General features: G+C 43.8%; 2 protein-coding genes across 2 annotated transcripts; both read right to left on the bottom strand.

The window, feature by feature from the left end:
* Nucleotides 1–16,289: 16,289 nt before the first annotated feature.
* POLR2D (RNA polymerase II subunit D) lies at nucleotides 16,290–32,589 on the bottom strand. Its single transcript, XM_082249875.1, has 4 exons — nucleotides 32,484–32,589; nucleotides 29,302–29,482; nucleotides 27,289–27,384; nucleotides 16,290–16,408 (listed from the first exon to the last, which is right to left on the bottom strand). Exons 1-4 carry the CDS (start codon nucleotides 32,554–32,556, stop codon nucleotides 16,330–16,332), a joined length of 429 nt encoding a protein of 142 aa, XP_082106001.1. The 5' UTR covers nucleotides 32,557–32,589; the 3' UTR covers nucleotides 16,290–16,329.
* A 17,466-nt stretch (nucleotides 32,590–50,055) lies between these two features.
* AMMECR1L (AMMECR1 like) lies at nucleotides 50,056–132,617 on the bottom strand. Its single transcript, XM_082249685.1, has 7 exons — nucleotides 132,506–132,617; nucleotides 82,140–82,469; nucleotides 74,071–74,181; nucleotides 72,154–72,268; nucleotides 70,640–70,730; nucleotides 60,016–60,112; nucleotides 50,056–50,437 (listed from the first exon to the last, which is right to left on the bottom strand). Exons 2-7 carry the CDS (start codon nucleotides 82,454–82,456, stop codon nucleotides 50,326–50,328), a joined length of 843 nt encoding a protein of 280 aa, XP_082105811.1. The 5' UTR covers nucleotides 82,457–82,469; nucleotides 132,506–132,617; the 3' UTR covers nucleotides 50,056–50,325.
* Between the last annotated feature and the right edge of the window lie 2,644 nt (nucleotides 132,618–135,261).

Genomic DNA, 135,261 nt, shown 5'->3' with positions numbered 1-135,261 from the left:
GAGAAAGACAGACGGCTATAAACACAGCCGTCTGTCATTCTCCCTTAGATCATCACAGAGGCTATGCGATCCTGCTGTGTAGGATCGTATATCTCTGTGATGAGCTAACAAGCCACGCCCCCTGACAGTTAGAATCACACCCCTAGGGACACACTTAACCCCTTGAGCACCAATAAAATTAACCCCTTCCCTGCCAGTGTCATTTTTACAGTCACAGTGCATATTTATAGCACTGATTACTGTAGTAATGTCATTGGTACCCCCAAAAGTGTCAAAAATGTCAGTCAGGGGTCCGATCGGTCCGCTGCAATGTCGCAGTCCCGCAAAAAAAAAAAATAGCAGATCGCCGCCATAAATGACATAAATCTTTCCCGTAGTTAGTAAACGCAATAACTTTTGCCCAAACCAATCAAAATACGCTTATTGCGATTTTTTTTACCAAAAATATGTAGCAGAAAACAAATTGGCCTAAAATGTTAAAAAATTTAGATTTTTACTTTTTTTTTTTTTGAGAATTTCATATAAAAAAAATGTGAAAAATATTATTTTATCAAAATTGTCGCTCTTTTTTTGTTTATAGCGCAAAAAATAAAAATCGCACAGGTGATCAAATACCACCAAAAGAAAGCTCTGTCTGTGGGAAAAAAAGGACGTCAATTTAATTTGGGTACAGCGTCGCACGACCGCGCAACTGTCCGTTAAATTCACGCAGTGCCGAATCGCAAAATAGGGTCTGGTCTTTGAGCAGCCAAATCTTCCAGGGCTGAAGTGGTTAAAAGTGATCAGGTGGCTCAGTCATTTTAATCAGAAAGCAGTTTGCCAGCTCTTGAAGTCGGTTTCAAGTTCACAGCTCCCACTGCAGCTGAGCTTGATTTAACCTCTTGTTTACTATGAGGTTTATAAATGTACCTTGGTAGACAAGTGATTAAACTGTAGCAGTGCTGCCACCAATAGCAGAATATGCTAGTTGCATAATATAAAGTGCAAAAAGGGACTTTACTGAATGCGGTTAATCGAGTAATTAATTGAAAGGGTGAGTCACAATGGACCACTTCACTTTTGTTTCAATTGTAGAGTGGCAAGTGGTAATCATCCCTATCAAGTTTTTCTTCTTTTTTTTTTTGTGCTCTCTGTGTCCCCCATTAGGGTGAGTAACCTGATTTGTCTCAGTGACCTCTCATTGTAAATAAAACTGAGGAAAAATCCAGTATTTTGAGTTGTCACCAGAACTGAAATAGCATTGAACATTTCTAATGGGAACATTTGCTTCAGTGACCATTTAAGTAATTATAAAGTCTGGTATTTAACCACTTTACCACCGGAGGATTTTCCTGCTTTACGTCTAGGCCACTTTTTGCAACTTGGCACTGCGCGATTTTAACTGACAATTGCGCGGTTATGCAACGCCATACCCAAAACGAAATGTACGCCCTTTTTTTCCCACAAACAGTGCTTCCTTTTTGGTGGAATTTGATCACCTCTGTGCTTTTCATTTTTTGCGATAATAAAAAAGAGCAAAAATTTTGCAAAAAAATTGACATTTTCTACTTTGACAATTAAAAAATATCCAATATATTCAATTTTTGTTATATATTTAGGCCAAAAAAATTCTCAATGAGCGTATATTTAATCGCTTTAAGACCGGAAGATTTTACCCCATTCCTGACCAGGCTATATTTTGCGATTCGGCACTGCGTTCCTTTAACGGACAATTGCGTGATTGTGCGTCGCTGTACCCAAATTAAATGTATGTCCTTGTTTTCCCCACAAATAGAGATTTCTTTTGGTGGTATTTGATCAACTGTGCAATTTTTTAATTTTTGAAAAAAAGAGCGACAATTTTGAAAAAAAAAACAATGTTTTTTACATTCTGATATATAATATTCCCAAAAAAAATGTAAATCTCAAATTTTTTTAACATTTTAGGCCAATTTGTTTTCTGCTACATATTTTTGGTGAAATAAAAAAAATCACAATAAGCGTTTTTTGATTGGTTTGCGCAAAAGTTATCGTGTTTACAAACTACGGGAAAGATTTGTTTTTTTTTTTTACTAGTAATGGCGGCGATCTGCAATTTTTTTTGTGGGACCCCTAACTGACATTTTTGACACTTTTGGGTGTACCAGTGACATTACTACAGTAATCAGTGCTATAAATATGCACTGTTACTGTAATAATGACACAGGCAGGGAAGGGGTTAACTTTATTGGTGATCAAGGGGTTAAATGTATGCCTCATGCTTACTGACGTGTGTGGGGGGAGGGGATTGTGTGACACAGACACAGATCTCAGGTTCAGCTATGCTGAATCCTGTAATATGTCCCTGCCTGTCACATTGGAGATCCGCCCACTTTGTTTATTACACAAGTGGGCGGATTTCCTCACTCAATCGGGGAAGAGCGGCAGTGATCACCGCCTCTCCTCCCCTGGCCCGACTCCCGCTGTGTCTGAATACGCGCGCCTCCGACAGAGGGGACATTTTGGTGACAAGAGGTCTACATCACCAGACGATAACGAGCCACTTTGCCGCAGTACCAGCTCAGTGAGCGGTCAGAAAGAGGTTAAAAAAACAAAAAAAAAAAATCCATGTTATACTTACCTGTCCTGTAAAGTAGTTTTGCACAGAGCAGCCCTGATCCTCCTCTTCTAGGGTCCCTCTTCTGTGCTCCTGGCCCCTCCCTCCTGTCCAGTGCCCCCACAGCAAGCAGCATTATATGGGGGCACCCAAGCTGAGCTGCAGCTCCATGTGTCCATTCAGACACAGAGCTGCCATTCAGCCCTGACCCCTCCTTATTGGCTGACTTTGATTGACAGCTGCAGGAGCCAATGGCGCCTCTGCTATATTTCAGCCAATCAGGAGGGAGAGTCCCTGGACAGAGATGGGGCTCAGATAAGTATTAGGGGGTGCTGGGGCAGCGGATACACACAGAAGGCTTTTTATCCTAATGCATAGAATGCAATAGGATCAAAAACCTTCTGCCTTTACAACTCCTTTAAGGGGGCATTTACCTCACTTCCTGTTGTGTGTATGGACCAAAAATAGAATTTCCTTGGCTTGTAGTCGTGGCATGTACTTCAATAAAAAAATCCACCTTCAGTTGGGAAAAAAAGAAGGGCATTTAGGCAGCTGTAGTATTGCCTCTTGCATGTCTTGCAACCACTGCTGTACTTCCCTCTGAAAAGCAATCCACCACAGATCATTTTTCAGAGGGACAGTAGAGAGTCCTCTTCATGTAAACAAGCACATACAGGCATACCCCGTTTTACGTACACTCACTTTACGTACACTCGCGAGTACGGACATGCCCCGAGAGTGTACGTAAAGTGCCTCGCAAGTACGGACGTTCCGACATTCCCGCGCCGCGCAGCCGCAGTATACCCTGGAGGTGCGAGAGGCCAGGTTCCTGCCCAGGAGGCCAGGTTCCTGCCCAGAATACGCCCACAGACAGCTCGCCGCGCAGCCGCAGTATACCCTGGAGGTGCGAGAGGCCAGGTTCCTGCCCAGAATACGCCCACAGACAGCTCGCCGCGCAGCCGCAGTATACCCTGGTGTTGCGAGATATGCCCACAGACAGCTTGGAGTTGACCACCAGCCATCCGTGAGTTGCCTGCCAGGTTACATAAGCCGAGCCCATAGAAGCCTTTACCTCCATTACTTGTGCCAATGTTAAGAAGTTGGAAACAGCTGTGTGTATTTGTGGCTCTATGTTCTAGGCTGTGCTATGATAAGGTGACCACTTTTTGAAAATCAAATTCAGGGAGACCCTACTGACTGCACCCAGTTTTTTTTTGGGGGGGGTGGGGTAGGTTTGAGCAGAGGGGCTTCTTTAATGGCAGCATGTGAAGTGCACCACGCCAACAGTTGGGTGTGGCCAAACTGGAAGGGGCTTAAATAGGTATAGTTTGATAACACCTAAGCCTACTTTGCTCTGGGATGGGAGTGCAGGCCAAGGTGTGCACTGTGGGTCCCTGTCACAAGCAAGGGCAAGGCAAGCTTACAATTTTTTTTTTTAATACTGTTCTGTATTATGTTTATTTTAGTTATCAATGCATTATTTATATCAGTTATGCCTCTAAATGACTATTGGAATGTAGTACATGCATTGAGAAGTGAAAAAAGGTATTGCTTCACTTTAAGTACATTTTCGTTTTACATACATGCTCCGGTCCCATTGCGTACTTAAAAGTGGGGTATGCCTGTATATTGTATAAACAGTACTGCTCCAAGAGAGTGAAAGCCTCAAAATAGCTTACCTGTAATAAGGGAGGCAGAGAGATGGGACAACGTGAATATGATTCTGTCTGCTAGTATCTATCTATTACTGAAATAATGCAGAGTTCAGAGGTCTGATGAAGGAGCTAAGTGCGCATGCTCCGAAACGCATTACGTCACTTCCGGTGAGCTTGCGGTCCACCGCAGCTTCCGCTCTCACCAGCTCCTCTGTAAAGCTTCCTGTATCGTCATCTCCCGGCTGCGGGCCAGTCGCGACACGGAAGATCAAATACAGGAAGCGTCTACACTATGGAACATGGACTTGAGAATACTATGATGTGAGTCACTACTTATTATTGTCATGTAATAAATTTGTTGCTACATTCAGCGGCGTCTGTTTTTCCTCTTCTATAACTGGAATAATGGCTTTTTCTAGACTTGTCCATAGATATGTGCATTTGATTTCATATGTTAAAGCGGAGTTCCACCCAAAAGTGGGACTTCCACTGATCTGCTTCCAGTGACACATTTGGCACCTTTCAGGGGGGGAGGGGAGAACGGGTACATGTTTTTCACAGGTATCGTTCCCCACTTCTGGGAGAAAGTGCCATGATGCCGTCCCTCAGAAGTTTGGCCCCCCTACTCCTTCAATAGTAGGATATATTGCTGCGCTAACTGAAATTCAAAACTTCAATATGATAACATCAAAATATAAAGATAATAAAATCATTAGAAAAGCAGCCACACAGAATCTGGAATAAAAACAGATAAAAAATACATATAGAAAGCAATGTAGCGCTAATCATCAGCAAAAAAACTCTCAGAATGACTGAGCATAAACAGTCCATAAAAAGTCCCAATTGATCAGATGAATAATATTGCAGGTCCGTGATACCACCACCAAACACCCAGTTCACACTGTCCCTTACCAAATGGAGATGATCCCCATGACAGAGATCCCAAATGCCAAACAAACTCAGTAAAGATCCAGGATGATACTCCTCCTTTCTCGCAATCTCCAGGCAAGTGGTCACATTTATAGAATAAAAAACAGGGCAGCATCATAGCGCAGACCATTAAGTTTATTATCACCAAAATCAGAAAGGGATTAAAAACACTTACAAAAGTAGAGTAAAATCGAACATATCAATCAAATACAGATTATCTCCAGCATGTTCCGCAGCAAACCACCAAAAAGATGGCCGCCACGTCTCCTCTGTGTGGGCGAGCGTGACCGCAAGCACCGCCCGACGTACGTTTAGTCATAACAGACGTCTTCTAGGGGCGCGGTCTCACGGTCATCTTCGCTTTAAATAGCGATAGAAAAGAGCGGATATGGTTAGAGTAACCCGGAAACAGGAAACCACCACATGCGTTCCACCAACCGGAAGTGAACTCGATGTGTAACAGATAGTAGATTGCAGGGAATGAACCCGATAAATAATAAGTAACAAGATTACAAAAAATGATACTTTCACAAAAATATTAATAAAAAGCGGCCAAATATACTAAAATAAAAAGGCACACTAATTAATAATCAGGACTTGACATCCATACCATAGTAATAGTGCAACCGTCCAATCATAGAAAAAACGGCGCCATCTAATGGAAATATAGCCGAACATGTTGGAGAACATTACATTACAAACAACACAAACACATGCTAAACAGTAGGCAATAAAAAATATACCCACAACAATGGAAAACCTTGAGAGTAAGCAGGGATATAAATGGATTAGGAGTTTTTAATGAAGGCATTGAGGTCCCATTCAATATTTAACCCCCTCGGGGTATGGCACTTCATCTTAAAAATCCAATTGGTTTCGAGTTTCGATATCCCACGAGTCATATTGCTGCCCCTCCAATTACCAACGTACCTGTCTATCCCCAAAAATAGGGTCCCCGTAGGGTCTCTATTATGAAACTGTCATAATGGCGTGATACGTTGTGTTTGGGACAGCCCTTGACTATGCTGGCCACATGCTCCTTGAGTCTCACTTGAAGCTCTCGGATAGTGCGGCCAACATAGTCAAGGCCACACGGGCACCGAATCAGGTAAACCACGTGTGTAGTAGAGCACGAAATAAAAGGTTTAATCCTAAATTCTTCGCCCGTAGAGCCAGAACTAAAACTCTCTACACATCTCCTCTTTTCACTGTTAAGCTTACATATCGCACATTTTCTACATTTGTAGAAGCCCCCCTTCTGTTGGAAGAAGGACAACTTCTTCGGGGGGTCCCTAATGTTCGGGCCACTTGGAGCCTCAGGGGTGGGATTCCCTGTATACAAACAAAAAATAATGAACAACTGGCGCACCATGGGGATAAACAGTATCTCCCCTGTATACAACCTGTGGTTGTTGTGGCAACAGTGAACCTAGTACACTATCATTCTGTAAAATGTGCCAATGCCGACGCAATATTCTTTTAACAGAAAAGTGTTGCGTAGAAAAAGAAGAGAGAAAAGCAAAATCAAATGTTTTATTTTCTCTGACCCTAGGCTGTAATAGGTCATCCCTGACCTTCAAATCAGCCCGAGCAATAGCTTCATCCAAGGCCACCTCCCCATAACCCTTTTCCAAAAACTTTTTCTTTAGCACTGCCGCTTCACCAAGGAACTCCTCCCGGCGTGAGCAGTTGCGCTTTAAACGCAAAAACTGACTGACAAGAACTGACTCCAACCACGCCTTGTGATGACAACTTGTGGTATCTATGAATCCGTTCCTGTCAGTCGGTTTGAAAAAGGTCGAAGTGAGAATTTGTCCCTCTTCCACACGAATACGCAGATCCAAGAAATTAATCTCAGTACTGCTAGACTCAAACTGTAGGTTGATACCCCTCTGATTGGCATTGAGGTCCTCCATAAAACCTTGCAGTGAGTCAGGGCTACCATTCCATAGGAAGAGGATGTCATCAATGTACCTACGCCAGAGCACAAGCTCCGGCCTAGGCACAACTAAGACGACATCCTCTTCCCACTTGCCCATAAAGAGGTTGGCCATACTGGGGGCAAACTTGGCCTCCATGGCCACCCCTCTATTCTGCAGATAGAATTGGCCACTGTACCAAAAATAATTTCGGGTCATGGCAAAATCGAGGAGTGTGAGGACAAATTCTCTTTGAAAGCTCAACAAGTTGCCCCTCTCCAGAAAGAAAGACAGCTTCTCTTCCGTGCTGATGAGAGATGATGGTATACAGCGACGAAACGTCCGCTGTAACCATTATATAACCATCACTCCATGTGATATTTTGGAGATCATTGATCATCTGCATCGAATCACGTAGATAAGAGGGTAACTTGGTGACTACTGGTTGCAGAAAGTAATCAATGTATCGGCCCACCTGGGAGGTAACAGAATCAATCCCGCTAATGATAGGCCACCCGGGTGGGCGAACAGGATCCTTGTGCACCTTCGGCAGAAAGTAAATCACAGGAATCCTGGGAGCCGAGGGCACCAAAAATTCCTTCTCCTTCTTGGTAAGTAACTTTCTGTCAAAACCATTTTGAGCCAGGTCAACAAGCTCCCTCTTATAAAGCTTAGTGGGATCACCCCTCAAAAGGATATAGGTTTCTCTGTCAGACAGAAGCCTATGCGTCTCTGCGTCATAAGCAGTGGAATCCATGACGACAATCCCACCGCCCTTATCAGCTGGTCTGACCATATTGTCCGTTCGTGCCTTCAGCGATTTAAGTCCTCGATTAAATGCCAAGTCCATCCCACATTTCTTAATCTGAAGATCCTCAATATCCTTAATCACAAGGTCCCTGAAAACCGACAAAGTTGGTGCCAGGGATCCTGGAGGATTAAATGTGGAAGCATTACTGAGATTAGTATTCTTAATCCCCATATTGTACTCTTCTCTAGATGTTGTAGGGTTGGTAGCAAAGTGCCTTTTAATGTTGACCTTCCTAATAAATTTCTGAAGATCAATAAAGGTCCCAAATTTGTCAAATGATTTGGGGGGGGGGCATTTTGAGGCCCTTATTAAGGACATGCTTGTCATCATTGGTGATGATCGCTGAACTTAGATTGAAAAGTCCTCCATCCTTCAGAGCCGCCTCCTTTTTGTAACAGAGTCTCCTCCCCCCTCTGGTCCCCCTTTTTGATTTATTCTTTTTGTTTTCGGGGTAGCCCCGGGAAAAAAACGTTGGTCAGGCTTCCATTGCTGGTCCTGATTATATCCCTCCCTACCACCATAATACTGGTTAAAGTGGTGGGGTGCAGGTCCCGGAGAACTCAAATTAGGATTATTAGACCAACCCTCTTGACGGTTTTGTGATCTATTACTCTCAGAAGGATGATTCATCATGTATCTGGGAGGTTCCATTAGCCAACGGAGCAAAACCGTTTGAGGTACGTACCATATCCTCTTGCATTCGTGGGTGGGGACCTCGTCCTCTACCCCTTCCCTTTCCTCTTCCCCTTCCTCGTCCCTGTTGTTGCCATTGGGCTGGTTGGGGAAGAGGGGAATAAGGTGGTCTAACAGCCTGCTCCACCCTAAACCCACCTTGGGGAGGGAGACTGGCCGATACCTCCATCTGTTCAGGTTCTACGTTACCCGCTGTAGTGGTTTTAACAGCTTCCCACATACAGGGAGTGCAGAATTATTAGGCAAATGAGTATTTTTGAGGATTAATTTTATTATTGAACAACAACCATGTTCTCAATGAACCCAAAAAAACTCATTAATATCAAAGCTGACTATTTTTGGAAGTAGTTTTTAGTTTGTCTTTAGTTTTAGCTATTTTAGGGGGATATCTGTGTGTGCAGGTGACTATTACTTTGCATAATTATTAGGCAACTTAACAAAAATCAAATATACAGTATACCCATTTCAATTACTTATTTTTACCAGTGAAACCAATATAACATCTCAACATTCACAAATATACATTTCTGACATTCAAAAACAAAACAAAAACAAATCAGTGACCAATATAGCCACCTTTCTTTGCAAGGACACTCAAAAGCCTGCCATCCATGGATTCGGTCAGTGTTTTGATCTGTTCACCATCAACATTGCGTGCAGCAGCAACCACAGCCTCCCAGACACTGTTCAGAGAGGTGTACTTTTTTCCCTCCTTGTAAATCTCACATTTGATGATGGACCACAGGTTCTCAATGGAGTTCAGATCAGGTGAACAAGGAGGCCAGGTCATTAGCTTTTCTTCTTTTATACCCTTTCTTGCCAGCCACGCTGTGGAGTACTTGGACGCGTGTGATGGAGCATTGTCCTGCATGAAAATCATGTTTTTCTTGAAGGATGCAGACTTCTTCCTGTACCACTGCTTGAAGAAGGTGTCTTCCAGAAACTGGCAGTAGGACTCGGAGTTGAGCTTGACTCCATCCTCAACCCGAAAAGGCCCCACAAGCTCATCTTTGATGATACCAGCCCAAACCAGTACTCCACCTCCACCTTGCTCGCGTCTGAGTCGGACTGGAGCTCTCTGCCCTTTACCAATCCAGCCACGGGCCCATCCATCTGGCCCATCAAGACTCACTCTCATTTCATCAGTCCATAAAACCTTTGAAAAATCAGTCTTGAGATATTTCTTGGCCCAGTCTTGACATTTCAGCTTGTGTGTCTTGTTCAGTGGTGGTCGTCTTTCAGCCTTTCTTACCTTGGCCATGTCTCTGAGTATTGCACACCTTGTGCTTTTGGGCACTCCAGTGATGTTGCAGCTCTGAAATATGGCCAAACTGGTGGCAAGTGGCATCTTGGCAGCTGCACGCTTGACTTTTCTCAGTTCATGGGCTGTTATTTTGCGCCTTGGTTTTTCCACACGCTTCTTGCGACCCTGTTGACTATTTTGAATGAAATGCTTGATTGTTCGATGATCACACTTCAGAAGCTTTGCAATTTTAAGAGTGCTGCATCCCTCTGCAAGATATCTCACTATTTTTGACTTTTCTAAGCCTGTCAAGTCCTTCTTTTGACCCATTTTGCCCAAGGAAAGGAAGTTGCCTAATAATTATGCACACCTGATATAGGGTGTTGATGTCATTAGACCACACCCCTTCTCATTACAGAGATGCACATCACCTAATATGCTTAATTGGTAGTAGGCTTTCGAGCCTATACAGCTTGGAGTAAGACAACATACATAAAGAGGATGATGTGGTCAAAATACTAATTTGCCTAATAATTCTGCACTTCCTGTAAAGACCTTATGGGTATTATAATCCCCCAAATCTCTTGCATATTTTTTGCGTTTCTTATTTTTCTGTTCCGAATCCTCCTTTTCTAGATGTTTCTTTAGGAGGTCAGATCTATTTTTGTACTCCCCTTTATCTTTAAAGGTTTCCAATTTTTCTTTAATAGTGTTAATATCCTCGTCTAGTTTAAAAAGTTTCTCTCTCTTCTTGGTGAGCATAAAGCTCAACAAGCCAAGACCAGCCTTGTTAAAAAATAAATACCATTCGTCAAGGTCTATCACATCTTTCTGTGGAAAGACCTCCCACCTCAGACTTCTGGGGACCATGCCATTGGCCAAATATTTTTCAAAACAGGCCACGTCCCAATTGGCATGGAGCTCGGCCGTCATCAGGTTTTTCAACCTCACGAGGAAAAAGTGCACGTAACATCTATGGTATGAGAGGTACGAAACTCAAAAGATATCCATATGTTATGGGTAAAAACGGTTAAAATATTTGAATAAATGCTGCAGCACTGATAAAATTCAAAACAACAATAATAGGATATATTGCTGCGCTAACTGAAATTCAAAACTTCAATATGATAACATCAAAATATAAAAGATAATAAAATCATTAGAAAAGCAGCCACACAGAATCTGGAATAAAAACAGATAAAAATACATATAGAAAGCAATGTAGCGCTAATCATCAGCAAAAAAACTCTCAGAATGACTGAGCATAAACAGTCCATAAAAAGTCCCAATTGATCAGATGAATAATATTGCAGGTCTGTGATACCACCACCAAAACACCCAGTTCACACTGTCCCTTACCAAATGGAGATGATCCCCATGACAGAGATCCCAAATGCCAAACAAACTCAGTAAAGATCCAGGATGATACTCCTCCTTTCTCGCAATCTCCAGGCAAGTGGTCACAGGTGGGTATAGAATAAAAAACAGGGCAGCATCATAGCACAGACCATTAAGTTTATTATCACCAAAATCAGAAAGGGATTAAAAACACAAAAGTAGAGTAAAATCGGGCATGTCAATCAAATACTGATTATCTCCAGCATGTTCCGCAGCAAACCACCGAAAGGATGGCCGCCACGTCTCCTCTGTGTGGGCGAGCATGACCGCAAGCACCGCCCGACATACGTTTCGTCGTAACTAGACATATGCCGGTTTTCGGTAATTCGATATATCGCGGTATTGCATAGCCACGGTATTGTTATTGTGGCATTTTTAAAATACCGAGTTTCTTTGCTCCTGGGTCTGACTTGTGAATTGATACATTTCAGTGAGCTGGATGACTCATTCACTCACACAGCTAACAAGTCTCCCAGTAACTATAAACAAAAATGATTACATTTGTATCTTTTCCTTCCCTCTGCCAGGGAGAAAGGAAGTTTAACCTCTTAAAGACTGGATCTTTTTCTGACACTTGTTTGCAAGTTAAAATCAGTTTTTTTTTTGCTAGAAAAGTACTTAGAACCCCCAAACATTTTATATATTTTTTTTAGCAGAGACCCTACAGAAAAAAATGGCGATTGTAATATTTTATGTCACACTGTATTTGCGCAGCAGTCTTTCAAACGCAATTAATAGACTTTAATGAATAAAAAAAAACCGTAACAGTAAAGTTATCCCAATTTTTTTTTGTTACACAGAGAATCGTGATCTTTATTCCAAGCTAAAAAATCGTGATTCTCAATTTGGCCAGAATCGTGCAGCTCTAATATATATATATATACATACATACATACATACATACATACATACGCATAGCAGCCCACATTACATTATTATATAGCCATCAAGCAGTGTCTGGCCTACCTGGTGATGACTGGTCCTGGCGCTCTGATCCGATGGCCTGGTCTTTAAAGAGGCAAATCCTTGCGATCCAGAAGTGGTTAAACCTGCAGGAGGACCAGGGCTTTTATCCATTAATGACTTTACTATTGCTTTAGGCCTGGTTCACATGTATGCGGGTTGGCGGCCCACATTTGCACACGCATAGCAGCCCATTGATTTGAACGGGCTGCTATGCCCTCATTTTCCGCAGAAAAAAGGTGCATGCAGCATTTTTTTAAAATTCAGTGGCCTTGAAATCCATCCTGCTTTTGCACCATGCGACTAACCTGCAGTTCCTGCTCTGGCAAGCTTTCTGCATTTTTTGTATACGTGGGCACGGCATTTAAAAACAGTTTGCGTGTGCAGCAACGGCAGGTAAGTCGCATGGTGCAAAAGCAGGATGGATTTCATGGCCACTGCATTTTTTTAATTCTGCATGCACCTTTTTTCAGCTGAAAACGCAGGCATAGCAGCTGAAGCCCATTCACATCAATGGGCTGCTATGCCTGTGCAAATGTGGGCCCCCAACCCGCATACATGTGAACCAGGCCTAAAGCAATAGTAAAGTCATTAATAGATAAAAACACCGGTCCTCCTGCAGGTTTAACCAATTAATGACTTTACTATTGCTTTAGGCCTGGTTCACATGTATGCGGGTTGGGGGCCCACATTTGCACAGGCATAGCAGCCCATTGATGTGAATGGGCTTCAGCTGCTATGCCTGCGTTTTCAGCTGAAAAAAGGTGCATGCAGAATTTAAAAAAATGCAGTGGCCATGAAATCCATCCTTCTTTTGCACCATGCGACTTACCTGCCGTTGCTGCACACGCAAACTGTTTTTAAATGCCGTGCCCACGTATACAAAAAATGCAGAAAGCTTGCCAGAGCAGGAACTGCATGTTAGTCGCATGGTGCAAAAGCAGGATGGATTTCAAGGCCACTGAATTTTAAAAAAATGCTGCATGCACCTTTTTTCTGTGGAAAATGAGGGCATAGCAGCCCGTTCAAATCAATGGGCTGCTATGCCTGTGCAAATGTGGGCCGCCAACTCGCATACATGTGAACCGCCAACCCGCATACATGTGAACCGCCAACCCGCATACATGTGAACCACCAACCCGCATACATGTGAACCAGGCCTAAAGCAATAGTAAAGCAATTTATAAACAACACCTCCTTCAGGTTTAACCACTTCTTGACCACAAGGATTTGCCCTCTTAATGACCAGGCCATCGGATCGGAGCCGAGCGCCAGGACCAGTTATCACCAGTTAGGCCAGACACTGCTTGATGACCTATTTTAGGCCTGGTTCACAGAGTCTGTACTGACTGACTATATAATAATGTGCATAAGGGAACCAAAGCCCCTAAATTCAGCAATGAAATTGAAGTGAGGTGGAAATTTAATAATAGAATACCGTGATAATACCGTATACCGTGGCAAAACCTTAATCAATTAATCGCAGCATGAAAATCTGATACCGTCACAAGCCTAGTCGTAACAGACGTCTTCTAGGGGCGCGGTCTCACGGTCATCTTCGCTTTAAATAGCGATAGAGAAGAGCGGATATGGTTAGAGTAACCCAGGAAACCACCACATGCGTTCCACCAACCGGAAGTGAACCGGATGTGTAACAGATAGTAGATTGCAGGGAATGAACCCGATAAATAATAAGTAACAAGATTACAAAAAATTTAACTTTTACAAAAATAATAAAAAAGCGGCCAAATATACTAAAATAAAAAACGCACACTAATTATAATCAGGACTTGACATCCATACCATAGTAATAGTGGAACCGTCCAATCATAGAAAAAAAACGGCGCCATCTAATGGAAATATAGCGGAATATGTTGGAGAACATTACATTACAAACAATACAAACACATGCTAAACAGTAGGCAATAAAAAAATATACCCACAACAATGGAAAACCTTGAGAGTAAGAAGGGATATAAATGGATTAGGAGTGTTTAATGAAGGCATTGAGGTCCCTTTCAATATTTAACCCCCTCGGGGTATGGCACTTCATCTTAAAAATCCAATTGGTTTCGAGTTTCGATACCCCACGAGTCATATTGCTGCCCCTCCAATTACCAACGTACCTGTCTATCCCCAAAAATAGGTTCCCCGTAGGGTCTCTATTATGGAACTTGTCATAATGGCGTGATTTTGCACATGCGCAGTAGGGCACTGGCTTCACTGCAGGTTTCCCTTCTCACGAATGGCAGCAGCACCAGATAGCCGATCCGAAAATTGGGTGGGGTGCTGTCGTCGTGGGTTCCCTGGACAGGTAAGTGTCTATATATTAAAAGTCAGCAGCTACAGTATTTGTAGCTGCTGACTTACATTTCTTTTTTTCCCTAGGGGGGAATTCCTCTTTAGGAGTCTACTAATGCAAAAACTTTGTATTGTGGGATCTATATGCAGTAAATACATGTACTCACAGTGTTCCATATACAGTTTCCTTTTTTATTTCACAAGCCTTTATTTATAATGTTCTCACACACTTACAAGCAAATCAAGCTGTCGAACAAAAGTGACAGGGGATAGGATAAAGCACAACTACCAGTGCTTGATCATCTGCACATACAGTATAAACAATCATGCATGACAATTGTGGACATTCATAAGATACAGATTTTTAAAGAAACTGTTGCCACAATCAAATTGTGAATTACCAGCCTTAATTTATCCATTGCTGTATATGCTCCAATATGGAGATTCTGAAATATTAGGAGTTGGGACTGCACTTCACAGAGGGACCTTGACGAGACAGTGTGGATCCCACATTATTTGCAAATGTTGTGCAACCAAAACCTGTGTTATTAAAGCAAATTGTTAGACTTGTCTTTTTTTAAAGGCTAGCTTATAAGTAAGTGTGCTGGGAAAACTTTTGTGTTGTGCAAAGCCCTTCAATGTGCACCTTATTTTAAAAGTTTTAATAAATTGGAGTAGATGCCATTTTAGTATAGCACTACGGCAAATGCCTGAATAAAAAACCAAAGCTCTGAGCACGCAGACATGTATCCATCCTTAGCTTGCAATTGATGTGATAAGAAATATTTCTAAATACCCTGTTAGTTTAAACACAGCATTGACTACTCTCAAAAATAAATCTCTTTAACATAAGCTTTATTTTCAAATCTCTCCAGAAAGCTGCTGACATTTTCATTTAGGCACCTGTCCCAGATGTGAAGCAATAATGCAAACTGGGATTGTGCATGTTTTAGGTTTGTGGCCTATGTGAACACATGATGCCTGACACAGGTCCACCCCCTTCCTTCAATCTAGCCATCTTGCTGCTGCATGCATTTGACTATATCAGCACCAGAGTAATACATTTGCAGATTAGAGATGTAGGAAATGCTTTCTTCACCCACATTGTAGCAAACTGATGACATTCCCTCAAGGTGATCTTAATAGCTTGGGAGGATCTCAAAGGCTACATTATAATTATAGAAATAAGATAGTTTGCTGTTTTTTTGTTTTGTTTACCTAACCTGTAGTTAGAGACTGACAGATCAGGAAATGTCTGTAGACAGTTACCACAAATTCCTCTTTAACAAGTGGATTTACATCAACCATACAAAAGAAAAATTCTATAAAACAGGCACACCCTAAATGTATGAGGGTACCTTAATCTGCCTTTAATTTACTTCTGGCCTTTGAGCACAGGGATATGTAAACAATCCTGACCCGTAGTCACTCAGTTTACATGTGAAAACCTCATGTTAGTAGAAGAAGAAAAAAAACCCCCCAGAGGTGTACCCATCAGCTTCCTGTACAACTTAATAAAATAAAAAAAAAGAAAGGGAAGAGGGGGGGACCAAACATACACGAAAACATAATAGCCAGTACAAAAATACATGAATTAGCTTGGTTTGATGTCAGATATCAGAATGTCCATGGTCAGATGAACAGTTTAACTGCTGATAAAATTCAGCATTCTTGAAGGAATTATGCAAAAAAAATAAATGTTATTGGGGACAAAGACTATGATACAGAATAAAATACACCAATAGTTTCTACAAGTAGAGTCCAAAGAATGAAGGGGCAAAAGGTGAGCACCGGAGATGACCAGAACAGTAGATAGTCCATCTTTTAAGAGATTTCCCCATTTAGTATTGGAAGCTTCTCTTTGTCTGAATATCATCCAAAATCTGCTGTAACTCCTCATCTTCAAATCGTCCTTCAAGACTACGGAAAGAAAAACAAGATTTTAGGGAATCCATACAATAGGTAAAAAAAGAACACTAAATTAAGCTTAGAATACACATGTGGCTGTGGGGGAGGAGCAGTTCAGTAAAACACACCACCCTAACCAGTCACCTTTTCATGATCTCATACTTTGCAGCCATAAGGAAGTGCTGATATCACCCAGGCCTGTACTTAATCAGTTACACACAGAGCTCATCCCAGGTACTCTGATATTTCAGTCAGTGCCTTTGCTTTCACATCACTAAGCAGAGGAGTCTTCCCTTTCTCTGGAGTCAGCAGGCTATGTTGTATTGATATTTACCAGCTATTGGAAATGGAAAATAACACCCTGCCTCTTTACCCATGTTCGCTTTATGTTTCTCTATGGCTAAAGCTAAAAAAAGTGATCTGCACCTACAGGAATACCTAAAATCAAGTTTTTATGAATGCTCTGGATGTTTACCAATTGTAATATAAGTAATGTTTGAAGTTCAATCTGCAGCCAGCTAGGATTTTAAACAGTTAAAATAAATGATTTTTGTACCGTTAGTGAAAACCTTTTCTTGGGAGACCACTGAGGGACACTTGAAGACTTAAACCTTTGAAATATACTACAGCCTACGGCAGTATTTAACAGTGGCAAAACAATAAAATAAAAAAGGGTGGAACCTGTCACTCAATGGGCACCAAGATAGGATCTTTTCTCATTAAAGCGGTTGTAAACCCAAAATGAAAAAAAAAAAAAAGAAAACCTGCAAGACAAAAGGCATAATGAGCTAGTATGCATCGCATACTAGCTCATTATGTATTACTTACCTTAGAACGAAGCCCCGACACGGACCCCCGGACGTCGCTGCGGGCACCGCCATGATCCCTCGCCGTCTCCGGCGCTGTGATTGGCCGGAGCGGCTATGACGTCACTCCCGCGCATGCGGGCGGGAGTGATTTTCCGGCAAGCTCCCGGCAAGCAAAACTGAAGGTCCCCCCCGGACCTTCAGAGCGCATGCGCCGCTCGCGTGAGCGGCTGCATGCACTGCAAATATCTCCTAAACCGTGCCGGTTTAGGACATATTAATTATACCTACAGGTAAGCCATATTATAGGCTTGCCTGTAGGTAAAAGTGTAAAAAAGCATGATACTACCGCTTTAAGTGATAGAGGAAGCCTTAAACCTTCAGGATGTCTAAATCGAAGGATGGGCAACATAGGAAATAACCTTTACACCTAAAGCATCATCATATTAGGCTGCATCATTCACCTGGTAGAATACAGAGAACAGGGTATTTGTGCAGTGTTAGACTTTTGTTTTGAACTTGGATAACGTTGTAAACAGAAGACCAGGCAAAAGCCTTGAAAACCTGGGAAACTGCTGCTTGATGCCAAGAGCCCAAGAAGCACTCACAGATCTGCTAATATTAATCTTAATGGTAAGTTGTTGAACCCAAGCTTTGTGACCATGAGCTTTAACGATGCTCTGTCCAGGCCACCTAAACACAGTGGAATGAGAAGCCAGAGTAGATTTATACTGGATCCATCTGGCATTACAAAAAGGAATCAGTCTTCCTGAAAAGAGCAGGGGCTGAGACAGACTCACAGCCCAATTCACATCCAATGTAGGGAAATTCCCTTTAAGTGAACTGAAGCTGAACAGAGGGACAAAAGAACAATGTCTTGGTTGATCAAAAAAACAAAAATATCTTGGGCAAGAACAAAGGAATTAGGACTCAACACCACCTTGTACCAGTATGCAGTACCAGAAAGCTTTACCCTGCAAGGAATCCTATCAAGTTCAGACAGTCACCTTGCAGAGGTGATGGCTACAGGAAACAATGCCTTGTTAAGGGGGGAGGGGCAGAAACATTTCTGATGTGTTCAAACAATAAAGTGGTTGCAACGCCTGAAGGTTTTATATGTTGGCTGCATTCCATGCATGAAGGTAACAAAAAAATCTCCAATATGCAGCTCCCCCCGCAACCCCCCTAATACCTACCTGAACCCAATCCAGCGATGTGCATGAGAGCGGCTGCTCTCCCGGGTCCCTGCCTCCTCATTGGCTGAGTTACAACAACGGGCTCCCACTGCTGTCAATCACAGCCTGTGAGAAGGGAGTAGGGACGGGCCCGAGTCCCATTCGGTCTGTCTTATGGAAACCCAGATTGGGCCTCTGGGAGGGAGGAAGCAACCGGTTCTGTGGGCACTCAAAAGGTGGAGGAGCCAAAGACAGTGGGAACCCCTCGGGCACGCAAAACAACGAGGTGGGCTACCTACCACAGTCTACCCCGACTTCACAGTCCAATAGCCCGGTGAAATCCAAACAAAAGACGGACCATGCCGCCGCAGCCCCATCACAAGGCATTACCATCAATGACACCCTGGAATTCCAGGAGACTATGGCAGCTTTACCTGCAGGGGACCAGCCTGTGATGGCCTCTATGTTAAGAGACATGATGCTTTCACTACGCTCTGCTATACATTCTGACATGCTGCAATTAATGTCTCAGTGCAACACTGCGGTGGTTGCTGTGACTGACAGAGTGACAAAAATTGAAGACAAGATGGGGGAGTTTGCCAATACATTCAACGATATGGTGGATGCACATAACGATCACGATGACGAAATAATATGGCTTAAGTCTAAGGTGGCGGACCTTGAGGATCGTTCCAGACGGAACAATATCAAAATAAGAGGCATACCCGAATCGGTTAAACCTCAAGACCTGTCTGACTACTTCACTTCTATTATGCAGGACTTATTACCGAATGTGACACCCAATGACCTGGCAATAGATAGGATCCACAGGCTACCAAAACCTAAACATATTCCTGATAAATACCCCAGAGATGCTATTGTCAGGATCCATTTCTATACTGTGAAAGAGAGGGTCATGGCGCGGATGAGGAAGGCCGTAGACCTCCCGGTCAGCGTGCAAGGCCTGTCATTTTATGCGGACCTATCCGCTCACACCATGAACAGGAGAAGGAACTTGTTGACAGTGACGAAACCCCTGAGAAACCATCATATCCAGTATCGCTGGAACTATCCGGCAACACTCCTAGTCACTAAGGGGGACAAGGAATTTAAAATAACAACCCTGGAATATGGCATTAACCTGCTCCGTCAGTGGGGTATACTGGACTCTGATGACTCAGACACGCAGCACCAATCTAGGGGTCCTGACTGTTCCCCGTCCACCTGACGGAGGAATTCTTCCTGCAAGTGTCTATTTGCTTCATGTGGGAGTTGACCCTCCATTCACTAGATCGCCTAGTTTCAGATATCCGGCAGTTCTGTTCGGCTGCTTATAGTATCTTGTACTAATTGCCCCAAGTTAGCAGATTTTCATTCTGCCCAGATTTCCACCCGGATATCGTCAATTTTTACTTACAGGCGCCACCTGTTCCTAGCGCCTTGTGTTGTATGTGTTTTTCTTTTTTCTTTTGTTGTATCTTTTTCGCACTTTATTTTTGCTTTTTCTTTTGACTATTTTTTGACGCCTGTACCTTGCAGAGCTCACACCGCTTCATACCACCATGTCTTTCAAACTGACATCATTGAACGTTCGGGGTCTTAACAGTCCGTTTAAACGCCATATGCTGTACAGAGAACTTAACACACAAAAATGTGATGTCATGCTCATTCAGGAAACCCATTTCTGTGCCGCAACGCACCCCATGCTTAAGTTCAAGCAATTCCCCCATGTTTACTATGCCAATGGCCCTAAGAAAAAAGGGGGAGTGGCCGTCCTCATTAAAGACTCTGTGGATTATAAGTACATTTCGCACCACTGACCCTGAGGGCCGCTTCCTCTTGTTGAAATGTGAAATTAACAACGTCAAGTACTCCCTCCTCAACGTCTATGCCCCCAATGCTAACCAAAATTCTTTTTTGAAGAAGATGTGGAAAAACATTAAACCGGATCTTTCCGGATTTGTACTGCTGGGGGGAGACTTGAATTTAGTGGCCAATTGTCGCCAGGACATTTCCAGGGACCATCCAATGCACCCCCGCAGAGCGGACTTATCCAAATTTCTGATTGCCTCGGACCTACAGGACATCTGGAGATGTCATCACTCCTTGGAGAGGGACTTTTCCTTTTTTTCTAAAGTTCATTCCTCGTATTCCAGGATTGATATGATCCTCTCTGATAAGTTTTTGTTGCAAAAAGTAGTTGAATCTACCATAGGCCAAATCACTTGGTCGGACCACGCACCAGTTTCAGTGACTATAGGCCCTCAGGTCTGCTCCACGAGAGCCAACAGGTGGAAAAACGACATTACTATCTTTTGTGACCCAAGGACTTCCTCCGAGGTCCAAGTGGCCCTGGAGGAATTCTTCCGCAACAATGCTAATGGGGAAACTTGCCCATTTATGGTCTGGAACGCTCATAAGGCATTTATGCGAGGTTTCCTCATGTCTAAAAGTGCAGCTAAACGGAGGCAGAGGAGGCAGCAGTTGGAGGGCATGTTACAAAAAATCCAACAGTTGGAATCCCTTAACAAGCTAAACCCGCTTCCACACATCACTGACCAGCTGACGCAGGCCCAAAATGAGTTGCGCTTACTGCTACTAGGACAGCATCAAACTCAAATCCGCAAGATGAAAGCTAACTTTTTTGCTCACGGAAACAAGGCTGGCAAACTTCTAGCCAACCATCTAAAAGACGAACGTACCCGACAACGCATCTCTAAACTGACTCACCATTCGACTGGACAGACCTTGACCAACCCCAAAGATATTGCAGACGCCTTCAGTCAATACTATGGCTCCCTTTATAATTTGAAAGACGATGTGTCCACTCCCCAACCGTCCCCGGAGGACATAGATAATTTTCTAGCGTCAGTCTCCCTGCCCAAACTGACTCCATCAGCATTGTCAGACTTGAACCTCCCTATCTCCGCGGCGGAAATCTCCACCGCAATACTATCACTACCCTTAAAAAAAGCTCCTGGCCCTGATGGATTTTCATCAGAATACTATAGACAATTTGTACAGATTTTGGCCCCAAGGCTTCAGGATGTGTTCCACAGAGCTGCCTCGTCTGCCTCCTTTCCTCCAGAAATGTTGGAGGCTACTGTTATAACACTTCCTAAACCGGGGAAACCCCCGGACTGTGCGAAGAATTTCAGACCCATATCATTATTGAACGTGGATCTGAAGGTCTACGCCAAAATTTTGGCTAACCGGCTAGCTAAGTTCCTGCCTGACCTTATTAACCAGGACCAGGTGGGTTTTATACTGGGCCGTCAGGCTACTGACGCTACAAGGCGCCTCCTGAATCTCATCCACCATGCCGAATCCACAAATACGCCCACAGTGTTCCTGTCCCTTGACGCCGAAAAGGCCTTTGACAGGATTCACTGGGGATATCTACATAAAGTTTTGCAACGTTTCGGCATGGGGGGTGAGATTTTGGACGCGATTATGGCTTTATATACTCAACCTTCGCCCTATGTCTACACAGAGGGTATGTTCTCTACGAAATTTGATATCACAAATGGGACCAGGCAAGGGTGTCCACTTTCCCCATTGGTCTTCGTTCTACTGATGGAGCCTCTGGCGGAAAGGATTAGAAACCACCCGGGTATCAGGGGTCTAGACATCCACGGTTTTCCAAATAAGATTTCATTGTTCGCGGACGATGTTATCCTATCCATGACAGCCCCAAAAACCTCCCTTGCTGCAGCTCAGGAAGTTCTTCAGGAATTTCACTCCATCTCATACTACAAAATCAATGACACTAAGTCACACATGCTAGGGGTGGGAATAGATGACGACACACACACTGAGATTGAACAGTTAGTACCCTTCCAGTGGAGTCAGGGTCCTATTGATTACTTGGGCATCAAGCTGACAAGTAATACGAAGGATTTATTTAAGTATAACTTCAACCCATTTATGGACACCTTGACAGGTGACATCGACAGATATGGTAAACATTTCCTTTCATGGTCGGGCAGGAATGCGGCATTTAAAATGTTAACATTCCCGAAGCTCCTGTACCTTTTCAGGGCGCTTCCCATTAAGATTCCCCAAGCATTCTACCGCAAAGTGCAGTCCGTGGTCTCTGGGTTCCTGTGGGCCGGGAAAAAACCCCGCTGCTCTCATAAGCTTTTGATCAGACATCCCCTGGTGGGAGGCATGGGGGTTCCAGATATGAAGGACTATCATATGGCAGCAATCCTCTCACAATCTCTACATTGGCTAAAACCAGATCAGGCTCCCGGCTGGACCAGGTTAGAAAAATCGGTGGTGCCACAGGGGTCCTTGGCGGACTTGATGCTCAGCATCCCTCTATCTAAACGTGCATTTTCTGTGGTACACCCGACTATAAGTGCCACAATACAAGCCTGGCAGTATTTTTTTACCCATAATAACTCGGTAGGCCGCAGAGTGGATATCCCTGTCCCTCTGACGGCCCTCTCCTTCCTTTCCCCAAACCTGAAAGTAAACCACTGGCCATCTTTTGGCATACATACAATCCAAGACTTTAAAAATAATCAGGGTAGCTCCTCCTTTGCCACCAGGTGTGCGAGGTTCCCCTCGTATGCCGGGGAGTTTTTCACGTTCTGTAGGGTGACTCAATTGATATCTAGCCTAGAAGCGACTAGTATCTCCATGCCAGCACAGGTTCACTCCCTATGTTTTGGATCCAGCAAACAGCTCAAAGGCATAGGCACATTCTACACAGCTCTACAGGATAAAGGGTCATTTATCAAACACACCCATCATCTCAAATGGGAAAGCGAACTTAACCAGGAATTCACCACTAAGCAATGGCTAAACTCCTATAAGCTTACTCGAACACATACCAGATGCTCCAACTTCAGGGAAGGGCTTCAAAAACTACATCTCAGGTGGTACAAAACACCATACACTATTGCCAAGTATTCCCCAGAGACATCTAATTTATGTTGGAGAGGGTGCGGTCAAGTGGGCACCCTAATACATGTGATGTGGTCCTGTATCTCTCTGAGAAGTTTCTGGACCTCTGTATCAAAACTTATTGCTTCCATTACGGGAATCTTAAACAGAGTGACGGTTGAACAGGCCATCTTAGGTATTAATGTAGACAGGTATCCCCCCCAATTTAGGACTGTCGTCCAAAACATTCTTTTTGCTGCTAGATTGTCCATAGCACGCAAGTGGAAATGTGTAGATGTTCCCTCTCAGAGGGAGGTCATTCAACTTGTAGGAGAATCTTGTATCTACGAAAAAACCCTAGCCCTAACTGAACTTAAGGTAAAACAATTTCAGGCCAAATGGTCGATCTGGAATGATTATTTCCCCAAACATAGTTCAAGTTGAGCCCAATTATCTGTGGGTGATGGATTCGGGGGGGCCGGGGCGGAGGGTAGCTAGACCCGAACTGGGGGGTGGCAGCATGTTCCCTGGATGGGGCACCCTCCTAGAAATGTAAAATTTCCATTTACTAAATCAATGTAGAAATCGGTCATAAGCCCCTCCGCCTACTCCCCGCCCGATCAGGTCATTGTAGAAACATGTATTAAGATATTGGCTAACGAGGTTTGTTCACTAATTTACTGCCGATGAATGTATCCATTGGGAAGCTGTGGGCTTTACCCGTATGGTTATTAGATGGCACCATATCTTACTTGTTTGTTCAAAACATTGTATTTTCCTCTCTATTGTTTGCGTAGTTGTGATATGTACAAATGCTTTGCTACTTCGTACTTGTATGTATTTTGTGTTTTTTTTTTCTTTCTTATTTTCTGAAAACCAAATAAAAAGAATTAAAAAAAAAAAAAAAAAAAAGGTGGAGGAGCCCAGAGAACCAGCAGGGGACCTGAGAAGAGGAGGATCGAGGCTGCTCCATGCAAATCCACTGCACAGAGGAGGCAAGTAGAACATTTTGTGCGTTTTTTTTTTTTTTTTTTTTTTTTTTAGAAAATATAACTACGCCTTTGATATCTGAAATGGCAGAACTAGACTCAGATTCTTATGGAGTGATAGGGGGAACAGACAAGGGGAGCTACATGAGACGCCCCCTATACAAAAGGTCTGAAAGGTCAATAGTCTCCTAAAAAGAACAAAACGTGCAAAAACATCACTTTTGAGTGCCGAGAGCCAGATGCCGATCCAGACCCATCTGCAGAAGAAGAGGATTCATGCCAAAGAGAACCTGGGCTTCAACAGCTATATAATTTAGGCCACTGACTGAAGCAGGATTACAAAAGAAGTCTTTGGCAGGCCATAGACGATTCGAATTACGTACGATTTATCGTTCGATAAACGAAAGCGGCACTCGTGCACATCATCGAGTGTACCATCAATGTGAGCCGAAAATCGTACGACAAAACACTATTTTTTTGTGCCTTTTAACCACATCTCTACCGGACACACTCCCTACTGTTCTGTGTTTTGTTAGGCGAAATCATACAACTCCCCCACTAATGATACGAAATTCGGCCGATTTTCGCAAAAAAACCCAACATGTTGGATATGTGAATTTTTGCTGTCGTACGAAAATCAAACGTTTTACATACCACACTAACAATACGAAAATCGCTCGATAACACTGCCATTTACGATTTTCGAACGAAATTCGAATCGTCTATGGCCTGCCTTTGGGACAAAAGATGCTGGTGATCTGGTAGAACCCACACGTCTTGCAGGAGTCTTAGCAGATTGACACACAACATCCACCTGGGCCAGAATGGAACAATGAGGATCACTGGAATGCCCTCTTGCGCATTCCTACAAAGCTTCAAGGATGGAAAGGCATAGGTTAGGATGTCCTGGCTCCACAGAACCACTGCTTCCGCTAGAGGATTGCTGTAAGTTTTTTGTTAAAACCCAGAGTCCCCAAGAGAGCCACATCCACCATACCCAACCTGCCACACAGGCCCTGGAACACCACCAGGTGTAGGGACCACTTCTTCCAATCCATATGCTGGGGGCTGAGAAAGTCTGGCTGCCAACTGTCTACCTCTTGAATGTACATGGCTGACAAGTTTGGAATATGATGTTCTGACCATTGATGTAGAACACCACCAGGTCATTAGCTGACTGAATCTGGATAGGATGACCTCCGGTATTATGGTCCAACGCCATAAAGTTCTACAGAATTATTAGGAGACCGGGACTCCTGCCCTTTCTGTCATGAGGTTCCTCCTTAAGATGGTAAGAGAGGACTTTGATGCCAGAAACAGAATCCTAGTTCTCTGTGACAGACAAATCGGTCTGTACAGACACCATATGGACAATCCCACGGATGAAAGAATGCTGCATTGTAGAGATCTGAAGTCAAATTGGGCAAATATGACTGCCTCAAAAGAGCCTACCCACAGGCCTAAGATTCTCATTTCAAAGCAAAGCAACGGAAAGCTCCTGAACAGGACAGTTCAAATTGAAGACCCAATTGGGTTTATTTACTAAAGCTAGAGAGTGCAAAAGCAGGCTCACTTCTGCACAGAAGCCATTCAGCTTCCAGATTGTATTGCCAAAGCGTAAATGAACAACCTCAGGTTAGGAAACTGATTGGCTACCATACACATCTGCGCCAGAATCTGAGAGCACTAGCCTTAGTAAACATACCTCTATGTGTCTAAAGTTTCTACTGTGCTCGAGAGCAGCGCTCTCTCCCCCTCGCAAGGCAGTTTGATAGTAGAGGAGCCAATAACTCCTGCTACTGTCAATCAAATCCTGTGATGAGGGAGTAGGGCAAAGCCGCACGCTTTGTCACTGGACAGAGACAGCACAGCTCGGGATCGAGTCTGCAGGTGTGCCACTAGAGCAGTAATGACAAACCTTGGCACCTCAGATGTTTTGGGACTACATTTCCGATGCTCAACTACACTGCAGAATGCATGAGCATCATGGCAAATGTAGTTCCAAAACATCTGGGGTGCCAAAGTTCACCATCACTGCACTGGAGGAAGCAGCCTCCTATGGTGACACAAAGGGAAGAGGAGCCAGGAGCTCCAGTGGGAGACCTGAGAAAGAGGAGGGTCGTAGCTGCTCTGTGCAAAACCATTGCACAGAGCAGGTGAGTATAAATGTTGTTTAAAAAAAAAAAAAATAAAATAAAAACATTTAGCATTTACATTTACTTGAAGGACAGGACTAACAGATCTAGAAAACGCTTTGCAGCTAAACTTTTACCAGAACAGAGTCTGGAAAGCCACTTCCTGACTATACCCACAATTTCAGTCGTGAGGTCCAGACGCAGTACCATAAAGGCCAAGCTAAAAAGAACCATGCTAGAAAGCTGCAGTCGAAAAGACAAAGCTTCAGCAGCAATATATTTTAAGACACTAGAAAAAAAAACTGAAGCATGCTGATAGAGGGAGGGGTTATCTTAGACTATTCCCCTGCTCCTACAACTGGCTCACCACCTCTTTTGGCACACCACCCAGTCTGGATACCATGAGGACACATTACAAGTAACAGGATAATGATCGATCTCCTTAAGGTTTCAAGTTTAGATTTGGGTAACCTTTGCACGTCCCAGTGACATGCAGCACTAAGACGGTTTGTGTAAATATAGTAGGGGCCAAATTCTCTACTTAACATGTTGGAAGTGCCTAATCATCTAACCTCTTTCCCAATTTACCAGCACAATCTGATCATGAAGAGCATGATAAGACATACATGCTGATGTGACTGTGCCTTCAGCTTCTGTCAAAAACAGGAGGATGGTGAATAAACATTTATTGTAATGGGGAAAAAAAAGCCCTGTACTTCACTGTAAATATTCCTCATGGTTACACCTTAAGAAGGACGGGAGAGATTTAAAAGAAAATGCAAACGCACATCCCCCCCCTTATAGAATTTATACTATAGAAGGCTTGAGACAATGGGACTGAGAAGGGTTTGTGAGCTGAGAGAGACAGGCTAGAATCTTTATAAAGATACATACCTGGGAATCAGTGCTTTTGCCTCATCTGCTGTTTCTGGACACAAATTGGCTAAACAGGCCAACTCAAATCTGTGCAGCTTTTTCTGTAACAGCAAGCTGTGTGGGGAAATAAAATGAAATGTTACGACACTAAATCAGTTAGTCCTACAATGGTCCTCCAAACATATTAGTTCTGCACCTCTGTTTATATCAAACACATGAATACAGGTATACTGGAAAGCAGTCATCACTTCATAGAATTTTTAATTCTACAATGAAAGGACTTTGAAATTTGCAGGCAGAGCTAAAGCTAAAAATCACATCTGTGTATTTTTAGCATACATAGATTTTAACTATCTGTTCCTTAATACATAGGATATACAAATCAACACAGACCTAGTGAATGCATAAACCATGCCATCAGTAATTCTGAGCATTATCATATATTACCAAAGTAGTCTGGTGGCCAAAACATAGATATATACAGGTATACACATATACATTGTACATTCACATCAATCCCTACCTTCAAGGAGCTTACAATCTAAGGTTCCTAAGCCACATTCATACACACACACACACACACACACACACACACACACACACACACACATAGTAGGGCCAATTTAGACAGGATCCAATTAACCTAACAGCATGTCTTTGTAGTGTGGGAGGAAACCCAAGCAGGCACAGGAAGAACATGCACACTCCAGGCAAGTAGTGTCGTGGTTGGGATTTCGAAGAAGCGACCCTTTTGCTGCTAGGTGAAAGTGCTAACCACTACACCACTGTGCCGCCCCACAGTGCATCATGGTATGATGTATCTGTTCAAATTTGATATGTTCTTTATTGAACCCCAAAAGCTACAAACAAAACTCATTTAAAAGCATATATTCTATACATTTTTTTTTTCTTTTTACAGTTCACAATCCAAGCAGGCCCCTTAAATGTCTAACAATGATACTACAAAACAAAAAACTGTTTAACACCCCGTTCACACTATGGCAGATCCGACTTCGGGGCGACCTGTGAAGTCACATGCAGCGCGACTTCGGCGCAACTTGCACGGACTTCATAAAATGAATGTCTATGCAAGTCGCTCAAGGTCGCCCCGAAGTAGTACAGGACCCTTTTTCTAAGTCGGAGCGACTTGTGTCGCTCCTATTAGAACCGTTCCTGTACCGCACAATGGGAGCGTGACGGACCGCGACTTGTCAGGCTGACAAGTCGCGGTCGAAGTCAGATCAGTGTGAATGGACTCTAAGAGTGCAACGACAACACAGAGGACTACCTTCTGTATAACAAAGCATGTTGCATTTCTCAAGAAAGATGGTTTGAATAAAATGACATACCCAGTGCTGGCCCTCTAAAAGTTACAGGCCTATAGATATTAGATGTTCACCAACTTACGCAAAAGTCTAATGTTTACAGGGGAATAAAGCCACTAGGTTTATTGCAAGGAAAATCAATTGGAAAGGTCTGTAAAGTTGTTGTATTGTTAGGGGTTTCTCTCTAATAAATCAGCACCAGATGTATCAATGGTGTCTTAATGCATTGGCCAACATAAGAGGAGGAATTAAAGAGTGGTAAAAAAATAAACCCTGCATTACTCTGCTACATGGGCTTCTAAAAGGTTACCAAGAGGCATATCCTGAATGATCAGGTCCAATCCACATCACTCTAAAATAGAAATTGGCATAGGTGGCCCAGGAAGACCTGAAACAGATCTATCTGCTTTGTTAATGTGGTGCCTGTCACTCGTGTCAGTTTCCTGTGCCATTATAAAGCTTTTTGAATTAGCCCAAGGGGTTGGTTGATGCAGTCATTTGTTTGTGGGATCTGCTGCTTAGCACAGATGCCTAAGGGGAGTTCAAACACCCTCTAGTGTCTACATTCAGCTCTACAGTTTTATATTTCTATCACAGGCTCAACTAGACTCCAGAAGCACTACAGACAGAGGACAAACTACCAAGATATTCTGAATTGGTATGGGTGTGTATGGGGTAGGTTTAAAAGAACATATTTTGCATGTACCTTCTGACACTGGCAATGGTTTCTCTGTTCTTGAACCGACTAAATCTAGCTGTGTAGTTGAGAGTTTTCATAAATACTTCAGACAACTCTTGTTCCTCTTCAGCGCTCTCATTTTGTTGTTTCCGATGCTCCAACAACATGTGCACTTCGGAATTCAGAAGCGTCTCTGCGCTCTCAAACTCTGCAGGCAAGAAAATGGATAGGCATGAGTCACAAAAAGTGGAGCACTTTGATGTGCTGGCAGGTGCAGCCATACCTAGTACTGTTCAAATTCCTCTCACCCACACACAAAGTTTCTCTTCTATTACCATTCACATAAACCATGAAAATTCTAAAACAATCATTTCAAAGAAAAATAAAAGCAAAATCAAAGTTTTTTTTTTTTAACTTGCTCCATACTGCCAGGTACTGTGGTTCCTTCCATCAGCTGCCACATTACTAAAGGGCACAGTAGTGCCATTGCACCTGGAACGAGGTACCACAGTGCCCAGGGGAACATGCTATAAGATAGTGAAGTGAAAAAGAGCTGATGGCTGCTATTGTGAATGTGCGCTCGTTAGCAGCCCCTGCTGTTAAAGATACAGCTGAAGCAGCAAAAGAGTTACAGTAGAAGGAAAGGGATTGCAATAACGAATCACTTAAATGTTGCTTCCCCTTGGCTCTGACTTGCCCTGTATACATTCTTTTTGTCTATGTGGTCACATGACTGCAAAGCTCTGGCGCTTTTCTGTTAAGCAGTGGGTCTAACAATGGTGCTGTATATCAGGGAGCTGTGACATATTCCTGCCAGTGTCCATAGCTACCAGAGTTGCCAAGCGTTGTCAGCTGGGAGATTTCCCTCCCACCATTTAATTGGTAAGTTATGGTCATGCCTTTCCTTCTGATTTAATAGAAAGTTTGGCAATGTCTACCCCCATTCCCCCGCACACATTTGATGACCCAGTGTGGGCCCACACTGTTTTGCCATTTACCCCTACAGCTCCAGGGTCACTATGAAGAGGAACCTGGCTCCAAATAGACTGGAAACAGTTCCCAATAGAAGGCTTCAAACAGAAGAAAGTCAGCAACAGTAGTCCTTGTATTTACATCACAATTATTTAAAAGAGGAAGTAAACCCTCCTCTGACACTTTTACCTATAGGTAAGCCTATGATGAGGCTTACCTTTAGGTACTGTAAATATCTCCTAAACATGTACCGTTTAGGAGATATTTACCTTACATGCAGCCAGTGACATCACTGGGGCATGCGCTCTGAAGGAACGGCCGCTCGTGCCGTTCCTTCAGAGCCCCGTGCCGTGACAGTCGGCTCCCGCGCGCATGCACGGGAGTTATGTAATCGCGGGTCCGGCCAATCAGATGGCCGGATGCCACGATCCCGGAAGATGGGCGACTGAACATGTCGCCCATCATACAGGTAAGCGGGCGGCACGGCTCATTCTAAGGTAAGTATTTCATAATGAGCTAGTATGCGATGCATACTAGCTCATTATGTGTTTCTCTTTCAGGTTGGAAAAAAAAATAATTTTTAATGAGTTTACAACCTCTTTAACAACCTCAGCTCTAGGTTTTACCCCTTTCATGACAAGGCCATTTTTTGCTATTTAGCACTGTGCTACTTTAACTGGGAATTGCACGGGCATGCAATGCTGTATCCAAATTAAACGTATATCATTTTGTACACACAAATAGAGCTTTCTTTTATTTGTATTTGATCACCACTGTGTTATTTTTTATTGCATAAACTGAAAAAGACCAAATCTATTGAAAAAAAAAAAAAAAGGACAATATTTATTACTTTCTGCTATAAAACCTATCCATATGCCTTTTAGTTAGGCAAAGCCACAGGTTTTCACTGTGCAACTTTACAACCTTTCAGCCACCGGCATCCTAACAACCAACGAGGTCATAAGTTGATAAGGAGGACATCGGGTGCCCGCACAGCACCCTTGTTTGCCCCTCCCCCTCAGCACTGGGGTCACATTAGCTGAGTGAAGGGAGGAGAAACGCTGGAGTACTAGTCAGTACCAGAATGCAAAGGTGTGTGTTGCTCAGGAAATAATCATGCTTGGTGTCATACATGTTTGGATGTTGCTGTGTAATGTAAAACTATTTTAGTTTTTTTACATTTCAGAATGGGGTGCCTCAAGATTCTGCAGAATTGTAAAAGGCACCTTGACTGGAAAAAGATTGGGAAACATTGGTCTAGGCGGGCAGGGATAAGCAAACTGTGGCCCTCCAGCTGCTGCAAAATTACAAGTCCCATCATGCCTCTGCGTGTCATGCTTGCGGCTGTCAGAGTCTTGCTATGCCTCATGGGACTTGTAGTTCTGCAACATCTGGAGGGCCACAGTTTGCATATCCCTGGTTTAGTGGAAAGAAAAAAAAGGTGTGAAAAAGGTAAACAAGGAAGAAAAGGGGGGGGGGGGAAGAGATATCTGTAGCACAGGGACTTTTTCCAGGGTAAAGATCTCATTTAAAGATCACTATACACTTACAAGCTGATTGTACAATCTCCTTGATCTACACACTGCTGTGTAGTAAGAGGGCCTACCCGATCAGATACAAATATATTAGGCAAGTTCTTAGGATTAGTAGTTTTGGTAAACCTAAAGCTGAATGTATGGTCAGATTGTAATGTGTATGGGGACCCTAACATCAGTTCTGGTGGCAGTATGGAGGGGAATCGTGGATCTGCAGGCCTAGCTGACTACATACAATTAGATGGTTTATAGAAGAGTTTTGTACAATCCTTTCCGTTTCCCTGCAATCAGGTAGGCCTTCTTTGTATACAGCTGTTGATATATGTACAGACGATCGTACCATTGGGTTGTATGGGCAAGCTCTAGGTCAGGGATATGCAAGCTGCGGCCCTCCAGTTGTTGCAAAACTACAAGTCCCATCATGCCTCTGTCATGCTTCTGGGTATCAGTGTTGCTATGCCTCATGGGACTTGTAGTTCTGCAACATCTGGAAGGCCACAGTTTGCATATCCCTGCTCTAGGTGATAGAACTTGGCTCAGACTGGAGAATGAAATAAATAGAAGAGGTGTAGGGAGTCCAGGAACACGCACTGCCTAGAAGAGCACAACAAGGCGCCATTTATACAGGAGCTGCCTGCCACACAGACCCAGCACTCCTTCTACACTGAGAACTCAGCCGGTGTCCGCACCGTCACTTCTCACCTTTGGCGAACAGTAACTGAGACGCGTCCTCCTCCGCATCAGCCGAACGAACTTCACCTCCTCCGGCCGCCATACTGGATTTCCCGGGTGTAGAATCTAAAGGAAGCGGAAGTACGTAATAAACCATAGAGCCCTCTTCACGGAGAGTGCATTCCACCCTCCTCTTTGTGGCCGCTCCACCCCCGCCTCATTCCTCTCTATGGTTGGCAGAACTATGAGCTGTTCTGGCATGAATACCAAAAAAAACCTGAAGTGGGCTCTTCAGGTTTTCACCACGCAATGCAATGATTAATTCAATGCAATGTTTAAATAATACATTTTATTTAATATCTATAGGCGAACAGAACAATATAAATACATTGGCATGAACAGTCCAGTCAAAGCACACCCCCCACCACCACTATTTACATCAATTTATTATGTCTGAATATTGCGTGATTGTGTTTATATACAGCAGCCGGTGATGTGGAGGATGCTCTATGGCTACGCATTTCACAGCTATAATAACAGCTTCTTCAGCAGAGTGGAACACCAATGATGTGGCACCATTCCTTCCACTTACACCAGTGATGAGGCACCATTCCTTCCACTTACACCAGTGATGAGGCACCATTCCTTCCACTTACACCAGTGATGAGGCACCATTCCTTCCACTTACACCAACAATGAGGCACCATTTCTTCCACTTACACCAGTGATGAGGCACCATTCCTTCCACTTACACCAACAATGAGGCACCATTTCTTCCACTTACACCAGTGATGAGGCACCATTCCTTCCACTTACACCAACAATGAGGCACCATTCCTTCCACTTACACCAACAATGAGGCACCATTCCTTCCACTTACACCAACAATGAGGCACCATTACTTACACAAACGATGAGGCCCAATTCCTTCCACTTACACCAATGATGAGGCCCAATTCCTTCCAATTACACCAACGATGAGGTACCATTCCTTCCACTTACACCAGTGATGAGGCACCATTCCTTCCACTTAAACCAACGATGAGGCACCATTCCTTCCAATCACACCAACGATGAGGCATCATTCCTTCCACTCACACTGACAATGAGGCACCATTCCTTCCACTCACACTGACGATGAGGCACCATTCCTTCCACTCACACTGATGATGAGGCACCTTTCCTTCCACTGACACCGATGCCGAGGCACCATTCCTTCCACTGACGCTAAGGGCACCATCCCTTCCTCCCACACTGACGATGAGGCACCATTCCTTCCACTCACATCAATGATGAGGCACCTTTCCTTCCACTCACACCAACAATTAGGCACTAGTCCTTCCACTGACACCAACGAGGAGGCACTATTCCTTCCACTGACCCCAACGACGAGGCACCATTCCTTCCACTCACACCAACAATGAGGCACCATTTCTTCCACTCACATCAACGATGAGGTACTGTTCCTTCACTCACACCAACAGTGGAGCACTGTTTCCCTCACTGACACCAATGAAGGCACATTCTTCCTTTCACTGACACAAAGAGTGAAGCATTATTCCTCTCACTGATATAAACAATGAGGCACTATTACTTATATTAACACCAACAATGGGGCATAGTGCCTCCCACTGATATGAGTCACTATTCTTCTCACTGAGGCACCATTCCTACCACTTACACTAACAGTGGAACACTGTTTCTCCCACTGACACCAATGAAGGCATATTATTCCTCCCACTGATATAAATGATGGGGCACTATTCCGTCTTTTTGGCATTAACAATGGGCCATAAGTCCTCCCATTGACACCTATTATGAGGCACCATTCCCTCTACTGACACCAACAATGGGGCATAATTCCTCCCACTGATACAAATGATGGGGCACTGTTCCTTCCATTAATACCAATGTTGGGGAACTTTTCCTCCCACTGACACCAATTATGTGGCACTATTCCTCCTCCTACTGACTACAGGCGCCATATAATAATTTACTTCTACTTACCACCAAGCCTCAGACATTTTCTGCTCCCACTGGACACTGTGACTCCCCTAAATTATGAAGAACAGTAAACTGGCTGTTTAGAAATTTTGGAGACCCCTGGCGTAGACCATCCTCCATATCCCTTCCTGCTGTATGATAAGAAAATCGTTGAAATATGCAGACATATTTCAGCAGTGAATTGATGTTACTCATCTTCGTAAATAGTAGGTGGTGATAGAGGGCTGTTATGTAAGGAATATACTTGGTATATGCCCCACACCCGGTGTTCAAAAATAAATATGTGAATAAATATGTGAGTGATAAATTAATTTAGTGAATGATTTGAATGAATACAAAATTGTGCGTTGGTAGCAGCTGCTATAGAGATATGGTATACGTGTTGTAGGCAAGTAGTCTGTAGTCTCCGAAGACGTCACCGGATGTGACGAAACACGTAATGATTTGGAACGGACAGCGTACGTGACGTGTGACGCAGGTGGAACGCAAGCCGGAAGTCTTCCCGCTCGCTACCCTGCAATCGGTTTTCACCGATACACACGCTCACGAACGGCCGCTCTCGGCCTTTTTTAATTGGCAAACTCCTATACACATATATATTTTTTTGCTTGGGAAAGAAAAAATAAAACTTATATCAAAGATACTACACCATCCGGAGCTATTTTTTTGTCTTCCTTCATATCTGCCCTGAGGTGAGAGGAGAGGAGAGAGAGGGGGAGCCCGCCATCCTATCCACCCAAAGCAAGCCATGAGGAGACTCCATCATAGCCTGGAAGGCTACCTAAGCTTGGCTGGTCTTGGTGCCATAAGGCATACATGACCCACGCTATTTGGTAAGTGATTCAATCTTACCATTTGTCACGGTGGAAATAAAAGCTGCATTAAGCACCACAGAGCGGATTGAGAAATCACTACGCTGAGCACTTGCACCTACTGTTTGAAAATAAGCACTGTTTGCACAAGAAACTCACTTTATTTATTTATTGGACCTTTAAATTTTAAAAATATTTTTTGGACTTTTTTCTTCAATATTTCACTAGTCACCTTATGGAATTTTTTATATGATTTTTTTATATATGAATTAATTTGTATATAGCATCATATTGTCACTATTATCACCTTTATGAAATGTATTTATGAATTTTATGTATATCACTTTTTAATCTTTTATTAATATTTATTGCAATCAATTTATTTTAGCAAGCGATTTAGGTAGCCAAATATAGACTACTTACCTGCAACGGTGATAGAGGGCTGCATTGGGTTTGGGCTCCCGCGGGACCCAACGCAAATCTCACAGGAACGGGCGGTTTTACCTCTGCTGCGGGCGGGATTGGGCGGTCACAAAATTTTGCGGAGACCTGCAGGGACCCGCAGGGAACGGTGCGATTTGGTGTACTGTATTTTCCGGCGTATGAGATGACTTTTTATAATAAAAAATATACCCTTTTTTATTATAAAAAAGATACCCTTGGTGTCTTATACGCCAGGTACTGTAGCTTCAGCTAGTTACAGAATGTCCTTATTAAATATTTTAGCCCACTGGATGTGTATACAGTACCTTCAACAACTTACAGAACATCGCTGTGCTGTAATACTCTATGTACCGTGCTGAGCCAATCACGGCAAGCGGTGTATTCTTTTAATGCAAACAAAGCCTGCTCGGATTGGCTGAGGCAGGCTTAAACAACCTTTGCCAATCCAAGCAGGCTTTGTATGCATTAATAGAATACACCACTTGCCATGATTGGCTCAGTGCGGTACATAGCATATTTACAGCACATATTTACAGCACAGGGACATTCTGTAAGTAGCTGAAGCTTACTGTTTACATATCCAGCGGGCTAAAATATTAATAATAAGTTCTGTATGTAGCAGAAGCTACAGTATATATTAGGGCACATCCAGCAGGCTAAAATATTTAATAGGGATGTGATGGAGGTGAGCTGTGAGCTAGATAGGGGGAGACCAGTGGATGTGGTGTACCTGGATTTCGCTAAGGCGTTTGATACAGTTCCCCACAAGCGCTTAATTTATAAAATAAGGTCTGCAGGCATCGACCGCAAGGTTTGCTCTTGGATGCGGAACTGGCTAAAAGGGCGTGTCCAAAGGGTGGTAATAAACAGCGCATACTCAGACTGGTCTGAGGTGGTAAGCGGGGTCCCCCAGGGCTCAGTCCTGGGACCAACCTTGTTCAATTTATTCATAAACAGCATTGAGGAAGGGATCAGCAGTTCGATATCAGTTTTTGCAGATGACACAAAATTGGGCAGGGCAATAACTGCACAGCATGAAGCAGATATCCTACAGAATGACCTGGACAAAATAACGGAGTGATCTAGGACATGGCAAATGAGGTTTAATGTGGAGAAGTGTAAGGTTTTGCACTTGGGGACTAAAAACATAAAAGCACAATACACTTTAGGGGGGGGGGAACCTTTGGGGGAATCAAAAATGGAGAAAGATCTGGGAGTCCTGGTAGAGGATAGACTAAGCAATAGCATGCAATGTCAAGCGGCAGCTGCCAAAGCCAGCAGAATATTAGCATGCATAAAGAAAGGGATGTATTCCAGAGATAAAAATATATTCCTACCACTTTATAAAACTCTGGTCCAACCACATCTGGAGTATTCTGTCCAGTTCTGGTTGCCAGTCCTCAGGAAGGACGTGTTGGAGCTGGAGAGAGTCCAGAGAAGGGCAACTAAACTAATTAGGGGATTGGAGGACCTTAATTATGAAGAGCGTCTGCAATTGCTTGATTTATTCTCCATGGAGAAGAGATGCCTGAGAGGGGACATGATAGCAATTTATAAATATCTCAATGGTGATCTCAGCATAGAAAAAAAGCCATTCAGTCGAAAGGATTGCATGAGGACTAGAGGGCATACAATGCGATTAGAGAAGGGGCGTTTTAACCTCAGGCAACGTGGGGGGTGCTTTACTGTTAGGGCTACAAGATTGCGGAATTCTCTACCACAAGAGGTGGTTTCTGTGGGAATTATGGTGGCTTTCAAAAGATTCTTAGACGTACATCTCAAGAATTAGAACATTCAGGGGTATGAGAGATGATTATGGCCACACACACCTACACAGGTTGAACTAGATGGACTATTGTCTTTATTCAAGCGATAAATGTACAAAAGTGTATAAACATTGCGGGTGTGGGCGGGATTGTACACAAACATTGCGGGTGCGGGCGGGAGTGGAACACAGACATTGCAGTTGCAGGCGGTCCTGGTCATACATTTAGCGGGTGCGGGTTTAATAAAACAGTCCCGCGCAGGGCTCTAGATGGTGAATAGGGGTTATATGGATAGAGGGTGCACTTTAATTTGACTATTCATGCCACTATATGTAGTTTTTATGGGTTTTATTTTTTTAACCTATAGATATTTATTGCAATTTGTGATTTTAAAGATGGCACTGTGTGGTGGGAGCCTCAAAAGTCAGCTCCAGTTTTCTTTAAGATTCTTGATACATGTTTTGGATGTGGTGACCCAATTCATGTATTTTTTTTTTTTGCGGTTTAATGTAGATGTGAGTTCTTTTTGACCCCAGATCTCACAATAAAGAGGACCTGTCCTGCTTTTTTCTACGACAAGGGATGTTTAAATTCTTGTGATAGGAATAAAAGTGATAAAAATTTTTTTTTTTTTAAAGGGACAGCGTAAAAAAAAAGAATTAAAGGTAAAATAAATAAGAGAAAAAAAATGTAAAGCACCCCGTCCCTCCATGCTCACGCGCAGAAGCGAAGGCATATGCAAGTCGCGCCCACATATGTAAATGTTGTTTAAACCACACTTGTGAGGTATCACTGCGATCGTTCAAGCAAGAGCAATCTCAGCCCTGGACCTCCTCTGTAACTCTAAACTGGTAACCTGTAGAAATTCTTAAGCATCGCCTATGGAGATTTTTAATTACCAATGTTTTTCGCCATTCCACGAGCGTGCGCAATTTTGAAGCATGACATGTTGGGTATCTATTTACTTGATGTAACATAATTTTTCACATTAAAGAAAAAAATTGGGCTAACTTATGGTTTAGTTTTTTAAATGCAGTGAAGTGTATTTTATCCCCAAAAATTGCGTTTAAAAGACTGCTGCGGAAATACAGCATGACAAAAAATATTGCAATGACTGACATTTTATTCTCCAGAGTCTTTGCTAAAAAAAAAATATATATATATATAATGTTTGGGGGTTCTAAGTCATTTTCTAGCAAAAAATACTGATTTTTAACTTGTAAACAACAAGTGCCAGAAATAGGCCTGGCCATATAACGGGAAATGGTTGCTCTAGCCTGACTTGCCGTCATATGATATCCAGCGGGGGCGCACAGAACGGTGATCAGTGGTGCGGTGTGTCACTCTGACTCACCGCATCTCCGATTCCGGTAAAGAGCCTAAAAACTTTTTTTTTCAAACTTTTCGGTCTTTATTTATGTGTGTAGCAAAAAAGATAAAAACCTTGCGGTGATCAAATACCACCAAAAGAAAGCTCTATTTGTGGGAAAAAATTACATAAATTTGGTTTAGGTACAGTGTTGCATGACTGCACATTTGTCATTCAAAATGCAACAGCGCTAAAAGCTGAAAATTGGCCTGGGAAGGAAGGGGGTGAAAGTGCCCTGTATTGAAGTGGTTAAAATGGCAATTAAAGGTAATTTCCCACATCTGTGGCTTTTTAAAATGCAACAAGTTTCTGTGTATAAAAAGTCAATGTGTTTGTTAGCTCTCACGACGTGGATACACTAACAGGCTAGATACTGAGCCACTGGGAACAGAAAAGAACTGACGAAAGGCCTGCATAACAAGGTAATTTAACTTTATTAAGATGGAAAAGGATATAAAAAGATATCCAAAGCCTTGAATATGCCAGTCAGTACTGTTCAATCACTTATTAAGAAGTGGAAAATTCAGGGATCTCTTGATACCAAGACATGGTCAGGTAGACCAAAAAGAATTGCAGCCACAACTGGTAACCTTAGCAGAAATGCAGGCTGCTCAGGAAAAAAAACTGTGCGGTTGTTTCAGGGAGCACAATATGACAAAACGTTAACAAAAATGAAGCATGGTGGTGGCTCGGTGATGTTTTGGGGGTGTGTGGGGGAGTTCTAAAGGCACGGGGAATCTTGTGAAAATTGATAACAAGATGAATGCAGCATGTTATCAGAAAATACTGGCAGACAATTTGCATTCTTCTACACGAAAGCTGCATTGGGATGCTCTTGGACTTGCCAGCATGACAATGACCCTAACCACAAGGCCAAGTTGACCCTCCTGTGCAGTATTTCTCAAACTTTTTACCTTTGAGGAACCCCTGGCGAAAAGTCTGAGATCTTGGGGGAACCCCTGAAATAATTTTTATATCTACAGCTGACAGAACATTGGTATGATCAGTGAGCTGTAGATATAACAATTATTCTTAGAAATAGAATTAAACAATAGAATAAATATTAAAACTTACCTTCTTAATGTGAAACGTCTGCTTGCTTTTATGCACAGATGCTCAATTCTTGGCCAAACTTGAAATAAGCAGTGTACATGGGGTCAGCAGAGCAGAGCACAGGGGATCCAGGAGAGAACAGTACAGGGGGGACAGGAGGTAACAGTACAGGGGGGCCAGGAGGGAACAGTACAGGGGACCAGGAGAGCACAGCACAGTACAGGGAGGACAGGAGGCAACAGTCCAGGGGGCCAGGAGAGCACAGAACAGTACAGGGAGGCCAGGAAGGAACAGCACAGGGGGGCCAGGAGGGAACAGCACAGTACAGAGAGGCCAGGAGGGAACAGTACAGGGGGACCGGAGGGAACAGTACAGGGGACAGCAGGGAACCATACAGGGGGACAGGAGGGAACAGTACAGGGAGCCAGGAGAGAACAGCACAGTACATGGAGGCCAGGAAAGAACAGTATAGGGGGGCCAGGAGAGAAAAGCATAGGAGGGCAAGAAGAGAACAGTATAGTACAGGAGGGCTAGGAGAGAAAGGTTTAGGGGGGCCTGGAGGGAACTGTATAGTACAGGGGGGGGCAGGAGAGAAAAGAATAGGGGGGCAAGGAAAAAATTGTATAGTACAGGAGGGCCAGGAGGAAACTGGAAGCCATAATACTGGGATCTGTAGAGGTTTACTTCATGCAGAGTAGCTCAGGGAAGCTGCTGGATCGCGATCAAATTGCACGTTCTCTCCTGTCCCTCACGAGTGATGTCACACACAGGCTCTTGGGATGGACAGGTAGGGAGGGTTGGCTGGGGTAGGCGCAGAACAGTGGTGTCAGTTGTTTTCCTCTGCACTCAGCAGCCAGTCAGATCTTTGGGGATGTGATCTACCATTCACCTGCTTGTGATGAACGGTAGACCATGGTGGAACTCCTGGAGAAACACGGCTCCAGTGGTTACAGCAGAAAAAGGTGAAGGTTCTGGAGTCGCCATCACAGTCTCCTGACCTTAATATCATTGAGGCAATCTCAAATGTGCAGTTCATGCAAGACAGCCAATGATTTTGCATGACCTGGAGACATTTTGCCAAGACGAATGGCCAGCTATACCGCCTGCAGGAAATCTGGGCCTCATAGACAATTATTAGAAAAGACTGCCTGCTTTCATTGATGCTAAAGAGGGCAATACAAAGCATTAAGAAATAAGGGGATGCAGACTTTTGAACAGGGGTCATTTCATTTGTTTACCTATTGCCATATTTTATTTAATGATTGTGGCATTCTGCTTTGACCTACAGTTGGATATTAAATCCATAAGAAATAAAAGAAATGTGTTTTGCCTGCTCACTCATGTTTTCTTTAAAAATGGTACATACTGTATATTGCAAATTCTCCAAGGGTATGCAAACTTTTGGGCACAACTGTAAATACCTGGAATGTACAGTATGTCCTTCCAAGCAGCACATCACTCGCACATTTAGACAATTCAGAGAGTAATTTATCACTACTCTCTGGACCCGTTCATGTTAACAGTTTCCTATCCATGTACATTCATTTCATTAACTCCAACAGACCCTATTTTAAGATTAAACATTTTTATAAACATTTATGCCTTAGCAAAACCTAGATCAATTACCACCACCGGATTTCTACCATCCAATTTCTCACTTACTTCTTCATAGAATAATGACAGGTTGGTCTGACGAGAATGGTCCTTCATGAATCCACGATAATTGTCATCTACAATACCTTTATCACAGAACATTTTCTGTATATAGTCCCACAGGTCTTTTAAGTATTTGTTAATGCTGGGAGGTGGCTTCACAATCACGATTGCTGTCACAGTGATCACATGATTGGGAGCCTGTCCCAATGACTCCCAATTGCAAACAATGACCAGGAGCTGTTAGTAACACAGAACCTCAGAGCTGCATGGAAACATACATGTGGCAGTTAGGTGTCAAGGTACACTTGCGCTGCTGCAAATATGCATTATGGTGGTGAGAAAAGGTTAAAAGAAAGGGGAAAAAATACTTGAAGAAAAACTGAATGCAGACATCACATTGAAGGGCTGCTGAAATATATTATTTGTCATTCTTGGGTTTACAGTGCCTTGCGAAAGTATTCGGCCCCCTTGAACTTTGCAACCTTTTGCCACATTTCAGGCTTCAAACATAAAGATATAAAACTGTAATTTTTTGTGAAGAATCAACAACAAGTGGGACACAATCATGAAGTGGAACGAAATTTATTGGATATTTCAAACTTTGTTAACAAATATAAAACTGAAAAATTGGGCGTGCACAATTATTCAGCCCCTTTACTTTCAGTGCAGCAAACTCTCTCCAGAAGTTCAGTGAGGATCTCTGAATTATATAATGTTGACCTAAATGACTAATGATCATAAATAGAAAAGGCAGAGGTTGGGACTTTAAATGGAGCACTAAAAATAGTGCCCCCATCCCTGGCTACATGAATAAAAGAAGGGTTTGGGACTTTGAGTGTTATTTCAGACTCTTAGTTTTTTGCTTTTTCACAGCAACACAGCCACAACCCACCTTTTTTCATTACTCTGCACTTCGTTTTTAGGGTGATATGTGTGGTGCGTTGTGCGGGACTGCGGGGATAACCACCACAGCTCCCGGGGGAGGCGCATGCGATGCCCTGCGCCCACAGAGCCGCACTTCGTTAATGACAGCCATCTTGTAAGTAACCATAGGATTGGATAACCCTTTCCTCCCTCTTCATTCTCATGTATGCGATTTTAGTCGATCAATAGTTACATTTATACTTTTTTACAATTACACTTTTTTATAGAGTTTTTGGCATCCGCTCCTGAAAAGTGGTATTTAGCCATGAAACGCGTAGAGCTACAAGGATGTCATCAATTTTTCTACTATACAGGAATTAATCGATACTCAATCAAGTTTAACGGTTACTTACCTACTGAACGTTTATTGCAATTCTGTGTGATTCAACACATGATATATATTAGGTCCATGACTGCTGCAGCAAGTTTTTGATTCAACATTCATTACCATGGTGCACTCTGCAGACCGCCTACAGTATGGCAATAATGTAGCAACTTTGGACTGTGTGGCCAATAAAAAGTGCCATAGTCCCTATACTCTTTATGCATATTTTGTGTACCTGCAAATGCATCAGACTGACCGATATGTGTGTAATATGCTGTTTATACATGAATTGCTATTTTACATGTTGTACATTGTCTATTGATAGTATACAGTAATAAAATGTTTTTATTACCCATGTTTCCCAGCGTTCTGGTCTCCACCTCACTAAAAAGTCCCAAACCCTTCTTTTATTAATGATGATAAATAGAATCCACCTGTGTGTATTCAAGTCTCCGTATAAATGCACCTGCACTGTGATAGTCTCAGAGGTCCGTGTAAAGCGCACAGAGCATCATGAAGAACAAGGAACACACCAGGCAGGTCCGAGATACTGTTGTGGAGAAGTTTAAAGCTGGATTTGGATACAAAAAGATTTCCCAAGCTTTAAACATCCCAAGGAGCACTGTGCAAGCGATAATATTGAAATGGAAGGAGTATCAGACCACTGCAAATCTACGAAGACCTGGCTGTCCCTCTAAACTTTCAGCTCATACAAGGAGAAGACTGATCAGAGATGCAGCCGAGAGGCCCATGATCACTCTGGATGAACTGCAGAGATGTACAGCTGAGGTGGGAGACTCTGTCCATAGGACAACAATTAGTCGTATACTGCACAAATCTGGCCTTTATGGAAGAGTTGCAAGAAGAAAGCCATTTCTTAAAGATATCCATAAAAAGTGTCGTTTAAAGTTTGCCACAAGCCACCTGGGAGACACACCAAACATGTGGAAGAAGGTGCTCTGGTCAGATGAAACCAAAATAGAACTTTTTGGCAACAATGCAAAACGTTATGTTTGGCGTAAAAGCAACACAGCTCATCACCCTGAACACACCATCCCCACTGTCAAACATGGTGGTGGCAGCATCATGGTTTGGGCCTGCTTTTCTTCAGCAGGGACAGGGAAGATGGTTAAAATTGATGGGAAGATGGATGGAGCCAAATACAGGACCATTCTGGAAGAAAACCTGATGGAGTCTGCAAAAGACCTGAGACTGGGACGGAGATTTGTCTTCCAGCAAGACAATGATCCAAAACATAAAGCAAAATCTACAATGGAATGGTTCACAAATAAACATATCCAGGTGTTAGAATGGCCAAGTCAAAGTCCAGACCTGAATCCAATCGAGAATCTGTGGAAAGAACTGAAAACTGCTGTTCACAAACGCTCTCCATCCAACCTCACTGAGCTCAAGCTGTTTTGCAAGGAGGAATGGGCAAAAATTTCAGTCTCTCGATGTGCAAAACTGATAGAGACATACCCCAAGCGACTTACAGCTGTAATCGCAGCAAAAGGTGGCGCTACAAAGTATTAACTTAAGGGGGCTGAATAATTTTGCACGCCCAATTTTTCAGTTTTTTATTTGTTAAAAAAGTTTGAAATAAGTCATATGAATACCGGCACAATATAGGAAGTTGAATTTAAATACGCATATGATCACAAATCAAGCACTTAGAATCTGGGATTTAATACATAAAAGAAATAAATGATAATACAATTCACCATTAATCTCTTTAAAAGACACAAATTTTTTTCCACCAGGCCAAGAAAAGATGAGGGAAAAATGGATAGGTAAGGACGACACACGTTTGAGAGATATTATGGAAAAAGGGCAAATATGCACAATAGCGGAATTAAAGAAAAAAAATGCTGTGGACGATGCCGGAGAGAGGTGGGGGACTTGGTTCACTTGCTGTGGCGATGTCCAAAGCTGCACAGATACTGGTCCACGGTGCTGTCTGCCATTAATGGAACTCTGGGGGTGGCTATCCCTGGGGATCCCAAACATTGCATTTTGGGGATACTGGAAGCGGTAGTGGAAGATAAGTTTTTGCGAGAGGCCGCCAGTCGGGCACTTTTTCAGGCCCGTCTACTGATCCTGAGACACTGGATAGCGCAGGCGCCACCCACGTATGGGATGTGGCTGGCACAGATGGCTTCTACTTTACGTATGGAGAAGGTTATATATCAACATAGGGGGGTGCCTCAGAAATTCTCTAAGGTATGGGATGTGTGGCTGAACAGCCCAGGCATGGCCCCTGATGATCTTATCCTGGACCGTTTGTTACGGTAATTTTTTGAGAGATGTATATGCTCAATCTTGGCTCGGGTGGGAGGGGTAGAGGTGTTCCCTATACTTTCTTATATTTTACAATGCTGTGTGTTTGTCGCAATGTGCTTGACTATGATAACCTTGGGGGGAATGTGGTGTGGCGTGGATTGTGTAATGTTTATAGTTTGATGTTACCATCCGAAAGTTTTTTTTTCTTTCTGACTGTAATGGTGTGAATTTTTCTCAATAAAGCTTTTCTTGATTTAAAAAAAAAAAAAAAAGAAAAAAAAATGTTAGAATCGATGGATGGAATAATGTTTCAACTATATATAAAATATTGATTGAAAAAAATAAATAAATAAATATTGATTGATATGACAGGATCGGCGATACCGCCATTCATCGAAAAATGGGACAGGGAATTGGGAACACAGAATGAGGATTTTCACTTAGAAAAAAGTTTAAAATTAATACACAGTTCCACAGTAGACGCAAACACAGCTGAAATGGATTATAAATGTATCGCAAGATGGTATATCACCCCTGATAAAGCCCATAATTATCAAAAAGAGAAATCAAAAAACTGTTGGAGAGGATGTGAAGAAGTAGGTACAATGGCCCATTTATGGTGGAATTGCCCAAAAATTAAAAAGTTCTGGAAGGAAATTCTAGTACTAATTAAAAAAATCACGGAATAAGAAAACTAGAATACCTAAGGGAATGGGAGGAGGACGATAAAGAGGAGGAGGGTAGAACCTGGGAAAATTGGAAGGAGTTTAAGAAAACAAGAGAATATACTAAATGGAGTGAAGAAAAAAAGAAAACCAACTATGGTGTAGATGGGGGAGGGGGGGAGCAATAGGAAATTAGGGAGGGGAGAAGGTATATAAAATTGGGAAAAATTGATGTTCTTAATGTTTTTGTACTTTTTCTATTTGGAAAACAATAAATAAATTAAAAAAAAAAAAAAGTTTGAAATATCCAATAAATTTTGTTCCACTTCATGATTGTGTCCCACTTGTTGTTGATTCTTCACAAAAAATTACAGTTTTATATCTTTATGTTTGAAGCCTGAAATGTGGCAAAAGGTCGCAAAGTTAATCGCAAAGTTCAAGGGAGCCGAATACTTTCGCAAAGCACTGTATATTTTATTCTGTATGTATGGATGCTGCACACTTCCACTTCTCTTGTCCTGTATGCTAGGTGTAATTCTCTGTATCTGTTCCTATTATCTATGTATGGACACTGCACAGTATCACTTCTCTTGTCCTGTATGCTAGGTGTAATTCTCTGTATCTCCTATTCTCCATGTATGGACACTGCACAGTATCACTTCTCTTGTCCTGTATGCTAGGTGTAATTCTCAGTATCTTTTATTCTCTATGTATAGACACTGCACAGTATCACTTCTCTTTTCCTGTATGCTAGGTGCAATTCTCTGTATCTGTTCTTATTCTATATGTAGCCGGAAACGGACTACAACTATCTAACACTGCAGACTTATTCTCTGCTCTCTCAGACTGTCTCTGTGCTCCCTTAATGTTGGTCTCGGATTTCATGCATCATACTCTTGAGATTGGAAGAAAGCATTGTGGGAACTGTAGTCTTCTGGAAAGATATTATACCATTGAACTGTTTATGAACTACACCTCCCAGCAGACCATTCACTCCAGGGGAGTATTATGGGAGAGATTATAAAGGGATCTGCTGACCAGGCCCACGCTCTCCTGCTTCCCGGGATCCATTGTGTGTACATCGGTCCGCCGCAGAGAGACAAGACTGCGGCCTACTGCATGCCACCCAGCTGTCTGAAGACTCAGCCCAGGCGGGATAGATGACACCCACTACATCGCGGACATCTCTGCAGCAACTCTGATCGAATCAGAGTCGGTGGGACTCAATGAATCAGCAGAGCACAGCTATCTCAGGATCTCACAACGTGAAGAGTTGACTTTGCTTGTTCTTCCAGAAGTTATAAGAGGGACATCAGGATTGGTGAAAGAGTATGTGCTCAAAGTCCAGTTATCAATTGCTACAGCTGCTTTTGAACACTGTATACAGACATCCTACATTTGGATCAGTTAGTGGATCATTATTAATCAGAACCAGCTATCTTGCATTGCTCGTCTCACACTGTGCTACACTTGGGAATCATTTGTTCTTTGAGCTCCAACTGCCGGTGAAGATAATAGCAAGGCCCTACATTCTTAACATTGCTATCTTATTGCTTTTAAAGGGGACAAGGTACTGGCATCTAGATTATTTCATCTTTCATTAGGATACAGGTACTATAGGCTGGCCCGGGATTCCACTTTAGTAGGAGTATTTCATATGACAGTATATAGCTTTCTGAGAGATTCATTAACTTACTGTAAATACTGTGTATATTGCTGTAATTTCTTGTTACTATAACTGGTTATTTAACTGTTCTTTAGTATTATTTCAATCGAGCCTTGGCTATTTACCCAGGGCCTAGTTGATTAATACTACCCTAAGCCTTCTGTTTGAGCAAACCAAACCAAAAGAGTTAACGCAGATCTGCATTGTGTCAGTGTGTCATTTAAAGGTATATATAACATGTCTGAACCTGGAGTGTCAGGAGGGCTGGACAGTTCACAGGGTCAAAACGGCACTGGAGAACATACAACTACAAGCAACCCCCAAGGGGGCAGTGCTACATGTATATCCTGTATGGACACTGCACAGTATCACTTCTCTTGTCCTGTATGCTGGGTGTAATTCTCGATATCTTGTCTTGTTCTGTGTGTATGAATACAGCACAGTAATACTTCTCTAGCCCTGTATGCTGAGTGTAATTCTCAATATCTGGTCTTGTTCTTCATTCTGTATATCTTCCTATTCTGTATCAATGGACACTACACAGTACTGCTTCTCTTGTTATGTATGAAGCATGTAATTCTCAATTTCTAAAATAAAATATTAAGCGGTGCAGGTCTATGATCCCAAAAATCTAAATTATATTAGTGATGTACTCAATCAAATCTAAAAATAAATGGTATCTCAATATATGCAAATAATAAATCAATCCAACATATCTTCATATCTTACAAAGTGCATGTAATAGTAAAACAATGTAATGACATTCAATTGACAAACACTGATTTAAAGTGCAATAGCATGACAAGTCCTCTTTGGTCTTTGAAAATAAATGCAAAACTCACACAGCAAGCAGCAGCTGTCAATGTAAATGAGCTCAGGTGTAGTAAATCAAGACAGGACCATATTCCATTGCCTGATTCAATCAGTTCAATTTATTCTGAGCAGCATGAAAGGAAAAACAATCTTCCGATATTCCTCAGAGGAAGGGAGGGGGGATATGCTTTGGGGGGGGGGGGGGACTTATCAGATTTACTGCCGGAGAGGCCAGTGAATTGCTGTCTGGTTGCTGGCTCCTCCGGTAGTGAAGACACAGCTTGACATCAAGGAAGTCTGACATTTCATGTGCAAAATCCATCCTCTCTCCCTGTCCCTGCTACACAAGTGCACACTCTTCCCCTGAGCTGCCTCTCCAGTTTGCCAGCAGGCATAACAACTGTCATAAAATATGTCATTATCGACATAGTATCCATGGAATACAAATGGAATAGTAATGTATAAATGTAACATTTTTAGAGAAACAAAAGTAACTTTAAACTTCAGTTAAACTTTACCATACTGACTAATTTCATTTATTGAAGCACAGCAGTGAAATAATAAATCAACTTTGTGACTAGTATAGATTGCCTAACATTTTTGTACCGGCTCTTGGACAATCCATCATGCCTGGTAAGAAACAATAACATGTTATTCACTATCATAAAGAACTGTTGCTGCATTTAGTGAGAGGAATTCACCGAGGCCCATAGGCTCAGCATTCCATAGACACAGCACCGTCCACAAATCCACACTGCAGTCTGCAAAATAGGAACATTTCCCATTGGATATAATGAATACATCAAAACCCTGTACAACCATAACAGTAATGCTGGCCATACATAGCTAAAAATGTGAGTCACTCCGGAGCCTGAGCTGATTGGAAAATTCCTGGCTGAACAGTGACTGCAGCCAATCAAATTCAGTCCTTGTTCAGGTATTCTGACAGCTACAGAAGCAGCAGCTGTCAGAATACAAATGCCAGGCGGACAGGTTCTTCCATCCATGCTGTTTAGTGTAGATAGGAGAACCAACTGATTTCTCTGTTTCAGTCTGAAGGACTGAACGAGAAAAAGCTTAACATGTATGGCTAGCCTAAGGAATATTGTTAGCTAGGAAAAAAAAAAGTTGATTCTTTCACTTCCCTTGCTTTATAGTTTGAAATCTGTCACAAAGGTAAAGCTGGGCTTTAAAGTGGACATGAGTTTCCATGGGTAATGTTCCCGATCTGCGTTTTCTTTATATTTTAATGCAGAGATCACACAGGCACTGACTTCCATAACAACCAATTATAAAAGAGTTGTCATGTTTGCAGCATAATGTAGTAGAAATCAGTTTTATGCTTTTATTGGTTAATATGGGCTTGAGTGCATGTGTACACTACATGGTATTGCAGAGCTTCAATAAATTAAGTTGTAGTTTGCTTTACCCCTAATATATAAAGAGACTAAAAAGTGCAAAATTTTAAAGCTAAGAGTAAAATATATATTTTTATATATGTAACAATTAAAACCACATGGAAACTCACATGCCCGGTAAAAGTAATATTGTATACTGGCTTGTTACTTTGCGCCACTCATCTCTCAATAGCAACAAGTGTGTCACGAGATTTGGGTTGGCTTAGCTGTTCCTGATGCAGAGCACCACACTAAGTACATGTTACCCCATTCAAGGTAAGCGTAATAGGTAAGGGATCCCATTTCATAAGTTAAGGATGTTTCTTGAGGTTAAAAAAAAAAGACAAATATATATATACTTATTTATATAATAAAAAATTAAGGAGTTAAGAATGTAAAAACCTAAAAGTGCTTTTTTTGTGGGGCAAGTGACCCCTAAACACTGGAGGGGTTGGTGGAGACTGTAACATCCCACGTAGCTCTCCCTCCTTAGTCCCTGGAGAGCGCTGGGGTGAGGTAAGGCTGCATGTGTCTGCGAGTCTCTGGGCACTGCTCCCCCCTCTGGTGAAGCTCATAAGATGGTGCAGTAGTACAGGTAACTGGACCAGGAGGAGGGAGCTGAGGAGGAGTCAGATGTCAGGAGGTCACAGGCATTGCCGGCGAGCGGGGGACAGGGCTGCGGTGGGGGCAGCGCTGTGTCAGGAGTAATGCGTATAATGAGGCGGTGCATGCACAGTGCCATTTTGCTGTGCTGGTTGGCGGGAGGCCATGTATTCCGTGTAACTGATTGTCACCTTCTCACTTCGGTACCTGTACCAGAAACACAGTGATACATGAAATGCTTAAACACATAAAAACGTAAGGTGATAAACAGAAACATCTGCATGTTTTTAGTCAATAAGCTGACTACATACCTATGGATTAGTCAGTCCGTAGGATACCTGGATCTCAGGAAGACAGATCTATGCATACATCCCATCATTTTCATTAAAGTGGAACTCCAGACAAAATAATGTAAACATCTTAGTTAAATACCTCATTCATATCATGTCTTACTCTTATAGCTGAAAGCCTTCTTTGTGTGCAAATTGTGCTAGCTTATCTTCTACTGAAGAAGCCCCGTCTTAGGACATAACATGTATAGGGGCGGAACCTGGACTGTGACGTCATCCAGTGACCGTCTAACTAGAAGAATTTGGGCTAGGCTGTGATACTATGCTCCTGATGAGCACAGTTACAGTGTCATACCCTGTAAGTGGATTTTTATCTTTATATGGGCAGCATTAAAATTTGAAACAGAGAACACCAGTGGTGCCTTTTTATGAATGTATCCCCAAAGCTTGATGCTGAGGAGACAGAAAAGTTTGAGGACACCAGAGGATTAACCCCTGAAGGGGGCCAATGCTTTTTTGACCTTACTTTTGGTTCAGTGGTCATATTTTGGAGGTGGGTAGCCATCATTGACTGTTGGTGGAGGCATGAATGACAGTTTTTGCTTTAGAAGGATATATCACTTTGAAGCATAGCGGACTATGATTGCATCTGTTGATTTTGATTTACTTTATAAAATATTTTTTATTCGCTATTTTTGTAAGTAACATAAGGTTATAATTAGAGAGTGCCATTATTCACTAGTTTGATTTATTTAAAGGTTACGCTGCACAATATTGTGATTATATTAGTTTGGAGGGTGTGGTGAAATCACCTTTAGAGTGTTCAGCTTGCAACGTTTGTTCTTGTTTGCAATATCTGGTGTTTATGATTATTTATTCTTTTTTTTTTTTTTTTTTATCGGCTGTGCTAATTGATCAGTATATAATATATCTCAGGACATGTTTAGAAATCTCTATTTAAGAGATTTTTGTACTTACTTCTCCACTGGAGTGTAGATGTGTGAATCCTGGGTGAACGGCATGTGAATTATGTACGAAAACATTAATAGATACTTTAGTTTGTGTGAAAAAAAAATATAGCATTTATATTGCTGATTTAATACCTGTGCAAAGTTCATTACAATATTGATTTTCAAAACAAAGGTGCAGTTGTCTTTTTAGTATCACCTAATATTTCATACAAATGTCAGAGTCCTAAGCTCAACTACTTGTTGGGATTGATTTACTAAAGGAATAGAGCAGGTTCACTTTGTGAATATGATGAAAATTCACTTTGCAAGAAAGACCCAAATTACATGCATGTAGAATTAAATCTAAACTACACCCAAAAGGGAAAGTTCCGCTTTAAGAACTCGTCCCCCGATCCTCTTGCACAATTGGCACTTTTGAGGAGCATGGGGGGGAGAGCGCGGGCACCCGATTTTGACAGGTACCCACTTCCAGTTCTCCTTCCTTCCTCCCCCTGTAGTCTTCTGGGACACTGACAGGTTCCAGAAGACTGCATCCAGCACTCACGATGCGCAGCGCAAATCTCACATGCGCAGTGGGCACCTGGCTGTGAAGCCGCAAGCTGTCACAGCTGAGTGCCCATAGTGAAGATGCCGGCGCCGGGCACCGAAGACAGAGGGTGAGACCGCCTGGAGTGAGCTCACCACTGGATCCAGGACAGGTGAGTGGCTGTTTTTTTAAAATCTATACAAAATACCGTGTATTGTAGGCCCTTACCCCTGTGATTAGCAAAACAATAGGGATAGAAAAAGATGGGGCTTTACGGGCCAGTGGGAGTAGAAGGATCAGACAAAGAACCGGTTGTAAAACCAAAATTACATTTTATTTGTATAAAGAACAATAAAAACAAGCATGGACTGCCATGCATATATGATAACAAAGGACTGACATGACATACAATAATAAAATCAAACAATTGACGTCACTCGTAGTATAGAAACATGTCCCCTAAAGGGATTATAACCAAAAAGCAAAGCCTGTATAAGGTGGAAGATGGGTCTCAAGCTGGATTCGGTCACGATAGGTCCCCAGCAAGCCGACGCGTTTCGCTCAAGGCTTCCTCAGGGCCTGAGAGACCATAACAGACCGATGTTTCCTTCTTGGTAGTGACTTGTGCTAGGCGACAAGGCTGTAGCGATACTGATGCTGTTTGGAACAATATTGCTTCCGTATTCACCATATAAAATCTATATAGACATCAGAGATATATTTCTTGCACTGGATCCAATGTATTAAGTCCCAACTGTGTCACCAGAGGCAGGGCTTTTATGGCTATCCCCACTGTAGGCTCTTGGGGTAGGTCCCGACCCAAAAGGTAAAGGTCCTTTCCCTGATATATTCGCCCTTATATGTGTATTCGCCCCTAGATGTGATAAATCTAGTATTGTATTACATAGCTTGAGCAGGACGGGCAGCACCTTTCTTTATGTGGTTCAGATATATGGTGTGTCTCCCCAGCCTAAGGGTCCTTGGTGGCGACACAACTGACCTCTCCTCAGTCTAAGACAAACTCCAGGCAGGAAAGGGAAACAGCATAAGCCCTCTATGTCTGGTTCACTAGCAACCTGCCTAAGGCCTAAGGCAGGTTGCTAGTGAACCAGACAATAGAGGGCTTATGCAGCCCAGGACTGTATGTCCATATAATTGAAATACATATTCATGTATGTTTCCCTTTCCTGCCTGGAGTTTGTCTTAGACTGAGGAGAGGTCAGTTGTGTCGACATCCAAGGACCCTTAGGCTGGGGAGACACACCATATATCTGAACCACATAAAGAAAGGTGCTGCCCGTCCTGCTCAAGCTATGTAATACAATACTAGATTTATCACATCTAGGGGCGAATACACATATAAGGGCGAATATATCAGGGAAAGGACCTTTACCTTTTGGGTCGGGACCTACCCCAAGAGCCTACAGTGGGGATAGCCATAAAAGCCCTGCCTCTGGTGACACAGTTGGGACTTAATACATTGGATCCAGTGCAAGAAATATATCTCTGATGTCTATATAGATTTTATATGGTTAATACGGAAGAAATATTGTTCCAAACAGCATCAGTATCGCTACAGCCTTGTCGCCTAGCACAAGTCACTACCAAGAAGGAAACATCGGTCTGTTATGGTCTCTCAGGCCCTGAGGAAGCCTTGAGCGAAACGCGTCGGCTTGCTGGGGACCTACCGTGACCGAATCCAGCTTGAGACCCATCTTCCACCTTATACAGGCTTTGCTTTTTGGTTATAATCCCTTTAGGGGACATGTTTCTATACTACGAGTGACGTCAATTGTTTGATTTTATTATTGTATGTCATGTCAGTCCTTTGTTATCATATATGCATGGCAGTCCATGCTTGTTTTTATTGTTCTTTATACAAATAAAATGTAATTTTGGTTTTACAACCGGTTCTTTGTCTGATCCTTCTACTCCCACTGGCCCGTAAAGCCCCATCTTTTTCTATCCCTATTGTTTTGTTTTTTTAAAAGTCAGCAGCTACACTTTTTGAAAGCGATATTAAAGCCTTGTTAAAAAAATAAAAATAAATAACAAACATGTTATACCTACCTGCTCTGTGCAATGGTTTTGCACAGAGCAGCCCGGATCCTCCTCTTCTCTTGGTCCCCGCCGGTGTTTCTGGCTCCTTCCTCTTGGGAGTGCCCCCACAGCAAGCAGTTTGCTTCCGTCCCCTCCATCCCCCGACTGGCTCACTGCCTGTGATTGACAGCAGCGGGAGCCATTGGCCAAGCAGGAACCAAAAAAGCCAATCAGGAATGCGAGCCGCTGGAGAGGCAAGGCTCTCGTGGACATCGCTGGATCGAGAAGGGCTCAGGTAAGTATTAGGGGGGCTGCTGCACATGGAGGGTTTTTTACCTTCATGCATTGAATGCACAAAGGTAAAAAAGCGTGTGCCTTTACAATCACTTGAAATTTCCCCTAGAAAGTAAAAAATCACTTAGCTAAGTGAACAGTCTAAACTTCTTTAGTAAATAAACCCCATTGTGAGCAAATACAGTAATATTTGTACTGTGTACAGGTAAGTGTAGATGAAAAATTGGTTTATTAACTTACCACCATCAGGTAATTGGACAATAGCAAAAACCTACTGGGACATCTTCATAGAACCTCCTCCCACTCCCAGGTAGTGCAGTGATGAAGGGACAGCCAAATTACCCTAAATTCCAGAATAATAATAGAAATACGAGCTGCATTCAATGACAACGTCCCCTGTTGGCAAAGGGTGTCCAGGATTGCTCCCCAGTCCATAAGGGAGCATCAGAGAGAACCTTATAATAACCTTTCATGATTGCAGAGGAAAGCTTCCATAACTTCATCTCTAGGCTGTACATCCACCACTCTAAGGGGAGGGAGAGTCTGGTCTTGGAAGTCAGATGCATGGGATGGTCCAAGGACAATGTCTGCTTGTCAATACTGCCAGAATATTGAGTTGCATCAGTCTGGAATATGGGTGAATGGTACCATCTGAAAAGTCTGTGAGATCCAGCTCTCTCATGCAGACACAAACTCAGGGTGACCTTTGAGCCTTGAGGTTCGATGTGCAAGTGCGGAGGGATAGACGTTTGTCACTATGCAATAGGATCCTGGACAAAGCCGTGTCTAGAATCAGGCCCAGATACTCCAGCCTTGGAGATGGTTGCAATGATGATTTTAGATCCTATGGAATTTCTGCAAGCAAGCACCTTGGTGAAAAATCAAGGGACTGTAGACAGGCCAAAAGAAAGAGTGACAAATTGGTAGTGCACCGGAAACCCAGATAACAATGGCGCTGCGCAAAAAAGGGGAATGTGCAGGTAGGCATCCTTGATATCCAGGGGGGCCAGAAAATCACTCTGAAGAAAGGACACAATGACCAACCTCACATTCTCCTTGTGAAATTTCTGCAGCCGCAGGAACAACTTGAGAAATTTGAAATATGTAAACCCAGAATTTCATATTCATATTTCTAAAAAAGTATTTAGAATGTATTTTATATTTATACACAAATGTTTTTCCTTTCCTATTTTATTTTAAACTGAATGGGTTGTTTTACAAGGTGAGAGCTTAAATCACTTTAAGTCTAGAATTGGACGTACTTCCTCAATGGGCTTTCGGACCATAGGGAGGTTTGCATAAAACCTTTGAAAGCGTTTCGCTGCCTGAATGCGAGCAACAACCCTTCAGAATAGTTGTTGTATGCCAGCTATTAGTAATGCCTGTTCAGACAACGAAAGGGCTATGTTTGAGGGCATAAAGTGATGGGCAGGCAAAGTGTGAATATTCACTGGCCTTGGCATTTGACTTGGCTGGTTTGGAAGGCTACGTCTTTTTACGGAAAAACATTCAAATCTTAGACTTTGTGTTGGAAGCCTCAGAAGAATTAAAGGGACCCTTTCTAACATCCAGATTAAAAGACCTACTGGTAGAGGTACAAGCCCTCTTTTTTGGGGGTAGGAAAATACTCTTATACCTATGATCCCCTAAATGTACTTATCTCAGGGAAGCAAAGCCGTCAAAAGGCAGACTCTCTAGGCACTTATTATATAGGAGTTCCGCCAACCAACTCTTGAGCCAGAGAATTCTGTGCACATGGTCTGAAAGAAGGCCCATCCTGGAAAGTTGACAGAGAGAATCAGCCAAGGCATTTATACTGTATCATAAGGCTGTATGTAAGAATGCTAATTGACTGTGGACAGAAGCAGCATAATGAACTAGGGTCTCAAGCCATATGTTTCCCAATCATGGAAGCAACCACAGGCTGCACGGAGGGACTAGCCAAACTTGGCTGGTTTGGAAGGCTACGTCTTTTTACGGAAAAACATTCCAATCTTAGACTTTGTGTTGGAAGCCTCAGAAGAATTAAAGGGACCCTTTCTAACATCCAGATTAAAAGACCTACTGGTAGAGGTACAAGCCCTCTTTTTTGGGGGTAGGAGAATACTCTTATACCTATGATCCCCTAAATGTACTTATCTCAGGGAAGCAAAGCCGTCAAAAGGCAGACTCTCTAGGCACTTATTATATAGGATTTCCGCCAACCAACTCTTGAGCCAGAGAATTCTGTGCACATGGTCTGAAAGAAGGCCCATCCTGGAAAGTTGACAGAGAGAATCAGCCAGGGCATTTATACTGTATCATAAGGCTGTATGTAAGAATGCTAATTGACTGTGGACAGAAGCAGCATAATGAACTAGGGTCTCAAGCCATATGTTTCCCAATCATGGAAGCAACCACAGGCTGCACGGAGGGACTAGCCAAAAAAAAAAAATGGTCTTAAAGTGACACAAAACTCTGGTTTTAAAAAAAATGGGATTTTTGACTTACCGTAAAATCCATTTCTCTGATATTCATTGACGGACACAGGTCCTGATTTTCTTAGAAGAATCCAAGAAAGTAGACCGCACTCAGGAAAAGTAAGATGAAAACAATCAAAACTCCTTTATTCTTCTTCGGTGCAGCAGACAGACAGTACAATGCACATAACAGACGTGCCGGGTTAACGCGTTTCACGAATTAGATCGTTTACTCATAACCATACACAGGTCCTGATTTTCTTAACCATTGGTTTATACTGCCCCGTACAGGAGTAGGAAACTAGGCAGAAAAAAGTCTGGCTATGCCTATGGGTAGTCCCAGGGGGTATACTCCCTCTATCTGCTATAGGTTTTACAAGCAGGTTCAGAAGAATTACAACTCCACAGAGGGGTGGGTGCTGTGTCTGTCAATGAACATCAGAGAAATGGATTTTACGGTATGTAAAAAATCCCATTTTCTCTTTCGTTCATTGACGGACACAGCTCCTGATCTTCTTAACTATTGGGATGTCCCAAAGTAGTGTTAAACATGAGGGGTGGGAACAGCGAAAAATAAATTCCCAAAGCTAATTATAGCCAACCAGGTAAACAGGAGCTCAATCAAAACAACTGGAGCTAACCTGAAAAAAACAATACACCCTCAAAGAGGAACAGCAGCCTGCAAAACCTTGCGGCCAAATTAAGGATCCGCAGATACAAACACATCCACTTTATAGAATTTTGTGAAAGTTTGCACCGATGACCAGGTGGCCGCCTTGCAAACCTGCATCACTGACGCCTGATGACAGAAGGCCCAGGAGGCACTGAGCGCCTGAGAAAGGTGCGCCTGGCAGGGAAAGGAGGAACCTGACCCTTGATGGAATAGGCCTGAATCACCATCTGTCTGATCCATCTGGAAATGGTCGCAGAGGAAGCGGACAACCCTTTCAGAGGCCCATCCGTAAGCACAAATAGTGAGTCTGAATTCCTAAAAGACTTCGTAGCTGCTAGGTACACTCTTATCGTCTGGACCACAACCAAGGCATACAAAGCTGTCTCCTTTGGATGTTTTGGCCTGGGACATAGGGAAGGCAACACAATGACTTTATTCAAATGAAAGCGGCAAAAAAGAGGAATTTGAGATTTGGAGGGGGGCCGAGAGCCATAAAAGGTACTTTGTGAGGTAATAATACGACTTCCTGTTAGAGGGCGGCTAAGTTTGTTCTCCATGGTCCCACTGTATGTTCAGAAGGGTTCAGGAGCTCACCGAGGACATTACAAGGAGGCAGAAAAACACAGTAAGAAACAATTTGATAAAAAAATAGATTACAGGGCCATTAGATTTGTATACATTATTCTAGCACAATGAAGATATTGTTTAGTGTCACTTTAGAGAGAGCCTTCAGCTTCCTATCTCCTGAATCCTTGAATGCATGAACTTACTCTACAGGGGCTGTGAGGGTCCTAATAAAGCAAAAAGTAACAGGAACCACCACAGGAAAACCCACTTAAGTAAAAAAACTTTCCTCAATAAGATACTATTGAGCAAACTGCTTGGAAGGAGAGAGCAGATTCTCAGGTTGGGGCCAGTCACAATATAGGATAGGTGAAATGAGTGAGAGGACCGGCATTTTACAGAACCCATACTGGGCATTCTAGGGTGCACAGATTTAGGCTGCTCTAAAACCAAGCAAGAGTGTACTCGATCCATGAGCGCAAAAGTATTTCTTTCAACTTAGAGGGTTCAGCACTGGATGCATCCTCCCAATCCATGGCCACCGATACTGAGGGTTTTCTCCTCTTTTACATCCACCTCCTCTAGAGCCTGATCAGGTTTAATCGTGAATTCAAAGGCTGAATCTGGAGGGTGGGCAGAAATGGCACAAGTGTGCACTCAATAATAAGGCCTGAAATTCTACTCATGAACTCAGACAGCGTGGCAGAAAATTCCACATAAAATGACCACCGGAGGACAGAGAATCAAAAAAGGGGCAGCAATCAGAGGGCAAGGCCCTAGGCCCATGAACAGCAGTAGTAACACCCTCCCTCCAATGAAGCCATAAACTGAGGCTGAGCTACTGTGACCCTCAGGATCCTTGTCTCTATGATCTGCCATACCCACAAAACCATGTCTTAGAAGGGGTACGCACAATCCCCACTGTAATAGAGTGGAGAGGATAAAGTCTTAGTATACCACCTGTAGCCCTCTTCCAAAGCAAGGCTGTTCAGGCTACATGGGCCAAGCATGTGCCGTTGCCACCATATAGCACAGAGGCCCTAAAGCACGATAGAGTCAATGTCTAAAGGCACACAAGCACTACCACAGGTGACCTACAGAATAGCACCATCCAGGAAGAAAAGGGTGACAATGCAGTGTTAACCCCTGATCTGTTGGAGCAAACACCAGTAAGCATGACAAGGAAAAACAACCTCCAAAAGGGGAAATAATAAACAGGGGTAACCTGGGTTCTGAATGTTTAAAGGGCTTCTGCTCTGACTTACTGGTATGACAAAAGGAATATCAAGAGATTGACCATTTCTTTGCTCTGCCCTCCTGGATGGGCACACCCCTGCATGGGTCTTTAGAATCTGGGCCCTGCACCAGGCAGACCACGGCTCTGAACATGTAGAGCATCCTGCAGCTAACTCCATGCATTGCACTACGTGAAAAGGGAAGTGCCCACAGCAGGATCCAGTGCGCAGCACAACATTACAGGCCAGACCTGCGTCTTTATTGCAGTGAGGTCATGGTACAGTCGCCAAAGGACTGCCTAGGAGACAACCTATCTAGAAGCTGCAATAAAAAGCTGCAGTGTCTATGGTGCAGCCAATTTGACAGAAAGTTCAACAGAGGAAAAATCTAGAAGAAAAGGAAAAAAACTCTATATAAGAAGGCAAGCTTATCTCAGCGGAGAGAAGAAGTCCATAACCTAAGGACACTAGCAATAAACGGAGGCTAGCTGAGCGTGGGAGGGGTTAAATGGAGGATGTCCCAGCACCTTTTTTATTTGTCAGTGTTCAATCAGCTAATGGTAGGTGAATAAATCCCAGTTATAAAGATTGAGAAGCCTGTGTCCCATACTTTACGATCAGGAAAGTACTGTCACATGGTAAATGGGGAAATTACACTAGATGTGTTAAATTTAATGAGAATTTAGTATTTTTTTGTTACAGGTAAACATAGAATTCAGGTAAAGGAACTTACCTTGTGAGTTTGATGCTTTTCCTAAACTCATTAGTAATAGGAGCTTTAAAGCCGCCTTTCCTGAGCAGAGAGTCTATTGTTTGAATCTGATCCCAGTCTGGGGAAACACATATACATATTAAGATATGCAGACACTTCAAAGTAACAAAAGTCATTAAGAAACTGACTACAGTCATTTCTACCACTTTCAGCTGTGTGCAAGCTCTCTCCTTATGATCCTCAACCAGCATTAGAAAAGTATACACCAACCACAGGTAAATTGCAGGTCCCCATAGGTCAAGAAACTACCTAGTTTCAGCATGCTTTGCAAACAAAAAAATAAAGTAGATACTCCTAAGTGTACACTACAACATCGCACCAATTATTTCAGTCCAGTTTATTCTTCTTCCATCTTATTTAGTCCTACTGGGGCCTTGGTCCATAAACACTAAGCAACAGATTACTTGCCCCTACAGTGAGGCAAAAAAGTTTTTAATCCCCTGCTGATTTTGTACGTTTGCCCACTGACAAAGAAATGATCAGTCTATAATTTTAATGGTAGGTTTATTTTTAACATTTTTATAAACAATGATGTTGTTGCAGCATCCAGGATGTTGCGTCACAGTAATGAAGTCCTTTGCAGTGACTGGCTAAGGCATTTCGAGGACCTGCCTCTTCCTCAGAGCCTGCAGAGCTTCATTACTGAGACGCGACATCCTATATGCTGCAACAACATCATTGTTGATATGGCTTATTATTATTGTCTCCGTTTGTGAGTATATATCTTTATTTTTAATAAAGCCGTTTTATCAGAGGTAATGCGCTAGGCAGGGCTCCCTCTGTTTTTTCTTGTTCTCAGTCTATCCAGGCATCCCCAGTCTTCAGAGGGCAGCAAGATTAGCGTGATCCCAGATGACTAGCGTCTAAACTCTGAGAGCCTCTGTGTGTGAAGCACACCTTCAAGCGCAGGAGAGTAGAGTGTTGGTTTGAAGATCCCAAATAAGTAAACCTGTCCACCCACTGCAACTGAAGATCTGATGGAGCTACCTGTTTAGCCTTGGGATCAATAGCAAGTAAGTGTGATTTGGACCAGATGACTTTAGGCCCTGTCACCTTCGAGAACTCATTTAGGATCAATAATGCTCCTTGCAAGGAGGTGTCAACATCATTCAGGAAAAGCAAAAGATTGTCCGCATACAGGGTTACCCTCTCCTCCAGCCAGGCCAATTTGAGCGAGAGCCAAAGTGCCTCGGTCACAGGTTCCATTGCTATGGCAAAAAGTGTTGTAGAGAGAGAGGGCAGCCCTGCTGAGTACCCTTCGACAACATGAAAGTAGGGGATAAACAACCCCCTAAGCGAATGGCAGCTGTTGGAAGATGGTATATTGTTTTTACCCACTGGATAAATAACAAAGGAAATCCCATCCTCCTAAGGATCTCCCACAGGAAAGGCTATTCAATCGAGTTGAACGCCTTTTTGATATCGATAGAGGCGACCATTCTAGTGCCTTGGTTATCATGTTGTGCGTGAAGATTGGTAAATAACCTGTGGAGGGTAATGTCCGTTGACTTGTGGGCCATGAAGCCAGTTTGGTCTGGGTCTATAATGGAGGGGAGTTTGGAATTAAGTCTAGAGGTTAAAAGCTTGGTCAGTATTTTGAGGTTGTTGTTAAGAAGTGCAATAGGCCTATAAGAGGCACATCATTTTGGATCTTTAGTGGCTTTATGAAAGAGAATAACATGCGCCTCTGCCATAGAGAGGGGAAGAGCGCAGTCCTTGAGACAGTGGGTATATAAGGGGGCCAGTAAGTCAGCGTGTGCTTTATAAAATTCTACCGGCAGACCATCGGGTCCAGGAGCCCTAACCATGGAAAGGTAGTTTATCACAGTGAGGACCTCGTTGGTGGTGATCGGGTGGACCAGATGAGACCTTTCTGAATCAGAGAGCCAACCAAGGGCTATTGGATCCAGGAGAGATGTCACACCTTCAGGACACTGGCCGGATGGGAGTGTGGTGGTGTACAAGTTTTGGTAAAAGCTCTGGAATTCTTATATTATTGCCTCTGGGGAAGTGATGGCTTCTCCTGTGGAAGAGGTAAGTTCAGGGATGTGAGAGGGGTATTATGGTGGGACATCATTGCCAACAGCTTGCCATTCCTGTCCACCTGCTCAAAGAATCTTTGTTTTGTGTTATAAAGATCTAGTCTTGAGACCACGGTTAAGTGAAGATGTAAGTTACGTTTGGATGCTTGCAGTGCATTAAACTACAAGGCAGAGGGGTCTGACTCACATCGATCGGAAGCCATCTCAATCTCTCTCTCTAGTTCGGTAGTGGTGGCAGTTTGTTTTGCTTTGACTGCTTTAATTGCAAAAATGTAATGGCCTCTTGTGAATGCCTTGAAGGTGTCCCAAACTATAGTAGGAGAGGATGACCCCGTATTAGATTCCCATTAGTCAAGTAGGATTTGTGGAGTTTGCTCCGAGATATCAATTTGGGAGATCCAATGTGCGCCGAGATGCCACATGGAGCTGCTACGGGAAGAATGAGTGCTCAGTTTGATGGCCAAGGGGCTATGATTAGAGAAACTGCTAGGTAAATAGGCAGCATCCACAACATCAGCGAGCAAAGAGGAATTAGCAAATGCATAATCAATTCTAGATGATGTTTTGTAGGGTGTAGGAAAGCATGAAAAGGTTTTCGTGGAAGGATACTACCACCTCCAGACCTCTGTTACTCCAGCTGAGAGTGCCTAGTTGGCTAACTCCCCGGTAAAGGACTTGGGTGGTGTAGATTTACCCAATTCCAGGGGGGGGGGGGAATAGCATTGAAACCACCCAGTAACAATATTTTAGAAGGACAATAGGGGGTGATCCTCTCCAAAATAGTGTACAACAACTCAGGTTTAAAAGGTGGGGAAATATATATACCAGCTAAAATACACCGCTACTTCCATACTGTGAGCACCAATAACACATATCTGCCATGGAGGTCCGCATGGACTGCCTCAACAACGCATTGAAGAGATTTAAGTATCAGTATAGAGACTCCTCTAGTGTGGGTTGAATAGGAGGCATGGAAAGCTTTTTGTACCCAAGGCTTTTTAAGAGCCAGTAATTTACTGCCCACCAGATGTGTTTCCTGTAGAATCAAGATGGAGGGGTTACAGGTTTCGACGTATTGAAAAAGGAGCACTCTCTTGAACTTAGAATTGAGGCCTCTCACATTCCAGGAGACCACAGAAAAGGTATCTAGGTTACGTGATGCCATGGTCCCGGTGACATAAAGTTTTGAAGGAAAGTGCAGGCACTAGGGCTGGCAGACAGCTTCTGGTGGGCAGTAGGGGGGCACGAGCCAATGTACATCTAACAAAAACCAAATGAAAACAAAAACAGAACCATAACTAAACTTCCCAAGCACAATGTGCTTATCCTATAATTACCCGGCATCCCCCAAAAACTCATACGGAGGGTCGGGAAACAGTCTGTACTCAAAAACAGAACAATTATATATAAGCTAAACCTGGCGAGACAGGTCGCTGTGGTCAATGTTAGATGTCCAGGTAGTCCATTATGCAGCCGTTCAATGGGCAGGTAAACCCTCTGTGCATATACAGTGAGTAAAGGGAGAGGAACATCCAACTGGAGGCAGGTAACTGCAATCCGTACAGGTATGGAAAACCTGTATAGGAGGGGGGTAAGTGATATCTTAAAAGGGATAACAGTGTTGCATGTGAGTAGGCGAGTAGTAAGCAAAGGGGAGCTGAAAAATACAGTAGCATTGAGTGACTAATCAGCCTGGCTCCAAACAGTGGACACCTAGAGTCCAAGACTGTAAACTAAGTTCAGCAAAAGGATAGTATAGTCAAACATATTAGTTGAGAAAGGACTCTCTCTCTCGAGGAAGTGTAAAACTGGTAAACAAAATTACATAAAAAAAAAAAATATATATATATATATATATATATATATATATACAGCCGCAAGAGAAAGTATGTGAACCCTTTGGAATGATATGGATTTCTGCACAAATTGGTCATAAAATGTGATCTGCTCATCATCATCTAAGTCACAACAATAGACAATCACAGTCTGCTTAAACTAATAACACACAAAGAATGAAATGTTGCCATGTTTTTATTGAACACACCATGTAAACATTCACAGTGCAGGTGGAAAAAGTATGTGAACCCTTGGATTTAATAACTTGTTGAACCTCCTTTGGCAGCAATAACTTCAACCAAACGTTTCCTGTAGTTGCAGGTCAGACGTGCACAACGGTCAGGAGTAATTCTTGACCATTCCTCTTTACAGAACTGTTCCAGTTCAGCAATATTCTTGGGATATCTGGTGTGAATCGCTTTCTTGAGGTCATGCCACAGCATCTCAATCGGGTTGAGGTCAGGACTCTGACTGGGCCACTTCAGAAGGTGTATTTTCTTCTGTTTAAGCCATTCTGTTGTTGATTTACTTCTATGTTTTGGGTCATTGTCCTGTTGCAACACCCATCTTCTGTTTAGCTTCAGCTGGTAGACAGATGGCCTTAAGTTCTCCTGCAAAATGTCTTGATAAACTTGGGAATTCATTTCTTCTTCGATGATAGCAATCCGTCCAAGCCCTGACGCAGCAAAGCAGCCCCAAACCATGATGCCCCCACCACCATACTTCACAGTAGGGATGAGGTTTTGATGTTGGTGTGCTGTGCCTCTTTTTCGCCACACATAGTGTTGTGTGTTTCTTCCAAACAGCTCAACTTTGGTTTCATCTGTCCACAGAATATTTTGCCAGTACTGTTGTGGAAAATCCAGGTGCTCTTGTGCAAACTGTAAACGTGCAGCAATGTTTTGTTTGGACAGCAGTGGCTTCCTCTGTGGTATCCTCCCATAAAATCCATTCTTGTTTAGTGTTTTACGTATTGTAGATTCGCTAACAGGGATGTTAGCATTTGCCAGTGGCTTTTGTAAGTCTTTAGCTGACACTCTAGGATTCTTCTTCACCTCATTGAGCAGTCTGCGCTGTGCTCTTGCAGTCATCTTTACAGGACGGCCACTCCTAGGGAGAGTAGCAGAAGTGCTGAACTTTCTTCATACATAGACAATTTGTCTTACCGTGGACTGATGAACAGCAAGGCTTTTGGACATACTTTTATAACCCTTTCCAGCTTTATGCAAGTCAACAATTCTTAATCGTAAGTCTTCTGAGAGCTCTTTTATTCGAGGCATCATTCACATCAGGCAATGCTTTTGGTGAAAAGCAAACCCAGAACTGGTGTGTGTTTTTTATAGGGCAGGGCAGCTGTAACCAATAGCTCCAATCTCATCTCATTGATTGGACTCCAGTTGGCTGACATCTCACTCCAATTAGCTATTGGAGATGTCATTAGTCTGGGGGTTCACATACTTTTTCCACCTGCACTGTGAATGTTTACATGGTGTGTTCAATAAAAACATGGCAACATTTCATTCTTTGTGTGTTATTAGTTTAAGCAGACTGTGATTGTCTATTGTTGTGACTTTGATGATGATCAAATCACATGTTATGACCAATTTGTGCAGAAATCCACATCATTCCAAAGGGTTCACATACTTTTTTTTCTTGCAGCTGTATTTATATATCAAAAAAGGGAAAAAACTTGGAATCAAAAGGGTCTAGGCCCTAATACTTGCTGTGTCCCAGGAAACAGAGGTGCACCTCGCCCAAGGGACCTGCCCTTATGAAGACTCAGCGGCCATCCAACCAAGAAGCCACAGCCTCAGGAGTATCAAAGAACTTGGCACGATTGCCATCCACCACCCGGAGCTTACTGGGATAGAGGAGACTAAACTTAAGGCCTTGATCCCGAAGTCGCTTGCGAACTTTCGTGAAGGAACAGTGCCTCTGCTGGATTTCCGGTAAGTAATCAGAGAAAAGAAGGCTCTTGGCGTTGTCAAATCTGAGATCTTGTTTTGCGTGAGCAGCTGCCAGGAATCAGTCCCCGTAATTAAGCAATTAGAGGAGGAAAGGTCACGTCCGTGCCTCGGGAACTAGGGGAGATGGAGGGACCTTGTGGACCCTTTCCACTACAAAGGTGGGTGGCATGGCTGGTAGGTCCAGCCATGTAGTAAGGAAGAGTTCTGCAAATTCTGCAGGCCTAAGGCCTTCAGACTGCTTAGGAAGGCCCAAGATGTGAAAGTTATTGCGCTTAAGGTGGTTCTCGGTGTCTATGGCTTTTTCTTGAAGCACCTTAACTTGTATCTGCAGGGCGTGCAGCTCTGTGGAATCAGATCTAGTGGTGTCTTCTAGCTGCAATATGTGGCCCTCTGCCTCAGACACCCAGGAACTAAATTTGTCAAGATCGTGGCGTATGAGGCTGATATCTGTGGCCAGGTAATCAACCTTACCTGTAAGAGTGTTTTTGCAGGCCTTGATGGCTTCTAGAATGTCAGAGGAAGAGGGACCGGCCATCTCCTGTGGCCCGGGGGCTGTCTGAGTACTAACCGACATCATGGTGGTCGGATGCCTCATGTCCAAGATGGCCACCGTTGGAGAGGAGAGACGAGGAACGCAGCTTTCCCGGTGACAGCGGAGAAGACAGCAGAGAAGCCCGCGGGGTGCCGCACTTCCTTCTGGAACCCAGGGTGACTTAGATGAGATGCCGAGGAGGAAGAGAAGGAGCCTGGATGACTTGCAGGATAAAAGTAGGAACAGAGCACAACATCCCCGCCACGACCCATGGTTATTTATTTTAACAGTGAGATACAGAATAACAACAGAAAAATCCAGAAAAACGCCTTTAAAAAGTTATAAATTGATTTGCATTTTATTGAGTGAAATAAGTATTTGATACCCTATCAATCAGCAAGATTTATGGTTTCCAGATGTCTTCTATACAGGTAATGAGCTGAGATTAGGAGCACTTTCTTAAAGGAAGCACTCCTAATCTCAGCTTGTTACCTGTATAAAAGACACCTGTCCACAGAAGCAATCAATCAGAATGCAATATCTCTACCATGGCCAAGACCAAAGAGCTGTCCAAGGATGTCAGGGACATGATTGTAGACCTACACAAGGCTGGAATAGGCTACAAGACCATCGCAAGCAGAACTACACTGGAGAATCTTGTCAATGATTTCAAGGCAGCTGGGACCATATTCACCAAGAAAACAATTGGTAACACACTACGCCGTGAAGGACTGAAGTCCTAGAGTGCCCGCAAGGTCCCCCTGCTCAAGAAAGCACATGTACAGGCCCGTCGGAAGTTTGCTAATGAACATCTGAATGATTCAGAGGAGAACTAAATAAAAGTGTTGTGGTCAGATGAGACAAAAATCGAGCTATTTGGCATCAACTCAACTCGTCGTGTTTGGAGGAGGAAGAATGCTGCCTATGACCCAAAGAACACTATCCCTACTGTTAAACATGGAGGTTGAAACATTATGCTTTGGGGTGTTTTTCTGCTAAGGGGACAGGACAACTTCATTGCATCAAAGAGATAATGGACGGGGCTATGTACCCTCAAATCTTGGGTGAGAACCTTCTTCCCTCAGCCAGGGCATTGAAAATGGGTCATGGGTGGGCATTCTAGCATGATAATGACCCAAAACACATGGCCAAGGCAACAAAGGAGTGACTCAGAAGAAGCACATTAAGATCCTGGAATAGCCTAGGCAGTCTTTTTGTTGTTATTCTGTCTCTCACTGTTAAATAAAACTACCATTAAAATTATAGACTGATCATTTCTTTGTCAGTTCAGTCAAACATACAAAATCAGCAAGGGATCAAATACTTTTTTCTTTCAATGTAGCAGCCAACCAGGCTTTACCATGTACTGCATGAACAAAGATAGAAACAGCTCCACACTAATGTTTTATGCTTTCATTTTTATAAATAAGGCTAACAGAGATAGTGTGCTAGAGAACAGACTCAATAACTGTGACTAGAGTCACTTTGGTTGGGGGCCTATGGAACACAGCTTACCTTAGAGAGGTATGGAAATCCTTGTCTCAGCTCCCTAGGACCCTCCTATGTGTAAGTCACCCTGTGTCTATTGGGGACACAGAGTGACTGAGAAAATGATCTACTTAATGGACACTGAGAATATGGTTTGGATTACTTCAAATGGAACAGTAATATTTATCCACAATATCCCTCAAGAAATCTATGATACATTAATTCCACTGTATCAGAATGATGAAACATTGGATGAGCTTTGCCATATAGTCTGTTGTAGACTGTTGCCATGAAGTCTATGACTCCTGAATAAGCATTGTTTAGATGTGGATTCAGTGGTAATTGTGCTAATTAGCACACCACCTATTGTCTTTTAGCAAACTATTGGGGGTTGTGTTTACACTTATAATAATGTGTATTGTAGTTTGGAAGCTCAATACTGAGAAGTCTGGCCTGGAGTGAGATCCTGATTAATCAAAGCATTGTCTAGGGGTGGATTCTCATTCATTCATATTGTTTCTGTCTGGTGGCTAATTTGATTAACTCTTGGAGGATCCTCTATGATGGGATTAGCCTTGTGTCAGCTGTATCTCGTTATCTAAACCATTGTGTGATGTTTTGGGTAAATATTTTGGTGGTCACTGAAATACTTCTCAAATGTACAAAAAGCCTGTATTCTTGTTCAATAAACAGTTTCAGATCTTTTACAAGCCATTCTCGACTAGTCTTGTATGTAGGGTGGCTAGAATATCTGATATCTATGTTCAAGACTGAAAGAAGCGGTATCTGGACGGAAGCACACAAGCTCATTGTGGGTCGGTTCCATCAAAATACCCATACTGATATATGGCCATGGGTTTATTCATTAAAGCAAAGCTCAATGGCTATAAGCATATAATAGCCATTGCATCTGTAGTCAGATCTGTTAAAAGATTCATTTGAATTGGTTGCCTAAAGCTTTGCTAGTAGTCTTTACATTCTGCAGATGATGACCTGAATTGAATGTGCGCGTGTAAACTTGGAGCGCTGCTCAAAGCTGGAAGATACCAGGTGTCCGTGTCAGTATTCAGAAAGTGGGAGCAGACATCAGGCACTTATTCAGAAGTGTGGGAACATGTGGGATAAGATGCTGTTCACACCGACCCAGTGCTTCAGATGTGAATATGGCTGTGGATGGTCCCAGCCAGCGCTGTTCCAGCCACTCCCCTGACATGTTTCGTCCTGCCTGCCAGGGCTGGGTAGGTGGGGTAAAACATGTCAGGGGGAGTGGCTGGAACAGAACTGGCTGAGGCCATACGCAGCCATATCCACATCTGAAGCACTGGGTCGGTTTGAGCGGCTTCTTATTCCACATATGCCACACTTTTAAATTGAATGTTGACAAGATGGGATGAAATGGACTGGTGTTAGATATTTAGACCCTTCAACGTGCTCACTTCATAAAGTAGAAATTGCTTTCCTTCTTATTATTGTTCTTTATCTTTCTGATTGCAAAAACTGATTCCTCCGCTATAGATAATTCCCTGATCTGCTAGTGAAATGGTGTCGACTTACATGCATGCTTTTTACAGCATACATAGTCTAGGCTGTTCTTATAATTGCAGTACAACACAGTGTATCAATCTGAATGGCCTTATTAATGGATAAGTTTACATTGAAAGTGATTGTAAAGTCGTGTTTTAAAAAATAAATAAATAACAAACATGTTATAGTTACCTCCTCTGTGCAGTGGTTTTGCACAGGGCAGCCTGGATCCTCCTCTTCTTGGGTCCTTGGCTGGAGTTCCTGGCGACTCCCTCCTGTTGAGTGCCCCCACAGCAAGCAGCTTGCTATGGGGGCACCTGAGCCGAGCCGCTGCTCTGTGTGTCCAATACTCCAATGTCGCCATGGCTGTATCTCAGCCAATCAGGAGGGAGAGTCCTGGATGGCCAAGAGACTCATGGACATCACTGGATAGAGATGAGGTTTAGGTAGGTATTAGGGGGTGCTGGGGAAGCTGCTACACACAGAAGGATTTTTATCTTAATGCATAGAATGCATAAAGATAAAAAAACAGATCGCTGGTGCCATGCAGATCTCCTGCAGACCTTTCAGTGTATCTGTGTGACCATACATCCCGTACAGGCAAGCAGATACACTAACAGGAAGAATCAATGAACTACCACGGCTCTCCACAGCGCCGTTGTAGTTCATTAAGAACTACACGCCGACAGCCACAAAGTATGTCGGGGCTTGTAGTTCATTCACACACAGAGCTTATTTCAAAAAGTGAAAGCTGGTACGGGGAAATTCTGACAGTCAGAGGCTGCGGACACACTACAGGAGACGGTCAGAGGCTGCGGACATACTACAGGAGACAGTCAGAGGCTGCGGACACACTACTGGAGATGGTCAAAGGCTGTGGACACAGTATAGGGGACTGTCAGAGGCAAGCGGACACACTACAGGAGACGGTAGGGGGGAGATCAGCCATCGGCTGCAGCATTGGGAACATGTTGCATGCTCCACCCTAAAAAAAGATGGAACATGTTGCCAAAGATGAACTTATCCTTTAAAGAAAATTTGCATGAAAGCCATACATTAACGCACACCAAAAGCGCAGGTTAACGCATGTGAAAAATTGAAAAGCCTTCAAGTGCACATTACTATATCTTGTCTTTGCGTAAACATGAACCAGGACAAAATATATGTAAAAGGTAGAGACACTGAAATAGAGACACCTTGTTCCTTGGCTACTTCTGGCAGGTAGGTGGCTGTGCGTTTTACTCCTTTCTCATTTAGGAACTCAATCCGGATTCCATGGACTCCAACCTGAATGGGAAAGTTAACAGAACTAGACAGAGTTGAACTCTTTTGATTGGAACATTTAATAAATGATTGTGAAGACTTTGGGGATGAACTGTCATAAAATAAAAATAAACATTGCAAAACACAGGAGAAAATGTACTGTATATACTGTATTTGTCTACTGTCAGACCATAAAATTCTGTTATTTGTAATGAACATTTAATGCTCAGAGGACACAATAATAAGCATGTCTATTTCTGCATTTATACTAGGAACAGCGATGAAGCTCTACAACCTGCTGAATTGCCTTCCTGTTCAACTCCAGTATCCCAGATGTGCTTAGTGGGCAGAACATGTGCTGCTTGATCTAAAACATCTCAAAACATTGTGAAATTTGCATTTTAAAGTATATAATTTACAAAAAAAGACAAAGAAAATGTAATTCTGTAAATGTAGACTTGTTTCCTATCTGGATCAGCTGATCACATATCTGGGATAAATTGGTGTAAAGCCAGCAGGCATTTTTAAAGCGGAACACCAGGCAGGTATAAAAATGCAGTAATGCACGTACATTCTCCTCCACTGTTTTGATATAGCTGTGCTGCTGTGGAAATTATTAATATGGCTGCATGTTGTGCTAGTGATGCCTGAATCACAAGAACGACTGCAGAAATCCTTTATCAAGCAAAACAGTTCTCGTCTTTGTACTTAGCTGTTTGCTAAGAGTTCAGTGAACCAGTATTCTGTATAATCCAGCTAAAATAAGTGTTCTGCTGTATAGAAAACACTTTTTTAGCAAAAGGTATGGGTCACGTGTATATGCTCCACTAATTCCCACAAAGCAGCATTTGCTGCCTGCTCACACAGCAAAATACTGTTAGGTTAGTAACGTGCTGCCAAGCCCTATAAAAACAAATACATTCAGAAAGTCGGTCAGTGTATTTCCAGGATGACACGGGCATCATGTGGTACTGAAAAGAGTAGGCATTGAACGCTTACTTTAGCTAGTGAATACAGAGTACATGTTTACTCTAAAGGTAAAATCAAGCTTATATTGTGTGTTTGCTGGCCAACAAAATTGCCTTTCCTACCCTTATGCATTCAGGGACTAATGCCTGGAATGCAGAATACCCGAGTTTTTAGGCATTTATATTTGAATGCATAGGGTCCTAAAATAGTAGGTAGGGGAGGGTGAAGGGCAGACTTCACAACTACACTTAGGAAGCTCCTACCTACACTGGACAAAATACTACACATACTTTGTCCCACAGGGAGCAAAACAGTGTAAAAAAAATGATAAGAGCTTCTTTGAAAACCTCAATAAAAATGTACTGAAATAGAATAGATATAAACGATCATCTTAAAAAACTTCCTAAACCTAAACAAAAAAGGTAAAAGAAAATTGACCTAAAACCTTTATAGATAATTTTTAAAATGATTAAATCACCTCCCAATCCAGAAAGTCGCCTACATCTTCAAAGTTGGTGAGCAGAGACACGGAGCATGACAGTTTGGGCAGCTCCTCGCGGGTTAGTGGAGGAAAGCGGCTGTCCTTAAGGGCACTGCAGAATGAAAAACCAATGTAAAGGAAATCATTTTTATACTTGTAATATACACTGTAGATGTTATACATTTGGATTGGTAAACCGAGTATGTTGACAAAAGTAATTTACGTATTTCACCATATCCTGCATTTCCTGCACCATATCCTGCATTTAAGGTTTTTGGTTTTACCCTGCTATTTTGAAAGCTGAGAACAATCATTTTATCAACATAGCATGTATTGGTTAGGAAGTTTATGGTCAGCCATGTCTGAGCAGTTTATTGCCAGCTAGATCATTCTGACTGCCATTTGAAACCTGGGACACGTTTGTTTATTGGGAAATGCAGTACAACCAGGAAAAATTATTTTATTGCTGAACATAAGAAATTAAAAGCACTTCAATAAAAAAAAAAAAAAAAACGGGTACAGGCAGATGCATACTGGCCAACTGGTCTCAAGGGAAGAAGGACTAGATGGGTGAGGTGCCTTGTTTTGCATTTACCCCTAAGACAGAAAGCGTCGGCAGCTCCGGAATCCACCATCTTTCTCCTCCTACTACCATTGCCTTCAACAGCTTAACCCAACACCTAGCCAAGATGCATATTAGCCTTGCAGAGCGTAGTGAAATCATCCTTATGACTGACTGTCCTCCTAAGGGCACCGCCAACTTAAAGCTTACACACACTCTAAATGAGAACCTGTAAGTTACGCATTCAGTGCAAAGTAACAGGTTCAAAAGATAGACCATTTCCTTCATTGCTGATACTTTCCTTTCATTTACTCTCCATGAAACACTTGGTACTTCTAGGTATAGGGGAGTAGTTAACTCTCTCCTCCTGCAGCATTTAATTCTTCAATAGCAAATCTGCATGACTGAGTGCTGTCTGAGCCATACCAACTTAAAGTGGCTGTAAAGGTAGAAGTTTTTTAACTTATTGCATTCTATAAAAAGTTTTCTGTGTGCAGCAACCCTCTCATACTTACCTGAGGTCCATCTAGATCCAGCAAATTTGCACAAGAGACTCGGCTGTCCAGGACTCCCCTCCTTATTGGCTGAGACAGCAGCGTGGCGCCATTGGCTCCTGCTGCTGTCAAAGTCAGTGAGTCAATGAGGAGAGAAAGGGGCCGGGGCTGGGTCACAGCTCCGTGTCTGAAAGGACACAGGGAGCTGCGGCTCGGCTTGGGTGCCCCCATATTAAGCTGCTTGCTATGGAGGCACTCAACAGGAGGGGCCAGGAGTGCTGCAGAGGAACCTGAGAAGAGGGGGATCTGGGCTGCTTTGTGCAAAACCATTACACAGAGTAGGTAAGTATAACATATTTGGTATTTTTAACGAAAAACAAAAAAAACTTTAGTATCACTTTAAAGCTTACACTGGGCTCTTCAAGTGAACAGTGTGGGAATAAATAAAAATTAACGAAAGGGATGCACAAAGGACAGATCCCCTTTAAATATTAGATAACAAGAAATCAATGTTAGTACAATAAGTAAAAGATAAATTGACACATGTCCCTTGCAAACAAGCAGAATCATTCTTTCCTATTTTCCACTAAAAAAAAAATAAAAAACCTGAAATCACGAAGCTTGCTATAAATAACCTACTCGCCCTCTTTACTTCAGTCTTTGGAAAATCCAGTTCCAATAGTTTAACCTCTTCTAACAAGTAGGGACGTTGCTGGCAAAGTCTAATTTCGGTTTACTGATTAATCATATAGTAGACATATAGGAGGTGGATGATAAAAAGTATCCCTAAACTAAGCCTAAATATATTGCTAAAATTATTGACCACTTGATAGATAAAATGTGTTGTGGTGCTTGTACCTGGTTAAGGTGTATTCCCTGAGACCTGAGTGTAGATTCATGGCCGAAAAGGTCCCGATACAGCCACGAAGACGCTTATCACGTCCAGCCTTCCAGGTAACAAACAACGGACTGGTAATAAGACAAGTGAACAAAAGAACACTGCAAATTATCAACAAAGTAAATATATGAAAAGCAAAAAATGACATGTTAATGTATTATTCCTGCATACCGGTTTAAATAAAAGTGTGAGTATTATATATAGTGTCTCACTAACATAGACTACGTGGCCACAAAAGGTAAAAACCTGTTCAGCATCTTGCTGGATCTTCTAACTTAGATAACAAAACCATAACTGTGACTCCACAGGGGACCTGTAGCACCCCGGAATGAAAACACCCACAAAGACATCAGTGGATTGCGCAACTGTCCAAGGATGGTGAGTGGGTACTCTGTCCCGCAGGTTTTTCATCCCAAAGGTGTTATGCTGCACCCAGAGTTTCCAGCAACTGATACAAGAAATAACTAAAAGACACTTTTCTAAAGACTTAAGCTAGCCAAAAACTGATCAAAAATCAATTGGTTCAGCAGGCACCAGATGAATTTTGATCCATCTATGGCTGTTCCCATTCATGAGAAGTTGGAGCCAATGACTGACTTCTCACAAAAGAGCTTGCAGGAAAAATTTTATTCAGTCAGTGATGCAGCCAATTGACTACAGCACTAATCAGTTTTTTCAATACAAAAACACAACAGGGAGGATTTGTCAATGCAACTTACTTGTGTGGATAAGGGAATCTGTTCAGTTTTTTTTTTGATAAGCACACTGGTTAGATAAAAAAAAAATGGACCCCTGTATGCCCAGCTTTAGGCCTCCTGCACACTGGACATTATCAAAACGTCAGTAGAAAGCTGTAGCTGTAGAAGGAGCTTTTCAGCTTTTTTGCAGTAGCGTTTTTTAGCTTTTTTTCAGCAGTAGCATTTTTTAGCAAAACTATATTCCCACAAAAGTTGATGGCTCAAAAAAAGGTTGATAAATGCCGAATAACCGCACTTTTTTTTGGCATTTTTCAGCTTTTATTAGAGTTAGATCGTTTTTACACCTGGAAAAACTCCTCTCAAAACCCACTAGTTCTGGGGGTTTTTCCAGCCAGAAACGCCCCTTCCAAAAACTGCTGATAACAGCCTGTGTGTGCATGGACACATAGGATAGCATGCTGCGGAAAAAAATGTCTGACGCCAAACACAGCCGCTGTAAAAACGTCCAGTGTGCATGAGGCCTATAGTCAGGCGTGGCAATTGCTGTACAAATGCTTTAGGCAATTTATCCTGGACAAGAGTTGCACTGCATGTTCATTGAGCTCAATGAGTCAACCGACTCACTGAATTGCTCTGTAAGAAAATGCAGTAATGCAAACCATTGTGCAGCACTGGAAAACAGAAAGCAGAGCCCACATACACTATATTACCAAAAGTATAGGGACGCCTGCCTTTACACGCACATGAACTTTACTTGCATACCGGGCACTTATACCTCCTTCCTGACCAGGACAATTTTCAGCTTTCAGGCCCTGTTCACACCTGAGTGTTTTTCAGCTCGTAACACGCTCATCTGTGAAGTCTCAAAACGCCCAACAAGCAAAATCCCATTCATTTCAATAGCCCCTGTTCACATATGAATGTTTTGTCGCCTGAAGCTTGAAAAAGTACATGAGCTTCTTTTTTGGTAGATTACAAGCGTTTTTCCTAGATGGAAATGCCTGCCTCCAAACACCTGCAAAAAACGACTGAAAAACGCCTGAAAAAACACCCAAAAAAACGCCTGAAAGCGATACGCTCAGGTGTGAATGGAGCCTCGGTGCTCCCACACTTTGAATGACAATTGTGCGCTCATGTAACACTGTAATCTTATGAAATTTTTATCACACAAATAAAGCTTTATTTATTTTGGTGGTATTTAATCAGCGCTGGGTTTTTTATTTTTTGCTAAACAAACAAAAAAAGACCAAAAATGTTGAAAAAAACAAACAAAACCTTTTTCATATTTTGTTCTAAAATTTTGCTAACAGGTAGTTTTTCTCCTTCACTGATCCTAGCACTGATAAGTGACACTAATGATGAGGCACTGATGGGCACTGATAGGCAGCACTGATAAGTGACACTAATGATCAGGAACTGATAGGTGGCATTGGTGGGCATTGATAAATGGCACTGGTGGGCACTGATTAGCAGCACTGGAGAGCACAAAGGGGACTGATGTCCCTTTAACAGCAGCCAGTTAGCAGCTTTCTTCTTTTCTTCATGCTGACAGCATGAGTAAAAAAAAAAATCTGATAACCGGCTTCTGTTTACTTCTGTGATCAGCTGTTATTGACTGACAGCTGATCACGTGGTAAAGGGCCCGCTGTGATCGACCCTTTATCAAGCTCTGTGCACAGTCATGTTGGAATAGGAAGGGGTCTTCCCCAAACTGTTCCCACAAAGTTGGGAGAATGAAATGGTCCAAAATGTCTTGGTATGCTGACGTCTTAAGTAGTTCCCTTGATCGGAACTAAGGGGCAAGCCCCAACCCCTGAAAAACAACCCCACACCATAATCCCCCCTCCACCAAAGGATTTGGACCAGTGCATAAAGCAAGGTCCATAAAGATATAGAAGAGTGAATTTGGGGTGGAGGAACTTGACTGGCCTGCACAGAGTGCTGACCTCAACCCAATAGAACACCTTTGGGATGAATTTGAGCGCAGACTGCGAGCCAGGCCTTCTCAGCCAACATCAGTGCCTGACCTCACAAATGTGCTTCTGGAAGATGGTCAGACATTCCCATAGACACTCCTAAACCTTGTGGACAGCGTTCCCAGAAGAATTGAAGCTGTTATAGCTGCAAATTGTGGGCCAACTCAGTATTGAACCCTACGGACTAAGACTGGGATGCCATTAAAGTTCATGTGTGTGTAAAGGCAATCCTTTTGGTAATATAGTGTATGTTAAGAGCAACTATGGCTCCCCCCAAAAAAACACATAAGCATATATATGCAATATATACATAGAAACACATTTACAACTTTAACACATATTGATAATCCTATTTGCATAAAAAATGTAAAAGGCTATACATTTAATTTAAAGGAAATATTTTTCCTAAAAAGACAAAACACTGTGATGATTACAAAAAAAACCTCAGATGTTGCTAGCCCCAATATGGGAGCTTTATGTACACGGTATGTATGCAGAAATCTTATTTCCTGCTTGGGTGATCGGCTCATTTAGTTATAAGTCAATTTACAGGCATCCTCTGCAGAAAAAGTTTAATATATACCAGATACTTTCTAAAACTTATGTATACCTAATGGGATGCAGAAATTGAAGCTTTTTGTGTTATGAAATTGAAATTGTTCATCTACTTATAATGTAGACAGCCCTTTCCATTCAGCAGAAGAGTTTAAGAAAATACATGTTAAGGGTGATTTCTTCAGAATGGGGAAAAACTACAAAAAACTTGCAAAAGCCCAAGCAATCTACATTTACATTCACCTGGAGGAATTGCTTTAAAAGCTAAAATCCAATCAGATATTCTAAAAACAGTAACTAATACCACTATGTATCATTCACAGTGATACATAAGGATGAGTCAGTGCATGACTGTCCCTATATTGTCCAGTCAATAGACTAGGGGTGGTCCTGGACCAAGGTGCACATTTTAAATGCACTGGAGGACAAGGGTCTTAGCTATGCTGTCTGGCAAGGCTAACTGGATCACAAAATTGGCTAAACAGAATTACAAAGCTTTTGGCAGATAAGACCGTTCATGTATAATAACTTCAAGTATGTATGCCTGGAAAGCAGCTTTACAGTGGTATTAAACCCAGAACCCAAAATATATCTAGCAATCGCTAGATATGGTGGCTGCATCAGTTTTCTTTTCTTAGGCTCTTTTTCCAGTTTTCACCTGGTGATCTGGCCAGTAACATACCTCCTATATTAGAGTATCCCTACTCTGAGTGAGTGAGCACAAGGGGCACCTTTGGACAGCAGCATTGTTAGTCTGGTGGGAGGGAAATCTTAGAAGTACTAGCAGATTTAACCACTTGCCGACCGCCGCACGACTATTTACTGCGCCAGTCAGCCGCTCCTGGGCAAAGCGGCGTAGACCTATGTCGCTCGCCCAGGCACCTGTAGGGGGCGAGCCCACGTGTGATCGGCAGCTCTGATGTCCGCTGGCCACTCGCGATCTTCCACAGGAGAGGGAGAAGGACGGACGGCTGATGTAAACACAGCCGTCTGTCATTCTCCCTGATGTAAGCACAGAGGGCAGAGGCTATGCGATCCTGCTATGTAGGATCGTATGTCTCTGTGGTTACATCACAAGCCACGCCCCCCCACAGTTAGAATCACGCCCCTAGGGATACATTTAACCCACTGATCACCAATAAAGTTAACCTCTTCCCAGCCAGTGTCATTTATTATTGCGATTTTTTTTAACAAAAATATGTAGCAGAAAACAAATTGGCCTAAAATGTTAAAAAATTTAGATTTTTACATATTTTTTTGAGAATTTCATATAAAAAATGTGAAAAATATTGTTATAGTTTTCAAAATTGTCACACTTTTTTGTTTATAGCGCAAAAAATAAAAATCGCCCAGGTGGGGCGATCCGACATCCCGGGGCGACCTTACAGGTCGCGGCGCGCAGCTCGCACCGCGACCTCGGAGCGGCCGGCACGGACTTCATAACATTGAAGTCAATGCAGGTCGCTCCAGGTCACCCCAAAGAAGCTCCGGACCCTTTTTCTAAGTCGGAGCGACTTGTGTCACTCCTATTAGAATGGGTCCACAGCTTCTCTATGCCAGGCGACCTACGGCGACCTGTCAGGCGACCAGGTCGCCCCAGTGTGAACGGGGTCTTAATCACTAGGTGAATATAGCAAAATAAATAAAGAAAGCCTAAAAAGAAAACAAATGCAGCCATCACATCTAAGAAATGGTAAGCTGCAAAATAATAATTCTTTGCTTTTGAGTTTAATACCACTTTAAGCCCACACTCAGTGCAAAGCAAATTACAAAATTGAGTTACAGCTGCAGGTCTCGGTTAAAGTAGTTTCAGATAAAAAAAATATGTGATGAGTCTCCACTGGTTTAGGGACAGCTTTAACCTAGTAGTAGTCACTTTCAACTGGACTGAAATGTTGTAGAAGTTTTGTAGCTTACCCATGGCACTTCTTTAGATTCAGAAGTGGCTTGGATAAACGACGACACCTCTTCAACATTACAGAAGTCCAGTTGAAATGAACTACTACTAGATATACCACAACTTGGATAAAAGAGACCCTTCACTCTTATGTCACCTTGTGTGATTATGCTCTTGCCAGACACTGGCATTAGTAGTGATGGTTCAGATACTGTGATCAGGTTGCAGAGTGCTCACAGACATAAAGGCCTGTTTATACTTTGGTGGGGTACTACTATCAGGGTGGTAAAAATAGATGGATGAGAAAAGATTCTACCTCTTGTATTTAGCAGGCATAGAAGCCATAGGCATAGAACCCATTCAAGTAATTAACCGCTTGCCGACCGCCGCAAGTACATATACTGCGGCGGTCAGCCCCGTGCAGGCAAAGTGACGTATGGGTACGTCACTAGCCTGCGAGCCAATAGGGGGCGAGCGCTCCCGCCCCCCCCCCCCTCGCTCACTGGGATCCCCACGCGTGTGACCGGTGGACCCGACGTCCGCCGGTCACTCGCGATCGTCCCTTACAGCGGGAGAAAGGCAGGCGGCTAATGTAAACAAAGCCGCCTGTCATTCTCCCCTGTGTAAGTGCAGAGATCATACAGTCCTGCTATACAGGATCGTATATATCTGTAGTTACGCAAGCAGCCACATCCCTGCACAGTTAGAAGCATGCCCCTAGGGACACACTTAACCCCTCCTTCTCCAATAAAGTTAACCCCTTCCCTGCCAGTGTCATTTTTACAGTAACAGTGCATATGTATAGCACTGATTACTGTAGTAATGTCACTGGTAGCCCCAAAAGTGTCAAAAATGTCAGTCAAGGGTCCGATCTGTCCGCCGCAATGTCGCAATCCCGCAAAAAAAAATCGCAGATGGCCGCCATTACTCGTTAAAAAAAAAAAAAAGACAAAAATCTTTCCCTTAGTTAGTAAACGCAATCAAAATACGCTTATTGTGATTTTTTTTTTACCAAACATATGTAGCAGAAAAAAAATTGACCTAAAATGTTAAAAGATTTGGATTTTTACATTTTTTTGGGGAATTTCATATGAAAAAATTTGAAAAATATTGTTATTTTTGCAAAATTATCGCTCTTTTTTTGTTTATAGCACATGATCAAAAAATCACACAGGTGATCAAATACCACCAAAAGAAAACTCTGTTTGTGGGAAAAAAAGGACGTCAATTTCATTTGGGTACAGCGTCGCACGAACACGCAATTGTCCGTTAAATTCAGGCAGTGCAGAATCGCGAAATAGGCCCTGATCAGGAAGGGGGTAAAATATTCCGGGGCTTAAGTGGTTAAGGCTGACCATTGCAACTGCCCTGCAACCATGTGCGGGCTTTAAAGCGTTGAAACAGAGTAAGGAAGCAAAATATCACGTCCTCAACGCCTGTCAAACTCCTCTAAAAAATGATCCGTCGCAGATAGGTTTTCTGAGGAGTGACAGGTGTTTTCTCCAAGTATAAACGTAGCCTAACAGCTTACTGATGTAACAGTAATTGGCTCTATAAGGTAGCAATCATCTTAGGCCTGTGTGCACTTCAAGATGGTTGCCAAAAAAGAAAATATAAACACTTTATAGTAATCATTTAATTTTTACTATTAAAGTTCACCAAATAAAGACAATACATTTAATTCCTTTTTCTGGAAAGAAACAAATTCACAAACAAAAAGCAGACACATAAATATTGAGTCTCGTAGCTCAAAGACTACTGGGTTTGGTCTGAAGTTATTTTTTAAGTGGTTTTCCATTTTTAAAAAGCTTAAATCTACCCAATTTAAATTCCCCTGGCACATTTCTCTTTTTTTTTTCTGTATATACGTTGGGGAAGGGGTAGTTGCTGTTTCAGATACACCTGGCAGTATCCAAACTCCATTTTCAGTCTCCATTTTTACAAAGAGACTAGAAAACCCCTGACATATGTTTTTGAGCTGGATCTACATAGGGCGGAAGAAGGCTGAGCAGCTGTGAGGTTTATTTTCCCCCATATTGGAGTCAGGCATCTAGAGTTTCTAGATAGCAAGTCTCCTGCTAGTCAGCATCTCCAGCCAACAATGAGGACATTAAAGCCTCGTACACACGCACCGATTGTTGGCCGACCGATCGGCCGTCTTTTCTCCAGTGTTGTTGTGTTGGTTAAAAAGTGCTCTAGACTGCACACGAATTTTGTCGGCCAACAACAACCAACTTCAGAAGTGATGTCATGTTCTGGTTGACTTTTCGTGTGTTTTTTCTTCTCGGAGCATGCCCAGTCTTGCTTATCACATTTTTGTCTGCCGAAATCTGTACTGACTGAAGAACAATCGGCCGTTCTGGTGACGGCCAACAAAAATTTTATAGCATGCACACCAGATTTTGTTCGGCCGAAAAGTCGCAGTCGGTTGTCGGAAGCATCATACTAACAAGCCGACAATCGGCCGATCGGACGTTGGCCGAAAATTCACGGCCAACAATCGGTGCGTGTGTACGAGGCTTTACTTTCTTTCTAAAAGTGATCAACCTTTTTCCATTTCCAACTTTAAGCTGGTCATATATTATACAATTTTCTTATTCCATTTCCTTTATGTTTACCTTCAACTATATAGTACAAGGGCCTGCATACAAATTCAAAGTGTTTAGGTTTGACCTCATATTATATTGGTAAATCTAAAGGAAAATTGTATAATGTATGACCAGCTTAACTCTTGAGTCATGTCATTGGCGTGTGTTTACCTTTCCATCCAGCCAGAAGCCAATTCTGTATTGTTAATATTGTCAGCACATAGGAGTATACAGTTTGGCAAATAAATAAAATAAGTGATGGCTACACTGTCTTTATTAGAGGTCACTAGTGATAGAAGCTATAGATAGACTTACTAGGGGTCATTAGTGAAACGTGGCAGACGAGGCTGTGGGAAGCCATGTAGGTGACAATACAGAACATCAAAGCAGTAGCAGCCCATTTCAGCTGTCACCACCAACTGCTCCCTGCCGCTTGTGGTCCCATTGGGACGGGAGAGTGGGGTGAGGGCACCTGGGCCCACCGTCTTGTCCTCAGGGGGCTGGCAGTTATGAGGAGCTGGGGGCTGCTGGGCACTGCCTGCTGGAGAAGGGCACAGTTTGGGTTTCTTCACTCCACAGCAGCCTGAAGATGGCTTGTTCTCTGCAGTCGATACACAGCGTCTCTTCCCCATGCTGTGACACACCCTGTCCATAACACCAAGAGAATACATCAACATACACACTGGAATCCATCAATAATGGGCCACATGCATAAAAGTGTAGAAATATAGGATTTTTGACTTACCGTAAAATCCATTTCTCTGATGTTCATTAACGGACACCGCTCCTGTCAATCTTGACCATTGGGTTATGCTGCCCCCTACAGGAGTATGACACTAGGCAGAAAAAACTTCTGTCTACACCCATGGGCAGTCCCAGGGAGTATACTCCCTCTCCCTACTATAGTCACTCAGTTTTGTTACAAGCAGTGTCAGAGAATTATAACTCCACAGAGGGGTGGGTGTAATGTCCGTCAATGAACATCAGAGAAATGAAGTTTATGGTAAGTCAAAAATACCATTTTCTCTTTCGTTAATTGACGAACACAACTCCTGTTATTCTTGACCATTAGGACATCCCAAAGCAGTGTCTGGCCCCTTTCACACATATGGTCCGTTTTTCATCCGTTGACGGATGAAAAACAAACATCAATGATTATCCGTTAACATCCGTTTTCATCCACTTCCATCAATGTCCGTTTTTTGGAACGGATGAATGCACTATTTTTCATCCGCCAAAAAAACGGATCAGACGAAAAAAGGATGTAAACGGACAAACGGATGAAAAACTGATACATTTTAAAATGACTGAACTGATGAACTGAACGGACTGTATGTGTGGAAGGGGCCTCAAACATGAGGGGTGAGAAACAGCAGAAAATTCCCAAGGGTAAATGTTAGCCAACCAGGCAACAGGGGCTCAACCAAACAACTGGAGCCCTCCTGAAAAAAACAATACACCCTCAAAGAGGATCGGGTCCTCTTAAACAGCAGCCTGAAAAACCTTGCGACCAAAGGAAGCATCCGCAGATACCAACACATCAACTTTATAAAACTTTGAAAAAGTGTGCACCGATGACCAGATGGCCGCCTTGCAAACCTGCGTCACTGACACTTGAAGACAGAAGGCCCAGGAAGCACTAAGCTCCTTAGTAGAGTGCTCCTTGACAGGGAAAGGAGGAACCTGACCCCCAGATGGAATAGGCCTGAACCACGGTCTATCTGATCCATCTGGAAATGGTCTCAGAGAATACCCCCTCCCAAATAGAGAGTCTGACTTCCTGAAAGACTCCAAATCTGCCAGGTACACCCTAATTGCCCCAACCACATCCAAGGCATGCAAGGCAATTTCCTTTGGATGTTTAGGCCTGGAACACAAGTAAGGCAACACAATGTCTTCATTCAAATGAAGGTTAGAGACCACCTTAGGAAGGAATGATGGACAGGGGTGAAGCACCGCATTATCCTTGTGAATCACCAGATAAGGTGAACGACAGGATAATGCCGCCAGTTCCAACACCCTGCGAGGTGATGGCCACCAAAAAGGTCACCTTCTGGGACAGCATAAGCAGGGGAATCTCCCGAATATTTTCAAAGGGAGGCTTCTATAGAGCTGAAAGCACCAAACTAAGATCCCAAGGCGGCAGTGGAGCCCACACTGGAGGAACTAAATGTCGGACACCCTGAAGAAAAGCACGCACCAGGGAGTGTGTGGCCAAAGGTTGTTGGAAAAAGACCGCTAGGTTGATACCTGGCCCTTGATGGTACTCAAGACCAATTTCTGTTCAATCCCCTGTTAAAGGAAGGGTAAGATCCGAGCCACTGAAAAGGAGTGAAGATGCACCCCAAAAGACTCACACCACACAATGTACGCCTTCCACGTACAATGATAGATCTTACTCTAAGATTTCCTAGCTTTTAACAACCTAGGAATCCCCGACTTAGATAGACCTCTATCCTTTAGCACCTGGCGTTCAAAAGCCAAGCCGTCAAAGCCAGCGACTGTAAAGCAGGATGGAAGATCAGTCCTTGGAACAGCAGATCCACCCTGACATGAACCTTCCAAGGAAAGTTGGCGACCAGCTGTACCAGATTGGCGTACGAAGCCCAGCGAGGCCTTTCCGGGGCCACTAAAATGACCGGAATCCTTTCTTCCTCTATTCTGCGTAGGAGTCTGGGCAGAAGCTTGAGAGGAGGGAAGGTGTAAATTAGACAATACTAGCCCCACGGGGCCACCAGCACGTCTGTGGCATCTGCCAGTGCATCTCTTGACCGAGCCACAAATATCTCCACCTTTCTCTTGAGCCAAGACGCCAACAGATCCACCTCAGGAGTGCTCCACTGAAGACACAGCTGATGAAACACCTCCGGATGAAGGGACCACTCCCCGTGGGCAAACGCTTGCAGACTGAGGTAGTCCGCCTGCCAATTTTCTACCCAGGGAATGTGTACGGTGGAGAGGACTGGAACAAACCGTTCTGCCCATCTTAGAATGCCGGCTACCTCCAGAGCCGCCAGGGCACTTCTTGTGCCCCCTTGGTGATTGACATAAGCCACGGCCGTGGCATTGTCCGATTGAATACGCAAAGAGCATCCCTGAAGAAGATCCATCCAATGATACAGACACAGTCTGATCGCTCAGAGTTCCAGGACATTGATCGGTAGTCTGGACTCTTTCAGTGTTCAAATCCCCTGGGCAGAATGCTTGCCGAGCACGCCTTCCCAGCCAGACAGCCTGGCATTTGTGGTGACAACTGTCTAATACAAGGGGAGGAAGGATTTTCCCAGCCGAAGTGCCGGAGAGCAAAGCCACCATATCAGGGACTCCTTTGTTCCCTGACTCAGTTGGATCTGATTGTCCAGAGACTGTGGAGTCTTGTCCCATTTGGTCAGAACCTCCCTTTGCAGGGACCTCGTATGGAACTGCGCAATCAGAACCGCCTCGAAGGTAGATACCATCAGGCCCCTGGACCAGCTGGTCTGCCAGCTCAACAAAAGCAGGAGGAAGTTGTTCACCCTCCAGGTCACGGCATAGGAGCTTAGCCCACTCGGTCAGAGTTTGCGACACCAGGGCAATGGTAAATACTGGCCTCACTGCCAAACCCGCTAATGTTGCCACAGCCTCCGCCTTCCAGCCAGCCGGATCCTTAAAGGCCGGGGACTCTTCCACCGGAATTATGGTTGCCTTTTTCAATCTGGAAACTGGAGGGTTCACCACTGGTGGCACAGTTCACTTCTTAAGAAGGGACTCCTCATTAGTAATGCCTAGTAAAGTGCTTAAGAACCCCATGGGGACGCTTTGATCGTCCCCACTCTTTAGCAACAATTCTGTCAAAATAGGCGGGGAAAGGAAACCCCTTTGCCGCTCTGGATGGCTTGTGAGTGCCAAAGGGTACCTGCGCCTTCATTGCAGCTTTAGCCGCATCCTCCATCTTCAGGGTCTCACGCAGAGATACAATCAGTGCATCCACCAGCGCCTTTTCTCATGCAGTCGCAGACATGGAGAAGTCATCATCACTATTAGAGGATCGCAGGCGCGTGGTTGCAGACCCAGCAGGGTGGCCCACGTCCTCGGTGGCCGAATTCGATTCCGGATCTGATGAGACATATGAGGCAGGGGGCTCTTTTTTCTAGCCTATCGCCTGCAACCTGCCTCAACCCAGGGCACAATGAACTCTAGGACCGCCGTCAGTGCATGGATGGATGGTTGGGACCCGGAGGGCCCCGCAGCCTCAGAGAGGGGATCAGGTGGGGAAACGTGCTCCAAGGACTCCTTAAGTCACCAGGGGACCCCACAAAAAGTGTAACACACTGCTAAGGGACAACCCCCACTGCACTGGCAGCACCACCCGGTCGTCAAGCACAAGGCACAGAGCAATCCTCAGCAGAGAGGGAGAGGAACCCACCAGACTCACCAACCGCCGACACAGGCACCTGCAAGCACCCGGAAATTCTGTACTACACGTGCGGTTATCAGGAAGCTAAATGATCGAGGAGTCAGCACCAGGGGATAAGGAGGGGCTCCCAACGCCAAAATCGCCGCCCACAGGGCTTCACTATCAATGCTTCCGCTATTTGCAATAGTAAACAACAAGAAAATGGCTGCCGGACTACACAAACATGGCCGTCGTGTATAGGAATACATAGGCTACAACAAAATGGCGGCCCGCGCAGAACCACAAGGCATACAGGGACCCAGAATGGGGGGACCAGGCCTCAGGACCGATCCAGTCAGGACGGGGGGCCCTAGCAGGAGCACCCACCTGGTAAAATCTCTCCCCCCCGCACAATCGATCATCTGGCTGCCCGCATCGCCATTACCGCCCTGCCCCCACCCCAGGAAGGTGGCCAAACCACCCAAAAAAAAATATATATATATCCCCAGCGTAAGTGGAGGGGGGGGACAAGATGAGGGACTTGTCAAAGGGGGTGTGCCTGCAGGAAAGAGGGGAACCCAGGGGTAGAGGGAGGACAGCTACTCACTATACCAGGAACTCGGTGGACACCGCTTCAGACAGATTCTTCTCCCCATTGAAATGTGAAGCTGTCGGCCAGGAGGAACGCTGCGACTCAGGCCGAGGCCAGGTCATACGCGACCGCGCAAGACGTTTAACTCGCAGGGCCAGCCCCCGTCCAGTGGGGTTATGTCGCGTCTGACCTAGCGTGGAGCTGAGGCCTGCGCATGCTCGCCTGACCAGACTAGGGTGACCACTGGATCTAGATTTCCAGCCAGCCGCCCAGTCCCACAGTTGATAGCAGATCACAGGAAAAATCAAGGAGGAAAAAATTTGCTATCTAAAAAATTTTGCCAGGACCAAGGATCCCAGCAAAGAACTAGGTCCTTACTCCTAATTAGGCAGAAAAAAACGTGACTATAGCAGGGAGAGGGAGTATACCCCCTGGGACTGCCCATGGGTGTAGCCAGAAGTTTTTCCTGCCTAGTGTCCTACTCCTGTAGGGGGCAGAATAACCCATTGGTCAAGTATGACAGAAGCTGTGTCCGTCAATGAACGAAAGAGAAAGAGACAATTTTTACCCTCAGCAAACAGATTCCCCCTTTATGGTTCTGGAGTAATCTGGGCAACAAGAACTGTTCTTCTATAAAACACTTTTATACATTAGGCTCACAATGAACAGTAATATGAGGCATGGTACATGGCAATTCTTATCCCCGTAAAATGAGAACCACATGATAATAATATTAAAAAAAAACAAAATGCATAACTTTTTTTTTTCATTTTGTAATGGAATAAAGGACGATTATAACCTCTGGCAGTTTTTTTTGCCATCTTTGTCCCATTGGGGACCTTTGCCTTCCCTTTTTGTTCCATAGGCAAAACAGAAAGTGAGAAAAAATCCCTCCAAAGCTTCTTGATGGTAAGAGTGAACACGCTTGCACAATTTGTGTCAGCATGGCGGCTTAAAGTATCTGTTGAAATTGCATATGACAGGGTGACTAGCAATTGAGGGGCAAGGACAGAACATTGTCACCTAAGAGGAAGTGCCTTAACTAGGATTTTCATACCAAGATCACCAGGTATTATATTAATTACAGCTGCAGATTTGAAAACATTGAAAATTACTATTGAAATTACATTAGCAAATAACCCTTTTTAAGATTTTAATGATTGGGCCTAAATCTTCTATAACTATTGGGATTGTTCATCAAATATTGCAAGGAGCACACAATAGTGAAGTACAGGCGGTCCCGGGGTTACAAACAAGATAGGCTCTGTAGGTTTGTTCTTAAGTTGAATTTGTTTGTAAGTCAGAACAGGTACATTTTTAAGTTTTTTGAATAGCATAGGGAAGGATTAACACCGCTGTAACATGTATTTAGTATCTGTGCCCCGGTTCAGATTTCACCTCACATTCTGACCCTATGACAATTGGATTTTGAAAATTTTGTGGAAACAAGGATTGGGGATAAGGCTTTAGTGGGGACACCTTTTTCCCATGATAACCCTTACAGGAGTGAATTACCCTTCCTAGGGGTAGATTTCTCCTCACTTCCTGTTGTATCCCTCTGTTTGTAAGTTGGAGTCTTTGGAAGTCAGGTGTTTGTAAACCGGAGACCGCCTATAATCCATAGCAAAGAGTAAGAATTTACTTTACCGACGTTTAATACATGACTGATGCTCATTGGTTGCTAAGGATACTACACATTTCTCTTTACTCCTTGCACTACTTTACTTGAAAATACTGTATGTACATCAATCATTTCCTATATTTATATACCGATACAATATCATGCAACATTTCCATTCCCAAAAGGGCTTACACTCTACAGTCCATAACACAGACACTGACATACACACTTTAGGGCCATAACTGTAAAAGCTGAATAACCAACCTGGACACTTTCACACAATGGGGGTAACCCAAACAACCATGTAGAACTCTGTAGAGCAGTGGTCATCAACCCTGGCCTACAGGGCCCACTAACAGGCCAGATTTTCAAGATAACTGAAATACATCCCAGGTGATATCATTTGCTGCTTAGTGATTGCAGTACTCTAGTCTGCATCTCCCCAAGGTAATACCTAAAATCTGGCCTGTTAGTGGGCCCTGTAGGCCAGGGTTGAGGACCACTGCTGTAGAGGACCGAGGGGGGCAACTAAACTGAAGGCCCCAGTGCACAAGACATTTTTCCTTTGTCTATTGCAGAATAATCTGTATGAATAAGCTCTCTGCCCATGTCTGGCATTTGTTGTAAAAGGCTTTCAGTATGCTGTGACCAATTCAAGACTGTCTCTCCAACCCACCCCACAGAAAACAATTTACAGTGTGTTATAAATTAAAGTAGTTGTAAGCCCAAGACATGAAATATAAACAAAGCATATCCCTCTATAGCACAGATCCTCAAACTACAGCCCTCCAGCTGTTGCGGAGCTACACATCCTATGAGGCATTGTAAAATCTAACATTCACAGATATGACTAGGCATGATGGGAATTGTAGTTCCCGAACAACTGGAGGGCCATAGTTTGAAGACCCCTGCTCTAAAGCATGGGTGCTTAATCTGTGCCCACATCATGCCTCTGCCTTTGGGAGTCATGCTTGCGAAGAGGAAGAAAAAACAGCCATTGATCAGGTGAATGGAGTAGCCATTTTATTTATCAAACATTTGTTTATGATTATAAAACATGTATTTATGATTAAGCAGATATATTAGATGTATAGGTTGTTAGAAGTCATATTGTATAACAGCTGTTCTGTTCAAATACCATTTACACCTCCAGCTGTATAGATTGCTATCTCAGCCTTTGAAGACCTGTTCCTCCAAGGAGCCAAAATACTGGAAGTGACAAGCCTATGTGAACAACTATTCCGCATTTCAATCAGTTTCACCAGATTTGACTTCAAAGAAACTTTAGATAGTTGCCACCCACCATATAAATTGAATTAGGTGTCCTAGCCAGTTAGAGCAATTGTTTTAAAACCAACACAATGTCACTGTATTGCTCTCCAAACATGTCTTTCTACCTACATTTGTAAAAATAAATACATCTTTTTTTCAATCTGGCTTCAACAATTGAAACTGTTACTGAAACCCATGAGTTTTGGGGTTTCCCCTACACTAGTAACTGTCAACCTTGCAATGCCTCATGAGATTTGTAGTTCCGCAACAGCTGGAGGGCCACAGGTTGAGCACCCATGCTCTATAGTGTGTACTTCAAGTTAAGAGCACTAAGTGTCATTTCTGTCTGCTGCTATTAGCATGAGTCATTTCTGACAAGTTTTCCTGGCACCAAGAGAAAAAAGGTGACTCTCCACACTGAGCTCTGCAGAGTGTAATTAAAGCTTTCCGCCCCCTTTTTTCTGAACGCTCAGAAAAGCTTTACCAATTTTGGACTTTGAACAGATGTAGACAAGAGAGGGCTGCAGATAAACTGGTACAATTTACGTGGAAAGATTTGTTTCATCTCTGTGTATCACCTGAGGCTATTCACTTCACTGGGTATATGTAAGGGTTTACAACCACCTTAAGGCTGTATATATATATATATATATATATATATATATATATATATATATATATATATATACACACATACAGTGGGTACGGAAAGTATTCAGACCCCCTTAAATTTTTCACTCTTTGTTATATTGCAGCCATTTGCTAAAATCATTTAAGTTCATTCTTCTTCCTCATGAATGTACACATAGCACCCCATACTGACAGAAAAACACAGAATTGTTGACATTGTTGCAGATTTATTAAAAAAAAAAAACTGAAATATCACATGGTCCTAAGTATTCAGACCCTTTGCTCAGTATTTAGTAGAAGCCCCCTTTTGATCTAATACAGCCAGGAGTCTTTTTGGGAAAGATGCAACAAGTCTTTCACACCTGGATTTGGGGATCCTCTGCCATTCCTCCTTGCAGATCCTCTCCAGTTCTGTCAGGTTGGATGGTAAACGTTGGTGGACAGCCATTTTTAGGTCTCTCCAGAGATGCTCAATTGGGTTTAAGTCAGGGCTCTGGCTGGGCCATTCAAGAACAGTCACGGAGTTGTTGTGAAGCCACTCCTTCATTATTTTAGCTGTGTGCTTAGGGTCATTGTCTTGTTGGAAGGTAAACCTTCGGCCCAGTCTGAGGTCCAGAGCACTCTGGAGAAGGTTTTTGTCCAGGATATCCCTGTACTTGGCCGCATTCATCTTTCCCTCGATTGCAACCAGTCATCCTGTCCCTGCAGCTGAAAAACACTCCCACAGCATGATGCTGCCACCACCATGCTTCACTGTTGGGACTGTATTGGACAGGTGATGAGCAGTGCCTGGTTTTCTCCACACATACCACTTAGAATTAAGGCCAAAAAGTTCTATTTTGGTCTCATCAGACCAGAGAATCTTATTTCTCACCATCTTGGAGTCCTTCAGGTGTTTTTTAGCAAACTCCATGCAGGCTTTCATGTGTCTTACACTGAGGAGAGGCTTCCGTCGGGCCACTCTGCCATAAAGCCCCGACTGGTGGAGGGCTGCAGTGATGGTTGACTTTCTACAACTTTCTCCCATCTCCTGACTGCATCTCTGGAGCTCAGCCACAGTGATCTTTGGGTTCTTCTTTACCTCTCTCACCAAGGCTCTTCTCCCCCGATAGCTCAGTTTGGCCGGACGGCCAGCTCTAGGAAGGGTTCTGGTCGTCCCAAACGTCTTCCATTTGAGGATTATGGAGGCCACTGTGCTCTTAGGAACCTTAAGTGCAGCAGAAATCTTTTTGTAACCTTGGCCAGATTTGTGCCTTGCCACAATTCTGTCTCTGAGCTCTTCAGGCAGTTCCTTTGACCTCATGATTCTCATTTGCTCTGACATGCATTGTGATCTGGAAGGTCTTATATAGACAGGTGTGTGGCTTTCCTAATCAAGTCCAATCAGTATAATCAAACACAGCTGGACTCAAATGAAGGTGTAGAACCATCTCAAGGATGATCAGAAGAAATGGAGTTAAATATATGAGTGTCACAGCAAAGGGTCTGAATACTTAGGACCATGTGATATTTCAGTTTTTCTTTTTTAATAAATCTGCAACAATGTCAACAATTCTGTGTTTTTCTGTCAGTATGGGGTGTTATGTGTACATTCATGAGGAAGAAGAATGAACTTAAATGATTTTAGCAAATGGCTGCAATATAACAAAGAGTGAAAAATTTAAGGGGGTCTGAATACTTTCCGTACCCACTGTATATACACTGTATATGGATATGGAAGAGAATGTTGAACCAACAAGATAAAATAGAATTGAGGGCTCAGCTAATAATGTAACGTCCAGCAGTGTCTAAAATATATATTTAGGATGAAGTTGAGCTTTAACGTTGTAAAACAAATAATACTCATTTTACTGGAAGTATGAACTATAGGGGCACCTTCATCTGACAGATTGGTGAACCTTGGTACAAACTGGGAAAATTGTGAATCCCTACATCTAATGGGGGACTACATGCATGTTCTTTGAAAAGCCAAGGATCAGTATAACATAACACAGTAAACTTGTACACACTGGCAAGAGTGATATTCATTAATACTGTTTATGTACGGTTACTGCAAAACATACAATTGTTGCATTATAGGCACTAAATAAAAACTTAGTGTATGTATGTCCTGCTAATTATTGTTCCATCTTTTTCACTAAATTAGAGCATTTTACCACATTGATTGCGACTGGAGCAATGCCAAGATTGAGAATGTTTACTATATTTTCTGCAGAAGCCAACAATGTTACTGTGGAACATTCAAACCAAATTCATGAATATAATAAATAGGATGCATCTGTAATGCTGTGTGGAGTAACTGCTTTCTGTTTGTCTCTCAACCTGGGCATTCTCTAACTATGACTAGATCTCCACCAGGGCGGACATTAATATGACTGGCTCTCCATCAGGGCAGACTCTAATAAGAATGACTCTCTACCAGGGAAGTCTTTAGCTATGATTGGCTCTCCATCAGGCAGTCTATAAATTAAAGTGTGTCTCTATCAAAGCAGTCTCTAAGGCTCCATTCACACCTGGGCGTTTTTGAGCATTTTTCAGCTCCAAAAACGCTCAAAAAAAACGTTCCAAAACGCCCAACAAGTAAAACCCCATTCATTTAAATGGCCCCTGTTCACATCTGAGCGTTTTAATGCCTGAAGCAAAACGACTGTAGCTGAAAAAAGTACATGAGATTCTTTTTGGGCTGATTACCAGCGTTTTTGATAGATGTCAATGCCTGCCTCCAAAAACGCCTGAAAATCGCGGTAAAAATCGCAGTAAAAAACGTGCGAAAAAGCTACGCTCAAGTGTGAATGCAGCCTAAATATGACTGGTTGTCTTCCAGGACAATCCCTAAATATAACTGGTTCTCTACCAGAGCAGTCTGAAAATATAACTGGCTCTCCAACAGCAGGGAAGTCTCTCAAAATGGCTGGCTCACTATTGGGACAGCTTCTAAATATGACTGGCTCCCCATAAGGGCATTCTCTAAATATGACTGCATCTCCACCAGGGTGGTTCTTATTATGACTGGCTCTCCACCAGGGCAGACTCGAAATATGAATGGTTCTCTACCAGGGCAGTCTTTAAATATGATTGGTTCCCCATAAGGCCATCTCTAAATATGACTGCCTCTCTACCAGTGAAGTCACCAAATATGACTGGCTCTCTACCAGGTCAGCCCCTAAATATAACTGGCTCTACAAAAGCAGGTCCCTAAATATGACTGGCTCTCTGTCAGGGCCATCTCAAAACGTGACTGGCTTCCCACCAGGATAGTCTCTATATTTGGCTGGTTCTCTACCAAAGGCAGTCTCCATATATAACAGTAAAATAAAATATATAGAAACTGCGCTAACAAAAAAAAAAAATTTTGAAACAAGGAAAGCTGCTAGCAAATCAACTAACATGTGTTGTAAGTAGAGTGAAAAATAAGAAATTGCAGCGCTAAACCAAAATCTCAAAAAACATGTGACCATATGTGAATAGATGAACATATATATATCAAATGAATCATACATATAATCAAATGTGATTGAAAGTAATCAAAAGTGTAGCCACTGAAAAAAGTTCATAAAGAAAGTCCCAGGTAGTGATTAGACTAAATGTGCATCCAAATTCAAAGGTGATATTGAACCGTGCCAAGGGACCCCACACCAAGGATCAAAAAATTGCGGTCACCGGAGGGTATGGACCCAAGATACTTTATAGTATATGGGCCAATACGGGCTGATATTGCTGTATACTCCCAAGATAAGGCTGGAACACCAGATATTCAGGAGGGTAGCCACAGTGTCACAAATGGAAGCCGTCAGTCTCTCACAGTCATACATGGAGGAAGCCAGACAAAACCGACATATTGTAAAACTGCTAAAACTTTAATATAGTATAAAAGCCAAAGAAACACTTACAAGCATCCAATGGACTTAAGACATGTAATACAGAAACAGATGGTGTGAAAGACGTTTCTGACGCGTTTCCTCTAAACAGACATAATCATAGGAAGCTGCCATGTTAAGAGAGCCCTCTCCAGCGTCTTAAATAGTGTGTCTAATCCCCATGTTAATCAGGAAATTCAAAACATCTGTGAGAGCGCCGCCGCTTCCTCCAAAATGGCGTCGGCTTGCATACCAAGCCTAGCTCTCGAACCGGAAGCTCGTCTTCGAGGGCGGCGTCACTTCTGGGAGTCAGTTCCACTGAGTAACCAGCGAGACCTTATCCACCGCCCACAAGACAACATCCAGGAGGGGGAGGTGGATGCCTGTAACCAAGACAACGCTGGATACTTCCTCCTGAACCGAAGCCCGAGCAGAATGGGGAGAAGAGACAGCGATAATAAAGTGCAAACAATCTCACATCCTTCACTGTGTAAATCTATTACGCACCTCTGTCCTAAGAGGTATTAATGAATGCGTTAATGTCCCATTCCACATTAAGCCCATTACCACTTCACCCCCTTTGATGTGGGAGATTTACCCTCCCCCTCTTCTTCCCTCCTTTTATTTGCAGAAGGATCCAACCAGGAGATTAGGGGAAATCTGTCCTCATATTTTTTCACTTTTTTGATTCACTTCTACACCATATTAAGATACATTTTTACACAAATTTTTATTATTATCTTTTCATATACTCTTTTATGATTTTAGATGGTTTAACTCCACCAGTCTTATTGAGATTTACACCAATATATTGTTATGCAATATGACAGTGGAGTAATTAGATCATTGGGTATTATCTCTACCTTCTAACCTTGTTAATATTCTATAGGCACTGTCATGAGCTTCCCGATTTGTATCGGTAATAGAATAGTGAAGGATGTGAGATTGTTTACACTTTCTTATCGCTGTCTCTTCTCCCCATTCTTCTCGGGCTTCGGTTCAGGAGGAAGTATCCAGTGTTGTCTTGGTTACAGGCATCCACCTCCCCCCTCCCGGATGTTGTCTTCCATTTTGGAGGAAGTGGCGGCGCTCTCACAGATGTTTTGAATTGCCTGATCAACATGGGGATTAGACACACTATTTAAGACGCCGGAGAGGGCTCTCTTAACATGGCAGTTTCCTATGATTATGTCTGTTTAGAGGAAACGCGTCAGCTTGTCATTCATGCCATCTGTTTCTGTATTACATGCCTTAAGTCCATTGGATGCTTGTAAGTGTTTCTTTGGCATTTATACTATATTATTATTATTATTATATAGTATTTATATAGCGCCGACAGTTTACGCAGCGCTTTACAACTTGAGGGTAGACAGTACAAATACAATACACTTCAATACAGAAGGAATCAGAGGACCCTGCTCGTTAGAGCTTACAATCTAAGAGGGACGGTCAGGAGATACAAGAGGTAATAACTGGGGGGGATGGGCTGATGGGGAAAATAAGAGCACGTTGTTAGGTGGTTTCCAGATAGGTTTCTCTGAAGAGATGTGTTTTCAGGGATCGACTGAAAGTAGTCAAAGTTGGAGATAGTTGGACAGATGGGGGTAGAGCATTCCAGAGGATGGGAGAAGCTCGGGAGAAGTCCTGGAGGCAAGAATGGGAAGTGGTTACAAGCGAGCTTGAGAGCAGGAGGTCCTGGGAGGAACGAGGAGAACGAGTTGGTCGGTATTTTGAGACCAGATTAGTGATGTAGCTGGGCGCCAAGTTATGGATGGCTTTGTAGGTTATGGTTAGTAGCTTTACACTAAAAGCAGCATTTTACACTATGTCGGTTTTGTCTGGCTTCCTCCATGTATGACTGTGAAAGACCTACGGCTTCCATTTGTGAGACTGTGGCTACCCTCCTAAATATCCGGTGTTCCAGCCATATCTTGGGAATATACAGCAATATCAGCCTTTATGGCCCATATACTATAAAGTATCTTGGGTCCATAGCCTCTGGTGAGCGCAATTTTTTGATCCTTGGTGTGGGGTCCCTTGGCACGGTTCAATATCACCTTTGAATTTGGATGCACATTTAGTCTAATCACTACCTGGGACTTTCTTTATGAACTTTTTTTCAAAGGCTACACTTTTGATTACTTTCAAATCACATTTGATTATATGTATGATTCATTTAATATATATATGTTCATCTATTCACATATGGTCACATGTTTTTTGCAATTTTGGTTTAGCGCTGCAATTTCTTATTTTTCAGTCTCCAAATATGATTGGTTTACCAACAGGGTAGTTTCCAATTATGACAGGCTCTCTACCAGGGCTTTCTCTCAATATAACTGGCTCCCAGCAGGGCAGTCTCTAAATATGACTGGTTCTCAACTAGAGCATCCTCTCAATAGGACTGCCTCTCAACCAAAGCAGTTTTAAAATATAACTAGCTCTCCACCAAGACAATGTCTAAATATAACTGGTTTTCTACCAGAGCAGTCTAAAAATATAACTAGCTCTCCAACACCAGGACAGTCTCTAAATATGACTGGCTCCACACCAGCACAGTCTCTAAATTATTGAATCTCCACCAAACAAAAATTCTCCTGCGCTCGGGTGGTATGTGATGAAGGATAAGGAATCTTATATGATCTTGGTATGCACCACTCAAGGTCTTGCTGCCCTCTCAGGACCAAGGGTATCGAAAATGTACTGAAAGACCACAACAACAGAAGGGCGCACCGACCTCATGCATTACCACTAAAAAAGGTTTATTGTAATCCAAAGACGACATATATTATACTCACAAAAGAGTGATGATATGAAACATAAAAGACAATGGAACCGGTCGTCTCCAAGGTAACCAGGAAACCCCTTTACTGGGTGACATGCTGGTGTCAGCAACTATATGGCTGTGCTGACGTGTTTCGAGGGAGGACCCTCTTCCTCAGAGCCAAAAAGTGCTATTGAACTGTTGTTCCATTCACAAGGTGTTAAGTGGTCGGCCACTGGGTGGTGGTGGTCCACAAGGAGCAAAGGACAGCAATGTGAGTGGAAGAGGCCATCAAGTTGCCGGGGCAGCACAGCATACTGAGTTGCATGCAACACCGGCCACAATCTACACCAATTGTAAATAACATCATTAGCATAAGTTAAAGCAATCATATAATACCATGGACTGAGAGTAAAACAATTAAATAAATACTCTCATTTTTTAAAAAATCATATCAATATGATACACAATTGACATAAAAAAATACATATACATGTGAATACACATTTTGATAAAAATACACATATGACCCAAGACCTTATTATATATTAGTGGAATTAATCAGCAAGTGTCACAGTTGTAATGGATGTATCGAAGGAGTATATGAGGTGTATGTAAATGCAGCTAGTAGCGTGGTTGCAGCACACAGGAGCCAAGCTACTAGCTGCATTTACATATACTCATATACTCCCTCCTTACATCCATAACAATTGTGACACTTGCTGATTATTTCCACTAATATATAATAAGGTCCTGGGTCATATGTGTATTTCCAGAATGGTGGAACAAACAACAATTTCCCTACAGGTATAAAACTCACAGTCTGAAACTTTGCCAACAAGGAGAAAAAGTGAGCTCCCTTGAAAGAACCAGTACCAGACAATGGAATCTATAATTGTCCTGGTAGAAGGAAGACCAGAGCTGTCTCTGTGGGAAATGCCTAAGCCTCAACTCCCCTGACCCTAGAGGAACAAGAAACTTCAAACCTTAAATGACTGACAGAACAGACACCTACCCTGCCAAGGCAAGACCTACTGGAAATAATTCTTATAAAGACTTCAATCAGAAGAACCAAGGACAGTAAAAGTGGCTCTTAAGTGTATCACAGGAACCAAGAATTCAATCCACTGAAGTTAGCATGATCAACAGAGTATGGTACATAGGAAGAACCCACACAAGAATAGACAGGGGATGGAAGGTAGCTATCCTCATAGTAAGAAGAACTACAGTATCTCACAAAAGTGAGTACACCCCTCACATTTTTGTAAATATTTTATTACATCTTTTCATGGGACGACACTGAAGAAATGACACTTTTCTACAATGTAAAGTAGTGAGTGTACAGCTTGTATAACAGTGTAAATTTGCTGTCCCCCTTTAAAATAACTTCACACACAGCCATTATTGTCTAAACCACTGGCAACAAAAGTGAGTACACCTCTAAGTGAAATGTCCGAATTGGGCCCAAAGTGTCAATACTTTGCGTGGCCACCATTATTTTCCAACACTGCTTTAACCCTCTTGGGCATGGAGTTCACCAGAGCTTCACAGGTTGCCACTGGAGTCCTCTTCCACTCGCCCATGATGACATCACAGAGCTGGTGGATGTTATAGACCTTGTGGGATGCCCCACAGATGCTCAATAGGGTTTAGGTCTGGAGACATGCTTGGCCAATCCATCACCTCTACCCTCTGCTTCTTTAGCAAGGCAGTAGTCGTCTTGGAGGTGTGTTTGTGGTCATTATCATGTTGGAATACTACCCTGTGGCCCACTTCCCCAAGGTAGGGGATCATGTTCTGCTTCAGTATGTCACATTACATGTTGGCATTCATGGTTCCCTCAATGAACTGTAGCTCCCCAGTGCAGCACTTATGCAGTCCCAGACCATGACACTCCCACTACCATGCTTGACTGTAGGTAAGACACACTTGTCTTTATACTCCTCACCTGGTTGTCGCCGCACACACTTGACACCATCTGAACCAAATACGTTTATTTGTGTCTCAGACCACAGGACATGGTTCCAGTAATCTATGTCCTTAGTCTGCTTGTCTTCAGCAAACTGTTTGCAGGCTTTCTTTTGCATCATCTTTAAAAGAGGCTTCCTTCTGGAACGACAGCAATGCAGATCAATATGATGCAGTGTGCTGCGTATGGTTTGAGCACTGACAAAAGAAGATAAGTGCTATACAGCACCCCCTTTTTTCCTGCGCTCGGAACCTGGTCCTCAGGCTGCCTCAATCCCGGAACTCGTGCTGATATTAGGCATCCATGATGGCTAGGCTTTGCTGCCCCTTACGACCAGGGCGGTCGACCAAACACTGAAAATACAAAGCAAAGAAAAGGGCGCACCAGCCTAGCGCATTATCCTCAGCGAGTTTATTTAGATAAAAATTAGATCTTCTGGCAGGAGGCAGATTTATGGAATTGATGTGCCTGAATTTCACGATTGTTTGTGAGTAGCTGATTTTAATTTTTTTTTTTTTGAGGCAGCCTGAGGACCAGGTTCCGTGCGCAGGAAAAAAGGGGGTGCTGTATAGCACTTATCTTCTTTTGGAATATACACAAGTGGGATTCCTGCAGCAGAGGAATAGGCACTCTGGTGATTCATTGGATTGGCTGTGTTGTAAAAGGACTCTACAAGATGGTCCTCTCAATGGAAGAAAGGGAACTCAGGAGGCAATCCCTAGCTAGAGGTTTCAGCAGTAGCATCGATTCCTACGAAAAGCAGCATGCACCTAGTACGGTGAATAAAGAAGCTCCAGCGGTTGTGGACAGAGAAGACACTATGGTGTCCTTATTTTACAAACTCAAACATTCCTTGGAGAAGGAAATGACGCAGTGGTGGGACATCCTACTATTAGAAAAGTATCTTGAGGTTAATAGGATTCCTAGAGGCCTCAGACTTACCAAGACTTGTTTCTGGTTAGACGAGGGAGTGCAATAAAATCCTCCTCGAATCTATTGTGATACAAAGGAAAAGGAATCTGGACAACATCCGTGAGGATTTGAAAAACATACAAGAAGAACTGGCCCCCTTTGTAGATTTGCCATCCTTTAGTAGTTGGGATGGCAAGGTAAATGACCAGATTGTCAATTTCGAAACAGAACTAATTGGTCGTAAATCAGGAAAATTCGAGAGGGACAGACTTGATTACCAGGAGGGGAGAGAGTTAAACTGGAAAAGGGATTCATTTATTAATAGGGCCCCTGATAACGATCTCAGAGTAGGTGATAATGTGAATCACTTTAGGCCCAATAGATCCCAGAGGAAAAAGAAAAAGAACAAACGCCACTACCAACGGCATAATAATGTCTATAATAGGGGATACGGCAACCCTAACGATATTAGAGAAGTTGGTAGCGTCGGGTCCAGTAATCAGGCCCCCCTAAGGAGCAATATAGAGAATACATCAGATTCAGCCCCTTGTGAGGATAGAGGTGTCTCTGATCATATGATCACAGAACCTCCCCTCGCTGGTTTGGAGGTCAATAGGGTAGACACCAGTGATAGACCCGGGCCCGTACGCCAGTCTGGCCACTTACCAGCTGGGGATCAGCAGCCAGATTCCCGTTTTTTAGGGAGAGGAGCTGTGGGGGGATTCACGCCCATGGCAGCAAAATATCAAAACTCGCTCCCTTTAAGACAGTCAGTAAGAAAGATGGAACAAAGGGAAAGAGAAAGAGAGGTACGAGGGGAGGAAAGAAGGCCCAGGGGAGGAAGAAGGTGATGGCTGGCAGGTCAACTATAAAGATCTTTAACTTGTCTGCTTCGGTCTTTTCTGAGACTGAACTAGACCTGTTACGAAAGGGGCTGAATTTTGCGCCAGACAGCCAGCCTAACCTCTTCAACCTCTTTGTAGACTTGAACAGGTACATCCGTGGACTAACAGTCCAAAGATATTACGCTATGAAAAAGGACATGGTGGAACCCTGTAGCAATGAAATGGCTAGAGCACCAACTCAGTCCCCTAAGAATTGTATGACAGACGATGAAGCTCTCACTATTCTAGAAGACCTATTTCAGGAAGGGGGGTGTGAGGATTTTACGATGGACCTTCCCGTATCTGAGGGTGGTGAGGACATCATCCACACTAATTTTAGGCCTAAGTGAACGTTTTTTCCCCATTGGGCTAAGGGCAATTTCATTCCCGTCTTCTATGAGGTAGTCCTTGGGGAACTTAGACAATTATGCACCAGAAGGGACCACAGTAGGTCCAATCTCAGGCGTAATATCCTGACCCAGGAGGGTCTTACTGTGGGGGATGTGATTAAAGAACTGAAGGGCAGGGATGATGTCATTATTAGACAAGCTGATAAGGGGGGCAGCCTGGTAATACAGGATAGGTCTGCATACCTAGCAGAAGCCTTCAGGCTATTGGGCGATGAAGCAACGTATGAAAAGCTCCGCAAGGATCCTTTGAGCGACTACAAAAGGTTGCTCAAGGTCCTTCTCGATGATGCACTGTCCAAAGGCATCATCACGAAGAGTGAATATCACTTCCTGTATGTCCAGCATCCCAGAACCCCTCACTTTTACCATATCCCCAAGATACATAAGAATGAGACCAATCCCCCCGGTAGACCGATCATAGCTGGCATTGACAGCTTGACAAGCAACTTGGGTAGTTACATCGATTCCTTCCTGCAAGATCTAGTGATGGCACTACCGTCATACGTTAGAGATTCAGGACACATGCTCGATATCCTGGCACCTATACAATGGGTGCAACACTATAAATGGGTATCATTGGATGTATCATCTTTGTACACGTCTATTAGACATGATTTTGGCCTTGCAGCAGTTGAGCATTATTTAAAAACTAGCAATCTACACCCCTTCCAAGCGAAGTTTGTGGTTGACTGTATAGAATACACGTTGAATCACAATTACTTCGTATACTTGGATGAATATTACAGGCAAACCAGAGGCACAGCCATGGGAGCTCGATTTGCCCCAAGCTATGCCAATCTATTCATGGGGTACTGGGAGGACCAGTATATCTGGAATAATAATCCCTATAGAGCCCATTTGGCCTTATATTCCAGATATATTGATGACATATTGATCATCTGGGACGGTACTAGTGAGGAGTTGGACGGGTTCATCTCACATTGCAGTAGCAATCCCTTTGAGATATCCTTTACCCACGTTGTAAGTGATAACCATCTGGTGTTCCTGGACCTTGAACTGCGAGCTACTCAGGACGGGGGCATAATTTCTAAAACACACTTCAAACCGAGTGGAGGGAACTCCTACCTCCACGCGGAGAGTAATCATCACCCGAGGTGGATTAGAAATGTCCCTTTTGGCCAATTCTGCAGATTACAAAGAACTTGTACTTTGGTCGCAGATTATGAAGAGCAGGGCCAGGTACTGAAAAGCAGATTCCTGGAAAAGGGCTACCAGGTTAGTCTTATTGACGAAGCCTACAACAAATACTTACAGAACTATGGGGGAGAGGGTACCAATGATGGTGGTATCCAAGCCAGGAACGCATGCTTAGGTGCCAAGCCCAAGAAATTGCCTGCTAAGTCATCTGAAACAAGGATTACCAGGTTTAGCACTATGTATAACAACAAAGCCTTTAGCATACAGCGTATTCTGAAACGTAATTGGAACATCTTGAAACAAGATCCAGTCTTAGGTTCCCTCCTCCCCCCGGCCCCAGAGGTGGTCTTTAGAAAACCTAGGGACCTTAGGAGTCAGATTGCCCCCAGTAAAGTTAGGAAGATCAAGGAGCGCGGTGGTATTACCCCGAGTAACCCGTGGTTCACTGTGTTCGACCAAAAGGGCAGTTTTAGGTGCGGAGTGAGGAATTGTGGAACCTGTTCATACATGTGGCATAGAAAGAGTGAGGTCCTCGGGTTGGATGGTCGCAGTAGGAGTATCAAACAGTTTATTAATTGCGGCACCAACTATGTAGTCTACGGTATAGTCTGCCCGTGTAACCTACTCTATGTAGGCCAGACTATACGGCCCCTTAGAGTAAGGTTTGGTGAACACAAGTGCAGCATACTGAACAGGAAAACGAAGGCAGGAACGAAGGACCGCAATAGCTATTCGATACCTCGCCACTTTGAGCAGCATCATGATGGAGATCCAACGGGCCTACGGGTCTTTGGCATTGAGCTAATAGCTAAGGACCCTGATGAGGGGGCTAGGTTTCAGAAGTTGTGCAGAAGGGAGTCATACTGGATCTTCACCCTAGGGTCTATGTCCCCTGGGGGATTGAATGAAGATCTCGAAATCCAGGGCGTACTGTAGTTCCTTACAGCGCATTCCTTCCCCTCCTTTCTGTATGTGTTCCTGTCCCCCCGGCACCTGTTCTAGTTACCACTGCCCCTTTTCTATGGCTCCATCCTAGTATCGCACCACTCTCAGTTTCTTTTTGGGGTCCACACGCATATGCTGGTGTGCACAGGTTTAGGCTGGCGTATGTGCATGTGTGCGCCTCTCCCTCTCTCCATATGTGTGTGTGTGTGTGTGTGTGTGTGTGTGTGCACAGCAATATGCACGTACATACACACACTGATTGATATCCCATCTTCTTTTCCCCCCTCAATTTATTTGAAGTGTATAGCCTTTAGTATAGGTCCCACACCTAATGTTTTGTACAGGCTTACTGAGTTAAGTTTCCCAAATTCTCCAAGGTCTGTTTGTAGAGGAGGTATAGCACGCGTAAATTTGCGTTGAAGGTTCTACACGCCATATTCAACGAGTCACATTATATGCACACATATATTTATATGGTTTTAATATAGATTTTATACAATGTATTATTTTAGTTCAGTATCTATATATATTATATATTTTATATATTTTTTATTCATCACTGTATATATTGTAATTGGATATTGAGCAATTTTCTATCTATTTATTTATATATGTGATTTCATTTTGGCTCAGCAAGTCACATCATTGGTGCACAAGTACCTATTAATTTTGATATTGTTATTATTAATATTAATATTAATTTTAATTTCACTGGTTCAGGTTATTTTATCTGATGTCATGTATGAATATTTCTACTGCTATTACAAGTATGTGTGACCACCATTGTTTCCACTTTTGGTGAGCTCTCCAAGTAATTTCCACCAGAGTAGATTCTGTATTGTGTATTTAAATATGAATTTTTCTGTATATGGTCCCCCGATCTGCTCCACTTTGGCCCGTATGGTACGGTTTGCATGCTTTATGGGCGGAGCATATACGCGTCCTCTCCTTGCGGTTACCATAGGAACGGCTTGCCGGGGGCGCCATCTGACTGGATGGCTTCCCCTCACCTTCCGGAACCGGAAGTTGCGTTCCACCGCCCGGATAGTGAGATGGGCGGAAGTCGTCACTGCCTGGACGGGCGGAAGTGACGTCATGCGGTGGTGCGCACGCCAGTTCCGGGATGAGCGGCGTGCGTTCCACCGCTGCTCCGCTGCTATAGTGCAAACTCTCTATAATATTCAGATAGCCAAGCCAATAGTGGACACCACTAGACCACCAGGTAATGTGCCTAGTATGAATATCTTCCCCGATCACACCTGACAGTTTCAGTTTACCACAGTAACCCCTAACAGTCCGTAGTGTATTATTATAGTAACTTCACACACTATCTACCTACAAAGAGTGTGTGCATGCACATCTCTTTGGATGTGCATAAGCAATGGTCTGATTTCCACTATGCGCTGGATTGTCCCTGTGTCACTGCATGAGGAGGATGTGATGTTCTGATTGGTTTGGACCGAGACATGCACAGGTCTGTTTCACCACACCAGCCTAAATATAACATTTGGCCTGTATGATATGTGTAGTAGAGTCTACGCTGAGTTGGGAAGTTTTGATTGATTGGACAGCTCACCAGTGGAATAAATGGTTGCTTAGGGCTAGTGAATTGAAATTGTAATTATAATTGTGATCTGCAATAGTTTTGGGCAATCAGCTGTGTAGTCACGCCCACTTGGGCGATATCTCCTCCCACATCCCCAAGGGCCATGTGGAGGCCTGGTCTTCCATACCATATTTAAACTACGGACTTGACCATGGCCTCCAGGCTCTGAGGAAGAGGCACGGCCTCAAAACGCGCCAGCCCTCTGCTTCCAGTAAAAGACGTTGATCTTCTGGCAGGAGGCAGATTTGTGGAATTGATGTGCCTGAATTTCACGATTGTTTGTGAGTAGCTGATTTTAATTTTTATCTAAATAAACTCGCTGAGGATAATGCGCTAGGCTGGTGCGCCCTTTTCTTTGCTTTGTATTTGAGCACTGACAGGCTGACCTCCCACCCCTTCAACCTCTGCAGCAATGCTGGCAGCACTCATACGTCTATTTCCCAAAGTCAACCTCTGGATATGACGCTGAGCTCCTGCACTGAACTTCTTTTGTCGACCATGGCGAGGCTTGTTCTGAGTGTAACCTGCCCTGTGAAACCTCTGTATGGTCTTGGCCAATGTACTGCAGCTCAGTTTGAGGGTCTTGGCAATCTTCTTATAGAAGGCCATCTTTATGTAGAACAACAATTCTTTTTTTCAGGTCCTCAGAGATTTCTTTGCCATGATGAACTTCTAATGGCTAATTGGGCCCAATATGGACATTTCCCTTAGGGATGTACTCACTTGTTGCCAGTGGTTTAGACATTAATGGCTGTTTGTTGATTTATTTTGAGGGAATAGCAAATTTATACAAGCTGTACACCTGTTATTTTACATTGTAGCAAAGTGTCATTTCTTCAGTGTTGTGTAATGAAAAGATATAATAAAATATTTACAAAAATGTGAGGGGTGTACGCACTTTTGTCAGATACTGTATAAACCTGATAGAGTTTAAGGTCAACTCAACACACATCTATCAGCAAAGAAGAAGGCACCTATGTAGCAAAACATTAAGGAAAAAAGCCTGCTGCCTTCCTATTGTGGGGCCTGGAGGAAACCCAAGGCTAGAGATGCTCTGCACTCTTCACATCTAATGATGCATCAGCATTCATAGAGAAACTGTCAGAGGTTTTACCAGGATGCAGAAATACTTTTACCTGAGTTATACCAGAGGAAGAAAGATCACTAGAAAGGCCTACCGCTTTAGTCTGAAAAGCAAATGAGGAAGAAAGATCCAAACTGGGTGTGTAGATCCCATAGAATCACTGGAACATTCCCTGTTATTGCCAAAGTATTACTCAATCAGAAACCTCAGCACACAGACAGCCCAGTGTATCATGGAACCTCCCACTGACATCCTCCACCTGCAACGCAGAATCAGAAAATGCACCTAGGTGCCTGGATCACTCCTCCATATCCAGAAGTAAGCAGTTGGGGAAAAAAAACGACCTTCTGAAGACCACACTTTAAAGGAGTAGAGAAGACGGGCCTGGAACTGGTTACCAGGTCAGTTATCTACCTCAATCTGTTCAGAGACTTCAGCCCCAACAGCAGAGGTCTGATGTAGCCCAAGATGTTACAAACAGTGCATCCAGGAAGTATTTACAGCGCAACACTTTAAGCTGCCTAACGGGGGTGAAAAGATTCCATTGCCGCTCTCTAATGACACAAGATACAGGCAAAACTTGTTTGGTCCCTAAGGAGGACGTTGTCAACTGTTTTCTCCATAGGAGGTCCTCTCTGAGTGTTCCACAATGTAGATGCCATGAAAAGGCACTAGGAAATTCAAGCTGCAGGGGCGAGACTGAAGAGTTTGAGCCCCAAGAGGATGCTGATCAATTTTTATGCCACTTAACTGACCACGCACGTCAGAGTGTCCCTCTTGAAAAGGATAGGAATGGTAGATCTGGTGGACACCATGAAAAAACTGTAGAACATACAAGTCCTGAAAAGTACTGTGTGAGAGAGAACCTAGGATGGGTTGGGTTACAGCTCCTAAGACTAGGCTGGCGCAGCAGCTGGAACAAAGATTTTCAGATCCAGGAGACCCCAAAAGGACAAAGGTAGGTTTGCTGTGGGCAAAGGAAGGTGAGAGTGCTGATGACAAGGGCTCAGTATGTAATCCTGAGAAGGCATTCTCTGCACCTAAATGCTTAAAGGGAAAACTACCCAAGAGCTCACTAGGATTACCAAACATGCCCCAAGTAAGGCAAGTGTTATTGCACCTAATGCTAATGAAGGTTTGCCTGAAGGTTTAGTGGACTTCTTTCTACTGACCATGTGGGTAACAAGAGAACCAGGCTTAGAAGACCTGAGCGAGCCTACTTCAGGAGTAGGTAAGGGAAGGGAAGGGGACTTAGCTGACTTTTCCCTAGATTTCTTACACTGAGGCAGATGAATGCTCTGGTTTCAAATGATGTTCTTGATATTAATGTCAAGAGAAAGTCCGAAGAGAGCTCATCTCTTGAACAATAGACTGGTCATGTGCTCCTCGGATGCAGTGTCTGCATCCTAGCACTTTAACCAGAATCCTCTGCACATTTTTATGGACAACAGACCCATACAATGGGTAATGTAAGGTAAGGTGTGGACGTATGGATGTAATGGAAAGGTATTAGTGGCCTTAAAAGCTCTGATATACCTGAAGGTGGAGACAACAGACTGACCCTCTAGATCAGGGATCTCCTAACTACGGCCTTCTAGCTGTTGTGGAACTACACGTCCCATGAGGCATTATAAAACTCTGACATTCACAGACATGACTAGGCATGATGAGAATTGTAGTCAACAACTAGAGAGCAATAGTTTGGAAACCCCTGATCCAGATGCAGGGTAGTATGTACGTCAGGGAAGGATTGAGATGACCCATGATAAGTCACAAGTGCTCACTACTTCATTTAATTGTATAATTGTTAGTGGGGTCAAATGGACATTAGTTTCTGACTGCAGTGACTAGAACATGTAAAGAAGCAGGATGGAAACTTTCTCTCAAACAAATTCATTTCTAAGAGTTATTGTGGCTTCTGTTTGGTGAAGTCCATTGTTAACTACTTCCCCTCCTCAGGCCACTTATAAACGGCCTAAGGTTGAAATGGTTATACTGGATCATGGTTGAGGCAACAAGTCCCTACAATTTAAAATTGATTCGAGCAGCTATAGAGCGGTGGAATGCCCCCCACTCCTGCCACTGCATTTACCAGGCCCTCCCCCCCAATCAGAGAATCCGGTAAGTATAGGATCCGGCGGCACCCACTTTCTAGGACGGTGTGAGGAACTGATGTTGTTCCTCCCACCTTGTGATGGCAGAAACCAGAAGCGATGATGATTTCCTCACTTTCAGTTTAGGTCTCATGTGAACAAGCTGTTACCGGCTAGTGAAAGCATCTAATAAAACTGATCTCGGTTTGAACAGACTCTTTGGAGGCCAGAGGAGAGATCTGGGCCCTAATAGCCCCAGATTTCTATAACAACAGGACCTGTCATGGCCTGTGCTATCGCAAGGGATGTTGTTCATCCCTTGTGATAGCAATAAAGTTGATCCAAACAAAAATAATTAAAGGTATAATGTAAAAAAAAAAATTAAAAATAACTAAAGTACCCTGTGCTCACGTGTCAATGTGAACACACATGTAGGTCCCATACACCGTAAACGGTGATTGCACCACACATATGAAGTATTGGCGCTATCATCAGAATAAAACGCTAAACTGGAAACCTGTAAAGGCTTTTAAAGCGTTGACTAATGGGGATTCTTACAGTGCCTTGCAAAAGTATTCGGCCCCCTTGAACTTTGTGACCTTTTGCCACATTTCAGGCTTCAAACATAAAGATATAAAACTGTAATTTTTGTGAAGAATCAACAACAAGTGGGACACAATCATGAAGTGGAACGAAATTTATTGGATATTTCAAACTTTTTTAACAAATAAAAAACTGAAAAATTGGGCGTGCAAAATTATTCAGCCCCCCTTAAGTTAATACTTTGTAGCGCCACCTTTTGCTGCGATTACAGCTGTAAGTCGCTTGGGGTATGTCTCTGTCAGTTTTGCACATCGAGAGACTGAAATTTTTGCCCATTCCTCCTTGTAAAACAGCTCGAGCTCAGTGAGGTTGGATGGAGAGCGTTTGTGAACAGCAGTTTTCAGTTCTTTCCACAGATTCTCAATTGGATTCAGGTCTGGACTTTGACTTGGCCATTCTAACACCTGGATATGTTTATTTGTGAACCATTCCATTGTAGATTTTGCTTTATGTTTTGGATCATTGTTTTGTTGGAAGACAAATCTCCGTCCCAGTCTCAGGTCTTTTGCAGATTCCATCAGGTTTTCTTCCAGAATGGTCCAGTATTTGGCTCCATCCATCTTCCCATCAATTTTAACCATCTTCCCTGTCCCTGCTGAAGAAAAGCAGGCCCAAACATGATGCTGCCACCACCATGTTTGACAGTGGGGATGGTGTGTTCAGGGTGATGAGCTGTGTTGCTTTTACGCCAAACATAACGTTTTGCATTGTTGCCAAAAAGTTCGATTTTGGTTTCATCTGACCAGAGCACCTTCTTCCACGTGTTTGGTGTGTCTCCCAGGTGGCTTGTGGCAAACTTTAAACGACACTTTTTATGGATATCTTTAAGAAATGGCTTTCTTCTTGCCACTCTTCCATAAAGTCCAGATTTGTGCAGTATACGACTGATTGTTGTCCTATGGACAGAATCTCCCACCTCAGCTGTAGATCTCTGCAGTTCATCCAGAGTGATCATGGGCCTCTTGGCTGCATCTCTGATCAGTCTTCTCCTTGTATGAGCTGAAAGTTTAGAGGGACGGCCAGGTCTTCGTAGATTTGCAGTGGTCTGATACTCCTTCCATTTAAATATTATCTCTTGCACAGTGCTCCTTGGGATGTTTAAAGCTTGGGAAATCTTTTTGTATCCAAATCCAGCTTTAAACTTCTCCACAACAGTATCTCGGACCTGCCTGGTGTGTTTCTTGTTCTTCATGATGCTCTCTGCGCTTTAAACGGACCTCTGAGACTATCACAGTGCAGGTGCATTTATACGGAGACTTGATTACACACAGGTGGATTCTATTTATCATCATTAGTCATTTAGGTCAACATTGGATCATTCAGAGATCCTCACTGAACTTCTGGAGAGAGTTTGCTGCACTGAAATTAAATGGGCTGAATAATTTTGCACGCCCAATTTTTCAGTTTTTTTATTTGTTAACAAAGTTTGAAATATCCAATAAATTTCGTTCCACTTCATGATTGTGTCCCACTTGTTGTTGATTCTTCACAAAAAATTACAGTTTTATATCTTTATGTTTGAAGCCTGAAATGTGGCAAAAGGTCGCAAAGTTCAAGGGGGCTGAATACTTTCGCAAGGCACTGTAGGTACCCTAGTTTGGCGTGTTCCATGGAATTCAGCGCTATTTTAAAGCATACCATGTTAGGTATCTATTAACTCATAGTAACATCATCTTTTAGATTTTAATTGGGTATTATATTGTGTTTTTGTGTATTAAAATTCATTAAAGTCTTTTTTTTTACAAAATATTTTCATTTGAGAAATTTAAATAAGCAACACAAAGCATTTTTATTCTCTAGGGCCTCTGCTTAAAAAAATATATATAATGTTTGGAGGTACTAAGAAATTTTCTAGCAAAAAATGCTGATTTTTATATGTAGGAGAGAAATGTCAGAATTGGCCAAGGCTGGAACTGGTTAGAAGCAAACACGATTTTGATTTACTTTTGAACGTCCTTTGTCAAGTAATCAAATTTACTAATAATTATCGTTCAAATGTTTAAAAATCTACTAATGTATGTTCAACTTTAGTCATGAAGCAAAGTAGACATTTACTTTGCTAAGTGAGTATTCTTGTTTTCTTTAGTAAATCAACCCTTAGTGCCCATTCACACTACCGCGACTTGTCAGGCGACTGGTCAGCATGACAAGTCGCGGTCCATGCAGTGCTACGGGAACCGTTCTAATAGGAGTGACTCAAGTTGCTCCTACTTAGAAAGTAGTTCCTGTACTACTTCTGGGAGACATCGGAGCGACTTGCACTGACATTTATTATATGAAGTCTGTGCAAGTCGCACCGAAGTCGCGGTGCACGCGACTTCACAGGTCGCCCCCGAAGTCGTGCCGCGGTAGTGTGAACCGGCACTTATGAATCAGTTGACTTTTTGAAAACAACACTACTTATCTCTGTGTGACACTGTATGATAACAATTGTCACCACAGGGTCACTTCTACACACAAGGCAGCCTGTAATAGAAGATTTACTTACCTTTCCAGCAGCATGCATGTTCTGAAGCCGTTGCTTCTCTGCTTCTCATCCTCTGCAGGTATTCTACATCTCAAGTTGTGTAGAATACCTGCTACGCTGCTGTACACTGTGGCTCCTTTTGCTGGCTTGTTTGTCACTACAGGACATAGAACTTGGTGCAGAAACCACAGAGTGCTGTTGGGTTTTCAATGCACAAGCTGCTGGAAAGGTAAGTATACCGTCTCTTCTACTACAGGCTGCCCTGTGTGTAGAAGTAACCCTGTAGTAACAGAGTCACTAAAATAAAAAAACAGAGCAATTGCAGTGAACCCTCATACAAACCTCTATATTTAATTTATTAACAAAAATATGGAAAAGAAATCTTGGAAATATACAGTACATTCGGAAAGTATTCAGTGCTTTACTTTTTCCACATTTTATGTTACAGCCTTATTTTAAAATGGATTAAATTCATTATTTTCCTCAAAATTCTACAATTAATACTCTGTAAAGACAGCATGAAAAAAAGTTTGTTTTAAATCTTTGCAAATTTATTAAAAATAAAAAATGAAAAAAAATCCCATGTACAAAATGTATTCACAGCCTTTGCTCAATAGTTTGTTGAAGCACCTTTGGCACCGATTACAACGTTTTTGAGTATGATGCTACAAGCTTGGCACACCTATTTTTGGGCAGTTTCTCCCATTCTTCTTTGCAGGACTTCTCAAGCTCCATCAGGTTGGATGTGGAATGTCGGTGCACAGCCATTTTTAGATCTCTCAAGATATGTTTAATAGAGTTCAAGTCTGGACTCTGGCTGGGCCACTCAAGGACATTCACAGAGTTGTCCCATAGCCACTCCTTTGTTATCTTGGCTCTGTGCTTAGGGTCGTTGTCCTGTTGGAAGATGAATCTTCGCCACGGTCTGAGGTCCAGAGTGCTCTGGAGCCGGTTTTCATCAATGTCGTCTCTGTACATTGCTGCATTCATCTTTCCCTTGATCCTGACTAACCTCCCAGTTCCTGCCGCTGAGAAAAATCCCCACAGCATGATGCTGCCACCATCATACTTCCCTGTATGGTAACGGCCAGGTTATAAGCGGTGCCTGGTTTCCCCAGATATGACGCTTGCTATTCAGGCCAAAGAGTTTAATCTATGTTTCATCAGAGGAGAGAATTTTGTTTCTCATGGTCTGAGCGTCCTTCAGGTGCCTTTTTGGCAAACTCTAGGCAGGCTGTCTGGCCACTCTACCATACAGGCCAAATTGGTAGAGGGCTGCAGACAGGGTTGTTCTTCTGGAAGGTTCTCCTCTCTCCACAGAGAAATGCTGGAGCTCTGTGAGAGTGACCATCGGAATCTTGGTCACCTCCGTAAGGCCCTTCTCCCCCCGACTGCTCAGTTTGGCCAGGCTGCCCTCTCTAGGAAGAGTCCTGGTGATTCCAAACTTCTTCCATTTATAGATGATGCAGGCCACTGTGCTCATTGAGATCTTCAATCCTGCAGAATTTTTTTCTGTACCCTTCTCCAGATCTGTGCCTCGATACAATCCTGTCTCAGAGGTCTACAGACAATTCCTTGGAATTCATATACTCCTTCATTATTTCTCCATCAAATAAGCAGGTAAAAGGTCTGGTGTTGATTCTAAGTGTGGTATTTGCATTTGGAATCTACTGCTGTGAACCTGCATCATGCATTCAAAGAGCTGCCCATACAAGTGAAATAAGTCATTGTAAGGCTTCAAAAATGAAACAAATTCATCAGAGAGATAGCAGCAACATTAGTAGTGGCCAAATCAACAGCTTGGTACATTCTGAGGAAAGAAGAACACACCAATGAACTCAGCAACATAAAAAGGCCTGGACGTCCATGGAAGACAACAATGGTGGATGATCACAGGATCCTCTCTATGGTAAAGAAAAACCTATTTACAACATCCAGACAAGTGAAGGACCTTCTCCAGGAGGTGGGCGTATTATTGTCAAAGTCTACAATCAAGAGAAGACTTCATGAGAGCAAATACAGAGGGTTCACCACAAGGTGCATATCATTCATAAGGCTGAAGAATATAAATTTATACTTTGCAAAAAAACATCTAAAAAAAGCCAGACCGGTTCTGGAAAAGCATTCTTTGGACGAATGAAACTAAGATTAATCTGTACCAGAATGACGGGAAGAAAAAATTCTGGAGAAGGCTTGGAACATGGGCATGCATGGCTTTCAGTGGCACTGGGTCATTTGTGTTTATTGATGATGAGACAGAAGACAGAAGCAGCTGGATGAATTCTGCAGTGTTTAGAGATATACTGTCAACCCAGATCCAGCCAAATGCAGCAAAGTTGATTGGAAAGCGCTTTACAGTACAGATGAACAATGATTCAAAACGCATTACAAAAGCAATCCAGGAGCTTTTGAAGGAAAAAAAGTAGAATATTCTACAATGACCGAGTCAATCACCTGATCTCAACCCAATTGAGCATGCATTTCACTTGCTGAAGGCAAAACTAAAGGCAGAAAGACCCACAAACTAAGAACAACTGAAGACAGCTGCCGTTAGAGCCTGGCAAAGCACCAGAAAGGAGGAAACCCAGTCTTTGGTAAAGTCAATGGGTTCCAGACTTCAGACAGTCATTGCCAGTAAAGGATTCTCAACCAAATATTAGAAATTAACATTTTATTCATTATTATATTTATTTGTCCAATTACATTTGAGCCACTGAAAATGGGGGGCTGTGTATAAAAATGGTTGCCTGTCCTAACATTTGTGCTTGATATTTATGTTCAACCCCTTAAATTAACCACTTCAGCTCCAGAAGGTTTTACCCCCTTAATGAACAGGCCATTTTATGCGATTCAACACTGACTTTGCGCTTTTAACAAAAAAAGAGCGACAATTTTGAAAAAAAAACACAATATTTTTTACTTTCTGCTATAAAACATTCCCAATGAAAAATTTTAAAAAATCTAATTTTTTTTATCAGTTTAGGCCAATTTGTATTCTGCTACATATTTTTGGTTAAAAAAATCCCTAAAAAGCGTTTTTTAATTGGTTTGCACAAAAATTATAGCGTTTACAAACTATTACTACGGAAAAGATTTATGGACTTTTTATTTATTTTTTTGTTTTTATTAGTAATGGCGGCGATCAGGGATTTTTAGCGGGACTGCGACATTGCGGTGGACAGATCAGACCCCTAACTGACATTTTTGACACTTTTTGGTGACCAGTGACAATAATAGAGTAATCAGTGCTAAATATTATGCATGTTACTGTATAAATGACACTGGCAGGGAAGGGGTTAATACTGGAGGTGATCAAAAGGGTTAATGTATGCCTAAAAATGCTTACTGACTGTGGGGGGGGGGGGGGAAGTTCTGTGACAGGATTAGAGAGATCGGGGTTTCAGCTTAGTTGAAACTCCTGATCTCTCTCTGCCTGTGTGACAAAAGACCCACCTGCTTTGTTTACATAAGCAGGCGGCTCTTCTGTCAGTTTCTGTGATGATCGTGGGATGCCGATGATCGTGGGATGCCGATGACGATCGCCGCTGCTCCCCCCCGCTACCTGACTCTGGCTGTGTCTAATCACATCTGGAGCGCAGCCACAGCACGTGCATATAATCATGTAGTACTACGCGTGCATATAATCATGTAGTACTACGTGATTATGTGTAGCCAAGCCGCCCTACTGCAGTAAATCTGCGTGGGGCAGTCGACAAGTGGTTAAAGCTGCACTTCAAATTCATTTTAATTTTATTCTGGTGGCATATACAGCCAAAAGTATGAAAATAGTGCCTGTGTCCAAATATATATGGACCGAACTGTAGACAGGTGTGTGCCTTTCCAAATCATGTCCAATCAACGGAAATTACCACAGGTGTACTCCAATCAAGTTGAAGAAACATCTCAAGAATAATCAGTGGAAACAGGATGCACCTGTGCTCTGTTTTCAGTGTCATGGCAAAGGCTGTGAATACTTATGCACATGTGATTTGCAAAGATTTCAAACAAACTTCTTTCACATTTTCATTATGAGGTATTGTTTGTAGAATTTTGAGGAAAAACGGAATTTTTGTAAAATCTTACCTGTAAAATTCCTTTCTCTGAGTCCTCCGACAGTCGCCGCCTCTTCATATTCGTCACATATGGGGTATTAGACTTTGCTCCGAAGGAGTAGCTAGGCAACAGAATATGTTAACATTAAAGCTTTTAACATATCCCACCCTCAAGGGGTGGTCCCCTCAGTCAATACCCTCCTACTTCCTGCAACCATATCTCAGTTTTAGTGGAATAGCAGTAGAGTATACAACCAAACCCCAAAAGAGGGGCGGGGGCGGCGACTGTCGGAGGACTCAGAGAAAGGAATTTTACAGGTAAGATTTTACAAAAATTCCGTTTTCTCTTACGTCCTCCGACAGTCGCCGCCTCTTCATATTCGTCACATATGGGGACGTCCCAAAGCAGTGCAAACATGAGGGGTGGGAAACGCATCCGCGCCGAAAGGCAACGCAGTCTCCGCATCAAAGAAAGGAACCTTACCAAAGGAAGGGAACCAGCTGGGCAACAGAAAAAAACAAGTGCTCAACAGGAGCAACAACCCAGGAAAAGACAAAAAACCAGGGGATACAAAACTTATCCCAACAGCCAGAGGTCCCCAACAAGGGACCCTAGGGAATTGCCGCACCAAGAACCTTGCGGCCAAAGGAAGCATCCGCCGATGCCTGAACATCTACTTTGTAGAATCTTGTGAACGTGTGTACGGTCGACCAGGTCGCCGCCTTACACACCTGGGCTACAGAAGCCCCATGACGACAGGCCCAAGACGTACTCAAAGATCTAGTAGAGTGCGCCTTCACAGGCACAGGGGGAACCTTCCCCTGCAAGGCATAGGCCTGTTCAATGGTCTGCCTGATCCATTTGGCGATGGTAGAGGCCGAAGCCGCCATGCCCTTCCGAGGACCCTCTGGAAGAACAAACAAGGAGTCCGTCTTTCGAAAAGACTCAGTCGATTTAAGGTAAACCCTTATCGCCCGAACAACATCCAGAGAATGCAATCTCACCTCCTTTGGATGTTTAGGCTTCGCGCACAGCGAAGGTAAGACAATATCCTCTTTAAGATGGAATTCCGAAACACGTTTCGGAAGAAAAGAAGGATTAGGTCGCAAGACCACCTTATCCAAATGAACAACCAGGTACGGAGACTTGCAGGACAAAGCTGCCAGCTCCGACACTCTGCGAGCCGAAGTGATCGCCACCAAAAAGGCGACCTTTTTGGACAACATAGACAACGAGATCTCCCTGATCTGTTCAAAAGGAGCACGTTGCAACACAGACAGAACGAGATTCAAGTCCCAAGGGGGCAAAGGATCCCTCCTAGTAGGAACCAGATGCCGCACACCCTGAACAAAAGTGCCAACCAAGGAGTTGGAAGCCACGGGACGTTGAAACAGAACGGCCAGTGCAGACACCTGACCCTTTATCGTAGCCAGCGCCAAACGCTGATCAACACCCGTTTGAAGGAAAGACAGCACACGGGAAACCGAGTACGTGCGGGGTGAAAACCCCCTGGACTCACACCAGGCAAAATAGGCCTTCCAAGTACGGTAATAAACCTACCCCGAGGAAGACTTCCTCGCGTTGATCAAAGTATGAACGACCTCTGGAGAGAGACCCTTCTCCTTCAGGACCTCGGTCTCAACAGCCAGGCCGTCAAAGCCAGCGACTGTAAAGCAGGATGGTATATCGGTCCTTGAGACAGTAGATCGTCTCGAAGAGGCAGACGCCACGGGGCGTCGACCGCCAGATTCACGAGGTCTGCGTACCAGGACCGGCGAGGCCAGTCCGGTGCCACAAGAATCACCGTGCTGCGTTCCGAGTGTAACCTGCGAAGGAACCTGGACAGCAACTGAATCGGTGGAAACGTGTACATCAGTCTGTACTGATGCCACGGGGCCACTAACGCGTCCGACGCGTCTGCCCGAGGGTCGCGCGTCCTTGCCACGAACCTCTTCACCTTGTTGTTGAGACGAGACGCGAACAGGTCCACATCTGGAAGACCCCACTTTGCGCACAACATCTGGAAGACAGCCGGGTGGAGAGACCATTCCCCCTGATCCAGGGTCTGGCGACTCAGATAGTCCGCCTGCCAGTTCTCCACCCCCGGAATGTGAACCGCCGTTATTGCCGGGACATGAGTCTCGGCCCAAGACAGAATGTCGGCCACTTCTCGAGCCGCTCGGGCACTCCTGGTGCCCCCTTGGTGGTTGATGTAGGCCACCGCCGTGGCATTGTCCGTCTGCACCCGAACCGGGCAGCCCTGCAGCCGGTCCGTCCAGCGATGAAGACAGAGACTTATCGCACGCAATTCCAGAATGTTGATCGGAAGGGAAGACTCCCCCTCCGACCAAGTTCCCTGGGCGGATAGAACGCCCAGAACACCACCCCAGCCCGACAGGCTGGCATCCGTGGTGATCACCGTCCACGAGACAGGACGAAACGACTTGCCCCCGGACACCAACGGGGACTGGAGCCACCACAGAAGGTTTCTTCTGGTGCGATGACTCAACGAGATTTGAAGATCCAGAGATTGAGGTCGCCCGTCCCACCTGGACAGGATCTCCGCTTGGAGACCCCGCGTGTGAAACTGGGCGAAGGGAATCGCCTCGAAGGCCGAGACCATCAATCCCAGACATCTCATGCACGTCCGCAGAGACGAGCGCGGAACGTCCCTGAGGGACCTGACTTCCTCCTGAAGAGTTCTGAGTTTGTCTTCCGGCAGGAAGACCTTCGCCTGCACCGAGTCCAGAATCATTCCCAGGTAGGGAAGACGAACCGACGGACTCAGTGTCGACTTTGGAAAATTTATCGTCCAACCAAACTCCTGCAGAGTTTGCATCGTGACAGACAGGTCCTTCTCCAGACCCTGGCTGGTCGCAGACCGAACCAGAATGTCGTCCAGATACCCCAGGACAGAAATGCCCTGGGCCCTCAATAATGCCAGAACCGGTGCAAGCACCTTGGTGAAGACCCGCGGAGCCGAGGCGAGACCAAAAGGCAACGCCACGAACTGGTAGTGATCCTCCGCAATGGCAAATCGAAGGAACCTCTGGTGACCCTCAAAAATGGGGATGTGAAGATACGCATCCTTCAAATCGATGGAGGCCATGAATTCCCCCGGAACCAGGGCAGCCACCACCGACCGCAGGGATTCCATGCGGAACTTGCGAACCCGCACAGAGCAGTTCAGAGCCTTCAAGTCCAGAATTGGACGAACCTTGCCCTCCTTTCTGGGCACGGTGAACAGATTGGAATAAAACCCCCGAAATCTGTCCCGATGAGGCACCGGAACCACCACTCCCTGAGCCCTCAGGTCCCGCACCGCCAGGTGCAGGTCCCGCAAACGCTCTGGAGACAGTTGAAGATTTGAGGGAAAAAATCTGCTCTCCGGCCGAGAGAGAAACTCGATCTTGTAACCAGATCGAACGATCTCCTGAACCCATCTGTCCCGCACACGGTCCAACCAGGGCTGAAGAAAACCGAGCAGGCGTCCCCCCACCCCAAAACTGGGTGAGGGCGCCCCTTCAGGCCGAACTGTTACGGGCTGCAGATCCGGATTGGCCGGACTTCTGTTTCCCAGACCAGGGCTTCTTCTGAGAGCCTTGACCTTTGAACGGCTTGCCCTTGTAGTGCGGCCGAAAGGCACGAAAGGACCCCTGAGGGGGCCGAAAATTAGCATGCTTCTTCCCAGAAGCCCCCTTAGCCTTGGGGAAATGGGGCAAGAGAGTGCTCTTACCCCCGGTGATCCCCTTAATCAACACATCCAAGGACTCCCCAAAAAGGCGAGACCCATCATAAGGCAGATTGGCTAAGGTCTTACGTGAAGATTGGTCCACCGACCAACATTTTAACCAAACCAGGCGGCGAGACAACACCGCCACGCTGTGCACACGTGCAGCCAATGGAACCAGGTCCAGGTCCGCATCACACAGATACATGACACCCTGGTGGATTTGATCCACCATATCCAGGGTCGCCGGCGAGGCCGAGTCGGCCACTAGGACGCGCCTAAGCATCTGCGTCCAACTTGCGATCGCCTGGGCCACCATGAGAGAAGCAAACAGAGCTTTAAGCATAGAACCCGTAACAGAATAAGTATGACGGGCAAGAGACTCCAATCTCCTATCCGTGGCATCACGGAACACAGGGGAATCCTCTGCAGGAATCGCAGTGGCCTTGTTTAAAACCGCAATTGCGTGATCCACTGGGGGAGGCACACACCACCTTTCATCAGTGGAAGGCGAGAAAGGATAACGCAGCTTGAACCTACTTGGTACAGCAAAAGGTTTGCGCAGATTGCGCCATTGTTCCTTAACAGCGCGCTGAAAATCATCATTGCAGGGAAAAACCTGCGGCGTCCTGCGTTTCCTCTGCGTCCCATAGGCCGCCAAGGCAGCGGGGGGACACACTTCATCCTGCAAACGCAGTGTTTGCTTTATGGAAGCAATCAATTCATCCATGATTGCAAGCTCTTCAGGCGAGCCAGGGGGAGAATTATCAACCCCCTCAACTTCAGCCTCCACCTCGGACCCCACCAGATCTAGGGAGGAGCGGGACCCCGATAAGGAGGCCCCCGCCATAACAACCCCATCACCTTCGCCCTCAGAATCAGAGGAAAGAGCAATTCTGGGTCTTTTAGTAGATTGAGCAGCCACCAGCATCTGCACCTGAGCAGCAAGGCCAGCCACAATAGTGGCTAAATCCCCCCCTGGGGGGGAAACAGCGGTCCCCTGGCTTTCCACCAAGGCGGTAGGAAATTTGCCCTCCTGAGAATCCATTGCCCCTGTAATGCCAGACAATAAAGGTTTAACTGCCCCTTTAAGCAAGCGCGGCAAGCGCAGCCCACCGCACCACACTCAAGCACAATGAGACCCCCACAGGGAATATGCAAACTGAACACAGGCAATGGATAGCAAGAACAGAAGGATAAAACCTGAGGAGACCCTCGCCGCTGCTGCTGCCTCGATCGGTGTTCCTGGAAAGAGGAAGTGATGCTGCCAGGGTGCTCTATGAAAGCCTATGGAGGCTACAAGAAAATGGCCGCCATGCATGTAAAACATGCGGCCGGAGCGAGTGTAGGCAAAATGGCGCCGTTTGGCGCCGAAACCGCCGCTCCACAGTGCAGTAATGCACACGTGACATCCCTGTATAGGAATACATGTCAGATCGCCGTAGCGATCGATGTATATGCCCAAACATGCCAAAAAAACATGCCCCACAGCACACAGCTTCTCACACTGACCAGGCTGACACACACAGTGTCACACAGCTCCCCCCCCCCCCTTGCAGCCCACAGCATGCAGCCGAGAGATAGGGAGACAAGCAGTGTGAATAGAGGCAGGTTACACAGTCCCAGACTGACACCCCCCCAGACAGACAGGACCCCACATAGATACACTTACCTCTCAATGGCGTGGGGGACCCGCACAGGCGAACAAGCCGCTGCACATGAGGCAGGGAGAGTCGCAATTCAAGACGCACAAAAAAGGGGGTTAAGAAACCGCACAGCGTCCAGTGAGGTAGCCACCTCACCAATCATCCCTGCACCGAACAGGGATGGGTCGTTCACTGTGCTAGGAGCGTTACCTGGCTGAACGCTCGATGGCAGGCTGGGAAGCCACTGACCCACGACCTGCGACCAGGGGGATCAGCCCGAGACCCAGCCCGCATGATCCTCTTCATCAGAAGAACTAACTAACGCTGACAAAAATAACAGCTAAATAAAGGTAGAGAGAAAAACTCAAACAAAATTTCAAAAAGAAGAAAGAGTCTGGGGCAGAAAGCCCCAGCACAGGAAAAGCCAGCCACTCCTGACAAGCTAGACATTAAAACTGAGATATGGTTGCAGGAAGTAGGAGGGTATTGACTGAGGGGACCACCCCTTGAGGGTGGGATATGTTAAAAGCTTTAATGTTAACATATTCTGTTGCCTAGCTACTCCTTCGGAGCAAAGTCTAATACCCCATATGTGACGAATATGAAGAGGCGGCGACTGTCGGAGGACGTAAGAGAAATAATGTATTTAATTCATTTTGGAATAAGGCTGCAACATAACAAAATGTGGAAAAAGTGAAGCGCTGTTTCCGGATGCACTGTATCACTACTATAGCTAAAGAGTCCCACTCTTTCCAGTATGGAAGACTTGCCTACTGCCTGATCCCCTGCAGATTTTGTAAGATTGCCCACTTACAAAAAAATTAAGGGTCAAAAATGTTTTATCATAGGCATTTACCGCGATTTTACCGCAATTTACAGGTGTTTTTTGTGCAGGCGTTTTTAGATTGAATAGAGACCAATGGAAACCGCCTATAATCTGCCCAAAAAGAAGCTCATGTACTTTTTTGAGCGTTGGGCGTTTTGCTCACAGCGTCAAAACGCTCAGATGTGAACTGGGGCCATTGAAATGAATAGGATTTGTCTTGTTGGGCATTTTGAGAGCTGATCCTAGAGCAGAAAAACTCCCCAAAACTCCTACATGTGAACGGAGCCTAAATGATAAAGACAGAATATCAACATAAATCCAGCAAAAACAAACTATACAAATATTATAAATTGAGTTGCAGTTCAGTGAGTAAAATAGGTATTTGGTCTCCTACCAACCCACAATAATTCTGGCTCCCACAGACTAGCTACATTAGTATGTGCTCATGTAGTACACAGATTAGTCCTTTCAATTGAAGAATGTGCTCCCAACTACAACTATATATATGTATAAAAGATACCTGTCCACAGAATCTCCTTCTTCCATTCAAACCCACCATCATGGGCAAGACCAAAGAGCTGTCAAAGGACATCAGGGACAAGATTTTAGACCTGCACAAGACTAGAATGGGCTACAAGACCATCAGCAAGAAGCTTGGTGAGGAGAAGACAACGGCGTGATTATTCGTAAATGGAAGAAATACAAAATAACCATCAATCGCCCTTGGTCTGGAGCTTCAAGCAAGATTTCGCCTCATGGGGTAAGGATGATCATGAGAAAAGTAAGGGGTCAGCCTATAACTATACGGGAGGAGCTTGTGGATAATCTCAAGGTAGTTAGGATCACAGTCACCCAACAAAGCATTGGTAACACAATACGCCACCATCGATTGAAATCCTGCAGTGCCCGCAAGGTCCCCCTCCTCAAGAAGGCACATGTACAGGCCCGTCTGATGTTTGCCAATAAACATCTTAATGCTTTAGAGAAGGATTGGGAGAAAGTGCTGTGGTCAGATGAGACCAAAATTAAGCTCTTTGGCATTAACTCGATTTGCCTTGTTTGGAGGAAGAATAATGCTGACAGGTACAGGCTGACTTTGCCGCAGGGGGATAATGGACAGGCCCATGTATTGTAAAATCTAGGATGAGAACCTTCTTCTCTCAGCCAGAACACTGAAGATGGGTTGTGGATGTGTCTTCCAGCATGACAATGACCCAAAACATACCGCCAAGGCAACAAAGGAGTGGCTCAAGAAGAAGCACATTAGGTCATGGAGTGGTCTAACCAGTCTCCAGACCTTAATCCTATAGAAAATTTATGGAGGGAGCTGATGCTTCGAGTTGCCAAACGACAGCCAAGAAACCTAAAAGTGATTGTAAATTCTCATTTGTTTTTTTCTATGAAAAAAACAAACCTATTATTACTTACCTCCTCTGTACAGTGGTTTTGCACAGGGCAGCCTGGATTCTTCTCTTCTCAGGTCCCTGGCTGGAGCTCCTGGCCCCTCCCTCTTGTTGAGTGCTCCCACAGCAAGCAGCTTACCATGGCGGCACCCGAGCCCAGCTGCAGCTCTGTGTGTTCATTCAGACATGGAGCTGCCGTTTGGCCCTGCCCCATCTCTGTCCCGATTGGCTAACTGAGTTTGATTGACAGCAGTCAGAGCCAATGGCGCCGCTGTTGTGTCTTAGCAAAACAGGAGAGAGAGAGAGAGATGGCTGAGACACTTGTAGACATCGCTGGATAGACAGGGGGCTCAGGTAAGTATTAGGGGGCAGAGGGGGGCTGCTGCATACAGAAGGCTTTTTATCTTAATTTGCAGAATGCATTAAGATAAAAAAAAAACTTTCTGACTTTACAACCCCTTTTAAGTGGAACTTCACTCTCCCAATCAACATTGATTATTTTTAATCCTCATGCTGCTAACATTAGTAAATAGATAGGAAGTATATCATATTTACTTGTTTTAAACTTTTTTTTTTTTTTTTACAATTCTTCAGTTACTTACCGGTTTCCTGCCTATGCAAATTAAGTCATACATCCCAGGAGTCTTCAGGAGGGAAGGAGGGGTTTTCTCACCTAAGCATCTCCTGCATGCATACTTGAGCTAAAGACAGGAAGTAAATGCTACATGAATCATTTGCCCTTATTCAAGATGGCGACATCCAGAAATGCCAGGGAGTTTTTTTCAAAGTCATTTCTCACCAAAATAAAGCATGGAGACATGGATGGATAAAGGAGTTTGCTTTGAATATTAAAAATGAATTAAATAGTATTTTTGGTTTGTGGTGCTCGGATGCAGTGAAGATACGCTTTAAGGATTTAGAGAAGATCTGTAAAGAAGAGTGGACCAAAATCCCTCTGTGCAAACCTGGTAACCAACTACAAGAAAAGTCTTACCTCTGTGCTTGCCAACATAGGTTTCTCCACCAAGTACTAAGTCAGGTTTTGCTTGGGGATCAAATACTTATTTTACTCACTGAACTGCAATTCAATCAAAAACATTTGTAGCATGAGTTTTTTCTTGATTTTTGGTTGATATTCTGTCTCTTTCATTTTAAATAGTAAAAATGATATACCCTTCATTTCTTTGTAACTGGGCAAACGTACAAAATATGCAGGGGTACAAATAATTACTTTCCCAACTGTATAACTTTTTTTCTACATATTTTCCTTTATTTGTATATTTTGGTCAAAACTATAAAATAAAACGCAAATATGAAACATTACGTCTTAATATTATTATCATTGTATATTTTTACTTTGAGCCAGTGGGTGGAGCTGTAGGTTATTTTTCTTTTACTTTAATTTTTTTAAAGCGGAGTTCTGCCCCCAGAAAAAAATGTAAAGTCAGCAGCTATACATGCTTCCGCTGGGGACTACAGAGCAAAAAAAGAAAAAAAACAATGTAATCATCTATGGGACCACTCTAGCTTCTGGGCAAACAGCCAGTGCCAAAGCAGAGAGAATTAGAAAAAAGGGGGGGGGGGGGTAGGGAAAGGAGGCCTCCCTGTCCCAAGGCTCGCTATAAAAATATTAACACGCCATACTAGATTACAGTTCCAGGAAGCGTGTAGGCAGTTGTTTTGATGGGAAGTATTCTAGCCAGGGCTGCCATATACGCCTTTAATTTCTCATTCACTAGTATACAGTGCACCAGATTTTTCACTTTGTCGCAGCCAAGAATAGGCATCTTCCCCGCTCTGGCAATCGTCTGTTTCGTGGTTGAAAATATATGGGTCAGAAGAGCTCTTGTTTGGTAGCGGCTTCTGTCAGTTTGTGTAGGAGCGCCTCCGAATGGTCTTTTTGTAAGTTATTGTGTAACACCGAATTGACCATATTATAGACCCTTATCCACAGTCTTTTGACTTTAGGGCATGTCCCCCATATATGCTTCATATCATCCAGGTCTGAGCATCCCCTAAAGCATGTAGAAGGGTATGTAGAGAGACATTTCGCAATTTTAGCTGGGGTAAAGTACCACAGGGACAAGACTTTGAAAGAGTTTTCTAAAGATATTATGTTACGAGAGGAATAGAATAAAGCCTCACAGATTTTATTCTAGGTCTTGGGGGTTCGCGTGGCACCAAAGTTTCTTTCCTAACTGGAGTAGTAAGATGGGGTACGTGAGTTGAAATTATTTAGTATAGAAGAGTATAATAAAGAAATGAGACCTTGGGTTGCAGGGGACGTCCAAGATCTGTTTTCAAATGCCGTTGCGGTCTTTGACCAATCATGCTTCTTTGTAAGGGATTCCAACAGGTGGCAAATTGGGAGTTAATGGAACATATACAGTGGGTACGGAAAGTATTCAGACCCCCTTAAATTTTTCACTCTTTGTTATATTGCAGCCATTTGCTAAAATCATTTAAGTTCATTCTTCTTCCTCATGAATGTACACATAGCACCCCATACTGACCCTTTGCTGTGACACTCATATTTAACTCAGGTGCTTTCCATTTCTTTTGATCATCCTTGAGATGGTTCTACACCTTCATTTGAGTCCAGCTGTGTTTGATTATATTGATTGGACTTGATTAGGAAAGCCACACACCTGTCTATAGAAGACCTTCCAGATCACAATGCATGTTAGAGCAAATGAGAATCATGAGGTCAAAGGAACTGCCTGAAGAGCTCAGAGACAGAATTGTGGCAAGGCACAGATCTGGCCAAGGTTACAAAAAGATTTCTGCTGCATTTAAGGTTCCTAAGAGCACAGTGGCCTCCATAATCCCCAAATGGAAGACGTTTGGGACGACCAGAACCCTTCTTAGAGCTGGCCGTCCGGCCAAACTGAGCTATCAGGGGAGAAGAGCCTTGGTGAGAGAGGTAAAGAAGAACCCAAAGATCACTGTGGCTGAGCTCCAGAGATGCAGTCAGGAGATGGGAGAAAGTTGTAGAAAGTCAACCATCACTGCAGTCCTCCACCAGTCGGGGCTTTATGGCAGAGTGGCCCGACGGAAGCCTCTCCTCAGTGTAAGACACATGAAAGCCCGCATGGAGTTTGCTAAAAAACACCTGAAGGACTCCAAGATGGTGAGAAATAAGATTCTCTAGTCTGATGAGACCAAAATAGAACTTTTTGGCCTTAATTCTAAGCGGTATGTGTGGAGAAAACCAGGCACTGCTCATCACCTGTCCAATATAGTCCCAACAGTGAAGCATGGTGGTGGCAGCATCATGCTGTGGGGGTGTTTTTCAGCTGCAGGGACAGAACGACTGGTTGCAATCAAGGGAAAGATGAATGCGGCCAAGTACAGGGATATCCTGGACAAAAACCTTCTCCAGAGTGCTCTGGACCTCAGACTGGGCCGAAGGTTTACCTTCCAACAAGACAATGACCCTAAGCACACAGCTAAAACAACGAAGGAGTGGCTTCACAACAACTCCGTGACTGTTCTTGAATGGCCCAGCCAGAGCCCTGACTTAAACCCAATTGAGCATCTCTGGAGAGACCTAAAAATGGCTGTCCACCAACGTTTACCATCCAACCTGACAGAACGGGAGAGGATCTGCAAGGAGGAATGGCAGAGGATCCCCAAATCCAGGTGTGAAAGACTTGTTGCATCTTTCCCAAAAAGACTCCTGGCTGTATTAGATCAAAAGGGGGCTTCTACTAAATACTGAGCAAAGGGTCTGAATACTTAGGACCATGTGATATTTCAGTTTTTCTTTTTTAAGAAATCTACAACAATGTCAACAATTCTGTGTTTTTCTGTCAGTATGGGGTGCTATGTGTACATTCATGAGGAAGAAGAATGAACTGTAATGGTTTTAGCAAATGGCTGCAATATAACAAAGAGTGAAAAATTTAAGGGGGTCTGAATACTTTCCGTACCCACTGTATATAACTTTATTTTAAGGTGGAAGTGTGGTGTAGGGAGGGGGCAAAGTGGACTTTTTTTCTGGGGAACTGCTTTAACATTTATATGCAGACCAAGCTGTCCAGCAAATGTGACAGTGATATGGCTGTGGCAAACTCAATGGTACTTCAGAAGTTGGAGTATCCCTTAACTTTTTTTTTTTTTTTTAGGCCCCATTCACGTTGTTCTATTTGTGTGTTGGCAGTACATGCATTTCAGAGACCAATCACTTTATTTTTGATGAGCTCCTAACGTATGACAAGGCACTAAGCAATCCCCAAAATTCTTCAACACACCACAATGAATAGATGCAACTGCATATTCTGACAAAACAACACAATGAGAATATCGTGATAATCCTTTTTTTTTTTTTTGCATGTTAGTCTCATATCAAAAACCAATAGGTTACTAAAGTTAGGTAAATCTTGTAAAATAGAATACAACTTCGGAAATTATGAAATGTATTGTATTGCAATGTATCCTTTTGTTTCTAAGCATTTGCGGTCTTGGTCAATCTATTTTTTTTTTCGCACAAATAGTATACTATTTACCCAAAAATTATTCATTCTGTTATGTTACAAGAAACATTTTTGTTCTTGTCCCTTCCAAAATTTTCACATGAACTGCCGTGATTGGCTCTCGAAAGTTGTGTACTAATGAATAGATTATCGGAAAAGTGCTCCGAATGCTTGTTTTTTTGTTTTGTCCAGTTTTCTCATTGTGTACTAGGCATTAGTCAGAAACTTTGGTCTGTGGATATGCCAAAAAAAGCATGTCAGTGCACACAGAAAAGTGTGAAGAGCTCCTAAAATGTTTTAGTATGGATGCACAGTTGTGCGCTGTGGTGACACACATTCCAGCATGTTATCGCAAAGCATGCTAATGTGTTGGTATATATGGGTTGCCATTTATTGTGGATGGCATTGTATCACACATGTTTATAAAGAAAAACACATATACGCTACAGCATAGCACAGCACACATGTGATTACTCTGTGCACTGCGCTGTCATCATTTTGCAGGCAGGTTTTTTTTATGCATTGAGGAGTGTTGAGAGCTCATTCAAAATAACTAGGCAACAATGATGATCAGTGTCAGGATTGGTATGACAGATGATCTTTGTCAGGGTTGGTATGACAAATGATTTTTGTCAAGATTGGTATGATGGATGATCATTGTCAAGATTGGTAAGAGAGATGCTTAGTGTCAGAGTTGGCACGACAGATGATCGGTGTCAGGATTGGTATGACAGATGATCAGTGTCAGGATTGGTATGACAGATGATCAGTGTCAGGATTGGTATGACAGATGATCAGTGTCAGGATTGGTATGACAGATGATCAGTGTCAGGATTGGTATGACAGATGATCAGTGTCAGAATTGGTATGACAGATGATCAGTGTCAGGAGGACTGGTATGACAGATGATCAGTGTCAGGACTGGTATGACAGATAATCAGTGTCAGGACTGGTATGACAGATGATCAGTGTCAGGACTGGTATGACAGATAATCAGTGTCAGGACTGGTATGACAGATAATCAGTGTCAGGACTGGTATGACAGATAATCAGTGTCAGGACTGGTATGACAGATAATCAGTGTCAGGACTGGTATGACAGATGATCAGTGTCAGGACTGGTATGACAGATGATCAGTGTCAGGATTGGTATGACAGATGATCAGTGTCAGGAGGACTGGTATGACAGATGATCAGTGTCAGGAGGACTGGTATGACAGATGATCAGTGTCAGGACTGGTATGACAGATGATCAGTGTCAGGACTGGTATGACAGATAATCAGTGTCAGGACTGGTATGACAGATGATCAGTGTCAGGACTGGTATGACAGATGATCAGTGTCAGGATTGGTATGACAGATGATCAGTGTCAGGACTGGTATGACAGATGATCAGTGTCAGGACTGGTATGACAGATGATCAGTGTCAGGACTGGTATGACAGATGATCAGTGTCAGGATTGGTATGACAGATGATCAGTGTCAGGATTGGTATGACAGATGATCAGTGTCAGGATTGGTATGACAGATGATCAGTGTCAGGAGGACTGGTATGACAGATGATCAGTGTCAGGAGGACTGGTATGACAGATGATCAGTGTCAGGACTGGTATGACAGATGATCAGTGTCAGGATTGGTATGACAGATGATCAGTGTCAGGATTGGTATGACAGATGATCAGTGTCAGGATTGGTATGACAGATGATCAGTGTCAGGACTGGTATGACAGATAATCAGTGTCAGGACTGGTATGACAGATGATCAGTGTCAGGACTGGTATGACAGATGATCAGTGTCAGGATTGGTATGACAGATGATCAGTGTCAGGATTGGTATGACAGATGATCAGTGTCAGGATTGGTATGACAGATGATCAGTGTCAGGATTGGTATGACAGATGATCAGTGTCAGAACTGGCATGACAGATTATTGCTTGTCAGAATTGGCATGACAGATGATCGGTGTTAGGATTGGTATGACAGATGATCAGTGTCAGCATTGGTATGACAGATGATCAGTGACAGGATTGGTATGACAGATGATCAGTGTCAGGATTGGTATGACAGATGATCAGTGTCAGGATTGGTATGACAGATGATCAGTGTCAGGAGGACTGGTATGACAGATGATCAGTGTCAGGACTGGTATGACAGATAATCAGTGTCAGGACTGGTATGACAGATGATCAGTGTCAGGATTGGTATGACAGATGATCAGTGTCAGGATTGGTATGACAGATGATCAGTGTCAGGATTGGTATGACAGATAATCAGTGTCAGGATTGGTATGACAGATGATCAGTGTCAAGATTGGTAAGACAGATAATCAGTGTCAGGACTGGTATGACAGATAATCAGTGTCAGCACTGGTATGACAGATGATCAGTGTCAGGACTGGTATGACAGATGATCAGTGTCAGGACTGGTATGACAGATGATCAGTGTCAGGATTGGTATGACAGATGATCAGTGTCAGGATTGGTATGACAGATGATCAGTGTCAGGATTGGTATGACAGATGATCAGTGTCAGGATTGGTATGACAGATGATCAGTGTCAGGATTGGTATGACAGATGATCAGTGTCAGAACTGGCATGACAGATTATTGCTTGTCAGAATTGGCATGACAGATGATCGTTGTTAGGATTGGTATGACAGATGATGTGTCAGGATTAGTGTGATAGGTGATCAGTGACAGGAAAGGAGTGACAAATGATCACTGAGAAAAAAAGTATATTAAATAATCAGTGACAGGAAAGTTATGACAACTGATCAGATTCAGGAAAGGTGTTCAGTGACAAAGTTGTGGTATGATTGGTATCAGGAAAAGTTTGACAGATAGTGACAGGAAAAAAAATGACAGGTGATCGGTGACAGCAAAGCTGTGAAAGATAACAGATGTCAGGGTTGGTATGACAGATGATCTTTGTCAGGGTTGGTAAAATGGATTATCAGTGTCAAGATTAGTAAAAAAGATAATTGGTCTCAGGGTTGGTATAAAGGATGATCAGTGACATGTTGGGTATGACAAATGATAGGGGTCAGGGTGTGTATGACGGATGATCAAAGTCAGGGTGGGTATGACGGATGATCAAGGTCAGGGTCAGTATGACGGATGATCAAGGTCAGGGTCAGTATGACGGATGATCAAGGTCAGGGTTAGTATGACGGATGATCAGGGTCAGGGTTGCAATGAAGGATGGTCGGTGTCAGGGTTGGCATGACAGATGATCAGTGTCAGGATTGGCATGACAGATGAACAGTGTCAGGGTTGGCATGACAGATGAACAGTGTCAGGGTTGGCATGACAGATGAACAGTGTCAAAATAGGGAAGACAGATGATCAGTGTCAGGGTTGGTATGATGGATGATCAGTGTCAAGATTGGTAAACAGATGATCAGTGTCAGGGTTGGTATGACAGATGATCAGTGTCAGGGTTGGTATGATGGATGATCAGTGTCAAGATTGGAAAACAGATTATCAGTGTCAGGGCTGGTATGACTGATGACCAGTGTCAGGGCTGGCATGACAGATGACCGGTGTCAGGGCTGGTATGACAGATGACCGGTGTCAGGGCTGGCATGACAGATGACCGGTGTCAGGGCTGGCATGACAGATGACCGGTGTCAGGGCTGGCATGACAGATGACCGGTGTCAGGGCTGACATGACAGATGACCGGTGTCAGGGCTGGCATGACAGATGACCGGTGTCAGGGCTGGCATGACAGATGACCGGTGTCAGGGCTGGCATGACAGATGACCGGTGTCAGGGCTGGCATGACAGATGACCGGTGTCAGGGCTGACATGACATAACCGGTGTCAGGGTTGCCATGACAGATGATCGTTGTCAGGGTTGCCATGACAGATGATCGTTGTCAGGGTTGCCATGACAGATGATCATTGTCAGGGTTGCCATGACAGATGATCGGTCTCAGGATTGGTGTGACAGATGATCGGTCTCAGGATTGGTGTGACAGATGATCGGTCTCAGGATTGGAGTGACAGATGACCGGTGTCAGGGCTGGTATGACTGATGACCGGTGTCAGGGCTGGCATGACAGATGACCGGTGTCAGGGCTGGCATGACAGATGACCGGTGTCAGGGCTGGTATGACTGATGACCGGTGTCAGGGCTGGTATGACTGATGACCGGTGTCAGGGCTGGTATGACTGATGACCGGTGTCAGGGCTGGCATGACAGATGACCGGTGTCAGGGCTGGCATGACAGATGACCGGTGTCAGGGCTGGCATGACAGATGACCGGTGTCAGGGCTGGCATGACAGATGACCGGTGTCAAGGCTGGCATGACAGATGACCGGTGTCAAGGCTGGCATGACAGATGACCGGTGTCAGGGCTGGCATGACAGATGACCGGTGTCAGGGTTGCCATGACAGATGATCGTTGTCAGGGTTGCCATGACAGATGATCGTTGTCAGGGTTGCCATGACAGATGATCATTGTCAGGGTTGCCATGACAGATGATCGGTCTCAGGATTGGTGTGACAGATGATCGGTCTCAGGATTGGTGTGACAGATGATCGGTCTCAGGATTGGAGTGACAGATGATCGGTCTCAGGATTGGAGTGACAGATGATCAGATTCAGGAAAGGTGTTCAGTGACAAAGGTGTGGTATGATTGGTATCAGGAAAAGTATGACAGTTAGTTAGTGACAGGAAAGAAATGACAGGTAAATGGTGACAGCAAAACTGAGACAGATAACAGATGTCAGGATTGGTATGACAGAAAAAGTATTAAAAATAATTAAGGCCGGAAAAAATTACTACAGATAATCTAATTCAGTAAATGTGTTCAGTAACAACCAAGGTGCAGTGACAAGGGTGCCACATAATTCCTTCGGCAGGTGATCAATGTCGGGATCGGGATGACAGGCGATCAGTGTCGGGATGACAGGAGATCAGTATTGGGATGACAGGCGATCAGTGTGGGGATGACAGGCGATCAGTGTGGGGATGACAGGCGATCAGTGTCGGGATGACAGGCGATCAGTGTGGGGATGACAAGCGATCAGTGTCGGGATGACAAGCGATCAGTGTCGGGATGACAGGCGATCAGTGTCGGGATGGAGACGATGATTGGGGTAGGTGCAGCGATATGATAGAGATGATATGACATGCTGGGTCAGACGGTCCTCCTCCCCGGTACACTCATAGTGCTCTATCCCGGGTTCTCCCCCAGATGTGAGAAGCGGATCTCCATGGATCCATCCCCCCACCACACTGCAGACACAATACGTGTGTCCATCGGGCGTCTCTAACACAAACAGACGTCCCAAAACTCACCCGGTGCTGGTTCCGGTTCCGGTCTTTTCCAGCCGTCAGCCCGGAGTCTGCCATCCGCAGCCGAACCGAACCGGGCCGTTCCCAACCGGAACCGGAAAACAGCTGTCAGGACGTCACAAGAGAGGATCGCCAATTAAAAGCCGCAAGTCAATCATCGGAGCGATTGTCAGACGCAGAGTCTGGTCTACGGCGGCCAATCAGAGAGGCGGGGGCGTGGCTTTGTGCTCCATTCCAGTACTTATACTTAGCGGGCATAGAGTGGAGGTGGACGGGGGATGAAATGGAAGCACAGAGCCCAGCATGCTGTGCCGCCCTCAGGCTGGTGGCATTCCATAGATATGGCTTCATCCACATTGGGGGATTTGTAAATGATTTTCTTCTAGCACAAAAAAAAAAAAGTGGCTTCAAAGTCACGTCTAGCGCGTCAAGCCATTGGGCGTTTATTTATTTCAATTTATTCTGGCCATTGCAATGAAAACAACGCTCAAGTGCTTAGGCGTGTTTTGGCGTTTTTTTCTGCCAGAGTGCTCCTGTTTTCATTGCACAAGTGATAGGGCTCTTTCACACAGGCGGTCCGATCAGATACGCCTGTCAGTTTTTTAGGCGGATCTGATCGGATCCTCCATGCAGCTCTATGGGGCAGTGGATGTCAGCGGAGACACCTCCGCTGACACCCGCTGCCATCCGCATCCGATCCTGTGCTGAAATCTGGACGGATGGAAACCCTATTTTTCCATCCGTTCAGTAATCGGATCTGATGAGAGCGGACAAGCGGTCCGCTCTCATCCGATCCCCCATAGAGGGCAGCGGGTGCTGAGACACCTCCCTCTCCGCTCTGCAAGCGGAGACGGAGCTGTCATCCGCCGGCTCAGCGGGGATCGCGGATCGATCCCCGCTGAGCAACACAGATCCACCTACGGAGGCGGACCGTGTGAAAGAGCCCTAAGTCTACTTTTCTGCCTGTAAATGCCTATGTGTGTGCTAAGATGGAGGGGCGTTTATAAGGCTCCGTGTACACGGGACGTTGTAACTGGCCGTTTAGGAGCAGTTGGGCGTTTTTTTCAGCAGCCCCTGAACCCTCCTCTATGTTATCTTATCTGTCCATGTACACTGAGTCTTTACCAGTCATTTACAGGCAGTTGAGTTCAGGGACGTTTTTTGGAAAGCAATTATTTGCGTTCGAACGTGTGTTTCCCGGCGTTTCAAATGCAAAAACGCGATGACACGCGTTTAGCGCTCGTGTTTTTCTATTTTAAAGGGGAATGATTTTTTTGACCTCTAGGAACGGTCTTAAACGCAAACGCCCGCTAAACGGGGGTGCAAACGCGACACAACGGCCGTTTTAAACGTCCTAAAAATTCCAGCATTCAAGGGACTTTTAACAACGTCCCGTGTACATGGAGCCTAAGGCAGGGAAAAAAAAAAAACGCCTGTAAAATAGGGGTTTCTGCGCTCAAGTGGTTTTCGGTAAAGAATTGACGTGAAAACAATGCTAAGCCATTCAACTATGCACCTAAACATAGGAACTGGGGTCAGGGCCAGCCTTAGTGTTCAGGTGCCCTGTGCAATCTAATCCTGTGGCGACCCGCCCTCTGCGCGCGCGCGCATTTTCTTGCACCTTTTTTGCACTTTATTTGACTTCTTTTTTATGATCACTAATAACTTAGCCCCCCTTACATTAGAGACCCCCTTACAAAGCCCCCCTTAAATTAGAGCCCCCCTACATCAGAGAGCCCCCCCACACAGCCCCCCTTACATCAGAGACCCCCACACACAGAGCCCCCCCTCACATCAGAGACCCCCCACACAGAGCCCCCCTCACATCATAGATCCCCCCCACACACAGAGCCCCCTTACATCAGAGACCCCCCACACAAAGCCGCCCTTACATCAGAGACCCCCCACACAAAGCCCCCCTATCAGAGACCCCCTCCACACAAAGCCCCCCTTACATCAGAGACCCCCCCACACAAAGCCCCCCTTACATCAGAGAGCCCCCCCTTACATCACAGACCCCCCACACAAAGCCCCCTTACTTTAGAGCCCCCCCTCACACATAGCCCCCCACACAAAGCATCCCTTACATCAGAGACCCCCCACACAAAGCCCCCCTTACATCAGAGCCCCCCACATCAGAGCCCCCCCAAACAGAGCCCTCCACATCAGAGAGCCCCCCTTACATCACAGACCCCCCACACAAAGCCCCCTTAGATCAGAGCCCCCCTTACATCACAGACCCCCCACACACAGAGCCCCGGACATCAGAGAGCCCCCTTACATCACAGACCCCCCCACACAAAGCCCCCTTACATCAGAGAGCCCCCCTTACATCACAGACCCCCCACACAAAGCCCCCTTCCATCAGAGCCCCCCCTACACAGAACCCCCCACGTCAGAGAGCCCACCTTACATAACAGACCCCCCACACAAAGCCCCCTTACATCAGAGCCCCCACACACACAGAGCCCCCTACATCACAGACCACCCACACAAAGCCCCCTTACATCAGAGACCCCCCCCCCACACACACACAGAGCCCCCACACAAAGCCCCCCTCACATCAGAGACCCCCCTTACATTTTTTGAAGGAGAGAGACCTCACCTCACGCTGTCTGCAGCTTTTTCTTTTCTTTAAACTTCCCGCCCACACTCCCCGGGCGGGAGGAGAAGGGACGGGAGGAGGAGGATCTGAGGATCTCTCCTCTGGTGCCCCTGCAGGGAGGAGGGATCTGTCAGCGTAGATCGGAGGCTGAGCT

The sequence above is a fragment of the Pelophylax lessonae genome (genome assembly GCF_965119305.1).
Source record: "Pelophylax lessonae genome assembly, chromosome: 3".
In the NCBI taxonomy this organism is placed as follows: domain Eukaryota; kingdom Metazoa; phylum Chordata; class Amphibia; order Anura; family Ranidae; genus Pelophylax; species Pelophylax lessonae.
This window is presented reverse-complemented; position numbering and strand designations above follow the sequence as displayed.

What these genes read in the sequence shown, in the direction of transcription:
- POLR2D (XM_082249875.1), bottom strand. Translation starts at nt 32,556, where the DNA reads ATGGCGGCCGGAGGAGGTGAAGTTCGTTCGGCTGATGCGGAGGAGGAC. An exon ending in TCAGTTACTGTTCGCCAAAG is followed by an intron (nt 29,483 to 32,483) that starts GTGAGAAGTGAC and finishes TCTTGCCTGCAG; the next exon opens with AGTTTGAGAGCGCAGAGACG. An exon ending in ACCATTGCCAGTGTCAGAAG is followed by an intron (nt 27,385 to 29,301) that starts GTACATGCAAAA and finishes TTCCCCACACAG; the next exon opens with CTTGCTGTTACAGAAAAAGC.
- AMMECR1L (XM_082249685.1), bottom strand. Translation starts at nt 82,456, where the DNA reads ATGGGGAAGAGACGCTGTGTATCGACTGCAGAGAACAAGCCATCTTCA. An exon ending in AGGGAATACACCTTAACCAG is followed by an intron (nt 72,269 to 74,070) that starts GTACAAGCACCA and finishes TTCATTCTGCAG; the next exon opens with TGCCCTTAAGGACAGCCGCT. An exon ending in GCGACTTTCTGGATTGGGAG is followed by an intron (nt 70,731 to 72,153) that starts GTGATTTAATCA and finishes TTTCCCATTCAG; the next exon opens with GTTGGAGTCCATGGAATCCG.